Here is a 144,179-nt window from a genome sequence, read left to right on the forward strand (position 1 = left end):
TCCTCTTCCTGATATTCCAATTCCCAGATGTCTGCCTGGACCCTAACCCATGAACCTTAAGGAGTGAAGAAGCAAAGACTTGGCCAAGCATTTTCCAGTGGTTTCTGACTTTGATTTAATGTGGTAACAAAGATTGTGATCAATCCTGAGACCTGTGCTCATTACCAAATGAGACTCATTTGGCCTTAAGAACCTATGGAGCAGTGGGGAATTTGAGATTACAAACTTGCATAAAAACTGAATGCTGCATTTCAGATCTGACTATCTGATTCAGTGTTCCTTATTTAGTGATGATGGATCAAAAAGAGAGTCAAAATATCTCTAAGAGAAAAGAAGTTAGCACAAACGTTAAATTATGGTTATCAAATCTCCTGAGTGAGGGAAAAAAAACAAACAAACAACTATTTCCTGTAGAGACTCATTCACTATGCAATGTAGTTTCTCTCAAACTGTGGGATATATTAGACCATATACTAAGATGAGACTGCCCCAGGGTGTGAGAGCTGTGAGTGCTAGAAGGATGAGGTTTTGACAGCAATGGCTTTCATTTTCCTTGTTCAATGGCAACAAGGGATCACAAATCTGTAATAAAGTAGTAGAGATTAAGATTGGCCTGGGAGGAGGCTCACAGAAAGTATAGAAAAGATTCCCATTAATCTCCTTTTAACAACAACAACAACAGAAAGACTTCTTAGGGCCAGGGAGAAGGTGAGAAGTGGGATTTTTCTGATGGGACAGTGACAGCCTTAAACAGAATGAATTCTTTCCTTTCTCATGAGATAATTAAATTCCAGTCCTTTGTTCATTACTGAGACTCTAGGTGTTGGCTCTGAGCTAGGGGATTCTTAAAAGTTGGAAACAGCGTTAGAGTGGAAGTCATAAGGCCTGAGATTTGGTCATAGTTCTATCATTAATTGGTGGGGTAGTTTTTAGAAAGCCATCTTATATCACTACATAAATTGTGAGGCAAGCTTTAAGGTTGTTTCTAGTCTTTAAATTATTTAGAGAAATTTTAATGGTGAAATGCCAGCCTTACTACCTCCTCTAGTAATGTCTGCCACTCTCAATAGTGAGATGATCTTTTTATTGGAAGATTCAAATACGTAACACATTCATTTATACTCACTGTGTGTCCATTGATATAGCTCATTTAATTAATCCAAGTGAAGCGTGTGGCATTCATCAAATCATGACCCATTTCCCCTTTAGCCTTTCTTTGTCTCTGAGAATGGATTTAGTAACCCACAAAGGAGCAAAGAGACTCATTTTCAAATGTTTTGAGACCACAAGCAAGCCCCACCTCTGTTGCCATCTCTCAGGCAGCCACTCCTTTGGCCCCACAAATAGCAACATTACTTCTCTATGTGATACCCAGTGACAAATCAGCACTGAAATTGCTTTTCTCACTGTCACATTCACCTCCAAAACAAAGAAACAAATGAACAAAACAACAACAAAAAACTACTTGACCTGAAACCTAAGGATCCCCTCCCTTAGAAGTTCACAGTAATTTCCTTTTTAGTTTCTGAGACTGTCTCCCCATGGTTCTTGTCTGGAGTCCCAATTCAAAGAACATTATCAAAGTACCTCAGGGGCTTAGTCTCAGCCTGAAACTCATGAGAAGTTTATTCTGAAAAGGTTTCACCTTTCTGCCTCCTCTCAGGGTTTTAAAAAATCTCAGTGAATTAAGTAGATATCTTTACATTTCGAGTTTTTAGTTTAGTTTTTCTTTTTCTTTTTCTTAACACAATTTGTCTTCCACACATCATTCTAATGTGAGTTTCTGGTCAAGGGGGCTTCCTCAAAGTGTCATTCAGGGATTCAAGCTTCCTCCACTTTGTGACTTTGCCATATTCAATGCAGAAGAAACTTAAGTGGGGTGCTTGGGAGAATTTAAGTAGAACCTTGGATAAAGCAGCTATAACAAATAAGTTGCACTTAGTGTGTCAACGTTGGTCAGTTAGTAATGCCTTTCCTAGAGTGTTGTATTTAAAAGATATCTGACCCAACAACCAGGAAGAAAAGATGACTGGTATCATTTGTTATAACCATTCACCATATTTGCAGTGGGGGAACATGAGGTCATGTGCCAATATTAGCCACCCCTGGTACAGAGATAAAGGGGTAATTTGGCTAAATCATTTAGATATAATATTCTCCTTAAAATTTGTGATTTAATTTTCAAGTCTAAGGTAAATTAAGGTGGAAAGAATTTGGAGGTGGGAGAGACTAAACCAAAATATCTTCTAAGTTATCTGCAGAAAAAAAAAAAAATTATTAAGTAAAACTTGTAAAGTATGCTCAGCCTTCAAAATCCCAACTCTCTGTCCTCAATTCCACCTTCCCAGCATGAACTGTACTAAATTTTCATCATCGATTATGAAGTCAGCTCTGCACTAGCATGTCATAGACAGTGTGCAGTCACCTGAGCACTGTTTCGTCTGAGACGGTGGAACACACCATTTATTCCCACTTTCTATAGACACAAATTTTATTTTTCACTTAAATACTGCTTTTTGGCTTATTTCATTTGATGAAAGCTTTTCCTGCCTCTTATAATAAATGGATTACCATTATTGTTGCTTACAACTAAGAGAAATATGACAACAAGCAGAAAAGGACATGATGAAAGGAAATAAGAGAAGTAGAAAGGACATTATTGCCTTAGGGATGTATTTCAGTTTTCAGCTTCTTGTTCTCAATTAACAATTCTACAATTTAATCTTCAACCTAGATTTTTCTTCTAGAAGATCAAGCTGAATAATTTGAGATATCCCAAATATGCCTTGACTCAAGAATTCAAAGTTTTTCAATCTCAGGACTTCTGCACTTGCTCTCCCTAACTTCTCTGCATGACTGGATCTTGTCATTCTTTATTTTCCAGCACAAGCATGCATCACCTCTTTTGTGTCTGCTGTGTGAACTACCTCTTTTTCTCTCACTTCTAGGCTATTTCATTAACCTTTTAATTTTCACCCTCATAACACTTAACACAGTCAATAATCTACTTTAGTTATTTGTTTAATTAGTAATTAGCATGTTCTTCGGTAGAATGTAAACTTCATGAAGTAGAGGACCCTACCAGTGTTATTCAACCATCATACTACTAACATAGTGTGCAGTTAACACTCTTTTACATAAATGAGAATTATTGGAGGCACATTTGAAATATTTAACTTGTTTTCCTTCACTTACCAAGACACTTGAGGGTGAGGGACTTGAGGTATTTATTCTTTCTTTTCTTCCTCCATATATAAAATAAAATGTTTATATCATGATCTACAAGTTACAATGTTAGATTTATATTATAATTTACAAGTTATAGTTATATCATGATATACACATTTACACAGAATTCTCTTACAACATCTCATGTAGTGAATATAAAAAGTCTGCAAATTATGATTATCCTCATTGTACAGCTGTTCAAACTAAGGCTTGAGGTATTAGATGGCTTGTTAAAGGAAATACAGTTAGAGACCAGCATGAACCCAACAAATGCAGAAAATTGGATAATATAGTGGGGTTTCTTCATCCCTGAATGAAAATATGAGTTCTTATTGGCAGTTACTGATATATTAACTACATATAGATGTAATATTGAGGATAAGTTTTTAGAGAAAGAGACTATAGAAAGAGTTCTCATCAGTCCTGAGATGCAGTGTACAAAGAGGAACAGTTGTCTAGCAAAGAATAAATATTTTTTTAAATACCCAGGAGAAGACTTCTACTTCCACAAAGATAGACAATAAAAGGAAGAATGCAATAAAAATTTTAGGATCAAAAAATACAAAACCAAAATTATTAAAAATTTGGAGTTTGAGAATAGAACAATAGAAACTACCCAATCTGAACAATGACAACAAAATAGGCTAAAAATAAAACAAAACAAACAAAATCCCCAAGAACTTGAGAATCTATAGTAAAAGATCTAACATTAGTGTCAGAAGGAAAACACAAAAGATAGGGAAGAAAGTATTTAAACAAATAGTGGCTAAAACTTTCAAATGCGGCAAGCACAGAAACTTATAGATTTAAGAAGCTTAACTATTTCTAACAGGACAAAGCTAAAGAAATCTATACCACCACACATCATTGTCCAATTCTGAAAACTAATGATAAAGAAAAAACTTGAAAGCAGCCAAAGAAAAATGATGCATTACCTGTAAGGGAAAAACAATTTGAGTGATAGCAGATTTCTCCTAAAAAAATCATGTAGGCCAAAAATAAGAATTGTCAAACCAGATTCCTGTATCTATCAAAAATATCCTTCAGTAATGAAGGATAAATCAAGACATTATAAGATAAAAGAAAGCAGAATTTTGGCTAAAAGAAGTTCTCTAAACAGAAAAGAAATGATAAATGAAGGAAATTTGGAAGGAAGAAAAAATGTGTTACGCAAAAATATGAGTAAAGACAAGAGACTTTCTTTCTTGAGTTTTCTAAATTACATTTGACAGTGGAAAAATATGCTTAATGTGGTTCTAAATGTATATAGAAGAAATGTTTAATCCAATTACATTATAAATGGAGGGAGAGATATAAATGGAGGTAAGATTTCCACACTTAAGTTGAACTGGTTAAAATTATGACATAAGTAGACTATGAAAGGTCATGTATATATAGCATAACACATAAAGTAACCATTAAAAACACTATAAAATGATATATTAAAAACAATATAGATAATCAAAGTTAAATTATAAAAAATGTTTAACTCCCAGGAAGGCAAGAAAAAGAAAATAAAAATAATAAATTAGAAGAAAAGAACAGAAACAAACAGGAAACAAAATATAAAATGGCAAATTTAAGCCCTAATGTATCAATAATTACATCAAATGTAAATAATTGATAGCAATTAAAATAAAGAAATTGACAGAGTGGATTGAAAGCACAACACAACTATATTAAAATGTTGGCAGAATGAAAGTAAAATAAATGAGGAAAAATATATCATACAATTTTTAATCACTAGAAACTAGGTGTGGCTATATTAATATCAGATAAAATTAGACTTCAGAGAAAATTATTAGACACAAAAAGGGACATGACATAATGATAAAAAAGTCAATTAAAGAAAACTCAAAAATCCTAAATGTGTGTGAACCAAACAAAAGAACCACAAAATATGTGTAGCAAAAATGATCAAGCTCAAAGGATTAGAAGACAAATTTACCATAATAGTTGGAAGCTTCAATAGTCCTATTTAAGTAATTGATAAAACTAGACTGATAACCAACAAGAACATAGAACTCAACAAAACATCAGTCAACAGGATTTAATCACTGTTTATATACTACTTCTTCAAATAGCAACTGATACAAAATAAGCACATAATAAAAACTCAGTTCTCACTTACATCAAAAAAGACTCTGAAAAATAAGAATTTAAGGGGAACATTCTCAACAAATAGCATCTAAAGAAACTTTTAGCTAACATTCTTAATGATAGAAGGCACAAGACAAGGATGTTTACTTTTACTTTAACCCTTTAAATCAACATAGTGCTAGAACTTCTATTTATTACAACAAGGCAAGAAAAGAAAATGTAAAAGATACAGATCAGAAAAAGAAAAAAAATAAAATGGTCCTTGACCATTGTCTATGTAGAAAGGAATCTACAAAATCGCCTAGAGTTAATATGTAAGTTAAGCAAATCTTCAGGACACGAGATAAGCATAAGACAATTGTATTTCTATATATTTTTGTGTCGGCCTGATCCTACCTGATCATTGCTTGCTTGAATGAGTTAGTTCCTGACTGCACCCCAATTCCCCAAGACTCTCTGGCTAACATGGCAGTCCAAAAACCTGCTTAAATGATTAAGTCAATTTCCTTGTAGTTTAGCAGCCAATGAATGTTCTCCTTATGGTCTTCCTCTTTATATGGAATATCTATAGCTGTATGGGAATACAGATATACAAGATTGTATAAAACTTCCTGCCATGTTACAATGGGTCTCAGGCTTTGGATAAGAATCTGCCGAGCTGGTGCCAGCATCAATAAATGCTGCTTCCTGCTTATAGCCTCGATATCCGTCTCTCCATTCGAGATCCTGCAACACTACCAATAAACTTATGGATACTTAAACTGAATCTAACACTATTTAAATTATTCAAAATGATACACTTAGTTTTAAATCTAACAAAAGATGTACAGGACTTGTATGTTGAAAATTGCTAATCATAGAGATGTATATTTTTCCTAAATTAATGTACATTTAATACAATTATTATCAAAATTATATCGAGATGACTTTAGACATCGGCAAGATTATTCTAACATTTATATGGAAAGGCAGAGGCACTGTCATAGCTAAAATAATTTTGAAATGAAAGAACAAAGTGAGAGAAGTCAATGTACTCAATTATAAGACATTCTTTAGCTACGGCAATCAAGACTGTATAGTATTGGTGGAGAAATCAAGACAAATAAATAGGACAGATTAGAGATTCCAGAATTAAACCCACGTATTATCCCAAACATTAACCCATTGCCTGGCCTGAGTCATATAAACTCCCCCATGAGTGAGCAACCATGCTCTTTTACTCTTTTTGCCATCTTTATGCAATATAATATACAAGCAAGAATAAAAGTTTCAAGATTAAAAATGAAGAATAAAACAGTCTTTATTCATAGACATATTTGTTAATGTAGACAATCATTAGGTATTTATAAATACTACTAGAAGTGATTAATGAATTAAGCAGTTTCATGACACACAAATTTATTGTATTTTTAAACACTAAAAATTAAAAACAATATTTTAAATGTTGCTATAATAACAGAAAAATAAGATATTTAGAAATAAATTTTATTCAAATATGAAAGATCTTTAAACTAAAATCTATAAATTATTTCTGGGAGAAATTAAAGACAAATAAAATGGAGAGATATAATATGCCCGTGAGTTGGCAGAATCAGTATTGTTAAGATGTCAGGTCTCCTCAATGCAACAATAGGAATAAATCTCAGAAATAAAATATTGAACAAAATATCTACAGGTATGTAAAGTACATACAGTGTGACTTCATTTATACGAATTTCTGAGACTGGCAAACTTAAGCTTTGCCTAAGTAATCGAAGTTACTTAATTAAGTAATAGAAATCAGAACCATGCTTGCCCCGGAGAAATAAGAATAGGGTAAGGAATCATTCTGGTCTGATAGAAATGTCCCATATCTTGATCATGGTAGTGTTATATATGTGTACATATTTGCTAAATTGCATCAGATCCCACTGTTAAAACCTGGACATGCTATCATTTGTAAACTATACTTCAAATTAAAAAAAAAAAAGTATTAAATAACCCAATGAGTGAACACACATTTTATTTAGCAGGTTAAAGTGTTCAAGACACTTTCACTGATAAAGTTTGGGTAGCAAATCTGAATCTGTTTAGTTCCTGAATTATTTTAAAAACATTTCAAAAATGTAAATCTGTTTATTTTCTGATCTGTTAGTAAGATTTTGTACTATGTGAGTTTGGCTAAAGAGGTTTATCTGAATTTTAGTGCATTGAATAATTGCACTAAATAATTGGTATGACAATTATAGATGGTAATCCAAGATTTAGACAAATTAAGAGATTTGCCCCAAATCACACAGCTTAAAAGTGGAAAATTAACTTCCAGTTTCCAGCCCTGTTGGAATAGCAGGAAATAGCTTTACTCTGTCACCTAAGCAAAACAGTTGAAAAATAAATGAAACAATGTTTTTCAGACATTGAGTAATAGGCAGCAAGGACAGTGGCCCCTGAAAGAGAGGAAACAAATGAGGGAAGTTTTGTGCTTTCTATAGTCAAGAGCTTGGAGAAAGTTTCTAGAGTCAGCACAGGGAGTGAAATCCAAAGAGAGCCTGGAGATCTTCCCATACTGAGGAGAAAGAATTGAGAATTCAGGGAGGCCAAGTGATTGGAATTCACAGGGAAAATACCTTGGGGGTCAGGGGAAGGGTGTGTGTGTGTATGAGAGAGAGAGAGAGAAGGGTGGGCAGGAAAACAACCAATAGAAATGGAACAACTAGATAATATAAGGAACCTATATTGCCACCATACACAAAATTAACTCAATATTAATCATAGATCTAAATATGGAAGCTAAAGCTATAATACTTCTAGAGAAAAATAAAAAAGTAGAAAATTTTAGTGGCCTTGGTGATCTTTGGCTTGGCAAATTTTCTTGGATGTATAAGGCACAAAAAGTCATAAATTATAAAAGAAAAAATAAGTCAAATTGCATTAAGACTAAACTTTTGCTCTTCAAAAAGACACTATTAAGAAAATAAAAGACAAGACACACACCGAGAAAATATTTGCCAAATATGTGTGTGTGTTTTATATATATATATATATATATATATATATATATATATATACATACATACATATATATATATGTATGTATGTATGTATATATATATAGAGAGAGAGAGAGGCATAAATATACTTAATATATACACATATATAGGCATACACACACAAACATATATGTATATACTTGACAAATGATCTCATAAGAATTTAGAATGAGTCACCACAATTTGTGCCTCTGTGGTATGTGGATTGTTTGACGCTAAAGGCAATTGAGACCCCCCAGGTTCAAGAGAAAATTCTGCCTCCTTACCCCCATCCCAATTACCTAGAAGAGTTTAAATTAGGGGCCTTGCTCATATAAAAGATTGTCAGAGATAATCTTTTTGACCTATCTATATGGCAGGGAAAATGATTAATTACTAAGTATATGCTCTTCTTATAATCATGCCATTCCTCCCCTCTAAAGCTTCGAGGCACCTTACCTCATTCTTAGCTCAGAATGTCACAGATACCTCATTTTCCCTTTCTGTCCCTGAACTTCTCATATATGTAGGGTCTATGACTCTTTTATGTATATAGGGTTCCCATATGTAAATGAAAGTAAATTTGGTTACTTTCTCTTGTTAATCTGTCTCATGTCAATTTAATTATTAAACCAGCTGAAAGAACCTTGAAGGATAGAAGAAAGTTTCTTCCTCTTCCACATCTTGAAAAGATGCTTAACACCATTCATCATTAGGTAAGTGTGAATTTTAAACATAATATCACTACATGTCCTCTAGAATGGCTGAAATTAAGTGTTGGTAAGATGTGAAGTGACTGGACTGTATACACACTGCTTGAGTGGAAGTCAAGTGGTATAACTACTTTGGAAAACAGTTTTGCAGTTTCTTGAAAAGTTGAGCATACACTTACCATTCAGTCTAGTCAGTCTAATCCTAGGTACTTAAATAAAAGAAAAGCATATGTCCACAAAAGATTTGTAGACAAATGTTCATAGTAGTTTTATTTGTATAAGACAAAAGCTGGAGTAACCCAACTGCCTATCAATAGGTGAATAAAAAAAATTGTGATATATCCATACAATGTAATATTACTCAACAATAAAAAGGAACAAACTACTGATCAATGTGAAAACACAAATGAATCTCAAAATGGATGGGCTGAGTGAAAAGTTAGATAAAAAAATGCATTTTGAATGATGCCATGAATAATTTTTCTAAAAAGAAATTCTAAAAAAATTAATCTATAATGATGAAAAGCAAACCAGTGGTTGCCTGGGACTAGGGAGGGGTGAATTACAAAGGTGTCTGAAGAAGATTTTTGGTTCATTATCTTGATTGTGGTGAAGATTTCATGAGTTTATACATATGTCAAATTCATCAAATTGTGTATTTTATGTGCAGCTTATTGTTTGTCAACTATCCCTGAATGATGCTTTAAGATGGAAAACCAAACATGAAACTAAGATGCATAATTCTTTGTCTTTTTCTCTTCTCTCTTCCATAGCTGACCTTTAAGAGTTTGTCTTCAAATAGCAACCATAATTCCTAGATTTTCTGAAAATGCTTTTTTGTCTTTAGTATACTAGAATTTATCAGATCACAGGTACGAAAGTTGAGTTAGGAAAAACAACAACAACATCACATTGCATTCATTTTTCTAGTCCATTTTTATTGCAGAACAGAAAGAGTTCATCCACCCAGAACTAGCAGAGCCAAACACTAAACACCAAGAACTGCAGTGGAGAACGATTGGCTTTTATTATGAATGATGCCACACAGGAGAAGGGTAAGCTAATCCTCAAAAGCCTCAACTCCAAGATCCAGGGGGTAGAGTTTTTAAGGGTATAGGGAAAACAGATATGCAAAAATGCTGGAGGGGCATATTTTCATTGGAGAATCTTGGAGCTTGGCCATTTACAATAAGGAGTGTCAACACAGATTCTTCTTGGACAATGAACCCTTTTCTTCTGAAAGGAATCCAATGTCCAAGTTCTGGTTATGTCCTGGTTTTGTTTTTGTGGTGGAAAGGAGCATGAGACTTTAGTTACATGTGCAGCTGGAGGTCAAAGTTCTCTCCTTAGCGCATGCTTTGGTTGCATGACTAGCAGTTTGGTCTGTTGTCTCTAAAAAGCAACTCAGTTTTTAACAGGATAGGACCATTTTGAGCTGGTTCTATGGTTACATTGTCAAAGAGATAAGAACTGGTTGTTGCAATATCTAGTCACTTCAGAGTCTATTCAGTCCTCCCAACTCAAGCCTTCTAAGCCTCCCATAACCCCCTGTCACTTTAACACCCTACTTTCCACCTCACAGGTCTCCAACCCCCAGAAAACAAGAAAATATAAAGCTGGAATATAAAACTTATTCTGACTTCCTCATTAGCTTTCCAACTCTGGAAAGAGGTCAGGGGGATTACCTTGGGAGAGATTTCCCTCTTTTCTGGTGTTATAAACTTCTAAAGGCCTACCTTGTAAGAAGTTGGAGGGAAAGCAGGGTTGAGAAAGCTAAGTCATATTGCTAAACACCCCTTGAATTGTCCAAGTAGCATAATAATTAACCTGGGCATCTGGGAGAAAGTAGTCAATACAAAGTATGATCACTACAGCAAAAATCAGAGGGTATACTTACGAGATACTAATTAAATCACCATTTAATATGAAACTGAATAATAAACATGGAGATGAAGGAAAACAAGTCATTAGATTGTAATGGGTTTCCAAAACTCATCGTGGACTTTCCTTCTTTCTCTCTCTTTATGGAATATATAATGCTTCTCTGTCCCTGGGTGATCTGTTCTCTTTTCTCCCTGCTCAGAGCTTGGAGCATCCCCTGCAAGTGACTATACCTTTCCCCAGAGTGGAAGCAGCCCTTCTATATTGCTACAGTTCTCCCAAGTTTATAAAACCTTCTTGCTCTTATATCGGGGACATTAGGATGTTTTGGAGTCTAGCAGAGACTACTCAAAGGACCTTTTATTTTCTTCAAATTTGCTTTGGAGAATGTGATGAGAGTATTATTCCTGGTTTCTATCATATATGCCACGCTGAACATCTCTGCCATATATAGCATTTTCAAAAAACTTCTATCATTTTGCTCCCAGTGTTAGAAGTTTAACAACCAGAAGAAAGGACGCTTGGTGAGGTATGTGGAGGGTGGGTACTGTGCATCTCCGAGCCAATATTATGACACCTGGGTTCTGTACCAGGCTTTGCTGGGCTTCTATTATCTCATTTTATGGCGTAGGGACTTTCTGAGCCTTAGTTTACTCATATGCAAGTTGAGTAGGTTGGAAAACATGACTTCGAGGCCACAACTGATCTTATAGTCTGTGGTTCCAACTTGAAGCACCACATGTGGATGGCTCCACAGAAGCCAAGAAGCACCACATGTGGATGGCTCCACATGAAGCCTTGTCTGCTCCATGATGGAACTTGGCCTGCTTAAATTTTGCAGTGACAAGGAAAAAGAGATTTCCATACTTTTCTTCCTCAAAGGTCCTGGGGTCAGCAAGTTCAGAGGATTAAAGAGCCACCCCCTGTCCAAGCATTGTCTGACTCTTACCAGCTGGACCTCATGCCTGCTTTCCCACTGGCATCCCTCCAGCCTGAATTGAAGATTTGCTAGGTCTTGCAGTCACATGTTGCAGTTCCCCTCAAGGAACAGCAGGCAGAGAAGAAGATGCCCAGAAGCATAGAATTTGAGAGCTCAAGCTGACCTCGCCCAGTTTGTAAGCCTCTCCCGACAAGGTAGAGATGCAGAAACTAGAACCTGAGAGAAATGTAACTTCTTCCAGATCTGACGTTTGCCAGCTTGTGATTTTGAGAAAATTGCATCATCTCTGTGTTCTAAAGCATAAAGTGGGCATAATAGAATCTAATTTCTCATGCTGTTATGAGGAATAAATAAGAAAGCATATTTTTAATTCCTGATTTGTGGTAGATGTCAAATGTCAACAACTTTAACACTTAAGTCTTAAATCAAGGGAATAAATGGCAGGCCTGCCAGGAGGAGCCAGGTCTCTGTTACTAATCTCATGATTTTGTGCTACATTAGGTTCCTCTGGAAAAGAAATGACTTGCCCTGAAACATACTCACATGCACACACACACATAGCAAAGAAGAGTAATCAGCTAGGAGAGTGATGAGAATTCAATAAGGCAGGCAGGCACTAGACAAGGAATGTGAGGACTTGGTCTCATCTCAGCTCTGCAGCAAAGTGACTAAGGGACTTACAGCAAGAATTTAAAACCGTTTGTACCTCCTTCTCTCAACTATCCAATAAGAGTAAGAATACTGTCTCACTAATTTCATGGGCATATTATAAGGACCAAATAAGATGGTATATTTGAAAGTATAAAACATATAAATTATGAAACATATTTTATAGGCTAATAAATATATATTTTAAAGTATAAAATACATAAAAATACTAATCCATTGGAAAAGCCTCATAGTATAGTTTTTTTTTCAACAGCTGAGGATCAAAAATATATATAAAAACACATTTTTATATGTGTTTTTGATTATATGAGGATCAAAAATATATATAAAAACACATTTTGTGAATGTTAAAATGCTAAGCAAATGTAGAGGTTCATTTTTACTTCAAGAGAGAGAACAGAAGCAGGAGGAGACCAAAGTCCACAGCACGGGGTTCGGAGATCAGATCACAGGTTTCTGACCCCCACACACAGTGGTTTTCTGAAATCTGTTTTGGACAGTACATCATACACAGAGACTAGAGCTATGAGCAAGCTCTCAGCTGGATTTGTCTGCTTGCTTTCCCTCCTTCTATTATAATCTCATTTGTCTGGGCAGCTTCCACTTGCAGAAGGAACAACTTTAAATAATAATAAATCAAGTTATTTAATCAATGGTTTAATCACCAGATTAGTTTTAATTTGCTGTGCTCCTTCCTCCCTCTAAAACAGACTTCCCTTTGCCTGCTGCTGCCCCTTAAGCCAGACCCATAGGAAGAGATAGCCTGAGGGGCCTGGGAGACACACATGGTTCCTCCTCATTCCAATAAGGACACTGGGGTAGGTTTACCCCAGGTGTCATTCTCACTTGACAATCTTGACTCTTGTTCCAGAACAATGAATTGTATACTTTATTAATACACTCCACTCTAGGGATGTGCCACAATTTTTTTATAAGTCCGCTATTCATAGGGTGAGCTTGGACAAGACATTCTAGTCATAAATTTCAGTTTCTTCATCTGTAAATTGAGGACGGTGATCCCTCTGTGCCCACCTCATAGAACCAGTTGTCAGGCCTAAAAATTAACAACAGCAAAGGCTGCTTTTGTGGAATTCCATGTGGCAGGCACTTTGCCCAGTGTTCTACATGAATTATCTTATGCAAATCTCTCAGAAATCCCACTAGGCAAGTATTATTACAGATGACGAAATTAAAGTTTGGAAAGTTTGAGTAACTTGTTCAAGATCACATTGCTAGTAAACGATGTAGTCGGGCCAGTAACAGGCTGGAGAGAAGATGTGTGGAAGAAATCCAAAGTAGAAAAGCTCCAGCAGACAAGCCTCCCTGTTTCTGTGGGGTCAAGGACAATGCAGGTGAATGATCCCACGGGTTCCTGGCTGTCCATTGATCCACCTGCAGATACCTCACTTTGCTCTCAAGTCTTAATGGGAGAGGGGCTCAAACTCCACCATGGGTCTGCCTATGACAGTCATGCAGAGAAGAGACCTCGCTGCCACTGCAGAGGCTGTCACTTAGAGTTCCCCAGCCCAACTCTGCACTCTCAGCCTTCAGAGGTACTTTAATTTACAGACCCAGAGCATTTCCACTACTTGTCTAAGTGTGTGGCTTTGTCACTAAACCAACAGCTCTCTGAGATTGAAGACTGCTTGGCCTTCCCAGTTAGGCCCTCAAGAACAGCTTTACCCCTGAATTAATAAATTGGTGTGGTATTGCATTAATTTCCCTTCAAGTAAACAGACAGACATACTTTACAGAAGTCAATCAACCTGTGATCTGAGGAGAAGAGATGAATAAATGGGGAAAGAGCAGCTGAGGTTCTCTTCTTGCCAAGGGCCACTCCGTGTTGTGGGCTATTTGGTCTTCAGATTGTGGACATTGGATACCTACAGAATCTCCTATAAAAACAAGGGGTTATATCACCAGGCTCAGGTCACACAATAAGATGTTGGTTCAGAGTCCCCTTTTCCCTGGGGGTCAAGCTACCTGTCCAGGTACCCCAGACAAGTAGAACAGGAATTGCAATTCAGTTCTTCCAGTTGTAGAATGGATCGTTCTCTCTCAGAGGTAGTGCATGTAGGGGGCACTTATAAGGTCTGAGGGGCAAGTTAAGAGAGTTCTAAACTTTTTCTGCAAATGGCTTTGGGCCCACCCCTTTCTTTTTTCTTCTACTATGAACCTTGGAGCAAGGGCAAGCCTAGGCATTGGGGTGATATTTGCTGTGTCTGACAGCAGACAGGCAGGGCATTGGCCATCAGAGCAAAGCAAGTCAAAGCTGTGGAACATGGTCCTCTGGCTCCTGCTCTGCCTGACATTACTTCTGAGGAACAGAACATTCTGTGAGGCTGAGAGTGGGGGGCTGGTTGGTAACACAGGTGTAAGTGTGTGTGTGCTCAGTATAGCAGCTAAACCTAAAACACATTTTTTTAATACACAAGAGGAGGAGGAAGTAAAAAAAATATATATAGAAATGCATAATTAGAGAGTCACTGAGATTCTCTCTAAGCTAATGAATAAATAAATCTTTGACAATTTTCCCCAACTGTTGTTGACAGGATAATTAGAACTAATATCTTAATTTTAATGCTTTGGATTCATTAAAATTATCCTGCATTGCAGGATTGCAGGTTTGTTTGTTACAGATCACCTAAAGTGTCATTGCCTGGAAGGTTAGTCTTTTGTTTATTTTTATTAGTATATTGCCCAATTGACCAAAAAAATAAAGTTGGGAAGGAGTTACTTTGTCATTATTTGGTTTGGTGTTATTGTTTATTTTCTCTTTTTTCCTTGTCCTTGGAGAAGTAAGAGGACATATACTACTTCCAGTGGACCCAGAGGTCCTGAGATATAGGAAGTGGGAAAAAGGAGCTCAGGGCTGCCAGAAACTTCTCTCACCAGCCTAACATGCTGCCACATTCCTCATTTACCAACTGATGTGAATAATTCTCATCTGCCACCCTGAGGACAGGAGGAATTGGACCTAGACTAGACTGTCCTTCTAGAAAAGAGTATGGATTCAGATAAAAGTGGCCAGTGAGAAGATAATGGCAGAAGCAGAAATGGGTTCTCTGAGAGCAGTCTGGGCCCGGCAGAGGAAAAGAGGTTGGTAGGTAAAGCTGTCCAATGCCCCGCCAGCTTTCCAGGCACACAGAAAAAATGTGGGCTACAAGGAGCAGAAGGGTCTGGCAAGAAAGAGCCCCAGTTTTGAGTCAGGGGTTAGAGATTGTGGCCCCAGCTATGGGAGACTTGGCTTCCCAGTCTGCAAAGTGATTGAAGACTTCACACCTAACTTGTTGTGAAGGTCAAATAGTTCATGTCTGTGGGATACAACAATAGATATCATTGTTGTGTAATGGAGGGGTCTTTCTTTTTGGAAAATAAAATAAGACCTGCCACTGCCAATTCCAGGGGGCTCTGAGTCCAGGCATTTCCCAGGTCTTGGTGAATGCAAGAAGGCCCCTGTCTTCTATGTGACCACCTGCTGGGAAAGGTAGATGTCAGAGCCTGGGAACTGAGTAGCTCTCATGCAAAAAGCTGCTCTGCTCTGTCACTGAAACCCCAGAATGAAGATGCCCCAAGCAGGCACATTACCTGCGTAGAACACCTCGCTCTTCCTCCTGTTTCTCCTTTACATGTCTACCACATTCATGACATTCGTGACACCAGAGGTAGGTTTCTTTTTCCCACACAAGCAAGTCTCCAACACCAGCTGGGTGTTCTACAATTTAACTTGGTTCTGACACTATCTACCTAGAGTTAGCATTTGATCCAGTTAAATAGTGACAAGTTAAGGGCTCAGTCCCACAAGACCGCCCCCACTCTTTGCTCCCCACTTCAGATGCCAATAGCAAGTGCAGGTTGTCAACTACACCTCTGACCAACTGGCTATAAATCAGAGGTTCTCAGGTCAGACTTCCTTCTCGGGTTCAATTAATTTGCTAGAGCAGCTCGCAGAGCTTAGGAAAACAGTTTACTTATTGTTTACCAGTTTATTATAAAAGTATACGATAAAGGGTATAAATGCACAGCCACAGGAAGAGTTACATAGGACAAGTTGTGGGAGAGTTTCAAGAGTAGGGGCTTCTGTCCCAGTGGAGTTGGGTTGTGTCACCCTCCCAGTATGTGGATGCGTTCACCAACCTGAAAGATTTCAAAATCCCGTACTATTAGAATTTTTTGGAGGTTTCATCACATAAGCATGTCCAATTATTAATTCCATTTCCAGCTCCTCACCCCTCTCAGGAGAATGAGAAATGGGAATGAGAATTTCAAGCTTCTAATCATGCCTTCTAGTGACCAGCCCTCATCCAGGAGTTATTCAGAATGAGTCACCTCATTAGAACAAAAGACACCCCTATCACCCAGGAGATTCCAAGGGATTTGGAAATGCTGTGCCAGGAACCAGAGGCAGAGACCTATGTATGTTTTCTATCATTTCACATTACCCAATTTAAGACATTTTGCCTGTGTTGTTCTCAGCGTCCTTGCTCAGCTGAAGTTTGACTTGAAGTTCACAGCAAAAAAAAACAGCAGCAGAAAGGTGCCCCCACTGTTTGCAGTCTTTTGAGGGTCCCTGATAAGACTGGGACTGGAGCAGGTCCAGGCCCTTCACAGACACACAGTCATCCCAATGTGGGGTGGAGCTATTTTACGAAATTATATAAGATCGGGAGGAATAGAATAACAATGCGCATAGTTTAAATACTTTAATATACGTTTTTGTTAAAGTGTCACAAACATAGAGAAAAGCACAGAAATCATAAGTGCACAGAATTTTCACAAATGAAGGAGATGTTCTCCCAGGTGAAGGAGAACATTACCACTGCCCCAGAGATCTCCCCTGTGTCCTAAACACCACCCCACTAAGAATAACTGAAGTTCTGAATTCTAACAGCATGGATTGGCATTGATGGTTGTCAGACTTTAAGTGAGTAAAATCATACATCATGTACTTTTTTTCAGGGAAAAGTGTACATGCAATGAAATATATAAATCTTAATTATATAATTAAATGATTGTGGAAAAAATGCAAAAAACAAAATGAACACCTGCACTAAGACATAAAACACCTTCACCATAGAAAGTTCCCCTTCCCAGGCAACCGGTTTTCTATCTATGTAATCCCACATATTAATTTTGTCTATTTTTTCATGCACATGAACTGCACAGCATACATTTTTTGACTGGCTCCTTTCAATCCATGTCATTGTATGTATGAGTAGTTAGATTTCATTGCTAAATAGTTTTCCATTGAATGTTTATCCCACAATTTGTTGATTAATCTGTTGGTAGATATTTGTGTTGTTTCCAATTTGGGAGTTGTATTATTTTCTTAAAGATGCCATAACCAATCACCATAAACTTGATGACTTAAAACAACAGAAATTTATTGTCTTAGAGTTCTGGAGACCAGAAGTATAAGCTCAAAGTGCTGCAGCCCTTGCTCCTGCTGAAGGCTAGAGGGAAGGATCCTTCCCTGTCCCTTCCTGCTGCAAGAGTTGCCAGCAATCCTTGACATTCCTGGGTTCGTGGATGTTTAACTCCAATCTCTGCCTCCATCTTCATGTGGCTTTCTCACTGTGTGTCTCTGTGTCTCAGAAAACCAGTCGTATTGGATTTAGAGCTTACCTTAAACCACAATGACCTTATTTTGATTTAACTAATTTCACATACAGAGACCCTTCTTCCAAATAAGATCACATTCTGAGGTTTCGGGGAGACACTATTCAACACAGCATAGCACAGAACTATTAAAAATAAATCTCCTGTAAACATTCTAGCACAAGTCTTTTTGCAGACACATGTTTTCATTTTTTCCTGGTTATATATTTAGTAGTGCATTTTCTGGGTAATGTGGTACATAGGTGTTTAACTTTATAGAAAACAAACTTTTTCCCATTATAATCATAAGGTTTGTATTTGAATGTGGGGATCCTCTAGCTCCCTGAAGCCCACCTGGCAGGCCGTCTCCTCTCTTACTTCTGGCCTAGTTCCTCAGTGGGGATTTTTTGGGAGCCTTACATCCTTTCCTTGCTAGAAAGTCTTGTGCCCCTTTTGGGCCTAGGGCTCTCACTCTCAGACTAAGTAACCTTGGCTTCTTTGTCTTTTCCTCTGTCTGAGACACTCTCCTGGACACTGCTGTGGGCCAAGTCTAAAGAGGTCCCAAAGTGGGATACAGAGACACATACACAGGGCAGTCCTAGGCGTAGAGTCAGGAAAAGGGCCGATATGAGAGCACTATGCATGACTGCAACTCAGGCATGGGGATTGTAAATGACTGATGCCAGATTTCAATAGCAGAAAGGCAGAGAGAAGAGAAGATCACAGATATCTAAAAATGTTTGAGTATGTGAAGGAGAAAATCAATGTAGAGAAAGAGGTTCTTGTGTTTTACTTTTACTTTAAAAAAAATCACTGGCTTCCCATTTTGTTAGTAGTGAATCTGCCTGCCAGTCCCCAAACTCCTAGCTCACTGAGCCTATTCTTTACCCTTTGCTGAACCCCACAAACCCTCAAAACTGGTGGGTGGAGCCGTTGGTCCTGTGACTTCCTGTTCTAAGCACTGTTTTCAGAGGTCCGCTGCTCCCAAACACTTTGTCCAGATTCCTATACGTGGCTAGGGGCATATGTCAAGGTGGTAGTGCCATGGGGCAATGTCAGCCCCCACCCCTCAGCACACAGATGGTATGAGCAGTGTCAGGGATGCCCTGTGTGGGAGCCAAGCGCCGTAAGGGAGCCCAGGGGTGGGCCTCAACCTGGAGTAGATTTGGACAGCAGACTGGGCTGGGCAGGAGAGAGCCAGGGCAGACATGCTCTGGGTATAATTATAGTTTTCTCTTGTGTACCCTGGGATGACTGGGACCCTGGGAGAGAGGTTTTAAAAACAAGGTGGCATTTTTCTCTGCACTTAACTTTAGGACGAGACATAGCTCCTTGGGAAATGTGTCGAACTAAGGTGTGACTCTCTGGCTAGCCACCAGCCTTGGTGAGTGTTTTCACACTTGTGTATGTGCCTGAGGGGACAAGAATAGGGGGTGGAAGTGGCTCTCCAAGGCTTGTTTTAATGCCTCCACACACCTTCAGAGGAGCCATTGCTGGATCCACCTCCCTAAAACTGTGAATTCAGCTGCACTGCAGAGTCTGAGCAGACACAGAGAACTGAAGGGCTCTCTGAGTATTTGGCTTTAGAGATTAATATCACAGATTATAAGTTTCCAGAGGACAGAGGCGCAGGACCAGGAACCCACATCTCTATACCGAATCACTCTTGACTGAATTAGAAAGTTGTCCCTGTGTGTCCACATTAGGAAGACATATCCCCCTAGGCTTATGAATCTCAGTGGACCCAGGGGTTACCAAATAGAGCCCAGATTGTGCTGCTGCTTCCCAATATCCCCTCAGTGTGGGGTGTCTGCAGTGAATAGGCAGATTTCACAACCCCCGGGGTCTTCTCAGGGCTCACGGGTGTCTAGTCAGACTCTGGGCTTTCTGGGGGAGGTCTGGAATATGTTGTGGAAGGTGAGCATTGGTCTCTCAAAACTCTGCTGGGTTTGCGTTTTAGCTCTGTTATCTGACAGGTCACCTGCCCCTTTGAGATCCCTCATAGTGTAAAAGGTAAAGGTGTCCTCTGGGAAAGAGTCCACAAGATAACATGTGAAGGCACTTTGCAGATTGTAAATCTCTAGATACATGTACAGGGCAATGATAGTGTTGATGAGAAGGAAAGAAAACACTGTGTCTTTAAAAATACAGTTTGAGCTCTTTAGGCAGTAGCCAATTTAGCTCAATTTACCTGTGTGGAAATTCCCATGACACTGAATAGAAAGCACATTTTTCTTGGCTTCCCTGGCCCTAAGTGGTAGGAGTGAGAGAAATGTGACTATGAGGATCTGACTTGTTCCTCATTACTCCCCAGTGTCATTTATAGCTTCTCTCATTTTAATGCACATTCTCAAATAACCACCGAACTCCCCCACTGATAAAAGCTTGCAGAGATGCAGTTAGGTATTTATACAATGCCACTTTCCCCTGGAAATGGAAATGTCATAGTTATCATTAGAAGTATGCATGACACTGAGTGTAGATGGATAGGGCTAGGTGGTGGGGATGAGGGCATTCATCCTTGTTTGTCCTGGAAAGGCAATATTGTCATGCACTTAGTCCCCCAAGGCACCTGCTTACTATTCGGCTGTGGAGATGACATGAGGGTTTCAGCTGCCTGCAGAAGCAACTAAATGGCTATGCTGAGCCCCAGCCAGGGGCAGGACCATGCCTGGGAGGCTGCAGTCAGCACAGGCAGTTCTGTGACATACCATGAAAGTTTCCAGGACCCACCCAGGACACTTCTTCATGTGCCTCAAGAGCCCCACCTTCAGGGGAGAGGGGGCTCCATTGTAGCTATGAGGATTGGTCTCAGTGAGGTCTGCAATTCTCAGGGCTCAGAAATACTGCTCCCTGGTTGAGTGACAGCAAATCTTTCCCTAAATCACAAACTGCCCTGGATCCCAGGGAATAACAAACAAGGGATTTCTTTCAGATCCTGATGTACTCTTGAGGTCTTCTTATCTATTCATTCTCCATCTGCCTAGAGAAGTGTTTTTTTCAGCGTCCTCCTGTGCACACACAGCCCAAAGACAAAAGCCCCGACTAGTCCAGAGAATAGTATCTCTGTTCATCCATCTTCCCATCTATTTCCCTCATCTTTTGGAGGACCCTTTCAGGAAGTGGCTGGGGATCTCCCAGTGGACCAGCTGGCAATGGATACATCTGTGAGCAGACTCTTCTCTGGGTTTCCCTATTCTTACCTCTATCCCCACATTCCCCATTCCCTGGAAAGTCACAGAGAATCAGTGCCCAGCTCAGGACAATGGTGACTTACATCCAGCCTCGCACCCAGACCTTGGCAAAAATGCTCTTTAGAAGAGGAGCAGTTGCTGAGGGTGTTGCTGAGGACTCCTAACCAGCCTTCCCAGGTTAGGAGTCCATGATGCATGGAGTCACCATTGCTCCAAAGTTAAGGAGCCCTCTACTGCCCTTAGCCTCATCCACAGGTTCAAGGGTGGAAAGCCAGTCTGCCTCAGCCCTGGGCAGCAAGTCCTTGGGGTCATACTGAGAATGTGGCTTGTATGGCACCAGCGTGGCCTCGGTGGAAGAGTGCATGGTGGAAGAATTTAAAGGCAGGCTGAAGCTTATGGGACAATTATGCTTCTTTCTCTCCTCCAGCCTCTCCTGCTGCCCTCTCCCTCTCCTTTCCCTTCATGTTTTGTAGGGACTCTATATAGTGGGATAAAAGGCATAGTGTAGCTTAACTTTTCATCTGTTTCGAATAGTCGCCTAATCTGTTGTTTCTTTTTAAACTACATTTAAGGCAGTTTTGAAACACAGAAGTTAAAAGTATTTTATTTAAATGCATCAGCTTGTCATCTAATTATTTATTTTAATATCATGCTTAAAAAAAACTTACCTCACTTCACAAATTTTATAATTATTCATCTATATTTTTAAGATCTTAATTATATCTAACATTAATGGTAATCAATGGTACTTCCAATTTTTACATAATGAACATATGTATAACATTTATAATAAGAGAAACCATAAATGTTATTTTTACTTAAAATAACACAAACACTTTTTAATAAAAAAATTATATGTCTCTCCCAGTGTAAAATGTAAAGCTGTTTTCTGGGGAGGAGTCCATGAAATAATACAGGCTAGGGACACATAATTTCTTTTAAGACTTTAGCTGAAATCAGCTTCTAAGAAGCTCAGCCTTCAGAGTGGATTTTGGTAAAATGAGTTTTTTAAATGTGGGAGTGTAGAGAGGAGACTGCTATCCCCTAGTGGGATGTCTTTTCCTCCCTTCTTTGAAGTCTGCCCACACATAGTTGCCAGATAAAATAAGAAATGCACAATTAAATTTGAGTTTCAGGTAAACTAACACTTTTTTAGTATGTCTCAAATATTTAATGGGACATACTTATGCTAACAGATTGTCTGTTGTTTGTCTGAAATCCAAATTTATTGGGGTGATCTCCATATTTTAATAATACTTTTTAAATTTTAAAATAGTTTTAGATTTACAAAAATAGTTGCAAAGATAGTACAAATAGTACCCCACACGTGTCCTCTATTATTAGCATCTTTAATTAACATGACATGTTATAATTAATGAACACAATAGCACATTATTAACAATGACACTATGTTGTGAACTAAATACACACTTTATCGAGATTTCCTTTTTTTTTCCTATTCTTTTCCTTTTCCAGAATTCCACATGACATTTGATCATCCTGTCTACTAGGCTCCTCTTGGCTGTGACAGTTTCTCAGACTTGTCTTCTTTTTGATGACCCAGATAGTTATGAGGTCAAGAGTTCTTCACTCTGCCCCCTCATTTTGAAGATGTCTGATGTTTTCCTCTTAATTAGACTGAGGTTACGAGTTTTTTGGAGGAAGATCACTGAGATGAAGTGCCATCTCATCACATCATATTAAGGGCATATAATATTGACATGACTTATCTCTGTTGGTGCTGGCCTAGTGTTGATCACCAGGCTGAGATAGTATCAGATATCACCACTGTAAAATTACTCTCTCCCCACCTTTACATATTGTACTCTTTTAAAGGAAGTCATTATGCACAACCACACTTAAAGAGTGAGGAGTTATGTTCCATCTCCTTGAGATGCCTTGGGTTTTTATTTGCTAAATCTGCCAGGCAACCCTTCACACTCTTCAATGGTCAATCAACTGCCCTCCACCATCACACTATCCATCTCTGCTCCTGCCCAGAGTGAATTCTTCCTCTTCCAATATCCGAGATAACAGGAGTACACAAACAGGCACGTCACCCTCCAATGCCCTTTGTTATTGCCTTCAGTTATTGCAATCCTGGCTCCTGACTCCAGACTCTAAACATTACTGCCCACGTTTATTATAACCCCCAAGCAAGACTGTCAGCTTCAGGGGGCAAAGGCTGGGTCTTACCTAACTGTCTAGCCCCTGTGGCCTGGAGCAGAGCTGGTTGGTCTAACTTGATGGACATCTTATCCCCTGGCTTCTTTTTTCCCTGTGTGGAGCAGATATTCAAGAGTGAGTCCTGCTGGGCCAGGAGGCCCTGGGCACAGGACAGACAGTCTCTGTCTGGGTCAGTACCCATTTGGATGCTGTATTCCTGTTGGGCAAAGGACTTGTGTGGCTGGATTTGTATCTGTTTCAGGGGGAAGAGGAAAGTCCCATCACAGACATTGTCCTACTCATTGTCCTTAGAGAAGCCAATCAAGCAGTAGGAGATATCACTCAGCCCAAGACCTGTGCCACCCTGGTGAATCTCCCTGTCAGGATGCTCGGTCCCAGCCCCCAAAGCGGGTGCATCGATCTTGTCACAGACTCTACACACCTGACCAGCAGACTGAGGCATTTCACTACTGTAGCCTCCATTGTCCCCTGGCTCTCCCAACATTCCCCTTCAGAGAGGCCTTCCCATTTACAGAAGACACTCTTATTATCATGGTGAATGCCTCCGCCCTAACCTTGAGAGCAGTAATGTCGGGCCTTGCACCTCTCGAAGGTGCTGGGAACCTATTGACAAAAAGCAGTCTCTGGGGTGAGAATACAAACTTTCCAGTCACTCCAGGTGGCTGGGGAACATGGAATGAGTGGAGTGGCCCGTAGTGGCAACTGGGTGAGGAGGGTATCAGGCCTCCAGATCCTAAAAACCAGAAGTGATTAGATTATGAGGCAGAGCAGCCCACCACAGTCCCGGAGCCCAACATCAGAGGAGGCACCATCTGCATTTGGCCTCACAGTGACCTGACAAGGATGAGGGAATCATGGCAAATCCCACTGTGTCCATTGATCTGCTATGTGGCTTTGGCATGGAGACCTACCCTCTCTGAGCTACTTTTGTCCCTAAAGAAAAGCCAAGGTGCTAATCTGTCATCAACTGCTGTCTGAGCTTACTCAGGCCTCAGTGCTTCTGGGGGAGGTTTTAAGCCTTGGGCTGTTGTAAATGCTGAGTCCTGATACGGAGGCCTAGGTACTCCCAGGGCATCAACAGGGATAGATGCTTGGTGAAATCTTGCCTTAATCCTAGAGTCTTACTCTGACAGGGGGAGGCGAAGCTCTCTGAGACACCATCAGCCACCACTATCATTGAGTAGTCAGAGGCACTTACCCTGGTGTGTACTTGGAATCAGCTCAGCCTAGAGACAGGCTGAGAACTGTAGAGACAGGAGCCCATGTCACTTGGCTTCTCCCTCTGAAAGTCACTTGGTCTATGACTTCAAAAGAAGAGCAATGAATGCTTCCTAGGTTCTGGTGTAGTTGAACCTCATACAGGCTTACGAGTTCAGCGGGTGGGGGTTGCTATAACATTTGCTAGGAAAAGGACAGAGACCACGGCCCCATGGTGGACTAGTGATGGTTCTGGGACCTGAGCAGGGCACTGTAGAAGCTGACAAGTGACCTGTGTGGTGCTGTACCACCTTCCTGCTGTCCATGCAGTGCTGCAGCCTTCTGGGAGCAGAGGCCAGGGGTGGCTGTGACAGAGAGCTCTCAATTCCTCAGCCCTCTTTTTCCTTTCTCTAAATCAGGGGTCATGGCAACCTCTCCTCCCAGGTTTGCTGTAAGGACTAAATACCATATTGCGTGGAGTGACAGGGCTCTGAGCAGCAGTGGACACATGCCACGCTTCAGCGAGTGCTGATTTCACCATCACAGCCACCACACCCAGGGTACTGCCCAGACTCACACCATCTTTAGATTTGCTGTCCTTGAAGGGCATTTTCCCAGCAGGCTCAGTCACTTGCCAGCTTCTGCAGCACCTGGAAACACTGTCTCTGTTCTGTCCATAAGGTGGGGGCCCTCAGGTCCTGGTAGAGCAGTTTGCAGGAGGAAGTGGGGCTGGATCACAGGGAAGTCACTGCCCACAGCCTCTACCTGCAGATGTCCAGGCCCCTCCTGGAGTCCTCTGCTGTGGGGAAGAAGGTGAAACCTTATCCTGTGGCCACACAGACCTGTGTGTCTGCACTAGCACCTAAGAGAAACAGTTAATCTTGGACACCTCTGGACCCCAGGAGGTGATGATATGAAGACATTTTAAGTGCTGTTTTGGACTCTGCCAAGATCTTTAACTGATTTCAGTGCTGAGTGGAGGAGCAGGCTTTCGTGGTTCATAGAAATGACCCAGGTTTTTCGAACTTCAAAATTTCTAGGGAGGGCATAGTAAGAATGAATCATAGAAAAATAATTCCTTCAGCTACTCACCCTGTAAAAGATCTAGTCCTTGGGCAACATTCTCAGAATTTGGAAAATGGGAAGCTGCGGTGGGTTTATCTGTTTCCTCTTCCTCTTGCCAGGGCCCTGCAGATAATTACCAGGGATATTTTGGGTGTTGCAAGGTACATGGACAAACTTGAGTTGAATTCTGGCATCAGTGGCCAACTGGAAGAAGTATAGGAAGTTCCACATTCTAGGATGCCTCTCAGTCCCAATGATCTCCCTACCCTCAAATGACGATAGAGGGGTGGCGATGGTCAAGGCCACATGGTTGGTTGCATTCAAGCCCACAACCAGGAGCACTTTAGGCAGTTCCCAGACTTGGAGTGCGGGCCTGGCAGGCAGCTGGTGAGACCATGGCTGTGGATCTTATTATGAGAAGAGAAGGCTGATGTCCTTGTAACAAGAAAACAGAAGCTGGCCTGAGACTGAATGAGAACTCTGCCCCCTTTTATCTCCATGACAGCCCCTCTGAGCTGGGCCTTTTCTTTCTCCAATGGTACTTGTCATTACAAAATTATTCTGTGCCCTTTGTCACATTGCAATTGTTGACAAAATATAATAACAATCACTTCATTGAGAAGGTGGGACATGTTGGCTAGTGATAGAAGATGGCTCTTCTGGATGCAGCCAGTATCAGACACATGAAGAAAAAAGAACAAAGATCATATAACAGGACCACAGGTTGGCTGAGAGGCCTCAAGCCTCTGGAAACTTGATGCTCCTGACTTTGCTATCACCTCTAACAATTTCCAGGAGCTCAGAGTACCCAGCAATCAGCATCATGAAATAGCACAAATGACATATCATCTTGTCAGCCCTCTCATTTTACTGAGTTGCGGTCCAGAGTTGCTGTGTGACTGGCTAGGTCACCCTGAGACCCTAGTGGAAAAACTGCAGTAGGGGGTGGGGATAGGAGAGGGGTTACACTGCTTGACATCTTAGGAGTCTTGCCTTTGCATTTGTGGCCTTCAGCCCAGGTCCTTATGCAGAGGTCTAGAGTCTCTGCTCTCTGTAACTTGTCCTATAAGTTTCCATTACTTCAGAAACCCTGAATTCTGATTTCTACCTCCTCAACTCAGCATGAAAGAAATGGCTTTGCTGAGACCGAGTCTCCCTGAATCACAGTTGGGAAAATGCTATCCACAAAGGACTGAGGATAACATGAAGCCGCCTCCTAGTCTCTGTTTCCTTTCTCTCAGGATGTGGAGTTCTGCTCAGCCTGATTTCCAGTGATTAAAACACTTGCTTTATATATTCTGTTCAGTTTTATATTTGTCTGTGATTAGGGACCAAATCCTGTAACACTGATTCCACTATTCTTGAGGACAGGAGTCTGCTTTCCCCCACTCCATGGCACTCAAGTTTAGACTTGGGTTAATCATTCTCCTCAGTGCATCTGTGGTATGTGCAACCCTCCCACTACTTTATGTTTTGGTCACATTTCAACCATCTTCTCATAGGAATCTTGCCCAATGGGTTTGATATATGGATCTGGATATAACACTTGCTATGTGTGTAACTAAGTAAAATGTCGTTTTGCTCTAAATTATATTTTCTCTCTTACTCTTTCTTTACACCACACCATCTGCATTGCTGTGTGTGCACATTACTTTGAATTCTGTGTGACATTCCCTAATTTGCATCAATTGTATTTTAGCTATCCATTACTCCACTGGTGGATCTCTGGTTTCTGCTGGTTCCTGTGGCCATCAGAATTAACACTTCATTGGACATCCCTACATATATTCTCTTAGAGACTCAAAGGAGTTATCGAAGAGGGACCTAAGATGGAAACCAGGTGGTAGTGTTGTAGATACTAGAAAGGACCCTTGAGAGAAAGTGTGAGATTGTCATTCTTGGAGGTTTGTAGGACTGACATGAGTGTAACAGAGTTATTGCTAATCCCTTATCTTATTCTCAACCCAGGACACATAAAATTATCACTTTCCTAGCATATAAGTAACCTATTTTTCCCATTATAATTTTTATATTTCTAGCAAGGCAAAGATTTGATCTGATAGACACATGCCATTTGGTCCTGATGACTGTGATTACTTGTTTTCATCTCTCTCTCCTTGGAGGGCTGCCTCTGTGGGATTCTCTCTCCTCCCTCTGTGGGATTCTCTCTCTTGCCACATGGTATAATTCCTTTATGGGCCCAAAACTTTATAATAGGCAAGAATGGCTGTCGAGTTCTGGCTGCTTTTTTTTTTCTTTAAGAACTGCATCTGAGTCAAGAAAATGGAAGCACAAAAGGACCTAATTCCATGTCTGAAATGAGAACTGAGGAAGAGGAAATATTAGGAGAAAAAACACAAAGTAATTAATGTTGATATAAATTATCATTTTTATGAGCAATAATGCATGGCAGATATGTGAAAGGAAAATGCCTGACTATTATATTTAAAGCAATCTACATTTATACCTTGACATGGTGCAGCCTTTGGGAAGTTATTGAACATCTTTGAGCCTTCATTTTTTATATAAAACAAAGATTACTTTCTTTATGCTTAGGACAGTTGTGAGGATTAAATAAGATATGGTATCTTGAGATACCTAGTGTGAGTTCAGGCACTTATTAGTTCAGGCACATATTAGTCTTTGTTTATCATGCTTTTGCTACAGATTGTCCTGGTGAAGCCCAATGTGAACACTCCTGAAAGCTCTTGGTGTTTATTTGCAAAGTGAAATTATGGCTGAGGTCATGGTCATTCTTGGCACCTGTACTGAGGGTAGATTTTTTTGAGGCCTACTGCAGACAATGGGCATAAACACCCAGCCTCCCACTCTCACCTGGCGCTCCTGTGCCTGTGAGCTCCAGGCAGCTCTGTACTGAGTAGATCTGGAGATCCAGTAAATTAAGAGATCCATTTCTCAAAGAAATCACACAATTATATTTTATTCATGAAAATTCCATTTTATTGCATCTTCTAGGGAATGAGTCTGCGCACTGACTCTCCATTGAAGCCCTCCCGGTACTCCCCATAACTCTTCTTTTCTGGAAGGAGTGTTGTGTTCACACCAGAAGGACTGCAATACTTTCAGGTCACATTAGCTGAGAGTCAGAGCTGGAGCAGGAGCAGATCAGACAATGACCTGGTGGTGAGCAGTATCTTCTCCAGCTTCTATGGCATCATTACTAAGTGTGAGTTGAGGGGGTGAGGGGGAATTAATAAATGTGTTGTGTGATTTCTTCCAAAAATTAACAGATGGTAATGTGATGAGGAATGCTGACTTGGTGTGATGTTGCTTGGTGCTTCTGTGGAATTATTAGATTTGCAAATTCGTGACTCGGGGCTGATTCTTTTGGAAGTGAGCCCCAGGGAATAATTAAAGGCTGAGGAAAGCAAACTTGTCCTTCTGATGCTAAGTTTTCAGATCCTGGTTAGGCTCAGAGAGAGAAAGGCCATGAGAGATGGAGAAGAATGCATCCAGAATGGCACAAGTGTCTCAGCAGACTGACCTCATCCCTTCTGTACCATTCCTTCTCTGCCTTGTCCTAAAAGATGAGTACCATAGGATTGTGTCCTCGAAGCCTTTCCTTTAATGACCAATGCTGGCAGCTAATATGGACACAGGGGCAGAGCTCTTGTGAGAGCCACCAGCTGGCATCATGGTGAGATGTTCACCTCCCAGAAGCAAGGTAGGTGGTGGTGGGCTGACATGAACTAACATGTGTGTGGGAGAAATGAAGGTCAGGAGAGGACTGGATAGAGAGTGCTGGTCAGACCAGAGAGTCAGTCAGGCAGGAAGTATTTACTGGGCACCATTAGGCTGCTCACTATGCTGGGTGCAAACTGGAGTGTGGAGTGGAGGTAAAGAAAAACAGATGGAGGAAGAGTCTCTGCTCTTTAGGAGAATAAGACCTATCCTTGAAAATCAACAAATTTGAGAGTTGAGCAGAGGACAAGTGTGAGTCCTGGAAACTAGCAAATGTGACCTGGGTGCTAAGACCTTTGGCAACCTGATTGCACAGTCCACTCAGATAGGGCAGCTCAGAGTGGGGTGTGTCAAAGGGTCCACCCAAGGTGAAAACGATAGCACGCATAATCTTACTGTTGGTAGGGGCTTACAAATCACTGACTATCTGGCACTGAATACTCTTTTAAAAGACTGATATTTTCAATGTAGCTGTAGATGTATTCAGAACAGATAGTTTTTATTTTACCACATGGCTCTATGAAGATTGTGTGTGTATGTGTGTGTGTGTGTGTGTGTGTGGTATTATTGTGTGTGTGTGTATTCGCCCGTAGAACTTGCACATGTGTATCTGTATGAAAGAAAGAGTATAACGTGGTTTTCACCCTCTGGCTGCTTCCAAGCTTTGGTAATTCAGCAAGGTGCTTCCATCCTCCACCTCAATTCCCTGTCAGTGCAGATCCTTGGTAAATGGGCAGTGTGGTCCTTGCCTTCCCTCCTATGATCTGTCACTGATGGTACCTAAGACTACAAGATGGATATAGTGATAACTTTAATGACCAGTTAGGAGACCTGGATTTTCATTTCCCCTTTGCCCCTATCATCTACTTAGTCTTGTAGTTTTTCTTTTGATTGACACAAGAGTTTTGGGTGGAGGCTGGACCACAATCATAAGGTTTGAGTTTTTACATATTGTTGTTAACCATGCCAGTTATAGCATTGAGATTCTGAGTTGTTTAATAGGAGCTAAAGTTTCAAGGTTAAACCATTTTAAGTGAAAAAAAAAATATTGAGAGAAATATATTTTAAGTTTACATTTGGAAATGGTCATAGTTTATAGGTCTGTGGATAAACATGAAAGTCAGAGCTGAGAACCAAGATTAGAAGGAAAAAACATCAGGACAAAAGCTCAGAGAACAAGTAGGTGTGGGGAAAGAAAAGGCAAGGTCTCCGCAGAGCACAAGTAAAGCATTGCCTGTTCTCTTCTGGAGCTGCCAGGTGTTTATTTCCTGTAGCTCTGGACTGGATCACACAAAGCAGAGGAGTGTTGTATTCCTTCTTTCTCTTTCTCTTTCTCTTTCTCTTTCTCTTTCTCTTTCTCTTTCTCTTTCTCTTTCTTTCTCTTCCTCTTCCTCTTCCTCTTCCTCTTCCTCTTCCTCTTCCTCTCTCTCTCTCTCTCTTTCTCTCTCTCTCTATGTTTCTGTGTGTGTGTGTGTGTCTCTCTCTCACACACACGCACACTCACATGCTCACACACACTCTATCAGATGTGCTCATCATGAGCTAACATCAATGAGAAGAAACATCTGAAAGGACATAAGCGTTTGTCTGGACTTAGCTTTCTTCACCCATCTTCCCGAGGGTCTGCAGGACTCTGACAGATAAAGAAAGCTGCATTTTATACTTTGAGAATTAGGAGGCACCAGAGGAACTGATATTGCTTAGATGAGAAATTAGAAATTATTTTTACATAAAAAGGGAAAGCCTGAAGCTTAAACACATCAAAAAGATTCTGCACTGTGCTCACTGTTAATAATCCATTCACCCCGAGTTAAACCCCTTGGTCATAGCTTAAAAGCAGAGTGAAAGGACACAACTGCCACCTCTGACTGTGAGTGGACATTTTCACAGAGAACAGGAAAATGATGACTTAGCTCGCATTCAATCCTTACTAAGTCTTACGACAAAAGGTCTGTTTTATGGCTCAAGAGTTAAGAAATCTTGACTAGCCCAATTTCAAAGATTTTTTTTCTCAGTTTTATAATATTCAGCTTTACATTTATTTTTATGATCCTTTTTGAGTCAAGTTTTATATATGGTGTGAAAGAGTTCATTTTAAAAATATATCAATAATCAGTTGTTCCATCACCAATTTTTAAAAAGATATTCTTTCCTCCACTGAACTGCCTTTGCACGTTTGTCAAAAATCAATTATCTACACACATATGAGTCTATTTTGGGGCTCTCTATTCTCTTCCCATGGTTCTGTTTGTCTATATTTATGACAATACCATACTGTTTTGATTATTGTCGTTTTATGGTAAGTCGTTGCAACTTTTTTATTAAAGTATAGTTGGCATATAATATTATATGAGTTTCAGGTGTGCAGCATAGAGACTCAACATTTACATACCTTATGATGTGATCATCATGGAAAGTCTAGTAACCATCTGTCATCATAAAAAGTTATAATATTATTGACTATATTCCCTTTGCTGTATATTATATCTGCATGGCTTATTTTATTTTATTTTTTTATTTAATTGAATTTATTGGCAGTGACATTGGTTAATAACATTATATAAGTTTTAGGTGTAAAATTCTATAACACATCATCTGTATATTGCATTGTATGCTTACCACCCAAAGTCTAATCTCCTTCCATCACCATATATTTGACCTCCTTTACACATTTTTTTCTTCCCTCACCCCTCCTCCCCTCTGGTAACCACCATACTTTTGTCTATGTCTATGAGTTTGTTCATTTGCTTTATTCGTTTGTTGCTTTCTGTTTTACATCCCAGGTATGCATGAAATCTTATGGTTCTTGTCCTTTTCTATCCGACTTATTTCATTTAGCAATCAACAAAATGGAAGAAGATATTTGTAAACAATATCTTTGATAAGCAACTCATATCCAAAATGTATAAAGAACTTACACAATTCAACAACAAAGGAAACAAAAAATCTAATTAAAAAATGGGCAGAGGACGTAAATAGACACTATTCTCAAGAGGACATATAGATTGCCAACAGATATATGAAAAGATGCTCAACCTCACTAGCCATAAGAAAAATGAAAATCAAAACTACAATGAGATATATAATCTCACATCTTTTAGAAAGGCTACTATCAATAAGACAAGAAATAAGCCTTGGAGAGGATGTGGAGAAAAGGGAAACTTTGTACACTGCTGTTGGGAATTACTTATTTTATAACTGGAAGGGTACCATTTATTACCCTTCACCCACCCTCATCCTCTCTGGCAAACATCAGTTTTTTCTTATATTGATGAGTCTGTTTTTGTTTTGTTTGTTCATTTGTTTTTTGTTTTTAGATTCTATATATGAATGAAATCATTTGTCTTTCTCTTTCAGACTTATTTCACTTAGTATAATACCTTATAGTTCCAACCATGGTGTTGCAAATGGCAAGTTTTTTGTTTTGTTTTGTTTTATTTTGTTTTGTTTTGTTTTGTTTTGTTTTGTTTTGTTTTTTAACTGCTGAGCAATGTTCCACTAAGTCTTAAGTCAAGTGTGTTAAACCTTTAAGTGTGGTCTTTGCATTTCCTTATTTATTCTAAAATTATTTTACCATTTTCTAAAATAATACTGCTGGGGCTTTGGGATTGTATTGAATCTATAGATTAGTTTGGGGAGAATCGGTAAGAATATTGAGTCTTATGACCCCTAGACAGATTTATTTCCTCTTTTATTTAGGCACTTTTCTCTCGGCAATGTCTTATACTTTTCAGTATTACACATCTTTTGCCCGATTTATGGCTAAATATTTTATACTTTTTAACTTATTCTAAATAGTATTTTAAAATACTCGTTTCAAATACTTTTTTTTAATATTACAAGATACAGTTATTTTTTTGTCATGAATGTAAGTTTTCACATAGACTTTATTTTTTAGAACTGTTTTAGATTTACAAAAGTAATTGAGAAGATAGTACAGACTCCCCAGATATCTGCACCCAGGTTCACCTATTGTAAATATCTTATATTAGTATGATGTATTGATCACAATTAATAGACCTATATTGATATATTATAGTTGACTAAAGCCCATAGTTTATTCGAATTTCCTTAGTTTTTCTCTAATGTCCTTTTCCTGTTTCAGGATCACACCCAGAAGACCATACTACATTTAGTCACCATTTCTTTTTGATCTCCCTCTGGCTATGACAATTTCTCAGCTTTTCCTTGTATTAGATGAATTTGACAGTGTTAAGAGGTAATAGTCAATTGTTTTGTAGAATGTCCCTCAATTGAAATTTCTCTGTTTTTCTCATGATTAGATTGAGTGTATAAATTTTTGGAGGATGGATGACCACAGAGGTAAATTGTCATTCTCATCATATCTTATCAAGGGTATATCCTTTCAACATGAGCTACCACTATTATTGTTGAGCTTGATCACATGGATGAGGTAGTGTTTGTCAGATTTCCCCACTGTAAAGTTGGTCTTTTTTCCTCCTTTCCATATTGTACTCTAAAAGAAAGTCACTATATGCAGCCCACGTCTAAGGACTAGGGAGTTAAGTTACCCTTGCTTGAGGTCAGAATATCTACTTAACATTTTTGGAATTCTTCTGCATGGGAGGTTGTGTCATCTTCCCAATGTATTTGTTTATTCAATCATTTACTTATATCAGCATGAAAATATGGACATTTATTTTATACTTTAGGTTATAATCCAATACTTCTTTATTTAGTTTATTGCTCAATTATATTATAGTTTTGGCTACTGGGTACATTTCAGTTGACTCTTCTATCCCTTTGACACACTTCCATCAGGTTTGCAGGTTTGTTGTTGTTGCTGTTGATATCATTAGTATTTCTTCCTGTCTGGAACTACAAGATGCTCCAGTCTTCTCTTGCCTAATTCTTGCTCAGTCTTAGAATAAACCATTTCTTCAGGGAACACTGATTTCTTTTATTGGAGAATATTAGAAACCAAGATTCAAGTGCTTGGTATAATCGTTTTTTGTATAATAAATTTGTATACTAAAAACTTGATAAATACATTAATTATTTCTACCATGTGGTTTTACTTTGTTTTGTTTTATAATTTTTTTTAAACTTAAATAAACATATCATCTGCGAAGAAAGATAGTTTTCTTTACTTCTTGTTCAATCTGGATGTCTTTTATTTAATTTTCTTGCTTATTTGTTTAGGTGTTCCAATCTTAAAGATAAGGACCATGTGTATTTTTCTTATTACTAATTTTTGAAGAGGAGTATTGAATCTTCACTATTAAGCGTGATGTTAACTATAGGTTTTTCATGGATTCCTTGTATCAGGTTGATAGCTGAGAGTTTTTATTATGAATAGATGTTGGATTTTATCAACTTATTTTTCTGCATCATTCAGATAGTCACATAGTTTGTTTTAGCTTGTTAATATAGTAAATTACATTGATTTAATTTCTAATGTACTCTGACACTGACTACCTGTAATTTAAAGGCTGGGTCCTACACAAGACTGCCCCCACTTCTGATGCCGGTCAGACTTTGGAGTCCCTAGATCACCTGCACTTCTGACCAACTAGCTACAAATCAAGAGTGTTCCCACAACTTTCCTAAAGTTTAATAATTTAGTATAATGACTCATAAAACACAGGAAAGCACTGTTTTTATTATAATTTTATCATAAAAATATAAATTAGGACCAGTCAAAGGAAGAGGCACATAGAGTGAGTTATGATAGGGTCCTGAATGCAGAGCTTCCATGTTCCCTCCCTGTAGAATCAGGGCATCATTTCTTGTCTTCAACTTACTTTGAGTTTAATGCTGTGTTTTTATTTTTATCCAACTCAAATATTTTCTAATTGAAATGTAGATTTCTACTTTGATCTGAGAGGTTGTTTATAAGTGTATTATTTAGAATCCAGATAAATGAAAATTTTCAAGAGGTATTTCTGTTATTTATTTCTAATATGGTTTCATTGTGGTCTGATAACATACTTTGTGTATTACTTTAATTCTTTTAAATTCATTGAGATTTTTTTTTTATGACTAATAATATGGTCTAATTTTAGAAAATATTCTGGCTGTAGTTGAAAAGAAATGCCTACTGTGCTGTTTTAGGTGTAATAAATGTCAATTAGGTCAAGTTGGCTGATATAGTGTTTTTCAAATGTGTATCTTCACTGATTGTCTCCGTACTTATTCTATGAATTATTGAAAGAAAGATATTAAAAACTGATTAAACTTGTGGATTATTTTTTAACTTCTCCTTGCAGTTTAAAAAGTTTCTACTTCACTGTTTTGAAATTCTGTTACTAGATGTAAAAAGTTTTAGAATGGTTATGTGCTCCTGCTGAACTGATCATTATTATTATGGAGTAGTTTTTCTTCTAGTAATATTCTTTGTTCTGAAATTTATATAATATTAATATAATAACTCTAGTCTTCTTTTGACAAGTACTAGCACAATATAAACTTTTCCATCTTTTTACTTTTAAATTATTTGTCTTTGTTTCTAAAATGGGTTTCTGGTATGCAACATATAAGCAGGTCTTGATATTTTTATCCATTTTGGCAATCACTGTCAGATCAGGAGTTTTTATTTATTTAATTTCAATCCATGTGCCCAAAAAGTATAATTTTTATTCTGCATGGAAGATTTCCTTTAGTCTTTCTGGTAATGGAAGCTGGTAATTCAATTGCATTATTTCAGCTTTTGTATGGCTTTAAAAAAGTTCTTTTGCCTTTGTTTTGGAAAAACATTTTCACTGGATATATTATTCAAAGCTGACAAAGCTGACTGTAGAGTACTTTTAAGCCGATTCGCTATTTTCTCACTTGCTTTATTTCTGACTAGAAATCTGTTTTATTCTATCTTTGTTACATTGTATATAAAGTGTCTTTTTTTCTAGCTGCTTTTAAATTTTTGTCAATAAGTTTATGGTACATGTTGGTAGAGTTTTATTTATGTTCTGTTTATTTTGTTGACCTTGAATATATGACTAAATAGTTTTCACCAAATTTGAAAAAAAAAGTCATTATTTCTCCAAATATTTTCTCTGTCTCCATTCTTTCTCTCTTATTCTTCAACCGTATATATATTAGAATAGTTGAAGTTGTCTCAAAGTTCATGATATTGTTTCTCACATATATATATATATATACACATACACACACATATACACATATATACACACACACTCACATATATGCAAATATATACACATATTTATATGTATTTATATGTTATATATGTATATATAACATATATGTTATATATGTATATATATATACACATATATATACACATATATATAACATATATATGTTGTTCCTTATATATATATATATATACACACACATATACATATATGTATATATATGTTGTTCCTTTTTCTTCCTGTGATTTATTTTGGATCGTTTCTTCACGTTTATTAATTTTTCCTTTTCTGATACCTATCTGCTATTATTCACTATCAAATATATTTTGCATTTTGCACAATTTACCTTTTATCTCTAAATATTTGATTTAAGTCTTTTTTATATCTTTTATTGTCTACTTACATTAGAATATATATAATAATTGTTTTAATGTCCATGCTTACTAATTCTAATATTTATGCTAATTTTTGGTTGATTTTAATTGATTTTTCTCATCATGGATCATATATTCCTGCCTTTTTGAATGCCAAGAAAATTTTATTTGATGTCGGACATTGTTAATTTTACCTTTTTAGGTGCTGGATAATTTTTTACATTCCTGTAAATATTATTGAGCTATATTCTGGGAAGTTGTTATGTTACTTGGAGTCAGTTTTGTCCTTTGGGTCTTACTTTTAATATGTTTTAAGCTGGAATACATCTCTGTTCAATGATAAGAACTTTGAGTACTATAGTCAGTGTCCCATGTTTTATGAGATTTTCTAATCTGGCTGGTGGAAGCAGACACTATTCCTATTTTGTGTGAGTGCCATGCACTGTTAACTCTAATCCTTTCAGATAGTTATTTCCCTGATCTAGGGTGATTCTCTTGTACCCATGTACTGATTAGTGCTCAATCGTCAGATTTTATTTTTAATACCACAGTGTGTAAGGCAAATCTCCTGGAAGGACTTTGACTTTGACTTTCTAAAGCTAAATACAAAAGGATTGGTTCTGCAGCCCTTTAGTATCTGTAAGCCTTGACTTCTTTTCCCCCATAACGCAGGTGCTTGAGAACTGGTAGATTACGTGAGCTGATGTGTCCTTCCTCCCATGAGTGACTGGGCAGAAAGACAGAGCCTTAGACCCCCAACTTCATCCTTGGGACTTGTTCTGGCTAAGGTATGTGAATTATGCTGCTTTGTGCTGAGCTGGTTTCAGATAGAGGTCAGTCTTCACAGGAGGAAAAGATATCTCCTGTGACTTATTGATATTCTAGTAGGATCTTTTTTTTTTTTTTTAAGGCCCCTTCTCTAGTAAAGCAATAAGATATTTCTTGAATAAAGAGTATTTCTTAATCTCTAACCTGTATATCTTGTATTTATCTCTCTTGCCTTACAGACCAGGACTTTGGGTATAATATTAAATAAGAAGAGGTGGGAGAGTACATTCTTGCGTTATTCCTATAGTCTTTTGCAATTAAGTAGGATGTTATATATAGGTCTTTGATTGTTTGCTTGCTTGTTTGTCTTATACTTTATCAGTTTAAGAAAGATCCTTTCTATTCATATTTATCTGAGATTTTTTATCATTAATAGATGTGGACCTTTGTGAAATTCCTTTTTCTTCCATTTAGTTGAGTATGTTTCCTCTTTACTTGGTTAATGTGGTAGATTATATTGATTTATTGATGAACATTAAACCATACTTGCATTGCTTAAATAAATCCAAACAACATAATGTTTTATATTTCTTCGTATATTTGTATATATGTTTGTTATATTTGATTTACTAATATTTTGTTAAAGACTTTTGGATCCATTTTATGAAGATATTTTCTGCAGTTTTCTTTTTCTTTTATATTAATTTTATTTGTTTGTGCTATTATTATAATTCTGGCTTCCTATAATGAATTGGAAAAATGTTTCCCCTTCTCTATTTTAAAAATTTGAATATTTTTAGTATTATTTCATACTTAAATGCTGATAATATTAATAAGTAAATTTATCCTAGCCTAAAGTTTTATTTGTGGAAAAATTTTAAACTTTAATTATTTTAATAGACATAGGACTATTAAAATTTTATATTTTGTATTAATTCATTTTGATAATTTATATACTTTCAAAAAATTCATCTATTTCATTTAATTGCCAAACTTTTTGGCATGCAGTTCTTCATAATAAATTATTGTTGTTGGTGTTGTTGTTGTTATTATGTCTACAGAATCTGGAGGATTCCCACTTTCATCTTTATTTTCTCCTTCCTTTTACTTACTTTGGGTTTACTTTATCTTCTTTTTTCACCTTAGAAATTTTAGTTGAATTTTAAGTATTTCTATTTTCTAATATAAGCATGCAATATCATAACGTTCTCTGTAATATTATTTCAACTGCATAGCACAGATTTTTATAGGTTGTGTTCTTGTTTTCAATAAGTTCAATATTTTTCTAGTTACACTTGTTTTTTCTTTTCTTTGATCCATGGGTTACACAGGATTATGTTGTCTAATTTTCTGTGTTTGCATTTGTTGAGATATATTTTTATTAATCATTTCTAATTAATTTTCTTTCAGTCAACAAATATTCTCAGTATAACTTATTTTATTTTTAAATTTAAGGCTTGACAAATTGTCTGTCAAATTGAATATTCCCCATGCATTAAACAGAATGCATTTTTGCAATTGTTAAGGGTGGTGTTTTATAAATTTCAATTAGATCACATGATTGATAGTGTTGTTCGGTTTTCTAAATACTTATTGATTTTCTGTCTACTTGTTCTATTACTGAGAGAGAAATTTTAAAATTTCTAATAACATGTATGTATTGGAAAAGACAATAGTGCTGGGGAAAATAGAAGGCTGCAGGAAAAGAGGAAGACCAAAAAAGAGGTGGCTTGACTCCATAAAAGGAGCCGTAGGCCTGAGTCTACAGGAACTGAGTAGGGCTCTTGAGGACAGGGCATTGTAGACATGTCCTGTCACATGTCAGGAGTTGGAACCACCTCAACAACAGTAGCATACATATTTGTCTGCATAACTTTTCTGTTCTTGCTTCATATATTTTTTCTTCAAATAATTTTTGAAAATTTCAAAATCTATTTTTAAGTGCATACATATTTAAAATATGTCTTCTTGATGATTAGCTATCCAGTGTATCTTTATGAAATATCCCTCTATTTCCTTCATAATATTTCTTGTCCTGATGTCTACTCCACCTGATATCAAAATTTCTACTGATCTATTTGTTTTTATGGCATATACTTCCCCACACTTTAATTTTTTAATCTACCCATGTCTTTATATTTAATATACATCCTCTCTTAGTGGAAAGGTCATGCTTTTTCGTTCAATGTGATAATTATTGTCTTTTAATTGGTGGTTAATCACTAATACTAAAGGCAAGTATTACTTTAAGTATCCCATACGGCCATCTGTTCTCTATGTCACATATGTTTTCTTTTTATTTTCTTTTTTTTCTGACTTTTTTCTTAATTTTTTTTATTTTGAAATTATTTTAGACTTACAAAGCTTTTGAAAATGTAATACAGAGAGATTTCAAACACTCCTCACATTGCTTTGAGTCATGTTAACATCCCAGATGGCATACTTATGAAACTTAAGAAGTTAACATTTGTACAATATCTCTAACTAAACTACAGATCTTGTTCAAATTTCACCATATCCACGACTGTCCTTTCTGTGTTCCATAACTCAATGTAGTATCTCTCATTACATTTAGTTGTCATCCATCTCTAATTTCCTTCAATATCTGGCAATGCCTCCACATTTGCTTTTCTTTTAATAACCTTGACATTTTTGAAGAGTGCTGGTCAGGAAACTTGTAGAATATCTCAGTTTGAGTTTGTTTGATTTTTTTCTCATGGTTAGATTAAGGTCATAATTTTTTTTTTTTTTTTTTTGAGAAGAACACAAAGATGATTTGCTCTTTTTGTGCAGTAGCTCAGGGAATACACAATATCAATATGTTCCTTTACTAATAAAATGAAGCTTGATTATGATGATGTCTTCCAGGTTTCTCCACTGTAAAATCACTGTCCCTTTATAAGAAAGCAATATTTGGGAAGAAACTTCAATACTATACAAATATCTATTCCTCACAGTCTTTTACCAACCAGTTTTAACATTCATTAGCTGATCTTGCTTGCAGTAATTATTCCTGTGATGTTCTAATAACAATTTCTGTTTTCCTTATTCTTTTTTTACTTTCATTAATTTTGAATTATTTTATGAGATTTCTCCCTTCTCCAGCAATATATATATATATATATATATGTATATATATATATATATATATATGTATACATATATATATATATTTTTTTTTTTCCAGATCTTTTTATGTTCTTAGTTTCTAGATCAATTCTCTTATGGTCTCAGAACATACTTTTTATGACACTGTTCTTTTAAATATGCTATGGTTTGTTTTATGCTGGAATAAACAAGCAGACATGATCTATCGATGAATGTTCATATAAAAAATGTGTATTTTACTGTCATTGGATTGAGGACTCTGTAAAATCTAACAATGTCATGTTGGTTGGTGGTGTTATTCAGGAGATCTGTAGATACCCTTACTGATATTCTGTCTATTTGTTCTATCAGTGACTTGAAGATGAATAAAATCTCCAAATATAACCATGGAAATATCTTTATTTCCTTGCTATTCTGTCATCTTTTGCTTCATGTATTTTGAAGCTCTGTTTTTAGGTGTATACACATTTAATATTCTTGTCTTCTTGGAAAATTGATCCCCTTATTATTATGTAATGCCCCTGATAATATTTCTTTTACTGAGGACCATGTTGTCTGATGGTCATGTAACTACTCAAGCTTTCTTATGATTAAGGTTGTATGATAAATTTCTCTTTGAAGTTAATTTTTAACCTTTTCATGTCTTAATATTTAAAGTCCATTTCCGATAGACAGCATTTAGTTGGGTCTTGCCTTACTTATATATTTTTTAATCCAATATATCCACTTCTGACTTTTAACTGGTATGTTTAGACCATTTACATTTAATGTGTTTATTGATATGGTTGAATTGAAATCTACCATCTTGTTGTTTTCTTTTTCTTTTTGTCTGCTTTCTCTTAGGTTATATGAGCTTTTAAAATAACGATTTTAGTTCCTCTATTGATTTGTGTTTATACCATATGCATGTGCAGGCATGTTCTTCTTAACGATGGAGGTGCATTCTGAGAAATGCGTAATTAAGCAATTTCATCATTGTGCAAACATCATGGAGTGTATGTATACACCTAGGCTATATGGTATATCACCATTGTATATGGAGTCTGTCTCGACTGAAAGGTTGTTATGTGGTTCATAGGTGTAGATGTATAATATAGGTGTGTTATATGCATATACAAAATGAACATCTATGTATGATATATATGTACATGTCATATATATCATAAATATAGACATATATGGTATAAATATTTTACATGCATACATATTTATATGTATATATTTTTTACTGGTAACCTTAGGTTTTGTAGTATACATCTTTAATTAATCGGAGTACCTCATTCAAAAAAAATATAACATTTCACATGTAGTGTAAGGATCCACAGCAGTTTATTCCTAATTCTTTCCATCCTTTTTCTCATTGGTTTTATACATATTACTTTTATATAATCTATAAAAATACAATACATTCTTAGTAATTTTTTCTTTAGACAATCAATTGTTGTTAGAGCAATTCATACACGAAAATAAATTTCAATTTGCCTTCATCTATTTTATTTCCTGTGTTCTTTATTTTTTTGTGTAAGATCTAAGTTTTTGTCTGATATATTATTTGTGTCTGAGGAATTATTTTTAATTTTTCTTGTTTACTAAATCTATTGAAAATAAATTCTCTTTATTTTTGTCTGCAAAAGTTCTTATTTATTCTTCATTTTCAAAAGATGTTTTTGTTGGATTTATATATAGACCCTATTTTTTTCTTCTAGTCCTTTGAAGTTGTCACTCTATATTCTTCTTCTGTGTATTATTTCTGAAAAGAAGTCACTGTAATTATCATATTTGCTCCTTTGTAGGTAATGTGTTTCCCTACCCTCACCCTAACTTCCTTTAAGATTTTCTCTTTGTCTTTTGTTTTCAGAAGTTTGATATGATGTGCCTAGGTATATGTTGGTTTTTATTAGTTTTTTATTTTGTATTCATCTTGCTTGGTGTTTTCTGAGATTCTTAAATGTGTGATTTGGTGTCTGTCATTAATTTGGGAGTTCTCAGCTATTATTTCCTTAAGTATTTTTTGCCCTATTTACTCTTTTCATATAAAATTTCAATTACACAAACATTAGGTTTTTCAATATTGTTCCACATCTAATGAATATCTGCCCCCTGACTCTTTCTTTTTTCTTTTTGTTTCAGTTTGGGTACTTATATTGATCTATCTTCATATATCCTGATTCTTACCTCTGATGATCTTGTTAAAAGTATTTTTTAACTTTGTTACTTATTTTTCACTTCTAGCATTTTCATTTGATTATTTCTTAAGCCTATCTCTTTACTACAATTACTCATCTGCTCTTTTGTGTTGTCCATCTTTTCCATAAGAGCTTTTTAATGTATTAATCATAGTTAGTCTAATATCCTGTCCCATAGCACTAACATCTTTTTCATATCAAGGTCTCATTCTAATGATTGCTTTGATTCTTAAAAATGTGCTTTCACTTGCTGTTTCATATACTTTGTGGTATTACGGTGAAATTTAGACATCCTGTATAACATAGTAGATATTAATAGTAAATAGTTTTTAGACCTAAAAGTGAGCATACTTTTTTGTCTGCTAGACAAGATTTTGAATATATCCAATTATGTGCTGGGCTGGATTTGAAGTTTGTTGTTGCTATGGTTACACTTAGAGCAGTACATTTTAAATTCCTTTAGCAATACTTGATGTTTAGAGTGAGGGTTAGTTTAGATTTTTTTCCCTAGTGCGTGCTGCATCCTCACTCTCACATATTCCTTTTGTACTTAGCCACAAAGAGGATCTGTCTCTCGCAACTTACTTGTAGTCCGTGTCTCTTGTCCTGATAGGATCTGGGGGAAGCAAGTGAAAAGGAATTCTGTTGATTTGATTAAGCTACATCTCAGCCATAGATAGGCACTATGTCCCTAGGTCATGGGAGGGCAACCTTCTTAGATGTGTAGTGATCATGCTTCTCCCTTGGTGTAGTTCTGAATCTGACACATATTTCTGCTCCTCCCTCAGGGTTGATTTTTTTTTCTATTTTTTCTTCCTGTTGTAATGAGATTTCACCAGTGACCTAAGACTGATAGTTATTTTTGTCCATCTCCTTAAACATATTTTCCAAGTTTATTGAAATATAATTGACCTATAAATTGTGTAAGGTATACAATGTGATGATTTGATACACTTATATATTACAAAATGATTGCTACGGTAGTGTTAGTTAACAGTTTCATCACCTCACATAATTATTGCTTTTTGTATGTGGTGAGAATATTTAAGATTTATTCTCTTAGCAACTTTATATAATATAATACAGTATTTTAAACCTTAATCGCCATGCTGTATAGTAGATCCTCAAAACTTATTTATCTTGTAACTGTTAAGTTTATACCCTTTGATCAACATTTCACCATTTCCCCCACCCTGCAGCCCCTGGCACTCACCACTTTAATCTCTGTTTCTGTAAGCTTGACTTTTATAGATTTTATATAAAAATGACATCATTAAGTATTTGCATTTTCCTGTCTGACTTATTTCACTTAACATCATGCCCTCAAGGTCCATCCATAATGCTGCAAATGCAAGATTTCCTTTTTTCTTATGTTGAATAATATGCCATATATATTCCATAGACAGACACTTAAGTTGTTTCTATACCTCAGCTATTGTGAACAATGTTGCAATGAACATAGGAATACAGATATCTCTTCAAAATACTGATTTCATTTCATTTGTATATTACCCAGAGTGAGATTGTTGGATCATACGGTAGTTTTAGTTTTAATTTCTTGAGTAATTACCATACCGTTTCCACGGTGACTGTACCATTTTACATTCCTACCAATAGTGCACAAGTTTTCTCTTTTCTTCACATTCTTGCCAACTACTTATTGTGTCTTATTTTTATGTGTGTGTATTTTTTTAATGATAATTATTCTAGCAGATATGAGGTGATAGATATCTCATTGCGGTTTTGATTTGCATTTCCCTAATGATTGCTGATGTTGTGCATCTTTTCATATACCTGTTGGCCATTTGTATGTTTTTAAAAATTTTTTGCTAACTTTTTTTTTATCCATTTTAAAACCAGATTTTTTTGTGTATGTATGTATGTATTATTGATTTCTATGAATTCATTATATGTTTTGGATATTAACCCTTAATCAGGATATGATTTCCAAATATTTTCTCAGATTCTATAGATAAAACAGGAAGAAAGCTGAAAAATTCAAAGATATGTGGAAATTATACAACACACTTCTGAACAACCAATGATAAATGAAGAAATAAAAAAAAATTAAAAATTTAAACGGAAATGGAAACAACATATTACAAAACCACGAAATGCAGCAAAAGCATTTCTAAGAGGGAAGTTTATAGTGATAAATTCCTACGTTAAGAAAAGAACAAAAGAATCTCAAATTAACAACCTAACTTTACACCTGAAATAACTAAAAAAAGAACAAACTAAGTCCAAAGTTAGCAGGAGAGGAGGAAATAATAAAAATCACAGCAGAAATAAATAAAATAGAGACCAGAAAAAAAAAAAAATAGAAAAGATTAACCAAACTAAAAGCTTGGTTTTTGGAAAAGTTAAAGTAATTAATAAAAAAGAGAGAATGACTCAAATAAATAAAATTAGAAATGAAAGCAGAAACATTAGCATTGTTCCTGACATCACATGAATAATAAGGATCATAAGAGGCTTATACCCTTATATAGAGGAGAATTCCTGGGTGGAGTTTCTTGCTGTTCATAAAGTATCAGGGCAGCTCTTCTTGGCCCCTAGTTGTGCCCTTAGGGAGACTATATCAAGACTTTTTCAATCTTTTTTGTTAGTGCCCAATAGATTTCCTGGAGGAAAAAAAATCTGTGAAAAAAAGGAGGGAGTGGTGTTTTTGCAGTCTCCAGGGGCTTCACTCTTCTTCCTAGAGCATATGCAGCCCACAACAATTCATTAACTACTCTCAATTAACTCTTTATACTGGCTTTATACTGACTATATCTTGCCCAGATTAAGTCAGTGCCATGTTTTGTTTCTAACTGCAGATGCCTATTACTCTCTAAATCTCTGGCAATTTGCCTTGCAAGCTCAGCATTCCAATGTGTTTAGAAATGTATGACCTTGTTTTCTCTTTGGATTTTTTAAATTTTAAGTATGAGAGCAATGGCATTTCCAACTCTAAATTTACAATCAGAACATGGAAAGTCTCTGCATTCTTTTGGAGTATTTTCAGTATCCATTTATGTCCTTAAATTATCTTATTAGCTACACTCTTTCTCTTTAGTGATTGCCTTTGTATATAAAGTTTACTTTTTAAACTTAACAGTCTACCTACTAATAAACTAATATATGCAAAATTTAACAATCTTATGACATTATTTCTATTTCCCCCCTCATATTTTTTGAACTATTGCTTTTTAAGACTTTTGTACATATGTTTTAAATCTCAAACACATTGATGGTATTTAGGCTTTATACAGTTTATTGTTTGTTAATTTTTTAAATAAAAAACATGCCTTTAGGGAGTGGGGGAGGAGGGGGGTAAATGGGGTAAAGAGGATCAAAAATAGGGGGTAGGAGGAGGGTGAAGTGGATAAAGGGGATCAAATATATGGTAGCTGAAGGAAACTGGACTTTAGGTGGTAAACACACAATAGAATATACAGATGTTAAATTATAATGTACACCTAAAAATTATAAAGTTGTATTAACCAATGTTACCCCAATAAACAATTTAAAAAATTTTTTTAAAAATGTTTTTAATATACACCTGTTTTGATTATCCCCTATAGAATCTTTTCTCATTTTGTAAATACATGTATCATTTGATACAATATCTTTTAGCCCAAAGATATGAGTTTTGTCGTTTCTTGATATTGTTTTACATGTTATTGCTCTGCAAATTCCAGCAGCCTCAGTCTCCCCGTCTTCCACTCTCTGTCTCATCAGTTCAGTGAGACAGCTGTGTTCTGCTTGGTTTCACTCTCTTTGTACCACAGGTAGGAGAGGGACTCTAGAGAAAATGCCTTCTCTCAGGCACCATTGTGCTGTGCTGTGCAATATCTAACTTTGGAAAATCTGTTTTTTCACACATGATGTTCGGTTTTCCTAACGTGTACATAGGAGGTCAAGTCTGGTACCGTTACTGCATTAGGACAAAAAAACAGGAGGCTTCTCTAGTCACTCTTATTTAAGGATTTGTTAGCCACGCATGTGCACATTTACAAAGCTCTTTTCTCTGTATAATTATAAACTTGTAATGTGTACATAAAGCAAATGAAGTCTAGTAATTAAAAGACTGATTTTAAATTAAATCAAAATCCAGCTCTTGCTAATGCCCTTGAATTTCCCAGCTTTGCTTTTTCATATTGTTTGGCTTGCATCTGGTAACTTTGAGTTGTTCATGGATCGTATTAGATGAGCTTCTGTTATCGTTACTCTACATGCGTGGTTTCCACTTGGGTTCATCTTTGCTTATTGGGACCTCTCCCCTGAAAGGAGCTGATCTTTCCTCACTTTTGATGGATCATGAATCCTCACCCAAACTCATGCCAGTCAAAATGACCTAGACTTAATTTGGCCCTTATATTCACAGAACCAACATCCTTCATCAGAACCTTCAGTCTGATTTTGTCACCTTATGTTAGGGTGGTTGGCACTCAGGGACAATATGAATGAAAAAGAAGGCAAGGAAAGTAGACATCTTATGGTACACTGAGGTGATAATAGGTATTTTTTGAGTCTGCCATGAGATAGGCACAGGTGTGGAGCTGATATACTGATATACTAGACAAATGAGATCTCTGACCCTGTGGAGTTTAGGATCTAGAATTTAGTTCAAACAAAAACACTTTAACATAATTCGTCAATAGAATTTTACTCTGGATTAGTAAATATATTTTGATCTCTATAAAAATGTTATTTTTGTGAATTAGACCAGCAGCTGGTGTAATCCTCAAAATCATCTGAAATATCTTGATAATGTATGCTCAAGTAGACTCTTGATAAACTAAATACATCATTGATTCTCAGAGCACATCTCTAGTTTATCTCTGGAAACAAATAGATAAGAGCATTAGATTATAGACTATCAGAGGACTACAGACTCTACATGTCAAGGAATGCTGAGTGTTTAATAAGGAATACTCTGTACTTCAGGAAGCATTCTGTCTATCAAGCTTCTGCTCTATATCCCCATCCCTGTAGGACACTTATGCAGTGAGGCCATCCTGGTTTTTTATAAAATCCTCCAATGCCCGGAATACTATCTGACAGTTGCCCATTGTTACCAATCACAACTTTAGAATATCCAGTGTTCTGTGAAGCCAACATAATTTCAATTTTTAATAGCTAAAAGATTTTTTATTTTTCTTACCATAGGTCTAAAGTGATTTCAAAAATCACCTTAGGACAAAAGTGTTTTATTTTGTCTTTCAAATAATTTAGCATAAATGCAGAGGATACAACTATCTAGCAGGAAGAAATAAGTAACTCAGTCTTCTTTTTGAGAAACAAGTACATTTTCTTGCCTCTTTCTTTGATCCTTTAAGCCAAATACCAGCTCAAGATGCACATAATGAATGCTAAAATGAGACACTAACAAGTTTACAGAGAAAATGGGGGCTTTTATTGAAATATAAATGTGTGTTTTTATATTTTCTTTCCATATTTTACAATCATCTCCTAGTGGCTTACATATCTTTCCTTCTTCTAATGTTCCCCTGCAGCTTTTTTCTTTCCTCTGCTTGCTGAGTGGAACCAAACTGGATGTATCTGTCTGTTGGAAGTCTGCATCTGAGCAAACTTCACATTAGATATTTGTTATCTCAAGATTATTGTTCATCAGAATTGGTTTTTCACTAAGAGACTTCCTTTTCTCATTTTGCTAAAGAGGGCAAAATGCAGTTATTAATGGAAATAATTATTTCCTTCCTCTCTCCTTCTGTCTTTCCCCTTTTCCTTCCTTCCTTCATTTTCCTTCCTTCCTTCCTTCCTTCCTTCCTTCCTTCCTTCCTTCCTTCCTTTTTTTTCCCTTTCTTTATGTCTCCCTTCTTTCCCTTCTGTCATGATGCAGGCTAAGAAATGTTTGATATAATGCGTTTATCATTTTTATCTCTCCTTGCTTATACTGGTATAAAACTGTTTTCCAAGTAGTGATAAATTCAGGAAAAACTACCTCCCTTGTTATGTAATTTGCAATATTTGTGAAGAAGATGCTAATTTTGTGACTTTTTTTTAGAGTTATCATTAGAATTTTGTCAAAGGCAAATTCCTATATTGTCTTCTGTCATTTAGACAAGCCCATGCTCCATTATTTATTCTTCTTTGATCATCTTATGAAGATGATCAATAAACTTAACAGCTTCTCTGAGATTAAATATGTGACTTTGAAGGTATAGAACAAGCAGAAAAATGCAAGGTCTTGGGTCTAGTGTCCTGCAACTGTCAGACCACATGATGCTCCAAAAGAGTCTCTCCATCTCAATTTTTTATTAAAAAAAAAGGAGTGGGGTGGGGTGGGACAGAATGTCTTAAAGATTGGTGCAGGACTAGGGCATGTCATAGGCCCTGTGGTCATGTTTAATTCTAAGGATACTCCAGGTGACTGTCTAACACCTATTGAGGTAGGTGTACTTTATCTGGCTGTCTCATTTGATTAGATTTTATCTTGTCATTCATCAAGATTAACATTTAGAGTAAGACTTAGGGGAGGAGCTGGTACTATATTCTAAGGAACTTTCCTATCCAAGTGAGAAATAGTTGGTTGCTGATATAGATGAATTCCACCTGGCTGAGCAAGGTGATATCTAAGTGGAGCTCAAGGTGGAATAGCAAAGGAAGACATAGCACACAGCATGGATGGAATTGGAGGTGCAGGCAGTTAGCAGGGCTCCAGACACTAGCTTGGAACATAGGACACAGTTCTCAGAAAGAGCTGGGCTTCAAGACCAAGAAACTCGGGGACATCGGGACATTCACTAAACAGGGTATAGGGCACAAACAGTCATGAGAATTGGAGTTGGGATAGGGACTGGGGCCCAGAAACTGAGTGATAGTTATGTTATCAGGATTAGGCACAGAATCACATGGTGAGCACATCAATGCTAGGCCACAGGTGTCCTGCAACTGTCAGAATCTTAGAGTTTGTGCTGCATTCAAGGTTGGTCCTGGAAACAGGTGAGTCAATACAGAAGTCTCATTTTTGGGACGAGTGGCTGAAAGTGGAGGTTGGCTACAAGATAGAGTCTACAAATTTGTATCATTGTTCATGAGAGAAAGGTCATCAGTCTTAGTCTCTGTGAGGCCCTTAAATTAGCAGCTTGCCGTGGCATAGACTATATACCCAATATTTGCTAATTCACATGCAGTGAGGGTAGACACAGATAATGGTTAGGATGTTTCCTCATAGCAAGACCTGAAAGTCGCTTCTGTTGGGATAATTTGGCAGCAAGGCAGTATCCAGGAAGTCAGCACCAGTGACTCTATAGCCAAAGCTTCTGAATACCACTCTAGGATAGAGGCTGTTTGCTTGGTAGGAAGTGGGAAAGCTTGGGTCCCCAAGTACAGATTCAAGAAGTGAGTCAGAAGCTGGCTTATGTTTGAGGCAAGAAGAGAAATTCTAGGACTACTTACAGCTGTATTTGGTCCAAAGGAAGCATTAGCTGTGAGCTCCCATAGGTTGGTTTAATAAACTTTGATATCATGTTGGTTATAGGTAGGATATCTGTGTAATGTATTATTCAAACTAAGCAAATTTTGAGAGTGAAAGGAAGATCTATGAGATATTTTCCCTGAGAAAATGGATCTAAACAGTCCCAGGAAAACCCTCTGTGCGTTGTGCAGACTCCACAATGCCAAGAGTATATAGACCCTCAGGGCAGCACTTCTCCCGCCCTCAATGGCAATAGCCAGTTCCCCTGTGGGATCCTGCAAGCCTGTGTGCAGGAATCAACCCCACAGCTAGGGAAAGTTAAGGAATCCTATAAGACATCTCAGACCTTTGGGTGTTAAGGACCAGAATAAGAGCATTTGCATTTTATTTTTAAGTTAGAATAGCCAATTTCTTGATTCCAGTTCTCTCAGCAATTGGCCTTAGGCTATCCCCATTCTTTCTAAATTTCACTTTGCTCATCTGTTAAATGGGAATAGTAACTTCATGTTCCCTGTCTACACCCTTCAGGGTTTTCTTTTTCTGAGTCAAATGAATCAAGTGAAGTTAAAGTTCCCCATGAAGTGAAGATTGCTGTCAAAGAGCTCATTTGTGAGGCATTACTCATTCTTAGTAGTAGAATAAGCAGAAAAGAGTGAAAGTATTTTTTTCCCCCTTTTATGTGGCTGTGAATTCTGTGGACACAACAGAGAAGAATCTGGCATTTCGAGTTGAGAGCATTTGGTGGGGGAGGTACTGAGGAATAGAAGAGGATCAGTGGAACAAAGCAGGTGCTCTCCCTATGACTCCTGGCCACTGAAGGGACAGTAGAAAAGGGGAAACACTACAAGAGCCACAGACACATAGACAAATAAGTGCCCTGTTGGTGCCTGTATTTTGTATCCTAGCCTGATAGCAAATAAATGCTTATCCCAGAAGTATTCTTCTACCTGTCATAGAGATGACTAGGGGAGGAATCATTCCTCCCTTTCAGGTTTTAAACACATCAAGAAACTTTGTGAGGAATGCTCTGATCTACACTAAAACCAGAGAACTTCAAAGATGAGCAATGTGCAGGAAAGTCAGACAACTTCAAAGGCCAGGGAAGAAAGGTCCAGAAAATGATGTTCAATGATGAAAAAATGAGAGGTGAGAAATCCCCTGCTTCCTTTTGATTCTAAAAATAAAGGCATTTGGAAACAAAATTAAATTTATATTAGAATGTCATGTTAAATATTGTTGTTGACGAAGTTCTGTTTCAAACATTTTGATGGTTGCCAGATGGGAGGGTGATTAAAGGGATGAGTGAAAAAGAGAAAGGGTTTAAGAAGTATAAATTGATAGTTATAAAATAGTCATGGAGGATGTAAAGTATAGCATAAGGAATACAGTTACTAATATAGTAAAAACTCTATATGGTGTCAGATGGGTACTAGGTTCATCGAGGTGATCACTTTGTAAGTTACATAAATGTGTCTAATCACTATGTTGTAACCTGAAACTAATACAATATTGTATGCCAACTGTAATTTAAAAAATTATTTTAAAAAGATGCTCTGTTTCATTAAAGTATTGATTTTTTTTTTTGAAAAAAGGAATTATTTAGACAGAGACAAGTTGTAAAGTTTTCAACCATTGCTGAGAGAAGAGGCCCATTGCCTTTAAATATTCAATATACTCTTTAAAGTTCATCAACTTTTTTTAATTTCAATTGTAAGAGTTTTAATTATCAATATATACATGCACTACAAGATTCTTTTTTTCTCCTCTCCATGTGGAAGATAAGTTGGAAGAATCTGAAAGAATTCAAGCTTGAAAGAATCAGTGCCTGCGAAGCAGTCACAATAACACCAACAAAAAGAAATCCCTTAAACTACTGTGCTTAGAGACAAGATGAGGTTTTTGATACTAAGAAGTTCTGAAGCCATGGAACTGAGGTCGCAAGAGGCATTTGGCATCTTCACAGACTTTATGGCAAGTTGAAACAAACAAACAAACAAACAAACAAACAAACATGGGGCATGGGGATAGGTTGGACAGGAGAGTATTGTAGTCAAAGCCTGGGCTTGAAGCTCTGAATTGTATTAAGTGGTGACTGTAGATTAACCAACACTTATTGAATTCTTATTACCTAGCAAGCTCTGTTCTGTGTTTATATACATTAATTCCATGGTTCTTCACAACAGCCCCAGGTGGTATATCAATTATTTGCTGCATCTTAGCAGATGAGAAAATTGAGTCATCCAGAGGATAAGTAAAATTTCTAAGGTCACAAAGCTAGTACACGGTAGGATTAGAATTAGGAACCCAGAGACCATATTATTAACTACTATATAGACTATCTTCCATGACAGGAACCTAAAGAGAGAGAGAGAGAGACTGAGAGAGGGTGAGGGGAGAGGATGCGTTAGATTTGTTACATTTAAATGTCTCTAATTAAATTATACCATCTTTAGATAGAACATGGTCAAAATTATCTATGGATACTTACACTAATAAAATATATTTTTAAAATAACAAATAAAATTTATTTAGCTAGTCTGCTCTTATATAAAATTAGTTTTTAGTTTAGATTTTCAAGCAAGTGCTGGTTTTGGATTCGGTTCACTAATATTTAAAACTTTCAAATCAATATTTGTAAATGATATTCATCTATAATTTTCTTTCTTTGCTATGTTTATTAGATTATATCAATGCTATACTTGCTTCAGAAAAATAGTTTAAATATATTTTTTTTAAGTTTCTGGGTTTGCAACAATTTATATAGCATTAGGACTATCTAATTTTTTAAGATTTGGTACAATTCACCTGTGAAAGTGTCAGAACCAGGTACTTTATTTTTTTAATGGGATAGAAATTGGATAACTTTATTTTATTAAAATTAATTTGTTTAAACTTTCTCTTTTTACTGGGATAAATTTTGGAAACCTGTACTATCCTAGGAAATTATTCATTTCACATAATTTTTATTTATAAATCTGTGCAAGTAGTCAATTTTAAGATTTCCTCTGTTTTAATGATTATTTCCCCCAGTCGCTTGTTATGTATTTTTTTATATTGGTGCTTCTACTTTTCCTCTTGATTAGTTGGTCAGTAATTTGTTGATTTATTAAGTAGATCTATTATTTTTTCTGTTTTTCTAACATCATTAATTTCTGATTTTGTGTGCAGTATCCTTTTTATTAATGTATGTATGAATTATTGTTTTGTTATTTTTCTAGCTGTTTAAGTTGGAAAATAAATGTAATTTATTTATGTTCAATCTTTAACTTCAAATGAATTTGAGAAAGTTCAAGAATATGGGAGAAGACTGGGGTCTGAAATGAGATAGCTAGTGTGAAACTCGGTGGAAGAAGTGACTAGAGTATTGTTTAGTACAGACATGTTTAATACACAACATTACTAATTGAATAATTAATTTTGTTATCTTGTCAACTTGTTAGTTTGACTATGTTACAACCCTCCACTGAGAGTCTCGAATCCACAGTAAAATTTTCTATACATAATTGGCTTGTGTGTTGGTGCTTTGGGCGAAGCAATTATTTTTCATGTTGAAGATATTATATTTCATGTTCAGAATGTCAGACAGCAGACAAAAGCAATGACATTTGAAAGAAATACAAACTGCAGGGAGAAAGCATTCTGGAGAAAGAAGAAACCAGAGGGATAATTAAAAATCATAGGGTCATGATTCTTGGGAATTTACCATAATATGGAGGGCTGGGCATTAGACACTGCACAGTGACTGAGATAGAGGGTGGAGGGATTTTTACTTCATTATTACAAGTCCTTGGTGACCTAATGAAGACATCTAGGTTACTAGGTACTGCCCATCACAGAACTACTTCTCTCTCTAAAATGAGAAGTGTGTTTACATCCATGGCATTGAGATTAAGATTCTATGGAAAATATAATTCTGACAATCTTTCCCCCACCTCCACATTGTCTTGGAAGTGCTATAAGCTGCCTCCCTTTAGCTGCATGAGCCTGTGGGACATTGTAAATTAGTTGACAAACTGGCATTTATCAGTACTTCTGAGGACACCAAATACAATTAAAAATTTAACAGAGCCTCTTTGGTGATTGTGAAGTTGAGAAGTACTGGTGTATTTTTATTCTGATTGCTCACATTTCAATTCAATTCACATTTAAAAATTTTTTAATTTGTTTATTTAAAAATAAACAAAAATAATAAATAAATAAATACATCATATATACATACATACATACATACATACATACATGCCTATTCAACTTCTATACAGTTTCTCCACTTACCTAAGCCCTGGCTTACCTTTCTTAATAATCAGTACCTATTAACTCATTCTGTACTCTGGGTGATAAGCAAAAAAATAAAAAATAAAAAATAAATAATAATAACGAAAACTGGACAATCAGAAGTGCTAACTGTAGTTATTATAACAAGCATCACCTACTTTACTCCCTGCTGCCTCCCTGTGGCCTTAGCTCTTAGGCCTTCATTGCCTGCAGAAAATCAGTCCAAAGCCACTGTCAGAAGGGTAAGCAGACTAGTATTTGATTCTAGATCTCCTTGATGTTTCTTACAATAAATCATTGCTCAGTATCTCTAATGGACCTGATACCATGAAAATCATCAAAATTTTGCCTCTAAGCCAAACCATGAATTTCTGCAAGTCTCTGACAAAAAAATACGTGAGGTATTGACATTGTTCCACATCTATTTTCCCCAGACCATAATTCCTATGAACACATTTTTATGTCTTTTTTCTCCTTACAACTAAAACACATCTGACCCATCTCTGAAAATACTCTCAAAGTCATTTCCTTTTTGTTTGTAGGCCTATGGAAGGGCATTTACCTTGAATTCTAAGTTCTTAGTGATACATGTCTAGTGCTTGGGTAATTCAGTTGGTGAACACCTTTCTTTAGTAACAAATCCAAGCTGACCTCAAATTTGTTTTTCTTTTCACCTGGGGAGAATTTAGTTGAGTTTCAGGAATGAAGTCTGCTTGATAAGAATCCAGAGTTCTGAATCTTCATTGTAGCTAAATTATTGGTATGGTGTATGATCCTGACTGTCTTTAAAGCCAACATTAGAACCTCAAGGGAATCAAGGCCTGCTTCCATTGTGCGAACTCCTGATTGGTAGGACAACTCTTGTGATTCTCATTCCAAGTGGCATTGCTCTCCCTGGAACCTGGGCCTAGGGCAAAGTCATGGGTGATGGGGACACTAGGAGAGTGGGAGTTTGGTCCTCATTCTTTACTGTACTAGCTATTTATAATAAACCAGACAGAACCCCAGAGCAAGTGAGCTAAGCTTAATGTCTATTCTGCCATGCTGCCAGAAAATGCTGGGCAAAAGCTTACCAGAGCAAGCTAGCATGAGGACTAGTAGAGGGATGTGGGGTGGGATCTGGGGCAGAATATGGTTAGATAGAACATTCTAATAGGTTGAGCAGATTAGCTCTAATAAGATTATGCTGTGGTCCATTACTCAACATGCATTACTGTTGGTTCCACACAAGGCATCCCATTCAGCATCTCTCTGTTATGAAAGAAGCACAATTACTCCTGAGCAGGAATATATGAGGTGTCCAGAGACAGAATGCTCAAATCACAAAACTGGCCAGATTTTCACTGTTGAAATCTTACTCATGCTTTAAGACTGAGCTCAGGAAGCTGGTCATGACTACTCATTGATTACATTCTTCTTTGAATTCCTATATTGTTTTTTTTTATAAACCATTTCTTTTTATATGAATTATAATCTGACTTGGATTATTTAGATGCCTAATACATTAACCTGATTTTACTCTCTAGATCACTGGCTCTCTAGGTCAGGTAGCATATGCTATCCTTCTTCAGCAGCCTTTCCTCTTTGTACACACACACACCTCTTAGCAGAGTTAATGTAGGGAAGAGGCAAGGGAACTAAATGTTAAATCAAACTATATTCAGGGACTGCAATATGCTGATCAGCTCTACAGCCAGACCATGAAGAAACTTTCAGTACAAAGGAAGATCTCTGCTGGGATTGCTATGCTAAAATCATTTACCCATACCATGAAGGAAAAACAGGAAAACAGAGTCTTTAAGTGGCATCCACCACAAAATGAAATCATTCATTCCCTATGGCTAAAATTATGGGGAACCTGTGGATCAAAGGCTAGGAATTGCCAGCAGACCTCTTCATGCTACTTACCTTTTCACGCTGAATATTCTTATACTTTTTCACTGTGTATTCATACCATCAAAGAAAAAAAAAACCAAGTCTTTAAACTGTAATTTACAGAAACTAAGAATGATATATAAACTGAATTCCTATACATTCGTATCACCATAGAGTGGGGTTCCATTCCCCTCTCGACATGTTGTCCAAGCTCTTGATATCTTGAACAAAGAATTGAGCAAGACACCGAAGTATAGCAGTAAAAGAATAGCTTTATTGGAAGGGAGAGTAGAGCAACAGTACACTTCCAGATATGGAAGTGGGCCTGAGCGAGAGAAGGGAGGCTTAAGGCCCTGGTAACAAAGTCTTTGGGGTTTTTATTCTTAATTAGTGTGAGTAATTACTTACCTTAGAGGAATGGGCTTTCTTAATGGATAAGTAAGATGGATGAGACCCAGTGACTCCTCATTTACTTTCTGCACATCTTCGTTCCCAGAATTCAGTCTGTTATGATATTAATGAACTTCCAAGTATATGCATGATATTGAAATAGGGCATAATGAGGCTCAGGTGAGTTAGGGATCATTATGGTCTCATTGTGCAGGTGCGAGTGATTGGCTTAAACTGGTACCTAATTCTCTGCTGTTTCTTTGTGGAAGTTACTTTTTAGCCCTGTTATACTGCAGGTTCGAGGTAGCAAGGTAAGAGATATGAGGCTTGGGCAGCTGGAAGAAAATGCGGAGAGCCATAGGCAACTACAACATAGCTCTTTATTCCAGCAAGGGCACAGCCAGCCTCACAGGGGGGCAGCGCCTTTTATACACCAGTTAAACAATAGTGGCACACTGCCAAATAATGGAAGCCAGCGTACATATATTGGGCACATGGTTACATAAGGGGAGAAGTGCTGAGTCACTTCTGCTCAGAAGTTAGCTGCTAAGGGTGTCAGGAGGGAGTCTGACTATAGCCATCTTTCTTTCTCCTCATAGCCCAAAAATGCCTTTTGGCTTACTTAATTGCGGGTGGACTGGAGTGGGCCATTCTAGAACAGGATGACCTCAGTGTTTTGCAGGCAGACCTGAAACCCCTTATCTATTTTTCTTGCCTAACTTTTTTTCTAAGAGCTTTGAACTCCTTCTTATGAGTATGGATTTGAGGGATGGGAGGTCTTGTCTTCTGTATCAGCTTCCTTTGAGGAGAGTTGTAGTCCCTGCCTATTAGGGTTTCACGGTGCTCTTTCCCTCTCTGTCTTTCAGAACGGGGTCTCGAGTTCTCCCGCTGAGACCGGACATCACTTAGGTAAAATTCTTAATCTTTTAGCAGGAAATGAAATAGGACATCTCTTGCAGAGTTAATCTTTTATAGTAAACCTAGGTAAGTTTTCTTCCCTCCTTTCTTTGGGAAAAAAGCCCTCTCCCTCAGATCCTGATAATTGCCCTGGCGACTCAGATCCTCTGGCTATTTGGCTATTGATAAGGGTCATCAGCCCATTGTTAAGCAGAAATAGTGTTAAACCAGGCAGCGGGAGAGGGGGTGGGGACGGGACTTTAAGCCAAAGCTCTTTCTTTTTATTCTTTAAGAAACATATTAACCAAGCCTGTTTCCCTTTACTCACTTAATAGGCAAATCAATAATAGAAATTAATAGATGTATGATTTAAATAACAAGTTTGTATTTTCTTTTCCTTGTCTAGGGACTGAGGTGGCACTTCAGCAGAAAACCCAAGACCCCACTGTGACTGAGGCAGAAAGGGAAAGAGCTCCATGAAACCCCTGTAGGCAGGGACTAAGGGCCATTCTCAGCAGGAAGCAGATACTGAAGAAGAGACCTCCCATTCCTCAACATCTATACTAATAAGGGGGTTCATGGTTCTTAGAAAAGAGGTAGGCAGGAAAGTTAGTTAGGGGGTTTTGAGTCTGCCTGCAAAGACACTGAGGTCCGCCCTAGTCCACCCACAATTAAGCATGCCAGAAGGCATTTTTTAACTCACACAAAGAAACTAGTAGGCAGAGATTTAGGTACCAGCTTAAGCCAATCACTCGCACCTACGCAATGAAGACCCCAACGACTTTCAACTCACCTGAGTCTCATTATACCATCATTATAATATGATGCAAATGCCCAGAAGTTCATTAATATCATTATAACAGACTGAATTCTGGGAACAAACATAAACAGAAAGCAAAATAATGAATCACTGAGTCCTGTCAATCTTAGTTGTCAATCAAGGAAGCCCACTCCTCTAAGAAAAGTAACCACCCACAGCAAAAAAAGGGATAAAAACCCTGAAGTATTTGTTACCAGGCCTTTTGAGCCATGCTTCTCTTGCTCAGGCCCGCTTCCACTTCTGGTAGTGTACTTTCCTTTCTAATAAAACTTTTCTTTCCTAGTGTATTTTGGTGTCTTGCTCAATTCTTTGTTTGAGGCATCAAGAACCTGGAGAGGACCCCACCCTCCAGTAACACTGCCAGAGGATATATCCCGCTGAGATGCCACCCTGTCCCTGGTAATGGAAGAAAGATGTAAACTTGTTATTTAAATCATATATCTATTAAATCATATATCTTACTATCGATTTTCTTATTAAGTGAAAAGAATAAGCTTAGTAAGGGAAGACAGACTTGGTTAATACATTTCTCAACGGAAGCAAGCCCTAGGTTAAGGGTCCCCTCCTCCCTGTGACTACAATGGCCCTGCCTGGCCTAAGGCAATTTCTGCTTACAATGGACCATGAAGAATGCTAAACTTCAGTGATCCTTATCAATAACCAGAGGACCTGAGTTACTTAGTCAATAAACAAAAGACCTGAGTTATAAGTTTCAGAGTAATTATCTCAGTTTGAGGGAGAGGGACGTTATTCCAGAGAAAGGAAAAGGAAGGAATAATACTTTGAAAAGAGCGATTAAAAGTTCTGTGGGTACGATTTGTAAATAATGGCCCATATCACTCAAAGTCCCTCTCAGTGTTTTTTTCTTGGTCCCCTTCATTACTTTCTGTTTCTCCCTGAGTCTCTCAGGCTCTCTCTTTGCATCTGAGAGAAGACAATGTTCTGTCTATGGAGTGTTACCCCTTCTCTAATAAATTTCCATTTTGATTCTAACTCTGGCATGCATTTGAATTCTTTCTTGAACTCAGCCGAGAATTCTCAGTTCAGGGTTTGAGCTCCCCTCACTCAGGGCAATTTTCCCTGTCCTACATCGGAATGATCATGATTAGGCAGAGTTAGATAAGTAAATATGAGTTACAGATAATTGATTAATCAATGTGCTCACTGAGAGGAGGGGGTAGAGAGAGAGGACATCCTCTGGGGGAAAATCAGTCAATTCACTCAATTCAATTCAATTCTTTATGGAGGTGCTGTGTCCCTTATGATACATGCCATTACTTGCAAAATTCTTAATCTTTTTAGTAAACCTGGTTAAGCCTTTTCTTTTCTCCTTTCTTTGGAGAAAGTCCCTCTCTCTTAGATAATTACCTTGAAACTGATGACTATTAATAAGGATCACTGAAACTCAGCATTCTCCTTGGACCATTATAAGGCAAGAATTGCTTTAGGCCAAAACAGGGCCCTTAAAGTCTGAAAAAGGAGGGGAAATTTAACCCAAGCTTTTTCTTTCTTTTACAAAATATATTAACCAAGCCTGTTTTTCTTTATCTGCTTGATAGACAAATCAATAATAGAAATGTAACTAGATATATGATTGATTCAAGTAACAAGTTTGTATCTTCGTTCTTCCTTGTCTAGGAACTGAGACGGCACTTCGGCAGGAAACCCAAGACCTGATCCTAAGGCAGAGGGGGGAAGAACTCAATGAACATCCCTTAGCAGGAAGAAGATACAGAAGAGATCTCCTGTCCCTCAACATCCATACTAATAAAAAAAGGGGGGTTCTAAGCTCTTAGAAAAGAGTTAGGCAGGAAAGTTAGATAGGGGGTTTCTGGTGTACTTGCTGAGGTCATCCTATTCTAGATGCTGAGATCATCCTATTCTAGAAAGGATCTGCCTCTGTCCGCCTACGATTAAGCAAGCCAGAAGACATTTTTAGGCTAAAAGTATCTCATTCAAGGAAACAAATAAGCAGATAATTGAGTACTAGTTTCAGCCAATTACTCGCACCTGTGCTATGAAGACCCAACGACTTTCAATTCACCTGTGCCTCATTATACCATCATTATAATATGATGCACATGCCTGGAAGTTCATTAATATTATAACCAACTGAATTCTGGGAACGAACATATGCAGAAAGCAAATGATGAGTCCTGTCAATCTTAGCTGTCAGTCAAGAAAACCCATTCCTCTAAGGAAAGTAACCACCTACAACAATAGGGATAAAAAACCCCAAAGACTATTACTGTGCCCTTGAGCCCTTGGAGCCACTCAGGTCTTTCTCTTGCTCAGGCCTGCTTCCATGTCTGGAAGTGTACTGTTGCTTCTTAAAAGCTATTCCTTTCTGCTGTATTTCGGTGTCTTGTTCACACATCAAGAATCTGGACAATGCATAGAAAGAAAAACCCCACTCTCCAGTAACACTTACACTTGATATTTGACAAAGACAGCCCCGATTTTTTTTTTTAAATTAAGGATACTTGTTCTCTAATGTGCCACATAGGCTTCAATCTCCTGTCTGAGAGCTTGTTAAAAGCCACCCACCTAACTATTAGGGAATATGGGTAATACCCCTCCCCAAGAACCGAATGACTTCCTCTTGTAGATATAAAGATCTATAATAAAACAATACTGGTTTCAGTAGTATATTATTGGTGCAAGGATAGACAATTTGATCAATGGAACAAAATATAGGGAGGAGGCAAGAGAATTAAAATGTTAATCAAGCCACAATCAGAGACTGCAAATATACTGATCAGCTCTGCAGCCAGGCCAGGAGCACATCTTCAGAACAAAGGAAGATTCTGCTGGGATTGCTAACAACCCATTCTCCACACCTATGCAGGGGAAACAGATGCCAAGAGTCATTCCCTACAGCTAAAATCATGGGGAACCTATGGATTAAGGGCTGGAAACTTCCAGCAGGCCTTTCACTCTACATAGTCTCACTTTTTCACTCTACAGACTCTTCTTCCCTTTTCTCACTGTTCATATCAAAGGAAATCAGAACTAAAAAATGACATATAAACTGAAATTCCTGAACACTCAGTGTCCCTCTCAGTGCCTTTACTCTGTGTCTCACTATCTCTCTCACTGTCCCTCTCACTTTCTGCCTCTGAGAGGAGACCACACTCTGTCTGTGGAGTGTTATCCCTTTTCTAATAAATTTTCCTTTTGACTCTAACTTTGGCATGTGTGTTGAATTGTTGAATTCTTTCTATACTCTTTACCAAAGGACCCTCTTGATCTCTCACTAAGGGAAATTCATGTCCTTCATGCCAGCGCCAAGCTGATTGAGAAGGGAAGGTTCAATGGTGAGATGCCCAGTTGGAAGAATGCACAAGAGGCAGACATGAGAATAAAATGGCAGGCACCAACTTTATTGTACGGAGTGCAGTTCTATTGAGAAGTGCAGTCTACTACAGCGGGTGAGTGGTATTGTACTCCCCTTTCTTGTGCTCCTCTTTTGTTCTCCAACTGCTCCAGGGGACCACATGGCTCCACACATAGCAGAGTACGACAGTGGCATTCAGCCATACATGAGTGATAGATACAATAAGCTGAAGTATGTTTACATATTTTAGGCGCAGGCGCCCTACTACATTACTGTAACATTCTAAATCTGGGGTCCTATTCGTAGCTGTGGGCCTGGATCACAGCCAGACCTTGGATTCAGCCAGGCCTGGCACCAACACTTTGCCCCTACAGGGTCGGGGTGCAAGATCTTGCCCGGAAGGTGCTACCTCGGGCCCACAATCCACTTGCCATTCTTTGAGTGGCTTAACCTCATGAGGTATCACCCCCAGGGTATTCTTTACCAGCGTCTCTCTGGGGGTTGCTCAGCACACCAGGGACATTGTGACATGGCAACTTGTGCTTGTACCTGCATCAACAATAGCCCCCCATCATTTCACTTCCTGTTGCATGGTATGAGCCATTTGTGTACCAGGCATCCTCAGGGATGGGAGCCCAAATCTCTGCAAAGGGACTCGGTATGTCTTCCATCTCATCAGGCTCCACCAGGAGCTCTGCTTGGAACTGTACTCAATCCAATAAGGGATGCAATTTACTTGACAGGGAGCTCACAGAAAACTGCATCTGCTGCTCCAGAAAAGCCCCCCATTTCGTCAGCATGGGAGTCTGTGCAATTTCTGAACAAGGAGTCTTCCCTAAGATCACAGCCACCCCTCCACAGGGTACAGGATTACAGCCATTGATGGCCTCACTGGCCAGCAGGGCTACATATGGCAACCAGTTGTTTATCAGAGAATGCTGCACTTCCGAGCCTTTCTGTAACTGGGACCAGAAGCCTATCAGTACCTTCTAGGACCCGTGCTTCTGCCACAAACTCCATACAAACCCTGTATCATCCACCTGTAGGAATGGAAAGGCTGGATCTACAACACGTAGAGTTTGGGCTTGTGCTATTGCTTGCTTTGTAGCCTTAAAGGCCTCTTCTATCTCGGGAGTCCAATCCCATTGTGCACTCTGTCACATTAGATAGTGAAGGGGTCAAAACCCCAGCAGTCCCAAATAGGTTTGGAGCTACTTCGCAGTCTCAGGTCAGGGATATGCCTGTGACTTATTAATCGCCACTTCTGGCATTATTTTTGTCTTACCCAACCAGACAACTCCCAAGAATTTGACAGAGAACTTAGGTCCCTGGACCTTGTCATCATTGACTACCTAGTTGGCAAGAGTTTCTCACAGGCTGATCACCACTGCTTCTAGTTCTGTAAGAAAATCAGATGTTAGCATTATATCATCAATGTAATGATACAAATGCACTGCGGGCGGTTGTTTCCACATGGCTAAGTCTTGAGCCACTTGGAACAAGGTAGGGCTGTGCAGATAGCCCTGGGGAATGATAAATATGTCCACTGTCGCTCTTCCCAGGTGAAGGCAAACTGTTCTTGACTTTCTGGAGCTATGGCAAGAGAGAAAAAGGCATTTACCAAGTCCACCACATAATGGTATCATCCAAGTTCATGTGGCAACCACTCCATAATGTCTGTGATATTTGGCACGGCAGTATGCAGAGGTGGCATAACTTTACTCAGCTCCTGATAGTCAATTGTCATGTGCCAGGAGCCGTCAAGCTTCTTCACTGACCATACAGTGAAGAAGAGAGTTGTACAGGCTATGAGCAGGATGAATAACACCGACCTTTTCCAGCTCCATTATAGTATGCCCTATTTCCTCATTGCCTCCCGGCAGATGATACTGTTTGATGTTCACTACCCAGGTGGCCTGTGGCATCACCATTAGGGCATGGTGTATGTGTCCCTGGATAATAGTTTTCACCACCCAGATGCGAAGGCAGAATTCACCAGCAGTGGTATTCACAGTCAAGCCTCACAAAATATCAGTCCTCAAAATGTACTCCTGTATGGACGGTATGTGCTCCTGGTATGTCTGAGGAGGCAATCTGCTTATACTCAGTGTCACAGGGACCTGCCACACGCGAATGATTCAACCCCCATTCCATAGCCTTCTATGGTTGTAGTGGACCTGGGAAACTTGTCCAGATTCCCAGAAAGCAGGGTGCTTGCTCTCAGCACCAGTGAGGGCTAATACCCTCTGCACATTGTCGGGGGGACCTGTATAGTCAGTTCCACACGCAGTCTCAGGTCAACGGGTTCCCCTGTCAACCGGGTGCCCTGGCCTGATCCCTTATCAGGGAGATAATTGGCCAGCTGCATCTCATGGGTTGTAGCTTTCTCAGAAATAGGAGTGAATTGTGGGCAAGGGTGCAGCTGATTCCACAGTGGTAGCAGCACTTCATTAGGTTGCTGCTCAATCTTTCCTGCAGCAACCCCTGCCGCAAGATCAAACCACATCTGTCTGAGGCACACTTTCACAGCTGATAGGGCTGGGTGTTGCTCTGACTCCAATTTTTAGCCACACCTCCATCCCTGCACTGGCTGGTCAGGGACTGCGGCAGGCCATACAGCAGGCACTTGGGTAGAACGCTACTTGTGTTTCACTTAAACATCCCAAAACCTAGCCATAGTAGATGCCACCCTGTGGATCTGTCTATCTACATAAGGGGCCAGCAGTGCCACCATGGTGCCAAAAGTACCAGGTGGGCTAGAAGTCAAAATCAAGTTCTTCATGCGAGTTGTAAATACCTCTTCATCATGGCCCAAAATATCATCTGTCACATGCTCATTTCCTGAATTATCTGGACAAGATCTAAGTACATGATGCATCTGCTCACTGTCTCTGTCAGCTCTCCTGAGTCAGCCCACACTGTCTGTGAAACGGCCATGAGCCAGTTAATCAGGGAGTGATTGCCCACACCCCGTGCTCCACGCCATACTTGCCACATTCTGGAGGTGCTGCCTAAGGGACAGTATCATCATTAGAGAGGCCACCTCAGCCATCTCTTCTGGTGATAATTCAGTCACTTCGGCTCCGTCATCTGACAGCCAAAGCAGCCACCCCGGAACTGTTTCCCAGGCTCTCTGCCATACTTGTTTCATCGGGTCTCCGAGTTCTGTGGGGTATACTGGATCAAGGTAGTTTGCTTTTTAACCTGGTAGGATGCTGTCAGCTTGTCCCATCAGGATCAATGGCTGTTCCACTTCAACCTGTTGCCGTATCACTGATCGTGCCTGCCACAGTACTGCCAGTGGGCTCCCAGACTAGGACAATGGCAGCGACCCATGAGGACCATGAAGTATACATTCTGTGGCCCGCAAGCCACTTTTCCAGTGCTTCTTCCTGGCATTTTAGCTGCTATCTGATCCTGAAAATTCAGGCTGACCTGTCACAGCACTGCCAGGAACATCCAGGCTACCCAACTCGCTGCCTGCTGGTGAGTTGTCAGGACATTCGGCTCAAACATCTCCAGGGTTTTCCAAACATTCTCTGAACACAGCTTTACTGCATCCCAATCCTCTCGGGGCATCCACGTGGCCAGATATGTGACCAAGGGATACCCCTGGGAGGTGGGGAACCACACGTTTTCCACCCGGGTTTTCTCCATCCTGGAACCGACTGGATCACTGAGAGCCATACTCACCTCATCCTGCCTTATGCCAAGTGTCAGCACTGAGATGATCGAGAAGGGAAGGTTCGATGGTGAGACACTCAGTTGTGAGAATGCGTGAGAGGCAGACATGAGAATAAAACAGCAGGCACCAACTTTATTGTGCGGAGCTCAGTTCTATTGAGAAGTGCAGTTTATTGTGGAGGGTGAGCGTATTGTACACACTTCTTCTGCTCCCCTTTCTTTTGCTCTCCTTCTGCTCTCCAGGTACTCTCCATTGGACCGCATGGCTCCACAAATAGCAGAGTACAATAGTGGCATTCAGCCACAGATGCGTAATACAATAAACTAAAGAATGTTTACATATTTTAGATGCAGGCGCCCTACTACACTAATGTAACATTCTAAATCCGTGGTCCTATTCCTAGCCGTGGGCCTGGATCACAGCCAGATCTTGGACCAGCCAGACTTTGAACCAGCCAGACCTTGGATTCAGCCAGGCCTGGCATCTACACTGCATCACAATGAAGAGTCAAGAATAAGGTGTGTGAGTATATGATCACCTGATTTATGTTATAAGCATCACTCAATATAGTAGAGAAAAGATTAATGTTTTTTAATACATGTCGCTAAGATAATTAGACATCTATATGGAGACATTGGGCTTGAAAATCAAAGACATCTCCATATTATGAAACAAATTAGATCCCTACCTCTTGCTATAAACAATAACAACAACAAAATGCCAATTCTGGTTGGATTGCTAATCTAAATGAGAAATGTCAACCAATAAAGCACTTAGACACAAACATAGGAGAACATTTTCATGACTTTAAAATAAAGATTTCCCAAAGATTACACAAAATTTTTAAAAATAAAAATAAGAAAAAAAGATGTTAACTTTAGTTATACTATAATTAAGGACTTATTTTTATCAAAAAATACTTCAACAAGAGGGCGAAAATGCAACCTAGATATGTAATACACATATCTAGAAAACAAGTTATATCTAGAAGATCAATAAAGGGAAATACAGATGACCCTTAAAAATGGACAAAAAGTATGACAAAGCTGTTCATAAGAGGATATTTAGTTACTGATAGACAGTATTCATACTCATTAGTCATCAGAGGAATAAAAATTAAAACTATAGTAAAATACTACTATATCCCTACCAAATGGCAAAAAAAAAAAAAAGCCAAAAGCAAATTAACAAAAACTCAAAACCAATAACAACGAAACAAAAATAGGAAGCAATCTTGTTTGAAAAAGACTTAAGAATCAAAAGACTATTGCAGAAGGCCCTGCAGGAAGCCCAGGTTCTTTTCTAAAGATTTTAAAGGCACCCTAGCCTTGCAAGGAGGGGCCTTCCCAGGCTGCACCTCACAGTCCTTTGAGACTCAAAAGAGTGACCTGCATTCTAAAGACATTGCCCTATTGTTAGGCAAATCGCTTCCCCAGGCTATCACAGGCCAGACACCAGGACTTTGATTGTCTATTGTAGATTCTCAATTTTCCTAACACCAATTATTGAAAAGACTGTTTCTTTCCTCATTGTACTGAGTGATGCTTTTATAAATCAGGTAGCCAGGCACCCCACTAAAATTAGTATATTGCCTAAAGAAATATTGATTTATGATAGACCTTTATGTCCGCAAGAGTAAATTATTCAGTTCTGTTCTTCAATATTACCTTGATTTGGTTCTTTGTATTTCCACATAAATTTTAGAAATAGTTTGTCAATTTTACACACACACTGTTGAACACAACTGCTGATAGTTGGCTTGGGATTTTTGAAAACCTTTAGGTTAATATGGAAAGATAGCTCTGGCTTTGTGCTACACTGTCTCATATCCCTTTAGAAAAACCAATTTAAAGCAGAGGGACTGTTATATTTGTTTACAGGCCCATTAGTACACCAGGACTGCGAGCTCATTAATATAAACAGACGTAAGATCAATGTGGCTTTGAATCTGCTCATCTGGACTGTCACGTGGCTGTCCAAGGCACTGCTGGCTCCTTATTTTGTCCTTTTATTTTCTGCACTTGCCAAATCATTAGGGGAATTCAGAAATTATATCGTTTCAACGAAAACACTGAATTTAACCCAATAGGCCCCACAAAGCGATTTTAGAAACTTCATTGAAAATATTTAATTGTTGACTTTAATCCATTTATAAGTAATTTATAACGAAAAAAGAAAAAAAAAGGTTCGGCCTCAAATATCAAGGAGCCAGATGTATTATAATTTTCTGTAAGAAGGGGGACAGGAAGAAACTTTATGGCCCTATACTCTTCCTTTCAAAAACTGGTACTTTTCTTCATTTATCCCTTTCCTTTCATTCCCTTGACAGACTGGCCAATTTTTTGGCCTCTGTGAAGAGATGCATTTGGACTATTATGCAGGTCATGAAAATAGGAGCTGGTGGAAATAGAAATAAAAGCAGACTAAGTAGTCACACATTTCTTATCTCTAAGGCCTTCACCTTAGAAGATGAATCAAAAATCAGAAGAGGAATCAAAATGTTCCAGTCAGTGATATTTGTCCTCCACTAGAACTTACCTTACCTCTAAGGGCATGCAGTGGGTGGCCCAGAACTATCCAAATCTAAGGCATAACCTTTGTTTTATCAACATTTTGTTTTTAAAAATTTTCAAATAGTGGAAATTGAAAGAATTTTGTAGTGAACTGTCATATACACAAACTCAGATTCTACCATTAACATTTTATTATATATGCACTACCACATATTTATCTATCTATCTTCACATGCCTCCATTTATCAAATCAGCCTGTTGTGCTTCAAAACTAATTGTAGCTATTATGGACTTGATCTTCTGACAAGATAGAATAACAGAGACTATGTTCCTTTCCTAACTAAACCAAAAAGGTGGACAAACACGGAATAAAGGCCTTTCATGTACTGTATAGAAGGCAGTGCAGAATAATAATCTCTGAGAGATGTGAAACAAAGAACTGAGTTCTACAGTGGACCCAGCTTACCACCTGCAGGTGGCAATGCAAAGTGACGGAAATTAGGCAGAGCTTGGCTGACTCCCTGAGTTGCAGAGATGAAGTTGAGAGTCTGGGGAGACAAAATAGGCAGAGTTCACAGAACTGAGTGCTAATGTTGCAGAAAAATTAGATTGGTGAGAAACTAAGCACCACTCGGAGTGTTGGAGAACTCAGGTTTATTACACCAGCAGTCCCAGAAGAGCTAGCGCTCTGAAGATCTGGGCCCCAAGTTCAGGGATAACCTTACTTTTATAGAGCTTATCTGCATAGTTACAATTGGCATGAGCTGATTGGTTAATTTGTCCTCAGGCTGCTACAGAGCGCAGGAGTTGCTATGAGCTACAGGCGGTTACAGAGCATGCGATTTTCAGACAGAAACTTAGGCAATACATCTAGACAGAGCAAGCAAAGGGAAGGATAGTCTTCAGTTGATCTCGAGGTCACCCTGCCCTTTGGCCTATGTGGCAAGCATGTCTACAGAAACAGAACAAAGAACTGATTACAAAGTTAGCCATTTGAGTGGAAAATTTCTCTTCACTAGAGAGAAAAAGGATATACAGAGATAAAACCCCTAGAGGTATGCAGAGGGTCCCTCTCAGTGACTCAGCTGAATGCTACTCAGTGCATGTGGGTGAGAAAACTATTCAAGGCCAAAGAAAGAATGCCACCCCTCCCCCAAACAAACAAACAAATAAATATATAAACTAGAGATAACAGTGCCCATAACTCACACAGAGCCAGCATTTAACTAGTTCCTACCAGTCAGATTAGCAAACCTCATGATTTACAGGGTATAGGATACACAAAAGAGCCTTACCTCAACAATTGAGAAAACTCAGACCTAATTTTAGCTACTATCTGATCCTACCTAACAAAAGTTAAAAGGAAAGTTCAAATATACCTACATGTTTTCAAGTCGACTTAATTGTGATCCAGAACAAAGCTCAAAAATATTTATTAAAATACAAAATATAAAATTTATTAAAATACAAAATATCTAGCAATCTAAAATATAAAATTCACAATGTCTTCAATCCAATTAAAAAAAACCCAAAAAAACAAAACTTCTATGAATGAAAAAAAGCAGTAAATATCCTTAACTGGAGAAAATATCAATAAATGAAGACTATCCTGGAAGACTAACTTGTTAAAACTAGCAGAGAACACAAATTTATTGTAAATGTTAAAAAGTTAAATAGACTTGGAAGATATTTTTAAAAAGCTAAATCAAACTTTTAGTGTAAAAAAAAAACATAATGTAAGATTTGAAAAAATACTGAATGGATTTGACAAAAGAGTAAATAATGCATAAAAAAAGATTATTGAACTCACCAACAAACCAATACAAAATATCCAAAATAAAAAGCAAAGAGAAAAAGATAATAATAATAACAATAATAATATGAACAGAGCATTGGTATAGTGAGAAACAGTTTCAAGCAGACTAATAAAGTATGCTTGAAACTAGAGAAGAGGAAGAAGGGGACAAATATTTGATGAAAATTGTAAACCTACGGATTCAAGGATCTCAATTAAATCAAGCACACACACACACACACACAAATGAAGAAAACTACACAAAACATGTCATAATCAAATTGCTCAAAATCAATAACAAAAAAATATTCAAAGCAGAAAGAGAAAAATGTGGACAGAAAAAGAGTTCTATGGAAAGTGACCTCACAGGGTGATCTGATCATAAATTTCTAACTGGGCAGGTCTTGGTGGGTAGTCACAACATATGTATGTAACTTCTTTAATAAATGGTTATCTTTGCCGTAAGCAAGCCCTGTTCATTGTTTCTTGTGCATAGAGATTAACACAACTTTGAAATAAGCACCCTCAAGAGAGCACATAATCTTGTTAACTACCCTGTAATCCTTGCTTTCTCCTACCTTCGTGTAATCTTCCTTACCATCCTGCCTTAATTTTAAATGCAGAAAAGAAACTGCAGAGCTATTTTTCTAGAGCATTTGAGATCTTGCTTCCTGGCAATTGCTGCCAGTTTAGCTCAAATAAATGCTTATAAAAATTCTCTACAGGTTTGGATGCGCTGTGTACATGAGAAGATAGTTTGTAGTTGAGCTCCTTTTGATTTTAATGCCCTTAGTATTTTTGGCAGCTATAATTAAATAATTTAACTCTTAATTAGAATATTGGTATAGGCTTTAACTAAATGTTTCAATTGTTTTGATTTTCACATAACTTATAGTCAAAGATTAAGAAAGAACAGTTGTCATGTTCTGAAGGACTGCCTGTAAAGCAAGTTGCAAGAGAAATGCTGGAAAATAATACTTTGCTAGAGATAACAGAAAAACATAGCTATTTAAACACAAAACAGCAAAAGCTTAAACAATGGCAATAGTCACAAGATGTCTAGTTTCTGCTTTTTGCTTTAAAGAAAACGTCACCGATGCATAATTATGAGATATTTTGCAGAATCTTTGTTGTTTAACCCAGCACCCCTTGTTCTCACAATGTAATTTTTTGTTGCTGATGCACTGTTTTTTTGTTTTTTGTTTTGGTTTTTTTTTTTTGTCAAGCAGGAAGAGCTAACTCCAGGGACACAAGGAGAATTTATGTTTATTTTGCAGAAGGAAAGAACATCTTCGTGGTAGCTTGTGACTAGCTACTGACTCCAAAGAGTCCGATACAAAAAATCGTCATCTGTGACTAAAAGATCACAGACTTCTCTCTCAGTTCCTTGGAATTCTCTCTTCCATACTCCATAGCTGAATAAAAACTCTCTACATTTTGGGAGAGATGAATATGAGAAACCTTACTTTCCCATATTCTTACTTGGGACAAATCAGTTAAGCCTTTCTCTTTCTCCAAGCACTGATGTCTTGATGTTTATATTTTGGCTTACTAGTGCACTAAGCACAGGAACCTGAATTTCGCAAGGTGATTCTACAAAAATGTAGCAACATATTTAAAGTACTAAGAGGAAAAAAAAAAAAAGAAAGGAAAGAAAAAAGAAAATAAAAGGTATACCATTTTAAAGTTCATACATTGGAAATGATATAATGTCACTTGAAGGTAAATTGTAACAAGTTAAACATTTATGCTATCAATCCTAGAGTGACCATAAATATAACAACAACAGCAACAAAAAATTGTGGGTAATGATCCCAGCAAGTTATAAGTGAGGTTTACTTAGGAATGCAAATTTGACTTAACATAGAGAAATTGATTAATGTAATTTACAATATTGACAAAGTTAAAAAAAAATCATGATATTCTCCATTGATTTAGAAATAACATTTGACAACATCCAATATCCATTTCTAATTAAAATTATAAGAAAACTAATAGAAAGGAACTTCTCAAACTGATCAGGGCATCTACAACAAAACCTATAATTAACAACATATTTAAAAATGAAAGACTAAATAATTTTTCTCAGGAACAAAAAAAAAGGCCAGGATATCTACTCCGAAAACTCCTATCAGCATTATACTGAGGAATAATATTAGAAAAATAAATAAAAGACATACAGATTGGAAAACAAAATCAAACTATGTTTATTTTCAGACATCATAGTTATCAACATAGAAGTGCCAATAAAATCTACTAAAAAAACAAAGCTGCTAAAATAAATAAGTTTAACAAAGTTAGAGAATACAATGTAAATATAACAAAATAAATTGTGTTTCTGTATACTAACAGTTAACAATCAAAAGTTAAAAACTGTGTCTGCAGTCATGCTAACCTGAACAAGCCCTATCCCATATGATCTTGGAAGCTAAGCAGAGTCGAGCCTAGTTAGTATTTGCATGGGAGACCACCTAGGAAGACCAGGTGCTATAGAAGTAAAAAAAAAAAAAAAAAAAAAAAGAGATTGTAAACCGACAAGGTCCTTGCAATCTGTGAGGTCAACCAAGGGTTGCATTGCCTAAAATAAAATAAAAATAACTTTAAAAAATTAAAAATTGTAAGATATCGTGAAACATCACCAAAAAATATGAGACTTAGGGATAAATCTATCAAAAGATTTTTAAGAGCTCTACATTAAAACTTATAGAATATTATTGAGAGAAATTAAAGAAAATGAAAAAAATAAAAGATTTACCATATTTATACCTTTTAAATTGCTAAGATGTTAATTCTCCCCTACTTGATCTAGGTCAGTACAATTTCATTTGCGAATACCTTCTTTGTTGAAACAAGAAGCTAATTCTAAAAGTTTTATAGGAAAGAGAACTTAGAATAGCCAAAAGAACTTGGAAATAAAACAGAGTTGAAGAATTAACACTTTAACACTATTTTTTTAAAGACTAAAGTAATTGAGCTACAGTAATTGAGGTAGTTTTGTATTGTAATCAATACAAAAAAAATCAATGGAATGAAATAAAAAGACAAATCCACAGATATATAGACAACATTTTTTTGACAATGTTGAAAAGAAAAATCACTGGAGAAAGACTAGTCTTTTAAAAATTGATACCAGACAATTGGATATCTATATTGATATATATAGAAAGAACTTCAATCCAGATCTCTTAACATATGAAAAATTAACTCAAAACGAAGAATCTGGGTCCTAAATATAAAACCTAATACTAAAAACTTCTAGAAAATAATGAAGGAGAAAATTTTTGTGATCTTCATTTAGACAAAAATTACTTAGATATGGCATCAAAAACACTATCCTTAAATATATATATATATTTTTCAATAATAAGTTATCGGCTCTAGTTGTAAAATTGTACAAGATTATTTAAAAGTGGACTTAAATTAGTTGTGTTTATTTCAAACTCAACGCCAACCACTCAGTTTTTTAAAAGAAATATATTGATGTGCTAAGGAAAAAGAGAGAAGGGAATCACATAAAATGTTCAATTAAAATAGACAAGGCAGAGAAAGTGGCAGATAAAAAATAAAAAAAACCAGAAAACAGTTACAAATATAGTAGATATTTTTCTGATTATATAAGTAATTACTTTTAATGCGATTGGCCTAATTATAACAATTAAAAAACAGAGACTATAGGGAATCGATATTACAAAACAATCAAACTATATGTTTTTTTGTTTTTTTTTACAAAATTTACTTTAAATATAAAGACAAAGATTAATTAAAAGTAAAGGGATAGAGAGAGATATACTATGTTAACACTACTCAAAAGAAAGCTAGGGAAACTATATTAATTTCAGGCAAAGCCAACTTCAGAGGAAGATAATTATAGGAAATAAAAAAAGGGTCTTTCATAAGGATAAGGGGATCAGTTTTCCAAGAAGACATTAAAATTCTTAATATGTATGTGCCGAACAACAATAGAGAAAAACTGACAGAACTGCAAGAAAAAAAAAATAGGCAAACCCACCATTAAATTTAGAGACTTAAACAACACTCTGTCAGTAGTAGAAAGATCTAGCATATAGAATATTAGTAAAGATATAATTGGACTGAACAGTACCAACTATGAACAGAATCTGACATTTATGTATAACTTCATCCAACAAGAGAAGAATACACTTTCCTTTCAATCTCTCATTATTCTTTCACCAAGACAGAACATATTCTGGGCCACAAAACATACTTTCACAAATTTTAAAACTAGAAATCATATAAAGTTTGCTTTTAAATAACAATGAAATTAAACTAGAAATAAACAGAAGAATACCTGAAAAATTTCAAAGTATTTGGAAATAAAAAAAAACATACTTCTAAATAGCACATGGGTCAAGAAAAAAATTTTAAGAGAAATGAAAAAAATCAATTATTGTAATTTATCACATCAACAGGATAAGGAAGAAAAATCATTTGAACACATCAATAGATGCAGTAAGAACATTAAAAAATCTAACACTCATTCTGAAAAAAGTTCTCAGCAAAGTAGGAATAGAGACAAAACTTCCTTCACTTGATAAAGAGAATCTAAAACAAACCTATAGCTAACATTATACTAATGTTAAGAAACTAGATGTTTTTCTCTAAGGTCAGGAATTAGGCATAGATGTTCTCTCTCACCACTCATATTTAACATAATAATGGAAATGTACCTAGTGCAATAAGACAAAGAAGGAAATAAAAGTTACATGAATTAGAAAGAAAAAAATAAAAACTGTCTTTGTTTATAGATGAAATGATTATCTACATAGAAAATCCCAAAGAACTGGCAAAAAAAAAAAAAAAAAAGGAACTAATAAGCAATTTTAGCAAGATTTCAGGATACAAGACTAACATACAAATGCCAATTGCTTTCCTCTTTACTAGAAAGAAAGAAATGTAATTTGAAATTAAAAACACAATATCATTTACATTAAACAAAAATTAAATACTTTGGTATAAATATTACAAAATACGTACAAGACCTATATGAGGAAAACTACAAAATACTGATAAAAAAAATCAAAGAGAATCTAAATAGAGAGATATTCAATGGTCGTTGATGGGAAGATTTAACATGGTTAAGGCATTAGTTCTTCCTAATCTGATGTAGAATATCAATGCAATTCCAATTGTATTAATTTTCTACAACTTCTGTAACAAAGTACCACAAACTGGATGTCTTAAAATACCAGAAATGTATTTTCTTACAGTTCTGGAGGCTAAAAGTATAAAATCAATACTTTGATTTAAAGGGACCATCCTCCCTTTAAAGCCTAGTCTAAGGTTGTGTCCTTCCTTGCCTCTTCCAGCTTGTACTCCTGGGCTTTCCTTGGGTTGTGGCGGCACTATTTCAATCTCTGCTTCTGTTGTCAGAGGGAACTCTTTTTCCTGTGTATCTCTACATTGTCTTCCCTCTATCTAAATTTTCCCTAATATGATCACTAATTATACTGAGTTACAGCCCACACTAATAACACAATCTCAACTTGACTACATTGGCAAAGACCTTATTTCTAAATAAGGTCACATTCACAGTTACCAGAGGTTAGGATTTCAAAATATATTTGATAGGGACACAATTCAACTCATAATATCATTAAAATCTAAGAAAGCATTGTGTGGATATTGACAAACTGAATCTAAAGTTCATATGAAAAGGAGAAAGATTCATAATAGCCAACACAATACAGAAAAAGAACGAAATTGGAAGACTGATACTACCACACTTTAAGACTTACTATAAAGCTACAGTGATCAATACAATGTAGGATTGATGAAAGAATAGATGAATAGATTAATAGTGGTCCAGGAATAGGTCTACAGAAATATACTCTACTGAGTAAACTACTGAGTGGAAAAAGATAACCTTTTCAATAAATTGTGCTGATAAAAATGAACATCCACATGAAAAAATGTTTTAAAATAATCTAGACACAGACCTTACACCTTTTACAAAAACTAACTCAAGATGAATCTTAGATATAAATGTAAAACACAAAAATATATAGTTTCTAGAGGTAAGATAAAAGGAAATCTAGGTGACCTTGAGTTTGATGGTGACATATAGATACAACCCCAAAAGCATGGCCCACAAAAGAAAATATTGATTTTATTAATTTTTAAAAGATATATTCTGCGAAAGACACTATTAAGATAGTAAAAAGATAAACCACAAATTAAGAGAAAATATTTATGAAACAAATATCTGATAAAGGTCTGGCATCGAAATATATAAATAACTTACAATTCAATGATAAGAAAACAAGAAACTCAATTATAAAATGGGCATAAATTTGCAATCAACATTCCAATAAATAAGATATACAGATGGGGAATATACGCTGAAAAAGTCATATGTCATTAGGGAATTCCAATTTAAAACAAGGAGATACAACTACATGCATATTAGAATGACCAAAATCCAAAACACTGACAACTCAAAATGTTGATGAAGATGTAGATCAACAGATACTCTCATACTTTGCTGGTGGAAATGCAAAATGATATGGAAGACAGTTTTATGCAAAGCTAATCAGTCTTACCATTTGATCTACCAATCAATTTTTCTAGATATTCACCCAAACAAATTGAAAACTCTAACAAACAACTGAGATGCTCTTTAATAAGTGAATAGACAAACTGTGGTACATGTATACAATGGAATACTACTTAGTAATAGAAATACAAAGAGAAATAAGCATGTCTTGAAAAAACATGGAGGAAACTTAAAAACATATTGCTAAGCAAAAGAAGCCAGTCTGATTGGCTACATACTGTATTATTCCAACTATATGACATTATGGAATAGGCAAAATTATAGAAATGGTAAAAAGATTAGTCAATGTGGTTCTGGTTCAAGATGGCAACATAGGAAGATGCTAAAATCACCTCTTCTAATGGATACTATAAATTTACAGCTACATATAATTTTTTTTTTCTAAAAAGGACCTGAGATCTAGATAGACAGCGCCATCATAATGAAAAGATAAAAGAGATGAATCAAGATGAATAACATACACAGAGTCATAATCTCATCTTGGACCCAATTCCTGTCATGAAGACCCACAACTGGGAGAAATATCTTCCCCCCAAAAAAGTATGAAACTATCAAAGAATTAAAGGATTATATCCTACATTAGGCACCCAAACCCTTGGATCCAGTGCCAAAAAGACTAGCCCCAAAATGTCTGGTTTTGAAAATTAAGAGGGATTAAGTCCAGGAGAGCCATATCACCATAGGGAACATAGGACCCACTCTTTAAGAGCAGGAATGCAATATAGTGCAAAAGCAAAAGTTTGAAAAGCAATTAAACCGTAGGTGAGGGAGATTCACTTACTAAACTTAAAGTAGTTTCTAGAGAGGTAGAAACCTGCTGGGAATTTCTCTGGGACAGAAACATTGGCAGACACCATTTTTGCAATCTGATTCTACTTGCTGGTGAATGAGCTGGTGGGACTATTTTTGTTGCCCTTACTCTAACCTGTTAGAATCAGTGGGTGTGTTCCACTCACCTCATGCCACAGCAGTGTCTGGTGAGTGGACCATTCCTACTCATCTCTTACTGAATCTGTTGCCCCACCACAGCCAGCAGGCACACGCAGATCACATAAATGTTCTTGAACATCTGGTTTTGATGGTTAGTGGAGGCTGCACTTCTGGACCCCATAAATCACCTCCTACCTAAAACCACATTTTCAATACTAGTGGAGATGCCTCTTTTGCCTAATACGTATAGACAAAGACAGGGAAAATGAGGAGACAGAGAAATATATTTTAAAACAAAGACCAAAATAAATCTTCAGGAAAAAATCATCTTAATGAAATTGAGACGAGAAACCTACCTGACAAAGAGTTCAAAGTAATAGCCATAAAGTGGCTTATTGAACTCAGAAGAAGAATGTATAAACACAGAGAGAACCTCAGTAAAGAAATATACGACAGTATCAAATAGAAGTTATAAGTAAGTTCAGCAAAAGACTGGATGAAATAGAAGCAGAAATCAGTGAGCTGGAAGACAAAGCAATGAAACACATCAAGACAGAGCAGCAAAATAAAAATCAATCAATCAAGCAATCAATCAATAAAAAGTGAATATACCTTAAAGGACCTCTGGGACAACATCAAGTGGAATACAATTCATATTACAGGGGTCTCAGAATGAGAAAAGACAAGAAATAATGGCTAAAAATTTCCCTAAACTGAGAAATAAAACAGACATTCAGGTCCTGGAAGTCCAGAGAGTTCTAAATGAGATGAACCCAAAGAGAACCACACAAAGATATCTTATGCTTAATCATTTTATGATTCAAATGGTACAAGTTAATGATAAAGGCATAATCTTAAAAACAGCAATGAAAAACAGCTTATCACATAGAAGAGAAGCCCCATAAGGTGATGAGAAGATTTTTCAGCAGAGACTTTACAAGCTAGAAGGAAGTAGCATGAAATAGTCAAAGTGCTGGGGACAAAATAAATAAACAAACAAAATCTTTGAGCCAATTATTCCCTACCCAACAAAGTTATCATCCAGAATTGAAGATTAAATAGAGTTTTCCAGATGAGCAAAAGCTAAAGGAGTTTATCATCGCTAAACTGACCTTACTAGAAATATTAACGAGATCTTTCTAAGCAGAAAAAAAAGTCACTAATTGATAATATGAAAACTTATGTAAGTAAAAATATCTCTCTGGAAAAGGTAAATATATCATAAAGGTAGTAGATCTATTCTTTATAAAGCAAGAGACAAAGTAAAAGTAACTAAAATTACAATAATTAGTTAATGGAAGCTTAAAATAAAAAGATGTAAAATATGTCACTGAAATATAAAATATGAGGGAGATAAAAAGATAATGATGTTGTTTAAAGCACCCTTTTATTGTGGAATAGCATTTCATTATATGAATATACTACTGTTTGTTTATCCATTTTCTTACTGATAGAAACCTGGGATTTTTCTAGTTTTTGACTATTTATTTTGAATACAGCTGACATGAATATTTTGTCAGAATAATTGTTGTTTCTCAACAACTTCTTCAGGTCATCAGGTAGGTGCATGTTTGGTTTTATGAGAAATTGACAGAAACTTGTTCAAAGTAGCATTTTATGCCTTCACAAACCATGGATAAGAATTCCAGTTTTTCCACATCCTCACCAATATTTGGTGTCATGGTATTTAGTAGTATCTTATTGTGATATAAATTTGCATTTCAGAGCCTACACTCTTCACCAACACACTGAATATCAGTTTCTACACAGTACTTGGTCCACAGTGGAAAGTTAGAAAAAAGCTGTCCTTCAGGAAGTAGAAAGACAATGTTTTATACAGTGTGGTTTTCATGTAATCATCCTGAGTCATGAGCCTCTTTCTTCCTTTCTGTCGCCAAACACATTCGAAGTTCTCTGAGAGTGCCTTGCTGATATTCTTTTAAATTCTGCTCTTCTCACTCATGAACATATTTAACTGAGTGACTATAACCACTCTGGAATTCTCTTTTAAATTCTGCTCTTCTCACAAGAACATATTTAACTGAGTGACTATAACCACTCTGGACAACTAATAAACATGCAGTGACTAGTTACTAGAAACATTTGAAGACTCTAACAAGAAATTAACAATTTTAATAGCTGGCTCTCTTTTCCAGAGACTCTTTCTTATTCAAGGAAATTCTGTCATGTTCCAGTCTGTCTCAAAGAAATGTAATATCTTTGTTTACCTTTGAAATCAGCTTGCATCCTTTGGGTACTCTACAACAGTATATTGATTCTTCTTCAGGTTTTCTTTATTGTTTTTGTCTTATAGTGGCCCTGTGATTGTGGTCATTTAGCCACCTCTTCCCCAGCCAGCATGGAAAAGTAGGAAGTCTCCCCTGTCAGATTCCATTACTTTTAAGGATTATTTGAACCCTTCATAGGACTGATGAGGCTAGAGAGGTGGGCCAAGGAGTCAGCACAACCCACAAAAGTCTCCCTTCTTGCCTGACTGGAAAAGAAAGGACAGTGTTCAACAAGTGTTATCTATGATGATGATGGCAATGAACATATTCTCATTGCCCACCTGTCACCCATGCCAACCAGAGTTTGCAGTTGGACAGCCAGATTGCAATCCTAGTTTTGACTTTATGATCTTCATTTTTTTCCATCTAAAACTGACTTCAAAAAAATATTTTTATGCAGGTTAGCATGTGACTTAACAAAATAACTTACATTAAAGTGACTTACAAGGCCCCTGGCACATTGTAGTCAGTTAATATATGCTAGTTTTCCAAAGTCCCTTGGGAACAAACCACTCATTTTTTCTTCTATAGTGATGCCAGGCTGTGTAAGTTTATACCAATCAGTACTCAACGTCACAGAAAAACTGTGTCTTGCCCCAAGACTCTCTTAACTCAGGAAATGTACCTTTAATTCCAAAAGCAATGGTTGGAGGGATAAATCAAACCTCCTCGCAGGCAGAGGCCAGGCCTCTCATGAAGGCATGTGTGGCTTCCTGAGGGAGTCAAAAGAGCAGGTAACGTGATTTTAAGAAATATGAGAAAATGCTTCTGGAGGCTGCCTAAACCCAGTGACTGGTGCCAAAGCATAAACTTTACCACTTTTATTCAGATGAGGTAGGCTTTGTGATGCAATTGATTTTTCAGAACTCCCCATGCGATTGGACTGAGGTTAGCCAATTTTTTAAAGATTATTATTAGATAAGTTTTAGTTTAATAGCAAAATTCAAAGGAAGGTACAAAGAATCGCCATATAACTTCTCTCTTCACATGCAAAGCCATCTTTTTGTATCAGTATCACTCACCAGAGTGGTATTTTGTTACCAAGGATGAACCTACGTCGATGCATCATAATCTTCCAAAGTTCATAGTTTACCTTAGGGTTCACTCTTAATGTTGTACATTCTATGAGTTTAGATGAATGTATACTGACATATCTTTATCTTTATGGTATACAGAGTATTTTAACCACCTTAAAAATTCTCTGTGTTCCACCTATTCATCCCTTCCTCTCACCCAAGTGTTGACAACCACTGATCTCTCTAGTTTTGCCTTTGCCAGATGCCATATAATTGCAGCCTTTTTAGATTGGCTTTTTTTACTTAGTAATATAATAGATCTTGATAGCCCATTCATTTTTAGTGCTGGATAATATTCCATTTTCTGGATATACTGCAATTTATTTATCCATTCATCTACCAAAAAACATCATGGTTGCTTCCAAGTTCTGGATATTATAAATAAAGTTGCTATAGCTAAATAAATGTGCATTTGTGTGTAAAATTTTTTTTTGTGGATGTAAATTTTCAAATCTTTTGAGAAAATACAAAAATAAAAATTTGATTACAGGGTTATATGGTAAGAATACAGTCTTCCAAAGTAGTTGTACCATTTTGCATTCCCACCAACAATGTATGAGAGTTCCTGCTGCTCCACATCCTCACCAGTGTTTGGAGGTGTCAGTGTTCCAGATTTTGGTTATTCTAATAAACATGTTGTGGTATCTCATTAGGTTAGACTTGAAATTACACATTTACCTCACTTTTTTTTTTGTGAGGGGGATCTCCTACCCTGCTTCTCTTACTTTTACAGGTAATTCTTCAGGGCATTTCCTCACTGAATCATTTGCCCAAGAAATCCTGTCTCAGTATCAAGAGCCACTGACTGCAAAGAGTGAAGAAGTGCTAAAGACTGGTTGAAAATGATTTCTGATTTCTGACAACTACTGGATATTTCCAAAAATTCCAGTGTTTTATCTTTAGTAGTTTAAAGTATATGAATATTTCTTTTAGCTTCACTTGACAATGTTTGACATTTACTGTCATGTGTCACTCAGTAATGAGGATATGTTCTGAGAAATGCTGATTAGGTGATTCTGACATTGTGCTAACATCCTAGAGCACACAAACCTAGATGGTAGAGCCTAATACACACTTAGGCTTTATTGCTCCAGGCAACAAACCTATACAATATGTTACTGTAGCAAGTATTGCAGGCAATTGCAAAATAAATGGGATTTGTGTATTTAACATAGGTGATGTACAGTAAAAACATGGTATAAAAAATGACAAAGAAGGGTACACCTGTATAGAGCCCTTACCATAAATATAACTTGTGGAAATGAAAATTTTTCTGGGTGAATCAGTGAGTGAGTGGTGAGTGAATGTAAAGGTCTAGAACATTACTGTATACTACTGTAGATATTTTAAACACTGTACTTAGGCTACACTAAATTTATTTTAAAAGTTTCTTTTAAATAAATAAACAGCTTACTGTAAATATTTTATTTATAAACTTTTTAATTTTTAAAAACTTTTTGACTCTTTTGTAAGAGTCAAAACACAAACACACAATACTTAGCTTAAAACACAAACACATTTGTATGTCTGTACAAAAGTAACAAAAGTATTTTCTTTATATTCTTATTCTATAGGCTTTTTCTTACTTTTAATTAAAAAAAATAACTTTTTAAACATTTTAATAAAAAATTAGGATACAATCACACACATTAACTGAGGATACAGAGGGTCAGAATCATCAATATCATTGTCTTCCACCTCCACATCTTGTCCATTGGAAGGTCTTCAGGAACAGTAACACACATGGAGCTGTCAACACTAATGATAACAATGCATTTTTCAACAATACCTCTGAAAGAATTGCCTGAAGCTCTTGAGGAAGTGTCACTCTTTTCATAAATACATCATGGTGATTTGCTGAGTTTTTATTTATTTATTTTTTTATGTTAGGTTTGCTCGTAAGCCCATAATGCACCATGAAATTTATTCTCTATTAATAAAAATCGTTCAGTTTTTTGGGGGAAGTCCATGTTTTTAAACTTTTTAAGGAGCTTATTGAGGTCTACAAAAGCTTCTGCTAAACCATTCACTGTGAATTTTCTTGGGACTTCTTTTTCTTTCTGCGCTTTCCTTTTCTCTTGCTTCTTCTTCAACTATGCATTCCTTTTTCAGTTCCAACAGCTCTTCTTCATTAGTCAATTCTTAGGATTCATCTCTAGGAGCTCCTTAATGTCATCCTTACATATACCCAAGTTAAAGCTGTTTGCCATCTCTACCACAGCTTTGTTGATTTTTGCAGCCTCCTCATCCTTCTCAAATCCTTTGAAGTCATAGAAGAATCTCTTGAACTTCTTCTTCCAGATCCCATTTATACACTCTTGTGACATTACCTCAAGCTCAAGCAAGGTTCTCGACACAGTCATAGATGTTGAAATCTTTCTAGAATTGCATCAGTGTCATCTCAGTGTCTTTCTCAGTTGCAGCAATAGCCTGACCAAAGGTCCTCCTCACTGTCAGATCACAAAGGGTTTCATTTTGTAGCCTACAACATTGCCCTCAGGCAAGACTGTTAACCTATTCCTAAAAAACTTGAAACATGTCATTGACTTGACTGCCTTATGAATGAAAGTTCTTTCAGGCATCTGTTTCCAGAATAGAGAGGTTTTGTCCTTATCGAATATTTTTTCCGATGAGTAATTTTCCTTCATAATCAGCTTATCTAGAGTTTCCGATAATTCTTCAGCTGCCTTCACATCAGAACTCACAGATTCACCACTCACTTTCACATTATGTGATGGATAACAATTGAATTGTTTAAGCCATCCAAAGACAGTAGTAAAATTAATATTGCAATCTGGTTCGGCCTTTTCTTTCAATATCATAAACATTTTGCTTTGTCCATGATCACTATGGTGCAGAGAGGGATATGCTTCTGTATTTGGTCTTCAGTCCAGGTTATTAGAAGTTTCTCCATGTCTGACATAGGGCCTTTCAGAATTATTGTTAGTCTCATTGCCTTTAATGAAGCAGATCCATTACTAGTTTCTGTCACTTTGTTCTTATCCTTCAAAACTGTAGCTCTGGTGCAATGGGACATGCCTGACTAGTGAGCAATAACCATTACTGATTTTCCAGCTTTGCATTCTTTAATCAATTTAATTTTATTTCCATGTCAATCAATCAGTGTGGCCTCTTACTGACAACATTAGAAATAGATTTTGTATGCTTAAGGATCATGATAAACAAAACAACATGAGATTAAGTCAAGCACAAGAGAAAATGATGCAATCATAAGATGTGGGAAACATAAGATGTATGTGGCTGCTGTATGCATAACACAGCATAATGTTTTATAGCAATTTTTTTAAGTATTAGACAAAGTACACTCTAAAATTGCAATAAAATATAGTAAATATATAAACCAGCAACATAGTATATAGTGTTTATTATCATTATCAGGTATTATATATAATTGTTTGTGGCATACTTTTATAAAACTAGCAGCTCAGTATTGTTTATACCAACATAACCATACACATATAAAAAAAATTATGCTACAGCTTTAGAATGGCTACTATGTCACTAAGTTATAAAAATTTTTCAGCTCCATTATAAACTTATGGGACCACTATCATGTGTGCAGTTTGTATGTACTGAAACGTTATGATGTGGTACATGACTGTATCTTTAAAGAAGCCAAGAGGACCAGGAGAAGTCACTTAATTTATTTTTCAAATAAGTTCATAGGAGAGTTTGCTCATAGCCCTCGTAGAGTACTGTGGTCATAGGAATGCATAGAGGTGATTTCTATTTGACGACAGGTAAGCAGTGTAGCATAACAGATATTATTAGCTTTGGAGTCAAAAACCTTGACCCCAGGCCCCAAATCCACGACTTCTTAGATCAAATGCAGTTTACTTATGTATAATGTATAAATTGGAAATAGAAATACCCACCCTGGTGTGTTTTTCAGAGGATTATTTGAAATGATAAATCTATATGTGTTTTCTATTATAAAGTGTTAGTGTGCATATGATAGTTTCTTTAGATTATATACTTGAGAGTGCAATAGCTTGGTTATAGGTTAAGTCATCTTTATTATTACTAGATAGTGCCATTCATTCTAAGGTGGCCCTGTTGATTTACACTTCCACTAGCAGCATATGAGAGTTCTAGATAGAGGAGAACATTACTCTTGATTCTTCACTCACACCTTATATTAGAATTATATAGACATAATTTTTGGTATGTGGCTTTGTAATTTCTCTCACTAGAGCAAGCAAAATATATTTCTTTGTTCAATTGATGTTACATTTGAACAGTAGAATGTTAGTAGATGTATCATGAATAGAGGCCTTGTATCTGCTTTTATTGTGTGGTTCAACCTCTTGTACTCCATTGTTCCTCTTCAAGAAAAGCATGTCGAAGTAGCAATTGCTTCTTCGGCCTGAGGTCACACCTACACTTTAAGGAAAGCCTGGAATCCAGGCTGACATAGCCTAGATTAGTTGAACCACAAACTGACTTGCAAACTTTTGAGAGTGAACATAAATACAGTAATGAGCCACTTAACGATAGGAGTATATTCTGAGAAATTCATCCTTAGGTAATTTAATTATTGTGCAAACATCATAAAGTATCCTTATAAAGACGGTATAGCTTATTATTGTAATTTTATGTGCTATACAACTGTCAGTTTAGTAGGTCTGTTTACACCAGCATCGCCACAAATACTTGAGTAATGCATTGCACTGTGATGGTACAATGGCTACAACATTTCAAGGTGAAAGGGAATTTCAGTTCCATTGTAATCTTATGTGAATATCATAGTATATGTGGTTTATTGTTGACTGAAATGTTGTTATGTGGCACGTGAGTGTATTGTTGGAAGTTACTGAGACTGAGATCTTTTGTTATAGAGCAAAAACTGACAAATGCATTCCATCAGCGTTAGAGAAACAAACTGTCGTGTTGTTATAAAATGGGACACTAAATATAGGAAAAATGAATAAAAATAGTTATGTCCACATGGATAAATATTCTAGTCTAGACACAACATCAAGTAAAAAAAAAAGCAAGTTTCAGAAAACTATTTATAATAAAATTCATATAAAATTTAAAATGTAAATACATACATGTAGTAAAAAGACATAAAATGACTGAAAATGATGGTAATTATTTTGGGAAGATGAACCACATAGGGACTGGTGATCAGGAATTTAACTATGTTGAAAATGTTTTATTCTTTTAAGCTGAGTGATAACTTCACAAGGTACCCATGATATTATTCTTATTCATTTTATATTAGTCAATATTATATACTAAAGTTTTAAATGTAAAAATATTAAAAATTTTGAAATAATTTTAAACCTGTGAAAATAATATTCAACTGTTAATCATAAATGCTATTTTTCATTTTTGAGTGTTGGCCACTTAGGTCTGCATTGGTAGAATGAGATATATGTTTATCAATCTGCCTAGATCTTATTTAGGTCTACATCTATGACTGTCCTGAAAGCACTGACAGATGGGGTCTTGGAATGGGAAATTCAACCAGGAGCTTGATTCTTTACCTGTAGAAGAACCTGGACTTTCTGCTAGATCTCCTCCAGGAGATCATATTTTATTTTTTAGGTTATCTCTCTTCCCCTTGCTAGCCAAAGATGCATAGAGTGCTGTTATGCATAGAATCACTATGTTCTCCACTTTTCATAAGCTTGTGACTGATTATTTCTGTAAAGAAACAGAAAATGTACCTTCCTTTCAATACTACTGGACTCTCCCTGCAATCAACTGATATGGGATGACAAAATTGAGATTGTACTTATCTTGGATTTGCTAAGATCTCTCAAATTCCATATAGTCTTGGAATTATAGAAATTACGTTTATATTTCATAGGCCCTCATTTTACATGTTTTATGTTTAATCTGTTTTTTTTTTCCCCCTAGATTCTTAAGGTAGAAACTTAGATAATTTCTCTTAGATCGTCTTATTTTTTATTTGGTATATAAACTATAAACTTCTATTTTAGTAATATTTTAGCTATATGCCACAAATTGTGATGTGCTATCTTATTATTTTTATATATTAAAAATGTTCTCTAATTTTCCTCTTAATTTCCCTTTTGACTCACATGCTATTTATAAGGATGGTATTTAATTTTTTAAGTATTTGTTGATTTTGAAATATATTGCTATTATTGATTTTTAATCTAATGTCATTGTACTTAAAGAACAAACTTAAGACTTTGGCACTATTAAATTCATTGTTATTTGTTTTATAACCTAACATACAGTCTTTCTTGGTGAAGGTTATATGTACATTTGAAAATAATGTGTATTCTGCAGTTATTTGATAGAGTGGACTATAAATGTCAATTTTGGTCACTTGGGTTGATAGAAATTTTTATGTCTTATATATTTTTATTGATTTTATGTCTACTTCTATAAGTAGCTGGGAAAATAGTATTTCAATTTCCAAATATAATTGTGAATTTGTCTATTCTTTCACTTTGTCAATATTTGCTTCATGTATTTTGAATCTCTGTTATTGGATACATACACACTTAGAATTGTTTATGTTTTATTGATTTATTTACTCCTTTATTTTTAGGAAATATTCTTTCTTTAACCCTGGTAGTAGTCCTTATTTTACTGTTCACTTTGTCTGATATTATCATAGCGACTTCAGCTTTCATATGCAAAAGGTTCCTATAGAATATTATATTCTACCCACTGAATTCTAACATTTGTGTTTATATTTAAGTGCTTCTCTAATAAATAACATATACCTGTCTCTTGTTTTTTCTTCATAATTAATTCTGGTAAAGTCTTTTTATTGAAGTGTTTGGACCATTTGGATTTAATGTTGCCAGTACTTTTCAAGTTAAAACTATTGTCTTGCTATACTTCTTTTTCTACAATATGTGCTTTTAAATTTTTTTATTTTATAGCCTTATTAACATTGAGTATTTAAAAAATGTTCCTTCTTATTTTCACTGTTGGCTTACTAACTATAGTATTTTGTTTCAATTAAGAGTTGTTTAGAAATTACAATATCCACCTATACTTCAAATAATATTAGAAGACTGATGTAAAATATAAAAATCTCTTAATAGTATACTTCTATTTACCATTTTTTTGCGTTTTTATTTTTATACATGTTACTTCTACATATTATATTTATTTATAATATATTGATTGAGATATAATTGCATACTTTGAGAGTATGCAATTCAGTGGTTTCTAATGTATTCATAGAGTTGTGCAACCATCATCACCATCTAATTTTAGAATAATTTTATTATCCTAAAAAGATGCCTCTCACCATTTGAAGTCACTGACTATTGCCCTCTCTGTTTACCCCTGGAAATTGCTAATCTATTTTCTTCCTCTATAAATTTGCCTTTTCTGGACATTTCATATAAGTTGAGTCATATAATATACATCCTCTTGCGACTGGCTTGTTTTATTTAGCATTGAAGATTCATTCAAGTTGTAACATCATGTATTGCACCACTTTTTTTTTTTTTAATTTATTGGGACAAAATTCACATAACCTAACATTAGCCATTTTAAAATGAACAATTCAGTGGAATTTAGTACTTTCATAATATTTCATAACCACTACCTACATCTACTTCCAAAATATTTTCATCAATTGAAAATAAACCTTTATATCCATTAAGCAGTTTCTCTCCATTCCCCACTCTCCCCTGTCTGGCAACACCAATCTACATTCTGTCTCTACAGATTTATTTATTTTTTACAGGACATTTCTGTAAATGGATCGTTTAATATATGACCTCAGTGTCTGGCTTTTTTCACTCAGCATAACATTTTTGAGGTTCATTTACGTTGTAGGATATATCGATACTTTATTTCTTTTTATGACTGAATAGTATTTATTGTACGTATATGGAACAAACTAGTTTGCCTGTTCATTCACTGATGAACATTTGGGTTGTTTCCACCTTTTGGTTACTATAAATAGCACTTCAATGAACATGTATGTAAATGTATTTGTTTACCTGTTTTTAATTCTTTTGGATATATACTTACAAACTAAATACTAGGTAATATGGTAATTCTATATTTTACTTTTTAGGAACCTCCAAATTGTTTTCCACAGTATCTGCACGATTTTACATTCCCACCAGCAACGTACAAGTTTTCCCATTTCTCCATACACTTTCCAATGCTTGTTATTTTGTGTTGCATTTGTATGTTTATTATAGCCATCCTAGTATATTTGAAGTGGTATCTCATTGTTACCACTGATTAGCAGTTCTCTAATGACTAATAATGTTGAGCATCTTTTTATGTGATTATTTGTGTGTGTATGTGTGTGTGTGTGTATATATATATTTGAAGAAATGTGTATTCAGATCTTTTGACCATTTTTGAGTTGGGTTACTTTTTTTATTGTTGTTTTATGAGTTCTTTATGTATTCTGAAAACTGATATCTTATCAGATATATGATTCGCAAACATTTTCTTCCATTCTGTAGATTGTCTTTTCACTTTTTTGATAAGTTTCCTTTGATGAGCAAAAATTCTTAACTTTGCCAGTCCAATTTGTTTGTTTGTTTGTTTGTTTGTTTGTTTACTTACTTATTTGTTTACTTGTTTGCCTATGCTTTTGGTGTCATATTCTCGAAGTTGTTACCAAATCTAATGTTATAAAGAGTTCCCCCTGTTTTATTCTAATAGTTTAATAGTTTTAGTGCCTACATTTAGATCTTCAATACATTTTGAGACTCTAACTTCATGCTTTCACATGTAAATATTCAGTTTTCCAAGCATCTTTTGTTTAAAAAATTGTTCTTTCCCTTTTAATGTTTTTGTCTCCCTTTTCAAAAAATCATTTGACTATACATATGAGAATTTATTTCTGGGCTTTCTTTTTTATTCTGGTGTTTTAGATGTTTGTGCTTATTCCATTATCATACTGATTTAATTACTGTAGCTTTCTAGTAAGATTCAAAGTGAAAAGCGTGAGTCCTCTTCTTTTTTCTCAAGACTGTTGGGCTGTTTGGGGCTCCTGGCAGTTCCATATAAATTTGAAGATCTCTGTTTTCATTTATGTGGAAAGACTATTAAATTTTTGATAAAAATTGCATCAAATCTTAAGACTGCTTTAGATAGTATTGATATCTTAACAAGGTAAAGTCTTCCTATTTATAAACATTACATGCCTTTCTATTTATTCTATAATTTCTTTTAGCAATATTTTGTAGTTTTTCACTGTACAAGTGTTTAGTGTCCTTGGTTAGATATTTCCACTTAGTTCTTTTTAATGCTATTTTAAATAGAATTTATTTTTTAATTTCTTAGATTGTTCATTGTTGATTTAGAAAAGCACAATTAGTTCTTTTGTGTATAGATTATATATTCTAAAACTTTGTTGAATTCATTAGCTTTAGTAGCTTCTTGTGTATTCTTGGATTTTTTTGTGTATAGGATAATAAAATCTGCAAATAGAAATCATTTTACTTCTTTTCCAGTTTGGTTGCCTTTTATGTCTTTTTCTTGTCTGATAGCTCTGGCTAGAACTTCCAGTGCAATATTAAATAGCAATAGTAAGAGCAGGCAGGCATCTTTGCCTTCTTCATGATTTCAGAGGGAAGTTTCTTTCACCATTGAATATGATGTTAGTCATGTGTTTTTCATAAATACCCTATTATGTTGAGAGATGTTTCCTCTATTCTTAGTTTTCTAAGAGTTTTCATCATAAAAGGGTATTAGATTTTGTCAAATGTATTTTCTTCATCAGTTGAGACAACAGTGTGTCATTTTTCCTTTGTTTTATTAATGTTATATATAACATTGATTGGTTTTCTTGTGGTGAACTGTCTTTGCGGTCCTGGGATAAATTCACTTGGTTATGGTGAATAATCTTTTTACATACTGCTACATTTTACCTGCTAATATTTTTTGAGTGATTTTGCATCTTCATTCTTAAGAGAAATTGGTCTGTATTTTTCATGTGATGTCTTTGTCTGGTTTTGGTATCAGAGTATTATGGGTCTCATAAAATGACAGTAATTCTTCCACTCTCCTTTATTTTTCAGTTTGTGAAAGATTGGCGTTAACTGTTTTTTAAATATTAGTTTGGGATCAACCAGCGAAGACATTTGTTCCGGGCTTTTCTTTGTGAGAGCTTTTTTAACTAATGTACTCCCTTCTTTCTATAGATATAATTTGATTTTTTTTTTTCTGTTTCCTTTTGGGCTATTTTAGAGAGTTTGCCTTTTTCTAAGAATTTGTCCATTTTATCTAACTTATGTCATGCATTGAATACAGTTTTTTAATAATATTCCCTCACAATCATTTTTATTTCTGTAAGATTGAGAGTGATGTCCTTATTTATTCTTGATTTTAGTTTTTTGAGTTTTCTCTCTAATTTTCTTTTCAGTCCAACTGGAAGTTTGTCAGTTTTGTTGATCTTTTCCAAGAGCCAGCTCTGGTTCAATCTTTTTTTTTTCTCTATTGTTTTTCTATTTTTTAATTAATTTATTTCCCTTCTAATAGTAACTATTTTTTTTTCTTTTGATCCCTTTGGGTTTTGTTTGTTCCTTTTTTTTTATTAATCTTTAAGCGTATAGTTAGATTGTTTATTTGATATTATTTTTCTTTTTTAATGCAGTTATTTGTATATTTTTCATCTAAACATGGCTATAGATAAATCCCATAAGTTTTATTATGTCGTGTATTCATTTTCAGTATTCCAAAGTATTTTCTAATTTCTCTTATGATTTAATCCATGACCTATTAATTGTTTAAGAGTGTGTTGTTTAATTTCTACCACATTTTAAAATATTCCAGTTATTTGTTCCATTATTGATTTCAAACTTTATTTTATTGCCAGAGAAGGTACTTTGTATAACTTTGGTATTATGAAGTTGATTGAGACTTGCTTTATGTCCTAACATATGATATGATCTACCCTATAAGATGTCCTATCTGCATTTAAAAATAATCTATATTTTTCTCTTATTGGGTAGAGTATTCTACATATGTCTTTTAGGTCTAGTTCTTTATTGTATTAGCTGGTTTATGGCATTTTTTCCAAATCTTTTATTTCCTTATCAATCTAGTTTACTTGTTCTTTTTGTTATAGTTACATATAACTATACACACATAAGACTATATGTACATATATATGTACATATATATACATATAGTCATATCTGATGGATTACTCCTTTTAACACTCTTTGATAACAATTTTCATGTTAAGATTATTTTGTCTGATATTAGTTAAACCACTCTAGCAACTGACTGTTTGCATAGCATATTTTTTTCCATTCTTTTATTTTCAATCTTTGGAGTTTTTTATGTAATATTTTTCTTGTAGACAAATAATAGTTGGATTTTTAAAAATAAATTTTAACAATTTCTGTATTATTATTGAAGGTATACATTTCATATCAACTCCAGAACACATTGTTATCGTTTTGGCATTAAGCATTCTAATATATTTTAAGATTACTTTAATGATAAAAATATCTTTTGAAAGTAAGCATACATAATTTCAGGCACTTTTAAAAATGTTCCTTTTTTCTTATTTTCATAGATGCCATAGTGCTTCTTTCTAAAATGTTTTTCTTAATATTTATTATGGAATAAATTTTCTGGCAATAAATTTCAGCTGCTTTACTTTGTTTAAAAAATTTATTTTGTCACCTTTATTTTAAAGAGACATTTTGCTGAGTAGAGAATTCTAGGTATTTTCTTTTCTTTTTTTCTTTTAATGCTTTAAATATTTTTTTTATTTGGTTTGCCTAGTTTCTGACCACAAATCTACAACAATTCTATCTTTATTCAATTACAAGTAATATACTTTTTTTTCTTGAAATTTTAAAAGATTTTCTTTGTATCATTATTTTTTAGTAATTTGATTATGAACTATCTTACTTTGATTTTCTTTCTTTTTTTTTATTGCTTGAACTTCTTGGTGTGTAGCTCTATAATTTTCATTCAAATTTATTTACTCTCAGAAATTATTTATTCAAATATTTTTACCACTTCTCTTACTCTAAAACTCTGCCTGTATGTATTTTAGACCTTTCGATATTGTTTTACAGATTCCTGTCCCTCTTTTAATTTTTTTCCAGTCTTCTATTTTCTTTGTGTTTTATTTTAGGTAAGTCATTTTGTTATATTTTCAAATTTATAATTTTTTTCTGCACTATCTAATCTGCAGTTAATCCTACCCACTAAATTTTTCCTTTATACATTATAATTTTTACCCTTAGATGTTCCATGTGGTTCATTTAGATATCTTCCATTATTCTCATTATGTTCATGTTTGCTATATTATTATTATGTATTTGTAAAAGCTGTTTAACATACTTATCTGTTAATTCCATCATTCCTGTTTCATTTCTAGATGTTTACATTGATTTTTCATCTGGTTATGGATTACATTTTTCTAATTTTGCCTATTTAATAATTTTTGATTAGTTGCTGGGACTTTTATATTTTTGAGTACTATATTTTATTGTATTCCATCAAAAAGGGTGTGCTTTGTTCTGACAGGCAGTTTGATTACTTGCATATAAGTTTGATCTTCTCAGGTTTTGTTTTTTTTAAATTTATAGACAAATATCAGGTAAGCTTTCTTCTATTGAATATCACATGTATGTAATGAGGTGCCTTTACTATGGCTGGATAGGATTTATCACCATTTTTGTGTCCTGTGTAAGTTCTGAGATTTTACAGACAACATATTTTTTTTCAGAATTTTTTTTTTTTGCCTAGATTTATGTATGGTGTTTTGCTCAATGGATATGCAAATGGCATAAAGCCAAATATTCAAGGGAATCCTATGAAGATTTGGGTTCTTTTTTCTGCATACCTCCCCCACCTTTTTTTTTTTTCAGTTCTTTACTTTACAAATTCTAGTTATTCTGGCCTTCCCAAACTCTGATCCATGTCTACTCAGCATAGTGAGTTTTTCACGCTCAGTTTGGTTTCATTTGCTTGTGCTGTGGTTCTGAAATTGCCTTCCGATAGAAAGCCAGGGTGATTGTAGGGCTCAACTCATATTTCCATATCTCAGGAAGTGGTTATCTATTATCCATTGTCTGGTGCATAAAATTAGTTGTTTTATATATATTTTGCGTATTTATTTAGTTGTTTATGGGTAGATGCTAAGTTCAAAGTCTGTGAAATAATTCTACAAAGAGAACGTTAACCTTTAATTCAAAAGACCCTTGTCTCAGTTTTAATTCTAGACTCAATTTTCCCACAATCACTGGTATGTTACCATTGCTCTCAGCTTAGATGTTCTATCTCAGGAGGCCTTCCCTGACCTCACTGGATTGGTCTATGCTTTCCTAGTACTATGGATTTACTGTTTGGTATCACCATCATACTTGTAATTATGTGTTTAATGTCTGCCATCTCTAAGAGATTGCAAGTTCTTAGAGGGCAGAAAATGTGATGTCTATTTTGTTCCCTAGTCTGTCTGCAGATCCTAAAACAGGGCCTTAAACATATGTTTTCAATAAAAAATTATGGGGTAAATATATACACATTTAAAAATAAGTTTATAATATCAATTATTATTATTAGCTCAGTAAACTTGGAATATATTTCATAAATTTGTACTTCAATTCCCCTTATTTGGAACTTGAAGAAATGATTGAATACTATCAAGTTCTCTTACACATTATAATTCTGTATCTTTTATTTGATTTGATTCTTGCAACTATATGATAAGGAAAAAAAACAACCATTTTAATTTTCAGATTATGAGTGTTAAACAATTTTTAAGATTAATCAATGTGTATAAGATTATATAGCTAATTAGTAGTTAGTATTGCAGCTGGGACTCAAAAACATTTGGTAATTGATCATACTGTAATCTGAGACACTCTTTCTTTTATAACTTAATCAATCCATTATATTTCTCATGTGTGTGTTTATGTCTTTATTTCTCAATTTAGATTGAGAGCACCTTGAAGGCCAGAACTATGTATGATACATCTATGTGTTTTCCACCAAAGCCCTACATGTGACCTACATAGAGTAGTGGACTAGAAACATTTATTCATTTGATTTAATTCTCTATTGGAAACTTGAACATGGGCTTCACACATGGAAATATTCCTCCTAAATGTCTCTCTCTGCTCCATGTGCCATATAGGACTTTATTGGGGGAATTGATCGAAGTTGGTTGTTAGATAAATAAATGATTGATGTAGCAAAGTAGGCTTTGAATCCCTTGCATCTGGATCCTCCAGCCTCAAGGATGTAGCACAACAGCTTAAGTTCTATCCAGAAGGATGGCACTGAGAAGTCCAGGCATAAGTATGTAGAATTCACTCTTCTTAAGCTGTTTCTCCTCTTTCAGTCTTTATCACATCCTCTATCCTAGGCATCATATTAAGTTTTCCAAAGTTTTAATTAATCAGCTATTAAAACCTCAAGTAATTTCTAGGAACAGACAGATGATATAAGTGTGTAAACCTGTGGTTATAAAACAGTAGGGCGGATGACTTTTGTAACAAACTAGAGCTGACTAGGCCTTAACTACAGAGAATCAGTTATTTTTTTTTAAATGATAATAAAACACTTTCTGAGCAAATAAAATACCTGTTCATTGACCTCAGCCTGTGGTCTGTGAGTTTGTGTGAGTTTCTGCTGTGAATAATATCATGCCTTTGCTCAAATGTCTTCAATGTCTTCTACCTAGTTATATGGAAAGATACATATTCCTCCAGACTCTGGGCAAACAAGATCCCCCGATATCCTGGTCCCAGCTTAACTTCCCAGTATCTTCTTAGCTCTGCTCCTTGATATATCCCCTCACATTCTTGTTTAACATGTTATTAACTGTTCCTCCAAGCGGGCAGCATTTCATCATCTTATTCTGCCTATGCCATCCCCTTAGCATGTAATATTCTCTAAACACTTTGTCTTACTGCAAACAGACCGCCAGAATTTAAGACTTATCTCAGCTACACTCTCCACAGTTAGACTTTTTCTAAAGACTCCCACAGAATGTGTGTATACCTGTCCCTTATATTTGAATAGCTCTTTAGAGGAAATTTTATTTACTCCTTAAACACATTTTATGTATCTTTACCAGCAAAGCATAGATGAGGAAACTAAAACATTAAAAGCTAAGTGAGTTGACTAAGCCTATATATTTATCATCATGACAAAAGACTTTTCTGTGAAATTTTACCTGGACTTGCATACCTGGTATTTGCATACTTTTCTACCTTTCCTTTTACTTTTAAAATTCTTGTGGGCATGAGCCTTACCTTTCCAATTTTCATACTATCCACAGAACTTTTTCACAGTGCCTGGTGCATTGATAAATATTGATAAATATTTGAGACTTGAATAGTTTATGCTAACAGATGTGTGTGTGTGTGTGTGTGCGCGCGAGCGCTTGTGTGTAAGCAAACACAGATACCTATGTGTATGCGTAATGTGAGCAGGGAGCAGTGTCCAGAGCAAGCTTGGGGGTCAGAAATAATGAGGACTTTAGCCTAAGGAATATATTTCAGGTAACATAGTGTCATTATTCCTGGATGCTAGTTGACACTGGCATTCATGACAGGTTTTCGCATCCTTTTTATCTTTAATTTTCTCATTGATGGCAACTACCTGCCACCCACTGGACCATCTCTATCTTTACCTCACCACTGAATACACCCCCACTCTCCTTCTTAACCTGCTTAAATACAAATAAAGACTTCAATACAACAGAAGCTTTGTTGCTACACATGATGACAATGATGTCATAATTTCCTCAGCAACAATCAATCCGCTTTTTGAAAACTCTAAGAAAAAAAAGGATTAGAAGAACTGTGTGGTGTGTGTGTGTGTGTGTGTGCCTAAAATCAAATACACACAAATGCCCATATATATACGCTCATCAGTTTTTTCCAAAGGATATCAACAAATAATTCCATTGCAGCATCAGTGAGATGAATCCTAGCTGATAAAGTGGTTTCCATGGAAATGACTTAGCATGTTTTGCAGAAACAGCTTGCTTTGCACATGAGAAAAAGTGAAACAGTAGCTTGAGTTCTACATGTTCTCACCCCACTGCAAAGGTAGCCTATGGTTATCTGGGACATGGCTTAGGTAGGAGCAGGAATTTAGGAAATACAGTTTATTTCAAACATGTTCTGTTGCAAAGGTAAAAAATATGCATGCTTGGAATCTGGCTCCTGTCATTTATTTGTTCCTTTTCTCTAGAGACTGCAGAAGCTGTGAGCTCTCTAGGGCTGGGAACTGCATCTTGAGAGTTAAAATGGTATTCTTCTTTAGTACTTTTTAAGTACTGTATAATTAATTGCTTTAAATAGATTACCTCAGCTAATTCTCTTAGCAATCTTGAGTTTGAGGTAGGTGTTATTAATTATTATCTATAGTTAAGGAATCTTAGGCTCAGATTGGTTATGTGATCTAGCCAAGGTCTCTCAGATGATAAATATAATAGTTGGGAGTCAAACCCAGGTAAACAAACCATGCCTTATTGCCTCAGGACTTTGAATAATGCATAGCTCTTGGTAGATGTTCGGATGAATGAATGGATCCAGAGTGGAAGAATGAAGGTAGAAAGATGTTGGGGAAAGGACAGGTGAGTTATTGTCAAATCTATATTTAAGCCTTGCTAGGGGGAGGGCAGGTAAGTTATGGGACTCACACCATTGACTTCTCAGACTCTCATGCTGTTAGTGTCTTACTAACGAAACTACTTAACCAAATCTCTCCAGAACCTTCCTAAGGTATTTATTGACAGCCCCTGGGACAAAATCCATTTATATCAGCTGAAGCTGAACTTAGAACTGCATCTAAGGATAGACTTTTTTTCTTCAGAAGCTCAATATAAAAGCCCCGAATTCTCAGCCACTGGTCTTGATCAAACCCAGCCTCATTTACTGGCTCTGACTTAGCCCTAGCCAGATTAAAGATATTTCTTAACATGTAGAATGGTTTAATAGATAACTAAATAACAGAAATAGTGAGTGGACCTTCAAATACCAGACTAGGGGAGCTTGATGGGGAGAGAGATTTTGACAACTGTAGGTTTTTCCTAGGACAGAAGGTTTTTGTTTGTTTGTTTGTTTGTTTTTGTTTATTTTTTTTTTTAAGGCAAACATCCTCTCTGCTTTGTCTTGAAGTTAAGAATTTATTTCTTTTTCCTGTATAGTCTTTCAAGGGAATTACTGTGCTCAAAGACACCAAAGAGACCTATCACCCATCCTGGGCATGGTCTTCTCCAGTTCAGATAGGGCTCTCTGACTGTGTTTCCCCTTAAGACACAGGACATGGGATTTATATTCCCCATGGAATCAGAGCCAGGGCTTTAGTCACTGAAAGTGAAATAGGGAAAGACCTAGTTATCCACCCATCAAAGCACTAGATGAGCCTTTCTTCTCCTCACTGAGACTGCTACCATTAATTCCACTCTAGACTCCTTATCCACAATTCGCAGTCCTCACTCAGGATGTGCCAGAGGGGGCTGATATAGGGCTCAGAAAGGCCGGTTCTTGCTTGAGAAAGTAGTAGATGAAGAAGCATAGGTTAAAGGGGCACATAGCTTGGCTCCCAATGTGGGCCATGCCTTCATTTCTGAGACAGCTGCTAGTTTCCATTACTTCTGATATTTCACTGTGTAAAAATTGGGAAAAGTTTTCACCAGTGCTATATGTAAAATTCTGATGAGATTTTTTTTTTTAAATCAATTCTCTACCCTGTGTGGTAGATGGACATATAAAAGCTGAATATTTTTTCATTTTCAAGAAAGAATACATAAGTTGATTTTGACTGAAATTAAGTTCTTCGAACTATTCTGAAGTCATGCCTTCATTTCAAAAAATTCATTTCATTTTTAGAAATTTTGTGTTCCAAATTCCTGTATTTGACCCACCTCCAGTTTTCATAGACCTCAAAGAAGCCTATCTATGGAAACCAAGGACATTCTCCAGCTCACCAGGATTAACTATTAATATTATATCTTGCTTTTTCTTAGCATACTCTAATAATAAAATCTTTTCATAGCCTTGCCACCTATCTCTCAGCCATGCCAATTACATACAATAGGGCTCGATGTTTCCATTGACCAATGTCTGGTCATGTTTTACCTCTTGTGGTTGGGAGAGACACACTCCTTGAGGCATGTACATCTGGACTGAACATGATCATGTCTATTCCGGGCTCCTGTGTCCCTGGATGGTGAGTTTTCTCCTGACGGTCTTGAGCACAGCATCATATAAGATGAGAGGGCTGGGATAGCAGAGTTTACCATGTCCACACAGGAAAAGAGTTTAGTTCCAGGGTGAGTGGGACTTTCATTCTTAAAATGTTTTATGTCGTTTCCTATATAAATTCTTGATCTAGTAATGACATTTCTGACAAAGAATTGTGCCTTTGGGGTAAAACAGTTCTCTATTATAAAGACAATTTTTTTTTTCTAAAGAGAAACAGAGTTAGACTTTGAACAACTATAGAGTATCCAGAGCTGCAATCTATCATGGAGAGAAAAGAAAACAGAAATTTTTTCAGGCCAAAAATAAACCCCGGAGAGGGTGACTAAGGTAGAGTGAGCCTCATTTTTCTACTATGCCTATATTCTTAGATCAGACCTGGGGAAAAATTCATTTACTATAATTTTTTAATCCCCCTAAAACCTTTATCTTTACTTGTTGAGATATTTTTTAAATGTCAAAACATCTTTGAATCACTGGGTCTTGAAATAAAAATAATCTTCAATTTTGGCACTCATTCTTAGGCAGCTACCCAGTAAAATAAGCTAATGAGGAAAAGTTGGCCATGCTTTCTGTAAAAGTTAGGGCATATGCTCATACCAAGAGTGGGAAGAAGATGATCTTGCAATGGCTATAAATAAACATTGAATAAATCTGTCAGTTCTCAAGGCCTTCAGCAGGAATCCTACAGAGGACAAGTACCTTCCCTGTTTACAAATGTCCTAGCAGTGACATTTGCTACATCATGAGAGACAGGTGTTGAACACTTTCTAATAGTGCTGACCCAAGGAGCATTTGTTCAGTGGGCTCCAGCTACATTAATTTTTATTTCATAGCAGGAAGTCAGGTCTTCTCGAAGGCATTAAGTGGGATGGATGAGGGCCAAGGGATTTAGGTGAATAAAACAAGTCACATTTGGAAAGTGAATGAATTCCTCATTCTCATCCCAGTTTGGATTTTTTTGAACTTTTTTTTTATGTTTGTTTCTTTGTTTTTAAGAGTATCTAGGAAACTTGGTATTCAAGACGTTACCTCACTGAAAGTTATTGGCATAGGCTGATGTTCAGAGGAGAGAAAGGAGAGAGGAAGATGGACAAATTTCAAATCAGCAGGGTGTGAGACAATACAGAATAGGAAGTGATGAGAAAGGTGAAATAAAAACTAGACAAAAATGGGGATGATAATAAGTGGGAGAACACAACAAGAAAAAATTAAAAGTGAAAAATGAAAGGGGAGAGGGGAGGTAGGTGAGGTAAAGGGGGTTTAGATGTGGTGACAGAAAGAAATCTAACTATGGGAGGTGAATACACTTGTAAATATATATATGCCTTACTGTTAAAGTGTACGGCTGAAACTTATTGGATTTCGTTAACCAATGTCACCATAATTTTTTCTAAATAAATAAATACAAAAAGAGTTATAGACATAAAAAAAAAGTGGAAAATGAAAGAAAAGAAGGATCAGAAAGTACATGTGTGTGGAGTGAGTGGAGAGGAATTAGGGAAATAAAAGGGATCACAAAAACATGCCAATGAAAGAAAGAGAAAAAACAGAATGCAAACGATAAAACAAACAAAACAAAACAACTTTGTTTAATAAATAATTAATAAAAGGGAAGCTGCAAAAAGGAAATAAAAAGAGTATAAAAACAAAGGGAAGGAGTTATATGTGAGGGCTGAATAGGGGAAAGCACCTGGCACACAAGGGAGATCTTAGCTGACAGGAATGGAAACATATTAGCTGGGCCAGAGAGAACTGGCCTCTTCTCCTGTCTCTGATGTCTTTCACATCTGTCTCATCTCAGAAAACCCATGACTGAGTTAGATAATGAGGTGAAAATAAGAGGAAATTCCTCCTACTTCTGGTCCAGCGTCAGCTCTAGGGCTTTATGCTGGGTGTCCAGAGAATTCTATGATTAATGAACCCAGACTTTGATTTTTCAACTTCATTTGTCTCTGGCATGGGGTCTATCAGAGACAGGAAAGCAGCCCCTTCATGAAATTAGTTGTGGTTATGTCATTTGATGATTCCAGGACCTCTTTGTTGAGATGAGAGTGCCTTCCTTGCAGAATGAGGTTCTAAGCTTGACACTCTGGCTTACAAGTGTACTAGAATGAGTAGGAAGGAAACTTGTTTCTGGGTAGATAAATTTTAGGGCTAAATGTTCAGCATTGTAGAAAGATGTTGGCTACAAAACTAACATTGCTCTCAGAGTTAGGGCTCACAGTAAGGACAAGAACCTTAGGAGGTCTGTAGGGTCCAGGAAATGAGACAATGTGTTCTGAACATTTGTGCACCAGCAAGTCCCAATCTGAAGGTAACTGTGACTCGGCATTAATCACTGGTACATTAGCAGAAAGGCTTGTAAATAAGAAGGCATGAATGAGCTTGATTATCTCCTCAGACAGGCATCAAAATTCCTGTATGAAAGTCACTAGAGTTTGCTCTCATTGTCATTGTGTTCCCTGAGGAGGATTGCAGTCTGACAATGCAAAGTGACAAGGACCAGCTCTTATCTGAACAGGAGATCTTCTGACTGAAATTCAAACTCCAAAGGTCATCAGATCCAGTCAACTGCCAAAACTGGACCCTACACCCTTGCGCTGGGACAGCCAAGATTGCATAGCTTAGAGAGAAGGTGAAGTGGAAAAGCTGGAGCTATCAGCAAGGAATGCCTTTCTGTTATATGCCTACCAATGCCTTTCTGTTTTATCCCCCATGAAATAGTAATCTTGGTTATAACTACTTGGTTATAACTATAAATATTAGGGGAAATTCAAACATCAGTTCTCTCTAGATTTGTCATTAGAAAACCCATATGTGAGTTCAAATCCTTCCTTTTATCAGTGGGATTATTTTTATTAAGTGACCTAGTATCTCTGAGCCTCAGTTTTTTCACCTACAAATTGGTGTTGATAATGCACACTCTGTATGCTCATTGTGGAAATTCAGGGCAATATAAGACCAGTGTCAACACCCTTCTGGTACATAATTGGTGACAAATACATAAATATTTTTTATTACTGCTGTTTATCAAGAACCTGATTGGCTGAACAACAATTCATAAAAGCCTTATTTCAATTAGCTCAGATAATCAGGAAGAAACAATTCCTTCATTTTGAAATATTGTTCTGAGTTATGCTGCATTTATATGCACTTCCCACACATACATTTACTCATACTCTGTCTTCGAACGTGCAGTGGGCAGATCCTAAGGAAACTGTGTAGTCTAAGAGAAGCCTTTGGTAATAAGCTGCTTCTCCTGCAATAGCAAGAGACTTCATCCTCCCACTCCCTCTCCACTTGAGTGAATAAAATTGAATCAATAGAATTTAGCAGATTAAGAAAAGTGGAGTCATCCCACAGCTTCATTACCTTGTAAAAGATAATGCCAACTCCAGATCCCAGAGGGCAATTACCAAACTATAACACATCATTTATGAGCAAACCACACCCACCCACCCTCTTCCTGAGCTGATTCCCTACCACCTTCCCTCAGTGCAGAACAGACTCCCATCAGAAAGTGCATCTCTGCCCAGGAATGCAGTGAACCTCTCTTCTCAACCACTTTTTACCTATTATCATTCTCTGAGCTGCATGTCAAGTATCTGAACCCAAAGTACAATATCACCTTTGCAAAAAATGTCATTTATTGTCTTACTTATGCAAACTGTAGTAAAGGCTTGGATGCAGTTGTTCCTTTGGAAATACTTAATCCAGAATATTGCTGGCTGACAGGACTATTTTCCCTTATCGTTTATGCTCCTTGCAAATTGTCTTCTGTCCTTCAGTCAGACATCTTTCATATAGCTGAATGCCACCTAGTCCCTGTATATGTGCCACTATGTGTGAGGTACACAACAAAGATGTTATCACCAGTGAGGAACTGAGGTTTGCTGTCTTATGTCTCAAGTTTAAAAAAAAGAGGAAAGGAAAAGTCTCTAACCTATTCAGTTTAGGTAAAGGACCTTCTTTTAAATCAATGACTGTGATTCTGTTCAAGGAAACTAGATTAATAAAAAAATATATATGGCAGCTCTTTGGGAGTGAAGGGAGAAGGACCTTCTTCAAGTTGTGGAGAAAAAGGTAAAGTGTACTTTCCTGAATAGACAAAGACAAAGCAAAAAATATGTTTTGGCAGTGTAGTGATTTCCAGCAGCAAAGCTAATGAAGTCAGTTGTCCTTTATGTCGGGCCAAGCTAAATGGGATTTTCTGCTTTCTCTTCCTTCTCTATTTTTCCATTGCAATTATGGAAGCTTAGTCACTATGTGTTCACTTGGTGTTGATAGTGGATGAGTTGAAAGAAAAGGGCAATAAGTAACTTACCAACTGAAGACGTGCCTACTGTAAGTTGGAAAGCTCATCCTCCTTTACATAAACAAATAATTGAGATCCTTCAAGATTGATCTTTAGGATCTCTTTTTTCTCACTTGCCTAAACCTGAAGATCTCATACAAATCATTATGTAATTATAAGTATATGTAAATGATACATATATATGTCTTTTGTACACATTTTTCTTCTGGTTTCTAGACCAATGTATTCAAGTGCCTTCCTTATTTACCTTCTCGGATGTTTACTAAAGTACATCAAATTCATTATATCAAAAGCTACTTAATAACTCTTTTTTGACCACTCCTTTCACTGTGTCCTAACCTTTTTGGAACCAGGGATCAGTGCACCTATAAGTATCTAATGCCTGATGATATGAGGTGGAGCTGAAGCAGTGATGTTAGTACTGGGGAGCAGCTGCAAATACAGATGAAGCTTTGCTAGCTCGCTGCTCACCTCCTGTTGCGAGGCTCGATTCATAACAGGCTACAGACAGGTATCGGTCCACGGCCCAGGGGTTAGGGACCCCTGCTCTAACAGATTAAATGTAATTGTTTTTCATTCAATGACATAAACCTGAAGCATGACAGTTACCTTTGACTTCTGCTTTAGCTCTCTCATCTAATTCATTACCAAGACACTTATTAATTAAATAATTTTTAAAAACGTATTCTTTTCTCTATGTGTCAAGCACAATTTTAGTTCAAGCTATAATCATCTTCACCTAAACCTCTGAAATGACCATTTGTCTGGTCTATGGTCCAACATTCCCAGCTGCAGCAAAAATGACCTGTTCAAAATTTAAATGCAGTGATTTTATCTATATTGTTAAAGACCTTTCAATAGCTCCTCATTACTGTAAAAATAAATCTAAATAAATCTAAATATCTACTTGTGAAGCAGATAGAGGCAAAGGTGGAGACCCATCTAAATTCAACTTCAGAGTTTTGTATAACCCTAAACGATAAACTTAAACAATTTTAGTGCCAAAGCCAGTAAAAAACAAACAAACAAACAAAACACACTTTTTTTTTAATATTATAAGTTTGGATCTTTGGACATCTGACCCTTTAATCAGTATTACATAAAATATGTAAAGTATGTTTTCTGGTTGATTGTAAGAACAATAGATCCTCGAAAACTGACAAAAATAAGACTCCAATCATAGAAATTAGTGAAATTCCCAGAGTTAAAGAAAACCTAAATCAGTGACGTAGAATAAACTAGTCCATGACACAATATATTCTATATGTATGGCGGTTGTATATCTCTATGTGAATATTGAGAATGGGCATTCAAAGATAATAAGTAGCTCATATAAATTTCAAGCCCCCTAAAGTAATTTTGATGTTAAACTTTCAGATCAATAAATATTAATTCTTTAACAAGGTGTTTAGCGTAGTGGTTAAGAACATGTATTCAGGATCCAGAGTACCCAGGTCAAATCCTTGCTCTGCTATCTTGTACTGCTAAACTCTGGGCAAATTACTTTACCTATCTGTGCCTTAGTTTCCTCAATTATGAGAGGAATGATAATATTTGTACCTTCCTCATCAAAACTATTGAGAGGATTAATTAAATTATATATGCAAAGCACTTAAAACAGCACCTAGTACATAATAAACACTGTGGGTATGTAGTAGGAAGAATAATTCCATATTAAAAGCCATTCCACATTCTAATCCTTGAAATTCATCAATATGTTACCTTATGGAAAAGGAGCCTTTGCAGATGTGATTACGATTAAGTACTTTGAGATGAAGAGATATAACATGATGTATTTGAAACAGACCTTGACAATGACAGATTTCAGGCCCGGAATAGCAAACACTTTTATGTATGCTTTTGCTGTCCCATCAACAACTCATTATAGCCTCCTTCTCACCATCTCCATCTACTCTGAGTCAAAACAGACACTAAATCTTTTTCTACTCATCCCTCCAGGTAGCCACCACAAACCAATTGGTACCGGAATACAAAACTAAACTATTTTTTCTTCTCTGAGTTTTTTGTGGCTAGAAGGCATTTCAGGTTGAGGGAAAAGCATGGACCAAATAGTAAAAAAACCGGTATAAGGAAGCCTGAGGAATTTAGACTGAAATTAGGGGTAGACGAAGATTATGGTGAAAAATTGTATTGGGCAAGCAATAGTCAATATTGATAAAGTAATAACAATAGAGAAATAACATTCATTTTTGTGCTCACAATATAAAAGGCACTAAATACTTTAATTAATTCATACAACTCTATGAAGTAGGTACTATAATTATTTTTGTAACATAAATAGGAACATTAAGCTATGGAGCAATAAGTATCATGTGCAAGGATGCATGCCTGGTAAGCAGTAGATTTAGTGGATCTGGTTTTCAAATTTGAGCAGTCTTGCTCTAGAATCTGAATCCTTAGCTTCTTATTCACCCTAGGAATAGACCTGGGTTAGATTGTGGAGTATCCTGAACAACAAGACCTATTCTACAGGCTACTGGTAGAGGTCTGGCTGGTCCGAGGTCTGCCTGGTCCAAGGTCTGGCTGTGATCCAGGCTTGCAGCTAAGAATAGGACTCCGGATTTAGAATGTTATATAAACATGCTTCAGCTTATTGTATCACGCATGTGTGGCTGAATGACACTATTGTATTCTTCTATGTGTGGATCAATGTGGTTCCCTGGAGAGCAGAAGGGGAGCATAAGAAAAGGGAGCAGAAGAAGTGCGCACAATACCATGCTCCCCACATTAGACTGTGCTCCCACCAGTAGAACTGTACTTCCCAACAGAAGTGCGCACAATAAAGTTGGTGCCTGCCGTTTCATTCTCATGTCTGCCTCTTATGCATTCCAACTGGACATCTCACCATCGAACCTTCCCTTCTTGATCAACTCGGTACTGATACTTGGCGTGGCCAGTGGGATGAACTTGGGGCTGACAACAGGTAATTATAAAAGTTTTTTTCTTTAACAAGATGTGGTTGTGTCAGAGCTGTGCTTCTGGAAGACTAATCTAGCATCAGTGCATAGATAGATTCAGTGGACCACAACAAGGAGAGCACTAGTAGGAGGGGGATCCAAGTGAAGGAAAGGGATGAAGACACAGGAGAATTTGGAAGGGGAGATGGGTAGTGGTATTAAATTTGGAAGAGGTGCCTAAGCTTCTTGGATGGGAATGACTTTAGTAAATTATTAGGTGAAGTTTTGAACTAAACACTGTAGCTATAAAAGCCCAATGTGGGTGGCTGAGTGGTTGTTTTAATAGTTTCTAAATTGAGAAATGCCATGTCAGAGAAGGAAAATAAAGACTCCTCAATCATGCAGTTTATCTGTAGTGTATTTTTCAGATTCTAAACATATTTGTATTAGCTTTATGCACATAACCATAAGGAATTCAATAATCAGAGAGAAAAGTTACTTCATAAAATTGGCAATGGTTTCCTAGCACAGATGACAGGATATCAGGGGATCAGGACATTCTATGATGGTTTACTTTAGCATCCCTTCTCTCTCTATAGATGCTACAGTAGATGAGGCCAATAAGCAGGCTAGATTCATAATTAAAACCATGATAGCTATAGTGTTTCAAGACAGAGAAAGTTTGGGATGATATATTGTCCAGTCTAGTTTTTTTTTTTTTTAAAGAACATATATCTTTCTAAGATAGAGGAAAATTCACCCTTACTTAGGCCTATATGAAGAATAAACTCTCTGTAGTAGCACAACCTTAAAAGTCAAATATCCATTTTCTCTGTATATCTTAACTCCTTTAAGGTACAATATGTTAGGCACTGGAAAAGCAGTGAAGCAGTGAAAAGAGGACCATATTTAGATTTACAAGTTGCAAAACCCAGTTAAAATCACTTAAAGGTCTCTGAGCCTCAGTTTCCTCATCTCTAAAACAGGCACAATTATTTGTTTTGTACTATTGGAACATGAAATGAAAGACTGGCTATAAAAGTGCTTTGTAAACTATAGAGCACCCACTCAAATGCTAGTGTCATTTTCATTGACAACATAGACTCACATAGAAACCCCTTCCATTTTCTCTTCCACAAGCTAAATAATTTCAGAGTCTAGATCTCTCTGCTCCGGTCTTTTTTTTTCCCCTCAACCAAGAACCTTAGCTATTTGACCAATGGCTAATTCTGAGGCTTGGGGTAATCAAGTGTGTCATCTTTTGGAGATCAGTTACCAAAAGCATCACCAACAAGAGCAGTCTGTTGGAAAACTGATTGAGGTTTGATATTAGGTGGCTTCGACTTTGTTATTAGAAGCAGTCGTTTTCAATATTTATCCATACTCTACTATGTGCCTAAGGAAAAGTAAATGAAAATTCATAGGTCATCATTAAAGAAGAAGGAGGAAGAGGAGGAGGAAGAGGAGGAGGAGAAGGATGAGGAGGGGAAGAAGAAGAAGAAGAAGAAGAAGAAGAAGAAGAAGAAGAAGAAGAAGAAGAAGAAGAAGAAGAAGAAGAAGAAGAAGAAGAAGAGGAGGAGAGGAGGAGGAGAGGAGGAGGAGGAGGAGGAGGAGGAGTGAGAGGAGGAGGAGGAGGAGGAGAAGAAATAGAAGAAGTTGAAAGAGGAGGTCAAAGAGGAGGAAGGAAGGGGAGAGAAGGTGGGACAGGAAAGAGGGTGAGGGAAATGGGAAGGAGGAGAGGGGAGGGCCAGAGAGAGAGGAGGAGCAGAGGGGCAAGATGGGGGCAAGGTGAAGGACAAAGAGGAGGAGGAAGGAGAGGCGAGGGAGAAAGGAAGGGAGGTGGCACAGTGTTAGAGGTAAAATGGAGTAACAGTGGAGGGAAGGAGAAGAAGCCACTGCCAATCAGCAATCCCCTACCCTGCCTATACCTCTTAATCACCGAGGAGCATCTACATACGAATGGCTATGGCCCACCCTAGGTCAGTTTACTCAGAATAGCTTTGGCTGAGGTTCAGGTTTTAGTGTGATTTAAAGTACTTCCTGATCAATTTGATATGCATCCAGAGCTAAGAAATACTATGCTAGATTCTTCTATGGATACGAGAAGTTATAAACCATGATTCCTATCCACAAATAATTTACCATCCAATTGAAGGAAACAACACTTATATACAAGGATTATTAGCTACATAAAATAGCAGATGTCACACACTCAGAGCTGTTTCCAAATACAAACAGTAAGGAGATACAAACCAAATACAAGGTCACGAGAAAAGCTTCATGGAAGAAGTGAGACTTATGTTGGGAGGGGTAACAGGGTTTGAACTTACACACATGGAGATGCATCTTTGATATGGGAACCCACATAAGCAAACCACTAACGTTGGACACATAAAATGTAAGTGAAGAACTGACCCTCAAACCCATTTCTAGTAGTGGAAATGGAAGATAGTTCAGTGACTTGACAGCATTTTCTGTGCTGATGGGGATTTGAAGAGATGAGAGGGTCTTGTTATTCAGACATAGATGAGTTATTGGCTCCACTTTGTGCAGGACTGTGGGGTTGACTAATACAAACCCCTCTCTTCTCCTCTGTAAGTGAGAACAGAGAAGAGATGAGGAAGGAGAAGAGCTGAGGAATCAACAAGCGATATCACTAGACAGTGCCCTCAGAAAGAACATGGGACAGACCAGGCTAGATCTGAGTAAATGGTTAGCTATCATGAACCTACAAGCCTTTAATTAGTCCAACTGCTTGTCTTTGAATCCTCTGTACTTTCTTTAGCATGGCGGTTCTCAAACTGAATGGCCACTAAACAGAGCCCTGAGCCCCACTCTTAGGGTTTCTGATTTGATACATCTGGAATAAAGCCTGGGAATTTGGATATCTAGCAAGTTTCTGAGTGATAATGATTCTGTGATCCAGATCTACCCTTTGAGAAACACTGGGCCATCATTTCATGTTCTGTTCTCTGTTAGTATTTAGAAAAGGTCTTTATGAAAGTTTCCATCTCAGTTGTGCTAACGGGAAGTGAGGATAGGAATGTTTGCTCACCCCTAGGTAACCCAGACCTAGAAAGTGGTGGCTACAAGAATCAACATAGAAAACCTAGTATAGTGGTGGCTACAAGAATCAACATAGAAAAATTCCAAGGTAATGAGATCTGGGTTACACCATAGTGTCATCACATCTTGGGACATTTGGTGTTTTGCTTCGGTTATGGAAACAGTTTCTTTTTCATGTGTCAGGGAATCCAAGGTGTTAGTTTCTGTGGCCAGATGTAGATGTCTTGGTTAGGGACAACTAACGCAGACATTCTGGAGAGTTCTAGACTTGAAATTAAAAGGCATAGATTTGAATAAATGCTTTAATACTTGTCCATAGTATATTTTTAATCTTGTAATTTATCTTCCTTGAGCTTTAATTTTTAATCTATAAAATAGGCATTATGATGATGATAATGACTATGACAAATGAACTTTGCATATATAAATAAGAGCACAAGAGACTACACACCCTGGAGCAAGTTTTGTGTCTCCTCCCAAAGCAATGTCCCAAGCCTATCCTTGGAGCCACTCTGTCCTGGGTGGCAGGAGAGCTTGTAGCAGTAAACTATCCTGCCTCTCTTCATAGTAATGATTAGATTGTATCATATTCAGGATGAAGCATAGAAGTTCAGTGTGGTTGGTGTTATAAGAGAAGAAAGTTTAGGAACTTGTAGGACACAAAAGAGGAGGAGAATTGCAAAGAGGTCTTCATGGAGTAGGTCACTTGAGGCTTAGTCTTGATGAATAAATGTTAGTGTGCCAGACAGTCAAGAGAGAAAGGACACCTTACACAGAGAAAACATCATGTATAAATGCATAGACGTTGAAACAGGATGTCATGATTAGTGAACGTCCAATAATTGTTTGAAACCATGGTGTGTGCACTTGCTGGGGAAAAGGAAGAAGGGGTCAGTGTGAGTCAGTCAAGGACTGTATGTACCCTGACAGAGAGCCACAAGGTATTGAGCTAAGCATTGAGTGTTGTATTTTATCCAAGCAGGCAACATCCTGGCCCTGCCATCTTGACACCAGTGTTCAACTACCTATTTACTTTGCCCATATCAACTCAACTTTGGGCTCTGATCAATAATTTTTTGATCTTCTGGGCTGATGCCTGGAAGTCAGGGATGATCTCTTCTACTTCAGAAGTATAGTCTTCTCCTTGCTGTGGTAAAGTCTCTGCCTCTGAACTCAACTCAGTGTATCAAACATGTGTCAATCTGCAGGTTGAGAACAGGGCTTAGAACAATGGGAAAAGAGAAGGTACTCATGGAAAGGGAATCCTCTCTTTTATGGTTCTATGGAAAGGAGGAGGAAAAAAAATAAGTATTTGTTAGATTTTTGACATGTGCTAACCCTGGGATAGTGTTTCACGAGTATTTTATTTATCACGCGCAACTCTATATTTATATCATTCTTCCTAAATTTTTAATAAATGAGAAAACTAAGGCTTGGAGATGCTTCATAACCTGCTAAAGCCACAACTAAGAGAATGTGGCATAAGGTAGTATATAAATTGGGTATCACAATTGAGTAATCCCAACTCATGTCATATTCTTCATTTTGCTTTACAACAATAAAGTAAGGACTGTCACACAGGAATAAAGTCCTTTGGGATTTGCAAGAAAAAAAGGTGATGAATGACAATACTGGGAAATGACAATGATTTTAGCACTGATGGTGAGGCCCCATGCATGCCGCCTCCCTATTGGCCTCTTCACTGTCTCTAACTCTGGTCCGCCCCTCCAGTGAATTCTGGACACTGGAGACAGAAAGATTAATTAAAGCACTTAGCCTCAAGCCTGACACAGAATAAAAACTCAATAACCACCAGCTGTTATTATTTTAAATGAGTGCCAATCAGGCCATGACTTGTCCTTGCTTAAACCCCTTCCATTACTTTCTACTCCCATTCATTAAAAATTCCTCACTTCTGACCTCTCTCAGCTTCCCACTTCCCTCCCTTTTTGTCAGGCCGAATTATTGTACTTCACTCTCACCTCAATCTTCTTCACTCCCATGCCTTAATTTTGTGAACTGATGTTCTCTTATCCACCTGAAAAACTTCTCAGCCGACTGAAGTCAACCCAGACGTCACGTCTTCATGGAAGCCTTCCCTGACTCCTAGCGTGGTTGCTCATTCTATATACCTCGTGTGTTTCTTTCCATTTTAACACTTCCCATAGTTTAAAGCCATTGCTTATTTATCTATCTTTCCAAGATATAAAGACCTCTCTTACCAGGAACCATGTCTTATTGACATTTCTCCCCGAATGCCTAGCACACAATTGAAAATTCATATTGGATGCTTAGAAATATTTGCAGAAGGAAAGCATGCTTTTCTCCAGTCAGAAATCTTTTTCCTCACTTTCTGCCTTGAGAATCTCTTCTCCTACTCATCATTTTTCAAAGTTGTGATTACTTTTTCATATCTTCCATGAACATTTCCTTTTAGCTTCTTCCCTTCCAAAGATGAATTACTCACTCTTTTCCCTGAGTTCCCAGCTCCCAGTTTCTTATGTTGCTATAACATTTATCTCTTTGCATTATTACAAATCCCTGCTCCCTGGTACACTGTGAGCTTCTGGAGGGCAGGATCATCTTATTTGTCTTTTAATGCTCAGCACAAAGCTAGCAAGTAGTAGAGACCTGGTGAACATTCGTTGATTAAATGATTAATTGATTATATCAATGAAAAGTGGCAAAATATATGCCACTGTTAAGTGTAAGAAGGAAGACAAACTACTTCTTCTTGTTCAGAATTAAAGCTAAACAGACCTTAGTGATTGCATTACTGTGACATTGACTTTTTTTAAGTGGCATATTATTATTATTATTATTATTATTATTATTATTATTTTATGGTGACATTGGTTAACAAAATCAAGTAAGTTTCAAGTGTACAATTCAACAGTAAGTCATATATATTTTTTATTGTATGTTTATCGCCCATCACATATTTGATCCCTTTTACTTCATCTACCTCCCTCCCTCTCCCACTCTCTGGTAACCACTAGTCTATTGTCCATGTTCATGAGTCTCTGTTTGTCATGTTTGTTTGTTGCTTTTAGGTTGATATCCCATATATAAATGACACCCTGTGGTTTTCAACTTTTTCTGTCTGGCTTATTTCGCTTAGATTGATTATATCAAGATCCATCCACATTATCACAAATGGCAGTATTTCATCTCTTCTTAAAGCTGAGTAATAGTCCACTGCATATATGTACCACAACTTCTTTATGCAATCATCTATTGTAGGGCACTTCGGTTACTTCCATGTTAAGGCCATGGTGAATAATGCTACTATGAACATCAGTGTGTAAATATCTTTTGAGATGTATGTTTTCAAGTCTTTGGGGTTAATATACAGTAGAGGGATTGCTGAATCATATGGTAGATCATTTCTTAGTTTTTTGAGGAACTTCCATACTGTTTTCATAGTGACTATACCAATTTGCAGTCTCACCAGCAGTGTATGAGGGTTCCTTTTTCTCCATATCCTCTCCAACATTTGTTAATACTTGGCCTGTTGATAATAGCAATTCTAACAGGTGTGAGATGGTATCTTATTGTGGTTTTGATTTGCATTTCCCTAATAGCTAGTGATGTTGACCATCTTTTCATATGTCTGTTGGCCATTTGTACGTCTTCTTGGAAGAAGTGTCTTTGCAGGTCCTCTGCCCATTTTTTAATTGGATTGGCTGTTTTTTTTGTTTTTTGGGTTTTTTTTGTCGTTATTGAGTTGTATGAGTTCTTCGTATATTTTGAGTATTAGGCCCTTAATGAAGGTGTTGCTTGCAAATATATTTTCCCATTCAGATGGTTGTCTCTTTACCTTGTTGATGGTTTCTTTTGCTGTACAGAAACTTTTACTTTGATGTAGTCCCATCCATTTATTTTTGTTTTTACTTCCCTTGCCTTTGAGGTCAAATTCATAAAATCCTCTTTGAATCTAAGGTCCATGAGATTAGTCCTATGTTTTCTTCTATGCAATTTACTGTTTCAGGTCTTATATTCAAGTCCTTAATTTTGGTGTATGGTGATAGCAGTCTAATTTCATTCTTTTGCAGGTGGCTTTCCAGTTTTCCTAGCACCATTTATTAAAGAAGCTTTCCTTTCTCCATTGTATGTTTTGGGCTCCTTTGTTGAAAATTATTTGCCCATATAAACATGGGTTTGCTTTGGGACTCTCAATTCTATTCTATTGGTCTCTGTATCTGTTTTTCTGCCAATACCATGCTTTTGTGATTACTGTCGTTTGCAGTATAATTTGAAGTCGGGCAGCATGATGCCTCCAGCCTCATTCTTTTCCTCAGAATGGCTTTAGCTACCATACAAATCTGATAATTTTTTAAATTATATTTCTTTAAAAAATGCCAAGGGGATTTTGATGGGGATTACATTAAATCTATACAATGCTTTAGATAATATGGTCATTTTAACTATGTTGATTTTTCCAATCCAAGAACATGGAATATCTTTCCATTTCTTTGTGTCTTCAATTTCTTTTAATAGGGTCTTAGGGGTTTCATTATATAGGTCTTTCACAAGTTTTCCTAATTTTATTCCTAGGTATTTTATTTTTTTTTTTGTTGCAATTGCAAAAGGAATTATTTTTTCCACTTCTTTTTCTGACAATTCTTGTTAGAATATAGAAAAGCTATGGATTTTTGAACATTGATTTTGTATCTGGAAACATTACTGTATTTGCTTATTGTTTGTAGTAGAGTTCTTGTGGAGTCTTTAGGGTTTTCTATATAGAGAATCATGTCATCCACAAATAGTGACAGTTTGAATTCCTCATTTCCTGTTTGGATGTCTTTTATATCTTTCTCTTGTCTGATTGCACTTGCAAGGACCTCCAATGTATGTTGAATAACAGTGGCGATAGTGGACAGCCTTACCTTGTTCCTGATCTTAGAGGAAAGGTTTTTAGTTTTTCACCATTAAGTATAATGTTGGCTGAGTGTTTGTCATATATGGCCTTTATTATGTTAAGGTACTTTCCTTCTATACCAGTTTTTTAAAGTGTTTTGATCATAAATGGATGCTGTATTTTGTGGAAGGCTTTTTCTGCATCTATTGACATGATCATATAATTCTTATTTTTTAATTTGTTTATGTGCTGTATCACATCAATTTGCATATAATTCTTTAATTTGTTTATGTGCTGTATCACATCGATTTGCATATGTTGAACCATCCCTGTGCTTCTGGGATGAAACCCACACGATCGTGGTGTATAATCTTTTTAATATGTTGCTATATTTGGTTTGCTAGTATCTTATTTAGGATTTTTGAATCTGTGTTCATGAGAGATATTGATCTATAGTTTTTCATTTTTGTCTTATCTTTACCAGGTTTGGGTAACAGAGTAATATTAGCTTCATAAAATGATTTGGGAAGTATTACCTCATCTTCAACTTTTTAAAAGAGTTTGAGGAGAATAGGTAATAAATCTTCTTTGAATGTTTGGTAGAATTCACTGGTGAAGCAATCTGGTCCTGCACTTTTAATTTTTGGTAGGTTTTGATGATTGTTTCAATTTCCATAGTGCTGATTGATTTATTTAGATTTTTTCAGTTCTTCTTGATCAAGTCTAACAGGTTGTATTTTTCTAAGTACTAGTCTATTTTTTCTAGGTTATTAAATTTGGTGTTTCATACTTTTTCATAATATTCTTTTATGATCCTTTGAATTTCTGTGGAATCAGTCATAATTTCCCCCTCTTTTATCCCTGCTTTTGTTTATTTATGTCTTTTCTCTTTTTTCTTTAGTGAATCCAGCCAGGAGTTTGTCAATTTTATTAACCTTCTCAAAGAACTAGCTCTTTGTTGCATTTCTATTTCTATTTTTTAGTTTTATTTTCAATTTCATTTATTTCTGCTCTAATTTTGAGGATTTCTTTCCTTCTGCTGACTTTAGGTTTCATTTGTTCTTACTTTTCTACTTTTTTAAGATGAAGCGTTAGGTTGTTTATTTGGGCTCATTTTTGTTTTTGAAAACAGGCCTGTAATGATATGAAAGTTCCTCTTATGACTGTTTCTGCCGTGTCCCAAAAGTTTTGATATGTTGTACTATCATTATCACTATCATTATCATTTGTTTCTATGTATCTCTTGATCTCTCTTTTTATTTCTTCTCTGATCCAGTTATTCTTCAGTAGCATGTTGTTTACCTCCATATATTTGTGGTTTTTCCTGCTTTCTTTTTGCAGTTGATCTCTAGTTTCAAAGCATTATGATCAGAGAATATGTTTGGTATGATTTCAACCCTCTTATATTTGTTGAGGCTATCTCTGTGTCCTAGTATGTGGTCAATTCTTGAATTGTTCCATGTCCCCTAGAGAAGAATGTATAAGCAGCTGTTTTGGAATGGGAGGCTCTGTAAATGTCAATTATGTCCAGTAGGTCTAATGAGTCATTTAAGGATGTTATTCCTTATTGATTTTCTGTTTGGATGATCTGTTTATATCCGATAGTGGGGTATTTAGATCCCCTACTATGATAATGTTTTGGTCTGTTTCTCCCTTTCATTCTTAGTAATTGCTTTACAGATTTCATGGCTCCCTGATTAGGAGCATAGATATTAATAAGTATATGTCTTCTTGGTGCATGATCCCCTTTATCATTATGAAGTGTCCCTCAGTATCTTTCTTTACCTTTTTGTGTTGAAGTCTATTTCATCTGATATTAGTACCGCTATTCCTGCTTTCTCTGAATGGCATTTGCTTGAAATATCATTTTCCATTCTTTCACTTTGAGTTTATATTTGTCTTTAGACCTGAGATGTGTCTCCTGGAGGTAGCATATGGTTGGGTTTTGTTTTTTGATCCAATCTGCAACTCTGTGCCTTTTTATTGGTGAGTTCAATCCATTTACATTTAGGGTGATTATTGAAATACGAGGTCTTCTTATAGCCATTTTATGGCTCGCTTTCTGATAGCTCGGTGTTTCCATTGCTTCTTTGTTTTTGTGTTTCTGTTTTCTTTATTTTGGTTGGGTTTTGTGGGTTTTTCCTCTGGTCCTTCTTCTTTATGTTATATACTTTAGTTTGGAATCTTCTGTGTGTGGTTACCATTACGAATATGTAAAGGGAATATATGTAAAGGGAATATAAAGGGAACATATATATATATATATATATATATATATATATATATATTTGTCCATTTTCTTTTTCGTGTGTCTTATCTCCATTCTCCTTTTCGAATTTAGATCTTTGAATCCCCCCTTTTCAGTCATTGTTATCTCAATTTGTCCCTATGTATACTGAACGTTCATTACTATCTTGTTATAACAATTCTCTTATTATTTAAGCTTATAATGCCCTGTTCTTAGTAAGGGTTGCACTCCTCTGCTTCTATTTGCCTGATAGTCATTTGACTTCTAATTTGCTTTTTTTTTTTTTTTTGTCATTTTGTTTTAGGTGAGCTGACACTTTTAGTATTCCCTATAGTGTAGGCCTCATAGTGGAGGATTTTCTCAATTTTTGCAAGTCTGGAAAAGTCTTAATTTCTCCTTCATATCTAAAGGAGAGCTTAGCTGGATACATTATTCTAGGATGGTAGTTCCTTTCACTTAATAGTTTAAATATTTGATTTTATTCCTTTCTGGCTTGTAAGGTTTGCACTGAGAAGTCCAAGGATAATCTAATGGGTTTACTTTTAGAATTTACCATTTTTGTCTCCCTGGCTGCCTTGAGAATTCTGTCTTTGTTGTTGATTTTTGATAATTTTAATACAACGTGTCTTGTTTAAGGCCCTTTAGGCTTGATATAATTGGGTGTTCAGTTGACTTCTTGAACTCCAAGCTCCAGCTAATTCCTGAGATTTGGGAAATTCTCATCAACTATTAGTCTGAAAATGCTTTCTAATCCCTGTTCCTTTTCCTCACCTTCAATAATGCTCATTATTCTTATGTTTCCTCTCCTGATAATATCAGCTAGTTCTTGAATTTCTCTTTTATTATTTTCCATTCTTTCGTTTCTCTCTTCTTCCTTCTGATTTATTTCTAGATTTCTGTCTTCAGTATCACTGATCCTTTCCTCCATTTAGACCACTCTGTTTTCCAAGCTAGCTATTTCATTTTTCAACTCTTGCAGTTTTTTTTTAAATTTTTATTTATTAATTTTTTTATCTCTAGAAGATCTCTTTGGTTCTTTTTGAGGGTTTTAATCTCTTTGCTCTACTCATCTAGTTGTTTTTTCAATTCCTGAAATTGTTGATATAACTCCTTTTGGAACTCACTGAGATTTTTCAGCAGTACCATCCTGAATTCTCTGTCATTTAAGTTGCATATTTCTTTGTCTGTAAGCTTATTTTCTGGAGATTATTCTCACTCTCTCTCTCTCTTTTTTTTTTCCTGAGCTGCCTTGTCACCTTGATTGTTCATGGTTTTTAATGGACTATTTCTCCACCTGGGAATTAATAGAAGTGTATTCTGTTTTTTGTTTTTTTGTTTTTTCCTTTTGTTTTTTTTCTAAAAGAAGATTTATTATATAAGGTCTCTTTTTAGCCTGTTGCTAAGAAGGTATGGTGGGGTGCCTTCTGGATTGGAGAATGGAGGTTGTTGTGGTTCAGCCTCTGATTTTGCAACTGTGGCTGATAATAATCAGCTGTTGCTTCTCTGCTGTCCCCATTTTGCTTTCTGCCCTGATTCCTTGCTTCTGCCGGTGCATGGAGGTCACAGGTCTCTCATGTAAGGCTGTTCAGGGAACCTGCTGCACCTTCTACCCTCCCCTTCCTCCTTTAGGGAGCTCTAGTTGTGAAAGGTTGCTTCTTTGTTCCTCCCAGTCTACTGCCATACTCCCATGGTCCTGGCCTCTGGTAGCTCTTCCACTCAGGTCATTCACTCAGACATACTTGTGTGCAGGTTGGGTGTTACTTGTTGAGTTTTAAATATTCACTTTTTGTTATTTCAAGGGGAGAGATCTGGGGACATCTCACTCCACCAATGTTCTGACGTCACTTACATTGATTTTTAATAAGGCAAACTTATAAAAAAATTATGGAAATACATGAATGTTGTAGTTATCCCGATTCTCACATTGCCTTTCACTGAAAAACATTTGAGGTCACACTAATAAGCTATTGTGCAATCATGAGTGATATATCAGGATGCTATGATAAGAAAGCATAGTTACTTTTAGTGCAATCATTTCCACAGATGAGATGAGGCCAAAGGATTTCAGGAAGAATATCCTTAATTAGATTTGAGAAGGAGCTCCCTAGATAGCTGACACCTTCTCTGAAAAGTGTTGCAGCTGAACAAGTTAAATATATTTATGTAACTGGTGTTGTCCTGCTCAAAAAGTGCTGAAATGGTTGAGAAGAGCTTTAGAGGCTCTGTCTCCAAAACAAAAGCCCTGATTTCTCTCATTGCTTTTTTGAGTTTAAAGTTGCTAATGCAGCTGAGACACTAGGCAGCCAGCTCTCTAGGGCATGGGAGAGCTTCCCACCACCTGGAAATTTTGGTCTTCAGTTATCTAAGCTAGAAATAAATTTCTGTTGATTTTGAGCCATTGCAATTTAGTCTGTTGATTATATTAGATTATAGTAATTTAGCCAAACTTAATGCACTCAGAATGTCTAACAATAACAATTGATTTGGTCTTAACTACAAACTTCAATGTTATATAATCGAGGTGCACATATACTTGATGGTTGTACATATATTATAAGGCTTTTGAGACCAGAACCATAACTTTTTTTTCAATATTTAGGACAGACTTTACATTTTTCTGTAGTTTATTTTTTGAAACTTTTGTTTATATTTGGTTATACCTCTTCCTTCAATAATTGAAAGGATGTGCTGAGGAAGACACCTAGGCTTACATTTGTGTGTGCGTATGTGTGCATGTGCGTGTGCATGTGTGTGTGCATATGTTAGAAGGTTTTAGATTATGCTTTTAGTTTCTTTTAATACTTATTAGAAGTAATCTCATTTTTCTCATTATTATGTGTCATCTTTGATAATTTGTGCTTTTATTGAAATCCGTCATCATCATCTAATTATTCAAATTTACTGACTCAATGTTCAAATAATATTTTATTAGAATTTTTTATCATCTGTATGATCTGTACTAATGTCATTTTTTACAATATTAGTAGCAGAAAGTTGTCTATTTTATTTCTTTTTCTTTTAAAAAAAATCTGTCTCTATAGAGGTTTATCTGTTTCATTAATCTGTTAAAAGCAATTTTTGACTTTGTTGACTATCTCTATTAAACATTTGCTTCTATTTTACAAATTTCTGCTTTTATATTGTTTTTTTTTTTTTCTTCTAATTTTGACATTTAAGCATTCGACACAGTGCCAGGTACATAGTAACCACTCAATAAATTTTAGTATTATTCTTGTAAAGAACATTATTGAAGACTAAACTCAGGGTATGTGCTATCAGGGTTTATTAAAAACTAGAACTTTTACCACTTCCTGGATAAGGATACCTCAGAAAACTTTAAATCCATTTGGCTCCAATCAAATTTTTAACATTGTTTATCATTATGTATTTAAGTTCACATATATTTAACAATATACCAATTATTATTGTTATTAAATAGAATTTAAATGTGTTTATATTTAATTGCATATTTATTTTTTCCTTTCTTCTTCATTTCTTCTGGAATCTATTTATTTCCACTCGGAGTAGTTTTTCTTTTCTTAAGTATATCATTTACTGAGGATCTTCCAGTAATAAATTATCTCCATTTATCTATACCTAAAAAAAGTTTTTTACTTTCATATCTTAACATTTGGCAGTAATTTTTAAATTTTATTTTCTTGTTACTTTCAAGTATAGAGTACATTGTTAGACATTTATGTAGCTTATAAAGTGATCTCCGTAATTATTCTTTCTCTTCTCTGGCTCTACATGTAACCATTATATTAATGCTAACTGCATTCCCTATGCTGTGCTCCCCATCCCCGTGGCCACCTATCAACTACTAATTTGTACTTCTTTAACCTTTCACCCCTTTCTCCCAGCCTCCCAAGACCCCTCCCCTCTGGCCATCACCAGATTTTCCTCCATATTTGTGAGTCTGTTTTTGATTAATTTGTTCTTTTGTTCCTTAGATTCCACATATAATTGAAATCATATGGTATTTAGCTTTCTCTGTCTGACTTATTTCACTCAGCATAATAACCTCTATGTCCATCCATGCTGTTGCAAATGATAGGATTTCATTTTTTTTTTTTTTTTATGGCTGAGTAACATTCCATTGTATATATGAACCATAACTTCTTTATCCAATCATCTGTTGATGGGCACTTAGGTTGCTTCCATATCTTTGCTATTGTAAATTGTGCTGCCATGAACATAGGAGTGCATAGATCTTTATAAATTATTGTTTTGGTTTTCTTTGGATAAATACCCAGAAGTGCAATTATTGGGTCAAAAGGTATATCCATTTTTAATTTTTTGAGAAACCTCTAGACTGCTTTCAATAGTGGTTATACCAATTTGCAATCTCACTAACAATGTATGAGGGTTCCCTTTTCTCCATATCCTCACCAACACTTATTTTTTAATTTATTGATGATAGCCATTCTGACAGATATGAGGTAATATCTCATTGTGGTTTTAATTTGCATTTCTCTTATGATTAGTGTCCTTGAGCATCTTTTTATAAGTCTATTGGACATCTGTATTTTCTCTTTGGAGAAATATTTGTTTAGGTCTTCTGCCCATTTTTAATTGGATTGTTTCTTTTGTTGTTGTTGAGTTGTATGAGTTCTTTATATATTTTGGGTAGTAACCTCTTATCGGATGTGTCATAAGTGAATATCTTCTTCCATTTCATTTTGTTGATGGTTTCCTTTGCTGTGCAAAAACTTTTTAGTTTGACATGGTTCTATTTGTTTATTTTTCTTTTGTTTCTCTTGCCTGAAGAAATATGTCTGAAAATAAATTACTAGTAATAATATCAGAGAGATTATCTTTTGGCAGTAATTATCATTTAATCCTTCAAAATTGCTATCCTATTGTCTTCTAGTTTCTATCATTTCTATTGAAACATTAGCTATCAGTGTAATTGCTGCTCCTTCTGAAAAAAAAATTTCCTTTTTACTTCTCATGCTTTTAAGAATATTTTTTTCATCTTTACTTTTAGCAATTTAAATTTGATATAGTAGGCATCTTTAAAAAATCTTTCTTTAAGTTGTTTATGGATTTTAAATCTGTATATGAATGACTTTTAATGATTTTAGAAAAATTCCAATATCTTCTTATACAATACTTGTATCTCATTCTTTCTCTATATTTCTTAGTTTCAGTTTCTGTTTGCCTCTCTCTTTATACACACACACATGCTCACATGCATAAATGCACACCTATGTACACACATACATATACATACATGTGTATATGTATACATACATATGTATATATGTACATTTACTATTTCTCATATATCTCCTACAATAGTTTCTGTATTTACATCTTTCTTTAATATGTTTGAATCTCGATATACATAAATTTAATAATCATAAATTCCTTCTTTAATTTTGTTTAATCTGCTGTAAAACCAATTTCAGTTTTAAATATCTTAATTTCAATTATTGTTTTCAGTTTTATAATTTCTATTTATTTATAAATTGTAATTCTCAGATTAACTTCCATACCTTGTTATCTAATTTCTCAAATATATTCATTACTTTTGTTTTAAACTCCATGTTTAACACATGCCAGTATCTATTCATTCAGTAGGTCTATTTCTTATGTCAGTGGGCCTTTGTTAGTTATTTTTCAGTCATATAATCTTGTTTCCTGGTATGCCTGATAACTATTCACAAACTAGCATACATGTATAAAAAACTGTGAAGATAACTTAAATCTCTGAATAATGTTATCTCCAGACTGAAATTATACTTGTTTCTGGCAGATAATTAAGATAAGAAAAAATAACCTTAATTTAACCAGAAAGTAAGATAATTTAAAGCAGGACTTTAGACTCTTTAAGGGTGTTCTCCTTCTTGCTTCAGCATTTCCATGTTTTTCATAACATTGTCAAATAAACTCAAAAGTTAGCATTTTGGTCCTCAACTTACAGTATTGACCAAGAATTAGTTAAAAACTGATGTTTTTGAACTATTTTTATAAATAAAAAATATTTAATGAGTTTGTATGGGATAGCATATAGTTTTTGTGTTTCTCCTTAATGTCATATTTAATAGTGAACAACAACAACAAAAAACCCTGTAAGTAGAATGAATGTTTAAATATAGATAGATGGATAGATGAATGATGGACAGAGAGAGACATAGACAGAGACATAGATAGAGATAAAGACAGAGATATATAGACATATACACTAAAATACATGCATACATAATATACCATGCAGCATGGGGGAAAAAGAAGAAAGTTTGGGGGAACATCTGAGAGAACACAAACAGAAGGACCTGAATCTTGAAGGATAAAATTAGAAATATGAAGAATGAGAAGAAAGCTTTCTATCTTCAAACATTGAAAATCCGTCAAACACTGTTGACTGAATCAAGTTTTCCAAATTTTAAATTTTCATTTAAAAGCTCAGATTTCTCATTGGCAGCATGTAGCATCAGTTGTGTTTCTCAAAGTTTAATTTATTTTTAGAAAATATGCATTCCATTAAAAAAACACAGCTTGGTCAGATTTCAAATCAGATAATTGCACACATGATTTTCCTCAAGATAGTCATTATGCTTCAGCATACATCAGAAACACCTGAGGTATATTCCCCATTTCATCTCACAGAATATTAAAAATATATTCATCAAAGGGGTGAAATTTAATAAAATTTATACTTTTAACTGCTTCATCAAGGATATTTTTAAGAAAAAATATTGATTTGTTCTTTGTTTTACTGTGCATTTGTGGCACAGAAGAATACCATGACTACAGTTTGATACCACTGCCTGATTCTTTATCTTTGCTTTTGTATAATCAGTACACATGTCAGAACAGCAGTATTACGAAAACTTGAGAACTTCTGGAAAGTGATTGATGTTATTGAAGGCATACCACAAGCTAAACTATCTCTGAGTGATGAGAGTTCGGGCCCTTTTTGCCAGTTGTCTTATCTGCACTGACTCATCCAACCCTCACACTGTTAAAACAAACAAAATACGAGAATGGCACTGCTAAAAATTCTTCAGGGATTAATGTAATTAATATAATGTTTCTTGTGCACAGGAGAAGAATTTATGAACCTTTTCAAAAACTTCCTTATTCATTTTTTCCACTTCATAAATCTCAACAAGCTTGAGAAGCAGGTGAATAAATTAATTAATTACCATTTTACTAATGAATAAACCAAGATTAAGAGAGGCTAGAGGTCATGCTATAAATCTAACTTCAGTCACAACACAATTTTCTCCCTCTGATCATCCAAGTTCTCAGGGCAGGAAAACAATTTCTCTCCAGTTCAGGAAAGAATCATATTGATATCCTTGTGCAGTTAACAGGAGAATACCCTTAGCCACTGAGACATTTCTGAGAGCTTGCTTTAGGCTAGAAATGGCAGCCCAAGTGTGGTGAGTGTGAAAAGAGAAGGTACAGACTCAAAGACCTTGGCGTGGCATGTTGATTCTCCTTGCATTCCTCTCTCTCTCTCTGCTCCCACCCAAAGATGGCAGAGGCAGGTCAAGTCCTTGGATTCTCTTTTGCCAGAGTTTTTAAGGCTAGAAATGAAGTAGGCTAAAGACAAGTGACACCCCTACTGTGTCATTCATTTCTCCAGTGGAGACAGCAGTGAGGCCTGACTGCCAATTAATATTCCTAGCAGATGCTCTTCAACATGTTGACATTATTAATGAGCCTGCCCAGATTTGTGGCCTAACACTAGGGCATAGAGAGAGAGAATAATTAGATGTCCTTGTTACAGGAACTGGGAGAACTAATGCACATGGCTAGAGGGGCAGCTGGTTCAACTAAACCATAAACCTCATTGGAAATCAACCTTTCCTTTGTAATCAACTGCTCTTTGATGATGTCAGGGTGATTGACAGGGGCTTGGGGTGGAGATCAAAGGGAAAAGAAGGAGAGATGTTCGGAGCTGCAGAGATGGGACACTACACACTGCTGTGTTCCTACAGAAGGCTTGCTAGCTCTCCTTGGTGGTTTCCCTACAAAACTTTTAGCAATTCGAGATTCTAAATATAAAATGAATTCCAGCATTTGTTGAAGTTGTCCCTTTGCCTTTGATACCTGAACTCTTCTGATAGGGATGGGAGTTGATCCAAGTGTTCCAAATTTGCAGAATCAATGAAGACTCTGAGACAAGGAAATTTCTCTGTGGAGAATGGATCCTAATGACTCTAGAAAGGCTTAAATCCTTATCAGTGTCTCAATGTCTCCATCAGCAAATGTAGACTGTATTCAGAGTAGGTGGGAGGAAATTTTCCCAATCCTTCAGGAAGGTTATAAATATTTATTCGGAGGAAGTATTTTCACTTGGTGGTTAATTTTTCAGGTTACAGAAACAAAAGAAAAAATGTGACTTTACAAAATTAGCATCTCTCTTCATATGTAGTAAGTCTGGTGTTTATACTTTAACTCATTTAAGAAAACTTGAATAGAAGGTGTACCAGGGAGCTAAATGGAGGATAACAAAGACCACATTTGAAACCACATGGGCAATCCTGGAACCTCTCCAGACTTGTTTTCTTGATGTTGAAATGAGGAGATAGAGTATCTGAACACTGGTGATGTTTGTGATTTTAGTTCATTAGTCATTGCAGCTCCTTGTTTCTCTTCCTCTAATGTCCATGAACACCTCTTGCTGCCGCTTGGGTCAGGTGCAGTATAAGAAGGTGGACGGAGCAAGACAAGGAAGAAGATTTAACTACTTTCTTGGCTTCTGGAGCAGCTCAGTTAGTAAGGGAAGTGGAACTGTGGATTATAAGTAGTTTGGGAATTATCAGTGAATTTCCATTATTCTAATCCCTTTATCTATAATAGACAGTTTCGGATCTAATCCTTAATTCTGTCTAGGCTTTGAGAGTTTGTGGAAACCCTTGAAAAGAAAGAAACAATTATTATTTTTACTAGGGAGATATGGTGAGATATTTCTTTCTTACTTGCCTCATTTCTATATCCCAACATTTAGAGGGAGATTATGTGCCCATGGGGAGTTTTTCTACTGAGTAGTACTTTTAAATTTGAACTACAAATGGATTCATACTGTTCTAAGCATCTTCTTCCTCAGTTGTCTTTGTGACAAAATGAGGGAGCTGAGTGGGAGAGGGGACTCATTTATGGAGCTATTGAATAAGAAGGGGTTTCCTAAATTATTTTTAGTTAAAAATTTAATAACATTCATTGAAAGTGAGGGAAATGATACTCAGACTTCAGAACAAGCAAGAATCAGAAAATACAGCCCACAGGGTAAGTTTCTCCTGAATGGTGATGGAAAGCAGATGATACCAAGCCTTGGGGCAATAGGAAGACAAAGTCATGGTTAAATTATTCAGGCAAGAAACTGTAGAGAGTGTTAAGTACCAGGATACCACATTATCCTGAAGTCATAGCCTGCCGGACATCAGCTGCTTAAACTCAGCATAAATTTGGTCTTGATGACTTCATTATTCTATCCCCTGTGCCTACCTGGGGATAGAAATTAATGTTGTTAATAAAAACACATTAGTTGAATAAGTAAAATAAAGGATGTTAATGCTGGTTAACATTATTAATGCTAATGTTGAAGATTCTAGGTCAAGCTATCTCCTTGTTTCCCTGTCTTGTTCTCTGTTCACCTTAGTCTGTATCTTGATGCCAATGCCAGAGTGCTATCTTCTCCTGGGACTGCCTTTTGTTTTTATGCTATTGTAACTGAACCTTGTTCTGGCTGTCTTCATCCTGCTGTCTGATCTGTTTAAAGTCAATTCATTGCAAGTAGAAATAATTTCTCTGCTCCTCTCTTCTCCTTTCATTTTCTCAAGAAGAAGACATGTTGATCTGATTGGTTAAAGATAAGATTACTGATCAGGACATGTTTAATAGAGTATGCAAGGTCACTGGGCACATATAAAGGGGATATTCTCTCTTTTCTTCTCTAGTGAATTTTCTCATATTCATCTCTATTTTGTCTCTCATTTCTGCCTTATTTTGTTCCATAGATATTTTTTGAGCTTTGTCTATGTGCCAAGCATCATGCTAAGTGCTATTTATGAAGTAGAAATTAAACAAAAAATCAACAACAACAACAACAACAATAACAACAACAACAACAACAACAACACCAACAAGATTTTGGTCCTGCCTGCTATGGTCTGAATGTTTGCCCACTGCCCCAAATCTATATGTTAAATCTTAATGCCCAATATGGTGATATTAGGATGTAGGTTCTTGGAAGCTTATTAGAACATGAAGGTGAAGTCCTCATGAATGAGACTGATACCCTTTTGTAACAAAGAGGCCTCAGAGAGCTCCTGTGCCCTTTCCACCATGTGAGGGATACAATGAGAATTCTGCAACCCTCACCTTACCATGATGGCATCCTGACATCAGACTTCCAGCCTCCAGAATTGTGATATCTTTTTATTTTTTATAAGCCACGCAGTCTGTGATATTTTGTTATAGTTTCTGAACAGACTGAGAAGTGCTCTTATGGAGATTAAAGTCTAGTGAGGGAGGTATACATTAAGCCACTAAAAATAAATTAATTTTTAACATTAAAAATTGCTCATGGGAACAATTCATGAGAGAGAGAGAGAGAGAGAGAGAGAGAGAGAGAGGAAAGATATATGAGAAGGGCTAATTGCTCAAGAAACAAAATTTCTAAGAAAAGTAGAAGAGAGTGGATCCGGAACAATTAAGTAGAACTGGTGATATAATATCATGACTAAGAGAATAGACTGTGGGATAAAACATTCTAGTTTTAAATCACAACCCCAAAACATATTAACTGCATAATCTTGGACAATTATTTAACTTCTTTGTGATAAATGTTTTTTATTAGAAAAAACTGAGACTAACAATAATACCAACTTGATAAAGTTGTTATGAAGATTTGCTGGCTTAGAATAATAATTAGCACATAGTAAATGCTCAAGACGTTTGCTATTTTTAAAATAAACTATTAGATTTGCAAAAAAATATGAAGATAATACAGAGTTCTTGTATGTTCCTCATCAAGTTTTCTCTATTATTATTTTACATTAGTATATTTATTACTATTAATGGAACAATATGGATACTTTATTACTCAAGTTCATGATTTATTCAGATTTTCTTACTTTTTCACCTAGTGCCCTTTTTCTGCTGCAGGATTTCATGCAGTATACCACATGCACTTAGTTATCATGTCTCCTTAGACTCCTCTTGGCTGTAACAGTTTTTCAGACTTTCCTTGTTTGTAATGACTTCGACAGGTTTAAAGAGTACTAGTCAGGTATTTTGTAGATCGTTTCTGTACTGGAATTCTTCTGATATTTTTCTCATGATTAAACAGGGGTTATAGGTTTTGGGGAGGAAGACTACGGAGGTAAAGTGCCATGCTCATCACATCATATTAAGGATACATATTATCAACATAACTCATCACTATTGATGTTGATCTGGGGTAACCTGGCTGAAGTAGTGTCTGTCAAATTTCTCCACTGTAAAGTTGTCCTCCTTTCTATACTGTACTCTTTGGAAGAGAGTTAGTATGAGCAGCTAACATTTAAAGAGTGTAAAGAGTGATAAGTTATGTTCCACTTCGTTGTGAGCAGAGTGTTTACATAAATTATTTGGAAGTCTTCTGCACAAGAGATTTGATTCTCCCCTCCTTTATTCAATCATTTATTTATATCAGCATAAACGTATATTTATTTTATACTTTGTGATATAATCCAATCCTAATTTCTCTATTTAAGTCCTCAGATTGTTCCAGCTTTGGCCATTGGAAGCTCTTCCAGTTGGTTCATGTGTCCCTTTGCCCTTTGACATACATGCACCATTGTGTGTGTGTGTGTGTGTGTGTGTGTGTGTGTGTGTGTGTGTGGTGTAGCATGTTCTTACTTTATGACATCACCAGATACTCCAGGTTCTTCTTTATATTTCTGGTCTTATTCATACCATCAGCCATTTCTACAAGAAGTCTGGTTCCTTTTATTGCAGACTGGTATAAGAAACAAAGGTCTGAGATCTAAATATGTCCCATGCTCCTGGGATATCATTGCTTCTAGGCTTTCTCAGCTGATTGAATGAGGAAATAGAGGTGTGTAGTAACTTGTGTATATGTGCCTATCTATAAATATTTCTATATGTCACTATCTGTATCTATATTAAACTAAACATGAGTCCATACTGATGTCTCCTACTGTAATTCAGTATCACAGGAACCAGCTTAGCCTTCTCCCCTTATCTTTATCTCCTACTCTAACAGTGAGACAACAGGCATTCAGCATATACCATTCATTCACTTGATTGTTCAATGCCAGTATACATGTCTTTGTTGTTTTAATAGGAGAAACACTACTTCCTTTATTTTTCTAGAAAGAAATAAAAATGAAATAAAATGCAGAAAAGTGAATCTCTCCTGTCCTTGGGATACAAAAAAATATATATATAAATTTTTAAGAGAACCCACATCAAAGGGTTATTGTAAGGTTATATGAAGATATATGTGTTCTATAAAAGCCCCAATCCATAGTAAGTGTTGCAAGAAATGTTCTCCTTACTCATCCTTAGGGTTTCAGTTAGGCTTCCACCTTCTTTATACCTGTCCTCTTATTCTTAACCCTGAAATGTGGGCTAGGTAAGCCCCCTCGCTGATTCTCCACACACTGCGCCCTCTGTGAATTAATCCAGTGTGAATGTAATCCCCATTCTAGAATGTGAGTTTCCAAGTTTAGAAATGCTGCTGCCTCCTCTTGATGCCCAGTCCCCACTCAATAAATAAATAAATGAATAGTGAATAAGGGAGTGACATAGATAACATGCATGGGTCTTGCCAGCAATAAAGAGTTCTCTACACACATCAGCAATTATGAATAGCAGAACAGATACACTCAATTCAGGTGTTGGGTTAACCTTGTGATATTTAAAAAATTTTCTATCTCCCCACCCCCCTCCTTTTGGCAACCATCAACTCGTTCTCTTTATCTATGGGTCTTTTTCTGTTTTATTTTAGATTTGACATATAAGTGAAATCATACAGATATGTCTTTCTCTATCTGACTTATTTCACTTAGCATAATACCTTCTAGGTCCATGCATGTTGTCACATATGGCAAGATTTCATTCTTTATTTTATTGCTGAATAATATTCTAGTGTGTGTGTGTGTGTGTGTGTGTGTGTGAGAGAGAGAGAGAGAGAGAGAGAGAGAAATCTTCTTTATTAATTTATCTATTAATAAACATCAAGTTGCTTCCAATCTTGGCTGTTACCAGTAATGCTGCAATAAACATAGGAGTGCATATATCTTTTCAAACTAGTGTTTTTGTTTTCTTTTAATAAATATCCAGAAATGAAAATGCTAGATCATATAGCAGCTCTATTTTTGAGGAACCTCCATACCATTTTCCACAGTGACTCTACCAATTTGCAATCACGCCATCAGTGCACAAAGGTTCCTTTTTCTCCAGATCCTCACTTGCTTTTTATTGATTTATTGATGATAACCATTTTGACAGGTATGTGGTGATATCTCATTATAGTTTTAATTTGCATTTCCCTGATTAGTGATTTCGAGCATTTTTTCATATGTCTGTTGGCCATTCATAGGTTTTCTTTGGACAAAGGTCTCGTCAGGTTCTCTGCCCATTTTTAAATTGAATTGTTTCTTTTTTAATATTAAGTTGTGTGAGTTTCTTTTATACTTTGGATATTAACCCTTAATTAGATGTATCATTTGCCAGTATTTTCTCTCATTCAGTAGGTTGCCTTCTCATTTTGTTAATAGCTTTATTTGCTGTGCAAAATCCTTTTAGTTTAATATAGTGCTATTTTATTCATTCATTCATTCATTCATTCATTCATTCATGTTATTGTTCTCCTTGGCTGAAGAGACATAGCCAAAAAGATCATGCTAAAAAAAAGTCAGTTTACTGCTTACGTGTTTTTCTAGGAGTTTTATGTTTTCAGGTCTTACATTTAAGTCTTTAATCTATTTTAAGTTTATTTTTGTGTATGGTATAAGAAAATGGTCAAATTTTATTTTTTTGCATGTATCTATCCAGTTCTTCCAACTTATCAAACCACTTATTGAAGAGACTGTCTTTACCTCATTGAATATTCTTGCTTCCTTTGTCATAGATAAATTAACCATATAAGTGAGGATTTATTTCTGGGCTCTCTATTTTATTCCTGGATCCATATATCTGTTTTTATGCCAGTACCATACTGTTATTGTAGCTTTGTAGTATAGTTTAATATCATGGAAAACAATACCCCCCAATTTGTTCTATTTTTGGATATCTTTGGCTATTTGAGGACTTTTGTAGTTTCACATAAATTTTAGAATTAGTTGTTCTAATTCGGAGAAAAATGCCATTGATATTTTAAGAAGGATTGCATTGAATCTGTATATTGCTATAGAGAGTAAGGACATTTTAACAAGATTAAACCTCCCAAGCCATGAACAAGGTATATCCTTTCATTTATTTGTATCTTCAACTTGTTTTTACAATGTCTTATAGTTTTAGGAGTACAGGTCTTTTACATATTTGGTTAAATTTATTCCTAAGTATTTTATGCTTTTGTATGCAGTTATAAATGAGATTGTCTTCTTAATTTTTCCTTCTGATTATCCATTATTGGTGTATAGAAACACAACAAATTTCTATATATCTATTCTTTACTGAATTAATTTATTACTTTTATTAGTTTTTTTTTTAATTTTTTGGTAACATCTTTAGGGTTCTCTACATATAATATCATTTAATTCAAAAATAATGAGAGTTTTACTTCTTGCTTTCTGATTTGTATGTCTTTTTTTCTTTTTCTTCTTTGATTCCTGTGACCAGGATTTCCAAAACTATGTTGAATAGAGGTGGGGATAATGGACATCCTTGTCTTGTTCCTGATCGTAGAGGTAATGTTTTAAACTTTTCACCATTGAAGATGATATTAGCTGCAGGTTTGCCATATGTAACCTACATTATGTTGAGATACAGTCCTTCTATATCCATTTTTTTGAGTTTTTTTTTTGGTCATAGAAAATGTTGAATATTGTCAAAAGCTTTTTTCCGCATCTATTAAGATGATCATATGGTTTTTATCTTTTATTTTGTTAATGTGATGTATTAAGTTGATTGATTTAAGGGTATTGAATCATCTTTGTATCTCTGGGATGATCAAGGGCATGTAATCCTTTAATGCATTGTTGATTCTGGTTTGCTAATATTTCGTTGATAATTTTTGCATCTATGTTCATCAAGGTTACTTGCTTGAAATTTCTTCCTTCCTCCCTTCCCCTCCCCTTCACCTCCTCCCTCCCCCTCCTTCCCTCCCTTCCTTCCTTCAGCCAGCTTCCTTCCTGCCTTCTTTCTTCCTTCCTTTCTTCCTTCCTTCATTTTTCTTCTTTTCTTTTCTTCTTTCTTCTTCTTCCTCCCTCCTTCCTCCCTCCTTCCTCCCTTCCTTCCTTCCTTCCTTCCTTCCCTTCCTTCCTTCCTTCCTTCCTTCCTTCTTCCTTCCTTCCTTTCTTTCTTTTTTCTTTTTCTTTCTTTCTTTCTTTCTTTCTTTCTTTCTTTCTTTTCTTTCTTTCTTTCTTTCTTTCTTTCTTTCTTTCTTTCTTTTTCTTTCTTTTTCTTTCTTCTTTCCTTTTCTTTTCTCTTCTCTTCTCTTCTCTTCTTTTCTTTTCTTTTCTTTTCTTTTCTTTTCTTTTCTTTTCTTTTCTTTTCTTTTCTTTTCTGTCTTCTCTCTCTCTCTTTCTTCTTTTTTGGCATGTCTGTCTGGTTTTGGTATCAGGGAGATGCTGGCTTCATAAAATGAATTTGAAAGTGTTTCTTCTTAATTTTTTTGAAATATCTTAAGAAAGATAGATATTAACTCTTCTTTAAATGTCTCATAGGATTAACCTGTGAAGCTGTCCAGTCCTGGACTTTTATTTGTTGGGAGTTTTTTTTTATTATCTTTTCAATTTCATTGCTAGTAATCAGTCTTTCTTTCTGGTTCATTCTCGGAAGGTTATATACTTTTAAAAATTTATCAATTTTTTCTAGGTTGTTGAATTTCTTGGTATATAATTGTTTATAGTATTCTTTAACCCATTTCCCATTTGCCCCAAGAGTACTCATTGGTAGTGCTTGTGGCTGTAGCATTTATCCTAAGATAACTCACAGATTACAATCCTAAACTTACTTCCAAAGTTTGCCATGAATATCTCACTTATATTATTATTTTCTCATCACTCTAGTATATTGATAGTCTTTGGAAACAAATGGCATCATTCTATTTATAGCATTCTGTTTTTAGTAGTTTGATTGCTGAAAATGTCAAATCCCAGAAACCATAGCATTCCTACACGTGATGTTAAATGAATGTTGACAGTGAGCTGCACTTTTTTTTTCTAAACAGGAATTAACCTTTGGTACATGATAAGTATCCCAAAATCTCAATGGTGTACAACAATATCATTTATTTAGCTCACTCATCTGTGGATTAGCTTTCTATGCTAAGGCTATTAGGTAGCTGTGCCATGTGCCTTCCTGGATCTTGACACACTTTAACTTAATTACATGCTGGCCAGTTTGTTGTTTCATAATATTACCCTTGTCTCTTTACTTGACAAGACTGCAGTTTCTTGAGAATATGAACCATTGTTCACACTTAAAAAATATTCTCCAATATATAATTAAGTGCATATGACTAAATAAGCAGTAGGCCCTTGACTTCTTAATAATTATTTGTATTTCTGTGGTGCCAGTTGTAACTTCTCTTTCATTTATGATTGCATTTTTTGGGCTCTCTCTCTTTTTTTCTTGATGAATTTGTCTAAAGATTTGTCGATTTTATTTATGTTTTCAAACAATTTTTCTATTGATTTTTTCTATTGTTTTTTAAATTTCAGTTTCATTTATTTCCACTCTGATCTTTATTATTTTCTTCTTACTACTTACTTTGAGTTTATTATTGTTGTTCTGTATCTAGTTCCTTTGGATGTAAAGTAAAGTTGTTTATTTAGGATTTTTCTTGTTTCTTGAGGTAGGTCTGTATAGCTATGAACTTCCTTCCATCTTAGGATTGCTTTTGCTGAATCCCTTAAATTATGACAAAAAAATTTAATGGTTTTAAAATAGTTATTAATATCTTATTTGATTTTCTATTTTATTCATTAGTTGTTTAGTATGACATTCTTTAGTCTCCATGTATTTGTGTTTTTTTCCAGTTTTTTTCCTGTAGTTGATTCTAGTTTTCTGACATTGTGGTTGGAAAAATGCTTGATATGATTTCAATCTTCTTGATTTTATTAAGGCTTGTTTTGTGTCCTCATATGTGATATATCCTAGAAAATGTCCCATGTATACTTTTTAAAAAAAGTGTATTCTGTAGTTTTGGGATGAAATGTTCTAGAAATGTTTATTAGACTTGATCAAGTCTAATGTGACATTTAAGTACATTATTTCATTATTAATCTTCTCTCTGGATGGTATTCATTGATGTGAGTGGGTTTTTCTAGTCCCTTACTATTATAGCATTACTGTGGATTTCTCCTTTTATTTCCATTAATAACTGCTTTATATATTAAGGTGCTCCAATGTTAGATGTGTAGAAATTTACAATTGTTATATTCTCTTCTTGGATTTTTCCCTTTATACTTATGTAATGTTCTTCTTTGCCTTTTTTACATTTTTTTTTGTTTTAAATTCTGTTTTGTCTGATATGAGCATTGCTACCCCAGCTTTCTTTTAATTTCCATTTGCATGAAATATCTTTTTCCATCCCTTCACTATCTGTCTATATGTGTCCTTTAATTTGAAAAGAGTTCCTTGTAAGCAGCATATAGGTGGGTCATATTTTTTAACCCACTCAGCCACTCTACATTTTTTATTTGGAGTATTTATCTATTTTATTTTAAATTCATTATTGATACATATGTAGTTATTGCCATTTTGTTTATCTGTTTTTTGGGGGGTGGGAAGAGAGTATTTTTCTAGTTCTCTGTTCCTGTCTTCTCTTCTGGTTTGCTGTTTTTCTTTAGTGTTTTGTTTTGGGTCCATTCTCTATGTTATTTGTATATCTTTTGTAGGTTTTTGACTTATGGTTATCATGAGTTTTATATATTATTTTATATCTATAGCAATATAGTTTAAGCTGATACCCATTTAAGTTCAAATATATCATGTAAAGACTACAGTTTTAGTTCTATCTCCATGCTTTATGTTATTAATGTCTTATTTGTTGTATTTATTATTAAATATCTGGCTTTATTTTATCTCTTATAAAATATAAGAGATTTTTCTCTTATATTTTCTTATTTCTGGTTATAGTCTTTCCCTTTCTACTTAAAGAAGACCCTTTAACATTTCTTATAGAGCTTTTTTTTAATGCTGATGAACTCCTTCAGTTTTTGCTTGTCTAGGGAACTCTTTATCTCTCCTTCAATTCTTTATAATAACTTTACTAGATAAATTATTCTAGGTTGTAAGTTTTTTCCCCCAACACTTTAAAGATGTACTGCCCCTCATTTTCAGCCTGTAAAGTACTACCAAAAAATCCCCGGTAGACTTATGGGATTTCCTTTATATGGAACTATTGTTTTCCTTCAAGATTTTTTTTTTATCTTTAACTTTTACCGTTTTATTTACAATATGTCTTGGTTTAGGACTCTTTAGGTTCATCTTGTTCAGAGTTCTCTGTGCTTCCTGAATCTGAATGTCTTTTCCCAAGTTAGAAAAATTTTTAGCCATTATTTGTTTAAATAAAGTTTCTGTTTCTTTCTCTTTTTCTTCTCCTTCTCGGATCCCAATAATGCAAATGTTTGAGTACTTGATGTTATTCTAGATGTCCCTAAACCATCTCCATTTTTTTTTTGTTATTATTTTTTCTTTCTGCTGTTCTACTTAGCCAATTTCCCCTAGTCTCTCTTCCAGGTCACTCTTTCATTTTTCTGTGTTAACTATTTTTCTGTGTTTTTCATTTTGGTTATTGTATTCTTCCAGTGTGCTTGGTTCTATTTTATACTTTCTATTAAAGTTCTCCCTAAGTTTTTCTATTTCACTCTCAAGTTGGGTGATTATCTTTATGACCATTTCTTTGAAATCTTTATCAGGCTAGTTATTTATCTCTGTTTTCATAGCCAACACCCTACCCCCATCCTCAACCTCTATCCCAGGAAATTTTTTTTTCTGTTTCTCTATTTGAGAAATATTCATTTGTCTTTTTTATTTTGTTTGATTTTCTATGTTTTTTTATACAAATTAGACAAAGTAGCTTTCTCTACCAGTCTTGAAAAAGTGTCTCCTGTATAGGCTGTGTATGCTGACTAGTTCTGGCAGGTTGGTACAAGCCAAGCAGGTGCCTAAGGCAGCTGAAGCACCAACCTACTGAACTGGAGCAGCTCCAAGCAGGGAGGCCAGGTGTGTATAGTAATGTCCTGTTGATCCTGCATGCTCCTTTGTTCAGGCTAAAAGGATTGCAGAGATGTGTCTTGGAATGTGTTGCAGTGACCTTTCAGGTAGAAAGCAACACCTAGACAGAGTTCCTGCAAACCCTATGGAGATGGAGAGGGACTTAAACTCTGGTGCCAATCATCATTTCTGACCCCAGAGAATTCCAACAGAGTACCCGGAGATCTCCCATGACTTCCCAGTCTTCGTCTCCGTACAGCCCTTCTTTTGTTTGTTGTACGAAAAGAGATCCTATGTAGAAGCAACCTTTGTGTAGGCTTTCTGTGTGAGATAGTTTTGGTAAACCAGTTGGAGCCCAGCAGGTGTTTATGGTACCTAAGGCACTGGCCTGCCAAGCTGGAGTGGCTTCCAGCAAATAGTGTTGAGGTGGGTGGTCATTAATTTAAAATGGAAATGGTCTATTCTTTAGCATGATTATTATTATTATTTTTTTAGTAATACACCATTGTCAAGACGAAGAAAGCTTGGTTCAGATTTTCTAGAGCAAAAGATTAGTACCTTCAATGGAGTAATGGTTGGACCAGAAATTTAAGCTTGTTTTAACTAAGGAATTATAATGATGTGCTGTTGATTTAAGATAGATTATGAAAGAAATTAATTATATGTTTTTATAACAAAATAAATACCTATAACATAGATACAGATAATTAGAAAGTCTTAAAATAAATTATTGTAGGTCTTGATGGGGTTGATGAGACTACTGAAATAAGTAGACTTTTGCATGAGAGTTTGTGATGAGAATGGGCAATTGGAATTTATTTTAGCAGTGAGTTATTGGTGATGACAAAGCCCTGGCTATGAGCTTGGTAATAGGTGAATACAGACTGCTGTTGAGTAGAAAAAAAGATAATTGTCAATGTGGAGGTTAGGGCACAGTGAACTCAGGTATTGAGTGTTCACATGGATGGTGAGCCCCTAACAATGATGCCAGGAGATAGGGCTAGACATTTTAGACATTGAGTAATGACATTCATTTAAAATGATTGAATTAAGTGCACATACATGTATGCCCACATTAAAACATTGACCCAGAATAAAATCAACCTATGAAGCGAAATAGTTCTTTATTTCTACTTAATCAACTCTCTCTTTTGCACTGATATCAAGCCTAATCCAGAACAAGCTAGCACAGATGGCTCACACCCAGATTGAAATTCATTATTACTGAATAGAAGGGAAACAATTATTTCATTAAGGGAAACTGCAACTGTCCCTTCTTCCCCAGCCTCTGCCTTTCTCACACAGCTGCTGTTTTGACTACATGATTATTGCACTTACTATTCAAATTTCATAGTAATTTTAGAAAGCAATTTTCATTAATAAAATGCAAATGTATACATCTTCGTGTCTCAATTACAAACAAAATTTCTATTGGCATTTATTTTGTTTTTATATTTTTTTAAGATTAAAATGGTACTACTTTGAATATTCCTTATTAATTATTTTAGATATGACCAATTAATTTGTTGAATAGGTTTAAACTTTATATATATTTTTTATTGTTTGGAAGCAAACTTCCAATTAGCAAAGGATCAGAATTTTCCCAGCTCAAAATCCTTTTATTATTTATTTTTATTTTTTAAATATATTTTTTATTTTTTAATTACAGTTGGCATGCAATATTATATTACTATGTACAACATAGTGACTAAACATGCATATAACTTACAAAGTGATAACCCTAATAATTCTAGTACCCATCTAATACTATACATAGTTATTACAATATTATTGATTCTATTCTTTATGCTATAATTTATATCCCCATGACTATTTTGTAACTACAAAGTTGTACTTCTTAATGCCTTCCCTTTTTTCGCTCCCCCAAGTCCCCCATCTGGCAACCACCAAAATGATCTCTGTATCTATGAGTTTCTGTTTTGTCTGTTTATTTATTTTATACTTTAGATTCCACCTATAAATGAAATTATGTGGCATTTTTATTTCTCTATCTGATTTGCTCCACTAGCACAATACCCTCTAGATCATCTATGTTGTTGCAGATGGCAAGATTTCATTATTTTTTATAGCTTGGTAATATTCCATTGTATGTAAGTACTACCTCTTCTTTAACCATTCATTTATTGATGGACACCCAGGTTGCCTCTATATCTTGGCTATTGTAAAGAATGCTGCAATGAATATATAGATGCACATGTCCCGTCAAGTACTGTTTTGGGTTTCTTCAGATAAATATCCACAAGTATAATTACTAGGTCCTTTTTTGCCTCTTGGCATAGCCTTTGTTTGAAAGTCTATTCTACCTGGTTTAATAAGTATTGCTACTCCAGCTATTTTTTTTTAAATTCCCATTTTCATGAAATATTTTTTCCCATCCATTTGCTTTCAGTGTGTGTGTGTGTCTTTTAATCAGAAATGGGTCTCTTGTAGGTGGCATATGTATGGATTTTATTTACTTTTCCATTCAGGCACCATATGTCTTTTGATTCAAGCATTTAATCTATTTACATTTAAAGTGATTATTGATAGGTTTAGGTATGTCGTTATTACCACATTATTGTTCATATTTTTGTTCTTTTTTTTCTTCTTTTTATTTTTCTTCTTAAAGAATTCCTTTTAATTTTTCTTGTAATACTGGCCTGGCTAGGTAGAGTGATCTTCATTGTAGGTCCTTGCTTTTTATCGCTTTTAATATTTTGTGCTAATCCCTTCTGACCTTCAAAGTTTCTGTTGAGAAATCAAGTGACACTCTTATGAAAACTTCCTTGTGGATAACTAACTGCTTTTCTCTTGCTGCTTATAAGATTCCTTTTTTTGGCATTTTAATTATGATATGTCTTGGTATAGGCCTCTTTGGGTTCATCTTGTTTGGACTCTCTGTGCTTCCTGGGCTTGCATATCTATTTCCATCACCAGATTAGGAAAGTAAAGTAAAGGTGAGGAAACCGAAGCTCAGAAAGGCAAATGTCTTCCTTAAGGTCATATATGATAGTAGACTTGAATATGAATCTAGGTCATCTGGCAGAGTCTGTTGTCTTAATCACAACTCTATATGGCAGGGCTCTACATATAGTGGTGTAGAAGGGTCCCATGGCATTGAATGTTAAAAAATACTACATTTGTTTCTATATCTACATATTTATTTAATTTGCCACATATATTTAATTATGTACCTACATTTGTATATTTACAGAAAAAGTTGGAAAGGATAAACAGCAAATATTAACAGAGATAGTGTTGGGCAATGCCAGAAAATGTCCTTTCAATGCTATGTGAGGTTACATCATTAGTCAAGACTCCACTTTACTTAAAGTTAACAAAAATAGGAGTTTATTGGCTTAAGAAACTGAAAAGTCTGACAATAAAGTTGACTATCACATTTTAATCTAAGAATAATCAAAATCATTACACTTATCACTCTACTTCTCTTGCTCTGCTATACTTTGTGTATACTTCATTTCTCCTGGGGCAGGAAAGCCAGCAATACCTGTCTTACATGGTGCTCAATATTCATAGTCTAAGGTAGTAAAAGAGAGACCTGTGTTTACCTATACCTTATAGTCTATCTCATGGAAAATTTCCTTGCTTGGTTCTCATGCTCATACTGAACCCTTCGGTGCATCCTAGGAGGGGGAGTACTGATCAAACAGGGGCCACATGACAATACTTGGGTGTGGGTGGGCCTACATATTAGTCTCTGAACCACATATAAGGGGGTTATGAGGTATCTCCATGGAAGGGATATTGTAATAGTTTGCTCCTGCTGCAATATCACAAAATATCACAGTCTGGTTGGCTTAAGCAACAGTAATTTATTTTCTCATAAACTTTTCTCATGAAAGCTGGAAGTCCAAAATCAAAGTATCAGCAGGGGGGTTTTCTCCTGAGTCCTCTCATCTTGGCTTAATAATGGCTTCTCTTTGGGTACTTTTTCACATGGTTTTTCTTCTGTGCACACAGGTCCCTGGTGTCTCTTCATGTGTCCAAATTTCCTCTCCTCATAAGGACACCAGACAGATTAGATTAAAGCTCATCCTAATAGCTTCATTTTAACTTAACTACCTTTTAAAAAGCTCTATCTCCAAGTACAGCCACATTCTGCAGTCCTGGATGTTAAGACTTTAACATAGGAAGTTTACTGAATACACTCAAATGCATAACAGATACTAAGGATAAAAGTATTATGTAATACTATTTTGGACTTTTGTCTTTTACTTAACACACTCTTCTTCTTTCCTCCTAATACACTTCTATAAACTCTGTACCCCAGCAGCCTTTCCTACTTCATCTGTCTCTACCTTCACATCTCTTACATATTTAATTTTGTGCTTTTGTTGGAGCTATAATCTAGGTTGAAAATGATCCCACTCCCTGCCTTGTTCCCATTCTAATTTTATTTATCCTTACAAACATGACTCAAATTCTATATTCTCCATAATCTCTTCAATTTCTTTATACATTTATTGAATAAATAAGTATTGTGAGTGTTCAATGTGCTTGACACTATTCTGGACTCAAAGGAGGGAGATGAGCAAAAAATCAAAATGACTCAGTCTCTGCCTTTACTAAGCTCATATTTTGATAGGTAGTGGTAATCAAAAATTAACAAATAAAAATAATAATGTTAGTTTGGAATAAGTTATATAAATGATATTATAAGTTAGAGTTACTAGGCAGAGGTGTTCTTTACAGAGCATGCTTAGGAAATGCATGTCTGAGGTTACATGTGAGCCTAAACATAGAATATAAGAAAGGTTCCACTCTGTGGGATCTGGCAGAGCAACAGCAGGTGCGAAGGCCCTGAGATGCTGAAATGTTGGTGTGCCTGAGGAGTCACAAGAAACCTAGAGAAGTTGGGATCTGGTGGGGAAGGAGAGAAAGTAAGTAAGACTAGAAAGATAATGGGGACAGATCATTTAGGGCCTTACAGTTTACCTCAGGATGATAAATGTTTTTAATGGGAAAGCAATGAAGATTTTAAATGCTGATGGAATGTAGTTTGATCTGTGTCTTAATGGCTGCATTGTGAAAAATGGATTCTTGGCAAAAAAGACAGAAGCAGAGAGACCAGTGGTGGTGGTACTGTGGTAATTCAGGAGACAGATGACTGCTTGGGCTAAGGTGTAGCACAGTAAATAGGGAAAAGTAGAGAGCTCAAGACCTTTGGAGAATAAACTAAATTATATGGACTGAATGTGGACTTTAATGCAGAAGAAAACAAAGCCAAAGATGTGTATGAGGTCAGCAAGTAGGAGGGAGGAGGTGTCATTTACTGAGAAAAAAATGTGGAGCATATTGGAAAAATGCATTTTATGGAGGGTTGGAAGTCTTTTTATATGGCTCATAAATATTTCCTCATAATCACTTACAAAGACGTTTATTCTGACATTTACATAACTATTAAACTGCAAAGTGATCACGGTGATATTGAGCCATTATTGCCTTCTGAAATATATATATTTTTAAAGTTTCCTTACTTACATGCAAGGTGAATGGGTCAGATATATTTGCTGCAGATGTGGGAGACAAGTTTGGAGTCTGGTTTTGTTTGGAGAGGGCACATTTGGAAGTAGGAACAGCATCTTGAGATCCATATACAACATGATGCAGTTTGAGGACATGAGTCAATAGGCACATGGAAACAGAGTGAGAACAAACTTAATGATTATTAGAAAGAGGGGCAAGCACCAATAGTCATGGTGCCAGTAAAAGTGTACTCCTGAAATATAATGCCTCATCTGGGCTACTAAAACTAGACCTCAGTAAGGCACAAACTGCATTTTTGTTTTACCTGTTGATTTCTAAAACTGGTTACAATTGTAACAGCATCATGGGAGACAGGATGGGATACATTATGCTTGTAAGAATCCAAACCTCAACTCCTAAAGCCCCTGTGTGAAGAAGTGGAGCAGGAAAAGTCTTGGGATAAGAGCATCTGTGTATTCCCCTAACCCAATTTGTTTATGTGTTATAATTGTGGGAGGTTTTTTTCTTCTTTGTTTTTGTTTTTAAACTCTGCCTATTATTATATGCAAGGTTTTCAATTCCAGGCAGTTGTAAGGTGACAGCTCCTCCTGGTTTAAGTAGCAAAATTTGCAAAATTAGAAGACATAAAACAAGTCCAACTGAAATTTTTCAAATGGTAATTCTTGTCTCATCAACTGGGCATTGATATCTAAAGACAGAACAGAGGTCTGTTTTCAAATTTTGATTGTTGGCAGGAAACAAAGTAAAAAATTCTTCTTTAAAAGCATTATATGATTTGTTAAAAATAATATGATTATATCAATAGATGCAGAAAAAACATTTGACAAAATCTGGCATCCATTTAAGATAAAAAATAACTCTCAGCAAAGTGAGAAGGAACATACTGCAACATTATAAAGACCATATATGACAAACCCAAAGCTAACATCATATTCAATTGTAAAAAATTGAAAATGTTTTTCTTAAGATTAGGAACAAGACAAGGATGTCCACTTTCACCACTTTTATTTAATATAGTGTTGAAAGTTCTTGCTACAGCAATCAGACAAGAAAAGAAAATAGGCCATTCAAATTTAAAAGAAAGAAGTAAAACCGTCATTATTCACTGATGACATGATATTATATATAAAGTCCACCAAAAAAACTATGAGAACTAATAAATGAATTCAGTAAAGTAGCAGAATAAAAATTAATATTTAGAAATTGTTTTCACTTTTATACACTGATAACAAACTATCAGGAAAACAATGAAGAAAACAATTCCATTTACGCTTGCATCAAAACAAAACAAAACAAAAACCTGGGGATAAATTTACCCAAGTAGGTAAAAGATCCATACTCAGAAAAGTGTAAGACATTGAAGAAAGAAATTGAATAAGACACAAATAAATTGAAGCATATACTGTGCTTATGGGTAGGAAAATGTAACATCGTTAAAATATCCACATTACCCAAAATAATCTACAGAGTCAATGTAATACCTGTCAAAATACCAATTGTATTTTTCACAGAATTAGAATAAATAATCCTAAAATTTATATGGAACCACAAAAGACCCCAAATAGCCATGGCAATATTGAGAAAGAACAAAATGGAAGTATCACAGCACCTGATCTCAAAGTATACTGCAAGAATATAGTAATCAAAAAACATGGTACTAATCATCATAGAAATGCAAATTAAAACCACTATGAGATGTCACCTTACACCTGTCAGAATGCTTATTATCAAAAAATCAACAAACAATAAATGTTAGCAAAGATGTGGAGAAAAGGGAACATTTGTTCACTATTGGTGGGACTGCAAATTGGTAAAGCCACTATGGAAAACAGTATGGTGGTTCTTCAAAAAATTAAAAATAGAACTACAACATAACCCAGAAATCCAACTTCTGTATATTTATCTGAAAAAAAAACACACAAAATATTAATTTGAAAAGATATATGAATTCTTATGCTTATTGCAACATTATTTAGAATAGTCAATATAAGGAAGCAAAGTAAGTGCTCATCAATAGATCATTGGATAAAGAAGAGATGGTACATATATAAAATGGAACATTAATTGGCCATAAAAAGTTGTAAAATCTTACCATTTGTAGCAATATGGATGGACTAAGAGAATATTACAATAAGTAAAATATGTGAGACAGAAGAAGACAAATACCATTATTTTACTTATATGTAGAATCTAAAAAAAACAAACAAGCAAAACAGAAATAAACTCATAAATACAGAGAAAAAAATTGATAGTTGCCAGCTGGGAGGGTGTTGGGAGGCTGAGTGGAGAAGTTGAAGGGATTAAGAAGTACAAATTGGCAGTTACAAAATAGTCATGGGGATGTAAAGTACATCATAGGGAATATAGCCAATAATAATTATGTATGGTGTCCAGGGGCTAATAGACATATCAAAAGGATCACTTTGTAAGTTATATAAATGTCTAACCATTATACTGTATACCTGAAATTAATATAATATTGAATGTCAATTATAATTAAAAAGTTAAAAATGTAAAAATAAAAATATTCAAAAATCACTTAAAATTAAAATTTCAAAACTCATTAGAAGTTAAAACTTTTTAATTTACTAAAAGTTAAAAACTCATTAGAGATCAAAGTTTTTTAGTGCTAAAAATAGAATACATAAATGTAACAAATTACATATATAACATAAACATTTCAAATTACAGACTGTGGCTGATAGAATGAATGGAGAGAGATACCATATTAATGGTTTAAAAGTTCAACGTTGTTAAGATGTCAACTTATCTTAATTTGATCCAAATATTCCAAAATACAATCCCAATCAA

At 35.8% G+C, this 144,179-nt stretch overlaps 1 long non-coding RNA gene across 3 annotated transcripts; it reads left to right on the forward strand.

The window, feature by feature from the left end:
• The first annotated feature begins 14,032 nt into the window (after window positions 1-14,032).
• LOC120615672 (uncharacterized) lies at window positions 14,033-61,698 on the forward strand. Of its 3 annotated transcripts, none has more exons than XR_005656339.1 (4): window positions 14,033-14,092; window positions 37,644-37,759; window positions 57,866-57,908; window positions 60,355-61,698. It is a non-coding gene; the product is annotated as an uncharacterized LOC120615672 (long non-coding RNA). The 3 variants fall into 3 exon arrangements; XR_005656340.1 differs by lacking the exon at window positions 14,033-14,092 and adding an exon at window positions 28,761-28,967; XR_005656338.1 differs by lacking the exon at window positions 14,033-14,092 and having other exon boundaries at window positions 37,330-37,759.
• The last annotated feature ends 82,481 nt before the right edge of the window (window positions 61,699-144,179 follow it).

The sequence above is a fragment of the Pteropus medius genome, unplaced genomic scaffold (assembly GCF_902729225.1).
Source record: "Pteropus medius unplaced genomic scaffold, Ma_sr-lr_union100, whole genome shotgun sequence".
In the NCBI taxonomy this organism is placed as follows: domain Eukaryota; kingdom Metazoa; phylum Chordata; class Mammalia; order Chiroptera; family Pteropodidae; genus Pteropus; species Pteropus medius.